The sequence below is a fragment of the Electrona antarctica genome, assembly GCF_951216825.1.
Source record: "Electrona antarctica genome assembly, chromosome: 6".
NCBI classification, from domain to species: domain Eukaryota; kingdom Metazoa; phylum Chordata; class Actinopteri; order Myctophiformes; family Myctophidae; genus Electrona; species Electrona antarctica.
The window spans coordinates 22,962,448-23,106,626 of record NC_136811.1 but is presented as its reverse complement, the minus strand read 5'-3'; the positions used below and the strand labels follow the sequence as shown (position 1 = coordinate 23,106,626).

The window sequence follows — 144,179 nt, the reverse complement described above, 5'->3', positions numbered from 1 at the left end:
GTGCATGACACATACAAGGATCATACAATCTCCCTCCTCTGATATACTGAATTGCCATAATCTATCATTACATTATTACAACCTTTTTACCATCATTACTATGTCAGGACATTATGTAGGCTACTGTATTACTAGTCTATACCAGGGGTTCTCAACCTTTTTGGCCGGGGACCCCCGGAAATGCTTTGGCAATGTCTCGGGACCCCCGCCCCGCCCCCTCCTGACCCCCAATATAAATTGACTGCTACAATAACCTTAATAATAGAGACAATACACCATAAATAAATACTGAAACCAGATATAATCATTAGGAAAGGTGTATGCATGTACTATGTGTAAACTCTTCATTTCCTTTTTCCAGCCATTCAGTTGCAAAAAAACGTTTTTTTTTTTTAAATTATTATTATTTGGGGACCCCCCAAAATAATTTGGCGACCCCCCGAGGGGTCGCGACCCACGGGTTGAGAACCCCTGGTCTATACAGTAGTCTATACAGTTACTGTACAGACTAGTCTATAGTCTATAGACCAATGTGCAGCCTCACAGACACATACAATCTTATACAGTACCTCGTTAAGCTGTACCAGTGTTATTTCTTCCTATTGCTACACATAATGTGGACCAATATTAAATGTGTTATCTGCTACATATAAAGCTCATAAATTTCACTCAGCTACATTTCAAATATAAATATTGTACTTTTGACTCTACTACATTTCTAGGAAGGAGCTCTTGAGACCACAACATTTTCTTTAACCACTTAAGCCCAATTTCAAATGTTGTGAAAATAGCCGTTCTACAAGCTCACAGGCTCATCTACTATTAAAAAAACAATTCAATACAGCAATGCATTGATATTAAAAAAGAAAATGTACTTCCTAAGTTGTACCTTTGAATAGTCAACCACTGCTAAAATCTGCACATGCTATGCCCGGTTTTGATTATCTCTGCACTCAGTGTTACCGAGTTGCGACAGTACCTGCATTTCATTAATAACACTTTCCATATTTCATCTTGACACAAGTCAGTTATTTAATACCTATTACCTGGTCAACAGGAGAGGCCTGACAGAGCTTTTCCTGTTTCAAAGCTGCCTTTAGCGAGCACACAGGAGATAATGGCTCTCACTGTTGTCTGTGGCTGAGCGCCAAGTATTTTGTTTTCCACAACTGGAGGAGGACAGACGGAGAGGCACAAGGTGGTTACTCAACCATGTGTCAGGACATAACGGATTACACCAGTTAAGTGGAATAAATTGTTTATTAGCAACTATTAAGTAATATTGTAATCCAAATATGGGGTAACGGGGGCTGGCTGGAGATACACAGTCTGATAACATCACTCAGAAGTTAAGATGTACGCATGCACGCATGCACGCATGCACGCATGCACACACGCACACACGCACGCGCACACACGCACACACACACACACACACACACACACACACACACACACACACACACACACACACACACACATGTGTATGACGATGCATATATGTGAACTGACCAACAATCCTTGGCCATGTTGTGAGCTTGTAGATTGCCTATTTTTGCTATTCGACGTACAACTGGAGTATAGGGTTCAAGTGGTTAAGACTCTTGTTTAGAATGATCAGAATTCCAGAACCACATTTGCCTCCCATGACACACTAGCCAGATAATACCTGCGCCAGTCATAGCGTCAGCACCAGGCCGGTTCTGACGTCAGAACCAATCAGGATGAAGCAAGGCCGACCAGGGCAGCGTGGGTCCAGGTCGGGTCAGACTGGCTCTGATCTGACAGGCAAGATGAAACAGGTACATGATCTGATAATAACTGTAATAGAGAACACAACAGGGGCCAAAGGGTTCATGTTGAAGTCCAACTTCAATATCTGTACAGTATCTGCTCAGCCGTATGGGCTGCATTACAGAACAGCCTGCTCCAGTGGAGCAGTTATTAGCCCCTTAAACCCTATGCTTAGTATACTAATATTATTTGACCGGATGGCTTTGTACAGTTGGGTGCCACCGATATTGTCCCTTATCATTTGACCCATTTAGGCCATGACCTCAACATTTTTAAAAATCCTTCTAAATCCTCCAGTTTTCTGAAATAAATATTTTCACGATTTTTCAAAAATAGCAGACCTACAAGCTCGTAGCGCGCCACTCGGTGGCGCGCTATGAGCTTGTAGATCTGCTATTTTTCAATAGCTAAATTATAACATAATGTTTAAAACACCAAAAGGGGTTCCCGCCCAAAATGGGTTAACTGTCCTTTTGCGCAGATCACGCAAACCTCAGCAAAAAGAAAAGGACAATATCGATGGCCTCCAACTGTACTGTATTTGGTCAGCTCTTTTTTCACCCAATCTCTTTGCTGAATATAGGCGATCTACCAGCTCACAACGCAGCATTGGGTCAGGGTTTCTAGGGTTGAAGTGGATAAAGAGAAGGTAATGAGAGTTTAAACTGTTTAGTTGATTTAACGACATATTGGTGTACTTCTACCACTCACTATATCAGAAACCATGCTAAAAGCATTTTTATCAGATTTTTCTGAACAAATATGTACAGTATGTAGTATATTTACGGCATGGCTATGAAGAGCGACAGTACTTATATATTAAAGTATAACTGTGTGTTTTTCAACCCAATCTCTGTTGTGAACTGAAGAGCTGTAAAGCATTCTCTGCCACGACGTCAACGTGTACATATTTAAAGTCACTGTGTGGACGTATATTGTACAACAGGCACTGAAAGCATGCACTCAATGATTATGAACAGAAATAAAGGATTTGGAGACTTATAGGAGTAAGAGATATACGAGTAAAGACACTGAATGTTCTGACCTCTAAATCGATGGAAAATCATTTCCATCAGGCATATCGAAACCTTAAGTTCACCTTAATCTGTATGTAACATTTGCATTACTGTGTACTGTAATTTATCCACTGGAGTTAATACTACAGACTTTAGGTAGCTTGTGCGTGCGTGCGTGCGTGCGTGCGTGCGTGCGTGCGTGCGTGCGTGCGTGCGTGCGTGCGTACGCACACGTGTTTGTGTGTATATAGTGCATGCATATGCACTGTATGACATTTCTTATCCCCAGGAATCACCAAGGAATCCAGTGCAATCAAGCACACAGAACGGACAGGAGCGAAGGCTATTCCTAACAAATGGAAAACAATGTTCACTGTGTCGGTGTGAGATCCCTGGTGTGACTTGAATCACTCCCAGAACTCACAGAGGACGCAGAGAGCACTAAAGTTGGACAGCAGCGCAGCACTAGTACTGTAATTGAACATGAAAAAGGCCCTCTCTCTAAGCATTTCCCTGGCCCTGACAACTTGCTAATGAGAGTATTGATTGCAGCAACACATGCTGATGAAGGATCAATGGACCAGGCACTGAATGGTGACATCTGTTAACAATGCTGCATGATTAAATTAATATGCGGCTTGGAAACTCAATCTCTCCGTCTCTGGCCAATCACTGTGAGGGTAGCACCCTCTGAAATGAGCTCAAAGTTGTCCTGAGTGAGATCCAGCAAACATTCTTTAGTCTGTTTTCGATGGAATGAGTACAAGTAAACTAGAGGGGGAGAGTGGAGTGGAGTTGAGGAGAACATGCATACTGATCAGAATGATTTTTTTTCTTAGTGAAGCGCACTGATTGGAAAGGAAGGGGAAAAGAAAGAAAGAAAGAAAGAAAGAAAGAAAGAAAGAAAGAAAGTGGGTGAGTAAGTAAGTATAGTAAGTCAATTAAGGACCGATAGCCGGATGGTTGGGCTGTGTACTGTACAACTACTGTAATAACTGATAGCGAGTCCACTGGTTCAATTCCGGGGCTGAGTGGAGCATTTTCTGCATTTCCCACTCTTTCTCCCTCCAAATGTCCTGTCTCTCTCTCACTGACAATAAAAAAACACATCTTTAATAATAAATTATGCCTCTCAAAAACGTTTGCTTAACCACTGTTGCGAACTTGCACCATCTCTAGAGCTCGAGGAACTGTTTAGGAGAGGAACTCTTTTGGAGAATTGTTTTCATAAGGCTGGTAACTGCTGTAAAACATTACCAGCTTCAATATTGAGCATTCAACTGTAACCTGTCACTGATCCCCACTCCTTGGTGTGTTTTTTTGTCACTGTATGCATACAGTATACATTATATGGTGAAAGTTTCCTCTGCATTTACCCATCCTACATCCTGTGTAACAACTATGAGCAGCCATTCTACGGCACTTTGGGAGCAATTGGGGGTTAAGAGTCTTGCTCAGGGACATACCGTACACATACATCAACACATTGCAATGCTGGCCTGGCATGGAATGGTACCTGGGACAACCGGGGCCTCACTCACCACTCAGCTATGGCCGCCTCTATGTGTATGAGTGGATCCGAGGCATCTCCCCATGCCAAACAGTGGGGGTTGGCACCAACAGGTACGCAAGGGGAATTAGTAATGGCTAAATTGGGGAGAAAATAAGACCTGGAAGCAGAAACATGCATCACATCGCCCATAACTGCACTAGTATTAGAATTGGTCCTCAATGGAGTTATCGCACTCAATGATACAACAGAATGACCGAAGAGCAATTCCAAATGAAAAGCACATTTCTGTCCTACATCCAGATACATTTTGAAAAATACAAATGAGTGAAAGCGAGAAGATCAAACTGCATTGTCAGGACACAGGGGACACAGCTGTGTTGAAATCTCACATTGACTTTCAGATTACTCAAGTTCTTCTCAGAGTAATGGACTAGAGCATGTTTGAACTCATCTCTTCCATGTGACACTGCTGCATAAGACAACCGAGAGCTGCTCAGTTACAGCTCTTCACAGGCCTGGAAGCTTATTGGCCTGGAAAATGTCTCTAACCGATGAATGGCAAAAGAACATGCAGCCTTAGACCCAACATAAGCTCAGGTGCAACCCCCCCAATCCCCCCCACCCTCTGCGCACGCACGCACGCACACACACACACACACACACACACACACACACACACACACACACACACACACACACACACACACACACACACACACACACACACACACACACACACACACACACACACACACACACACACACCGTCATAGCTCACTGCAATGCACTGCAAGTACCTCTGAACCATATCCAAGACATTTTACCAAACACAGCTAATGATTTCAACGGAAAGGAAAAACAAACATATTTTTCTTGTGCGTCTGTATGATAGCCATTTGGGTGCAATTTAAGAGCTATTAATACCTAATTATCAAAATAGTATAAGGTCATCTCTGGGGTGTCTGGATATTTCCCTAACAGCTGGCTGCAGGGTAAGGTTTAGTCTGGGAGAAGAGGGTAACTCCCGAACCTGGTAACACTTCCAAATCAAAGGTAATTTCTAAATAGATTATGTTTGCTACCTTTAGCTTTTGGAATGACATGAATGGAATCCAACTAAAGTCAGGAATGCAACTACATAAAAGCTATTTTTTTCCTGACAGTTCAGACAATTCAGAAAGTGTATTTCACATCAATAAACCAAGGAATCCCCAGATTGTTTTGTGGTACTTCCATGCACCAGCAAAATCAAGTCAGTAAAAAATAAAATAAAAATCACACCCGTGTGAACTGAGTGGTGCAACTACACATTTATTGTGAAACAAGACTGATGCCTGTAGTTTGACGGTGCTAACAGTAATGTTTATTTTAGGGCTTTTGAGGGGCGCTAGCCCCTCCTATGCCCAGCTTTGAGGGCCACAAACATTGGCTGATGATTTAAGCAATATTACACGAGAGGGGGTGGTTTAACGTCATTAATGCACGCCATGCTAACATTAATGACGTTAAACCACCCCCTCGAGTGTAATATTGCAATATACAACAGTTACCCTTAAAACTAAGAGAATCGCTGAAAAATTAAAATTTTTCAATGACAGATAGTCACTACGACCACATGTCCCAAGAAAGGAAAGGGGCTGAATTGTTTGTTTTGATTAGGCATTGAAATAATGTGGTTTGAAGCACGGCTAGAAAGTGTTCAACCAATCAGATTGCTTCCTCAAAACGACCTGTTGTATAATGGCTGATCACCCCATAGCGATGATTTGATTAGCTGTGCAAAGTACATCACGTGACATCATCAGGGATCACGTGACATCACGTGACATCATCAGGGATGGAGATCCCTCATAAATATTAAGCCCATATATGGAGATCCATGATGTCATCAATATTGGCCAGCAACTCTACATCTGACCTCAAACCTCAAACCCTTAGATCTCCATATATGGAGCTGACCTGTTCTGACATTCTATGTTGATCCTTCCCCATCCATCCTTTCTCTTGACTGATACCTGTCCATTTAAATTCTAGACGGGCCTACCCCAAAGTTATTAGTGCGGCCGCGCCCGGCAGCCGGCGAAAACTAGAGTTCTCAACAGGTCCGAAAATTAAGATCTTACCCCCCATACCAAAGCACCAGCGCTCGCCCAGCAGTCTGCTGTCACCCAGGCGGATGCGTGCACGCTTCTCATCCTCATGTGTCTGACTGGTATTGATTATAATTGTTTTAAAATGTTAATGCTAAGTAACAAAACCGTCCAAAACCGGCAGCAGTACCGACTCCTGACACTAAACGGCAGGCAGTCTGGAGAAATCCCTGTCAGACGCAAAGTGTGGAAAAATACAGGATAAACTCATTTTGGCAGTTTCTCTTTTAAATTACTTTGAGGTGGAAAGATTTCTCTTGGAAACATTGAGTGCAATTCAGGATACTTTTGCAGTGGTTATTAGTGATGTGACTAAAACTGTATTTTCATAATAAATATTAAATGACAACATTTCCAAAGCATTTCCATATCCAGCAAACTACTGTAGAATCAGTGGAGGAATAAGTACTCATCAGATTTGATTTACTTTACCACAATATAAAAATACTTACAACACAATACATACATTAATAATAAATAAATACAACACAGAAGGCCTGAATTCCACATTTTACTTGAGTAAAAGTACAAAAGTAAAAGTACAAAAGTATTTGCATCAAATATACCAAGTAAATGTATTGTAATTTATCAAAATGTTTCAGATTTTCTTCTTCGAAAATAGCAAATCTACAAGCTTACAACGTAATAGGGTTTAAGACTTAAACTTAATCTTTAAGTGGTTAAGGTGCGTTTTGTAGTAACTTGAATATAAAGCTGTCAAATAATTGTAGTGGAGTGAAAAGTACAATATTTGCTTCTGAGATGTAGTGGTGTACAATAAAACAAAAAAAAGAAAAGAAAATGTACAGTATAAAAAGTATAAAAAGTATAGTACTTGTGTAACCATAGTTACTTCCACCATGATGATACCTAAATGTCTTTATCTCCCTTGAAAACCTAGTCATTACATAACCTCCAGCGTTCGTTTGGTTAATTTGGTTGCCTAACAACATGCCCAAAACATTCTCTACTTCCCAGTAGGGGCTCACAAAACCTATTTTTTATATTTCCATTTTATATGCCACGCTTCATCACTAGAGCCCAGTCTAAAAGCTCTGCTACAGTTGGGTGCCACCGATATTGTCCCTTATCATTTGACCCATTTAGGCCTGACCTTAAAACTTTAAAAAATCCTTCTAAATCCTGAAAAAATCCTTCTAAATTTTCACGATTTTTCAAAAATAGCAGACCTACAAGCTCGTAGCGCGCCACTCGGTGGCGCGCTATGAGCTTGTAGATCTGCTATTTTTCAATAGCTAAATTATAACAATGTTTAAAACACCAAAAGGGGTTCCCGCCCAAAATGGGTTAACTGTCCTTTTGCGCAGATCACGCAAACCTCAGCAAAAAGAAAAGGACAATATCGATGGCCTCCAACTGTACATGCTCACAATGCAACACATTGTGAACCCGTAGATCGTCTATTTTCGGACACAGGCCTGTAACAAATTATAAACCAGACCAATGGGCTTTTGCTGACTGACATTGCTGTCCTTAGATGTTCTCTGTACAGGAACTAAATGAACAAAATGCATTTGTTGCATAATTAATGAGGGAGGCACTAAAGTTACGGTCACGTGGTCACCAAAATCAGTACGGTTCATCCTGCAATCATAGGAGATATATTGTGTGCAGGTGGACATTTTGAATCAAGGGTGGCACTAGAGCATTGGTTTTTAATCTTTTTCATATCAAGGCCCATATATTCAGCCTTTGAACCACGGACCACCCGCATTTGACGAGATTTAGCCTCTCAGACCCAAAACAGAAGAATATTTTGTTATTGTTGGATAAGATTTCGTCCACAATTCCAGAGACAGTAGACGTCTTGTAAATTAAGTAATGCAGATGTATTACTATTGAGAGGGTAAACTATTGAGAGGGTACAATGAAACCAAATGGACCCGTAAGGGTCCATTTTACATTCTCAAGAGTCTATAAGGGACCATTTGGTTACCAACTCTCCATCATTTAGCTGGGGACCAGCTGGAACCCCCTCAAGGACCACTGGTTGAAAACTGATGCACTGTGACTAGAGGAAAGGCCATGGCGTCACCAAATATTAGGGTGCATCCTGTAGTCTAGGAAGCATCAATGTGCTGAGACAGTTTCATTAAACCCTGGACCAATATGCACTGCAGTAGCCATCCTCCGAGCAACACCACTAGCATGGCTAAACATAGCCTTATTCCTAACCTTAACCTCAGCAAAACGACAAGAACCACAGACGAGCGGTCTGTTAAAAACAAAAAAACAAAAAAACAGGGGAATGTGTGTTTTGGGACGAGAGTCGTTACCATTTGTATGTAGATCGCCTCCTACCATGTAAAGTGTTATACTCTTGGAGTCAGAAGAAGAATTGTGAATGCCATTGATGCTGAGATGGAGAGATGGTCTGCTTTAACGACACATATACTTTACTCCAGGTCAGTTTGTTAGTAGTGAACACTACTAGTAGTCTCACATGGGATTCCTGAGTTTATAGCACTGAGGTCATTGGTCTGTCCACCTCTGTCAAGGTCTCTACTGCCTTACACAGAGGAAAGGCAAAGCTGACAGTTTCACGGCTTCTTCGCAGAGCGCAGGCGATTGTTTTCATGTTCAATCAACCATCAAACGTGGCTGAGGCCATGTCAGTGCAGTGGGAAAACAAAAAGCCAGCCCAAAGCCGCCACAACCACCCTGAAAGTTCTGCACTTATAAACACAGGACAGGCAGCAGCAACAGGACCCAGATGGGCTGGAAGCCCACGACAGTGCCACACCTCATTTATTTCCTATAAAGTTATAATCTGCTTTGCAACTTTACAGTCCCCCTATAGTTCTTAACATCGCATTGTTGACTTTTGCTCTCGTTAAGTGCAAGTCTTCTTGTGATTATTCTATTAAATGATTTGTTCTACTGCTGGACACGATGTAAGTCTCTCCACACAATGTCTGGTAAGTACATGAATTGTAAACGTTAAATTGAAAGCACATGTACAGTATGAGGACAAAGTGATGGAGTTATAGCACTGAGATGACTTGCTTGGGTTGAACGACGCCAGCCCAGGAGACCGCCATCGCTATGCTGCTTCATCACACACAAATGACCAACCCAGAACCCAGTCTAGCACATACATAATTTAAGAAGGTGAATAGAATACACACTAAAAAAAAGGACTGATAGGCGCACACAGAACGATAGCTACTGTAAATGTGTTTTTTTGTATAGCTATATGAACCATATGAGCTCCAGTAATAAAAGGGGAGGAAAACAACAGGCAATTAAATCTTGGGGGATTTTTCTTATTTTGTTTATTAAAGTTATGGCAACGGAAGCCAGATCAAACCAGTGCGAAGGAAAGAGTGGGATGATGTAAAAGACCAGTCAATGTTTCATTCTCCCTCTCCCTCTGTGTCTTTATAGCTGGATTAGACCCTGTAAAGCATCTCCCTCTCCCTCTGTGTCTTTATAGCTGGATTAGACCCCTGTAAAGCAGTGCACCTTGCAGACTGCTTCTACGTTTTACATGCACCACAGTTCTCCACCTCCAGCCTATAAAGTCCAGCCAGCTGGCCAAGACCTACAATTAGATCTCATTAAGCCGAATTTGTACTTCAGCGACAGCGTGTCGCTCAACAAAGATAACAGAAATAACAGCAAAAATTGCATTTTCTGTAAGTGACATGGTCACAGGAGTAAGTAAGAATTAGGTGTTTTGCATACACAGGCATGGACAGGCATATATACTGTAGCCTACCGGTATGTACGTACGTACTACAGACAGACAGACAAGCTGGACTGACATCACATACAGAAGGAAACAGATTAAAGACTGTGTTTACTGATTGCTAGATGAAGAGCTGAAAGACGGATAAAAGAGGCGGTAGGAAATTCATAAACACACAAAGACAAATGATACACATACAAATTATTAACAGACAAAATGACAGCAAAATGACAGACTGAAGCACCAACATAATGGCCAGGTTGACAGATACATGGACAGACTCAAAGAGCTACAGAGAAACAAAGAAACAATGGGCAGCTGGCTCATCAGCAAGACAGACAGGCAGCTAGATTTGTTACTAATTAAGCATCCTTTTGGCTTATTCAACCCCACTCCCACTGTTTCCGTGTGAAAGACCACTAACCACCAAAGCTAACCAAAGTTACTTCCAGTAAGACAGAGGGACACTGCAAATGGTCAATGGAAACAGTTGACCACATCAGACGTGTATGACTGGAGTCATCAATCCCTCTTCCCATCATGTACAAACTTTACAAAGTAAAGGAACCCCCAACCCCCTCCTGACAACATAGACATAGACAGTATAATAATCTCTCTCGTTCCTCAGGGTTGCATCACTTGAGAGAATGTGGATGTCCTATAAAACTGAACATTATTTGCAGAGCACCTGCTAGTGTTTATTGCTATCATTAGCAAACTATCTGAACGAGAGGCCGTCACTGAGTTGCATCTGGCAGGGCTTAACATAGCACGGCAACTACTGCAATGGCAAGTAACCATAAAAACCACACGTGTAGCAGTTAATATCCAACTTGCTCCGTACCATTAAAAACTGATTAAGGACTTCAAACAGGCCCCATACAGAAGTGGTCTTCTGCTCTGGTTAAGGAGAAAACAGTAATGTCTCCATAAACAACCCTGGTTGGGATTGTTGTGGTGTTTTTGGTGTGCTGTGGCATTAATGCAGTGGAAGTTAGTCACTGTGATTGTGTCGTATACCATACTGGTGATCTGTGTTATTATTATTTGTGCATGCGAGCAGAATGTGTGCACAGTATATACAGCATGTTTGTTTGTGTGCGTGTCCACATTATGTGACTGTTTGTTTGCACAGTTGGCTAGAGATTGTTTTGAAATGAACCTCGTCATCCAACTAAACAGAAACTTTGAGGAGAGAGGGAGGTGTACGTCTCTCAGATGCTAGTCTTTGGAATGGGGGACATCTGCAGTATAAAGGGGACCAGATTCATCACGATGCGGAACGGCTCCGGCACGGAAGCCGTGGTGCATGTATGCCGTATTCGCACACAAATGCATTAGACACAAGTGGATCCATCTATGTGCGCGTGTATGGGATGCGACTTATTTTCTATCAATTACACCCCCCCATGAAACCGGTCCAGAGACCTAGGAGACTCAAAGAGTCTCCTGCTGAGTCTCCTAACCCTGTCATCAAATTATTGGCAGGAATGCGACAATAAAAAAAAAAAAAAAAAAAAAAAACTCATGTGAAGTGAGGGGCGCTCATATCAAAACAAAAAATATGAAAATAAATAGCCGATTTGCTCATCTACATAGGACTTATAAATTCACCATTCATTGTCAATGGGAATTTAATTATTTAAGACAAAGATCTACACTAATAGCTGAATATATGAGGGGAGCCCCTCAAAAATCCATGAATTCAAGGCTTCATGAGGTGTGTAATTGATGGAAAATACGTCATTCTTTGGGTGAACTACTCTGCTCCTTTAACACAACGTCATCTAGTCACGCAACAATATAATGCCATAAAAAATGTCACCATGGCAACGATTGTTGTTCCTACCCTAATGCAAAAGTGAAGCACCTTCTTTGAGCCCTGGTTTTGCTTAATTCATACTATGGTATGCAACGACAATAGAAGATGCACAAGATCACAAAACATTGCAACGCACACGTTGTGTGCTTGTACATCGGGTATTGTCTAGTCCTTTCTGTATGTCAACATTTAACTGAAAAGAAAAGGACCAGACTGTTGCTATACGCATGTTTCTTATTTATATCAGGACAAAATATCACACCGAGCAATCCAAGAAGATACCAGATAGAAGAACTTATACCTGAGAAGTAAACTGACACTGTTTGAATGCTGAGCATCTTTCTTTGCAGAGTAAAAGAGTGGAAAAAACTGTCATTCGTCGATGGTAAGTACTGCTACCACTCTTTCTTATATGGTTTCCCAAAAGAAAACACAAGGAATGCAAAACATCTGCAAAGCATTTGTAGAATTAAAAATAAATTAATAAATAATAATGGGGGCTGGTCCTCTGCCAGGACTTTGAGTCCAGTTAAATGGCAAATGGCTTCATGGTTTGTATTAATTTACTCTGGTCTTTGGCGTTTGGCAGCAGGCTGAAATGAAAGAGGGTAGCCGCAGGCAAAATACATCATATTTACTCATAAAAAATACACATGCAGTTTTTTTTTGCCTCTGCTCCGTGCTAAATTGCAGTTTGAAGTGCAAATGTGTTCGTAGCTAGTAAGAGGTTAATTGAAGTGTGAGTAATGTTCTTGCCACGAAATGAGCAGATCTAGATAAGAAACGTGATATGGCATTAATGCTTTGAAAAGAACACAGCTCAAGCATGACAGTTTAACTCTGATAAAATGGTATTTAGATTTTACTGATGGCATCCTTATGCACGTTTGTTGTATCAAAAATACATATTTCAGCTGCAAGATGTTTTCCCATTTTTTCTTTATTTTTATTGTTTTGTTTTTTTTTACTTAAGTTACATATTCCAAAAGGTAATGGTCCTTAAACCAATATACTGTAGATGAAGATTTGTTTCTTCAGACAATTCTATCGCTCATACAGCAACAGCCTTTTAAACTTGTTTGTTGATGACATCATCCTGTACATCTGAGAGTATTTTGTGTAGTGGCCAGCATTTATATTAAAGCGACAATTACATTTTTTCCTCCATCATTTTGCTTTTTATGTGGATGGATATTTTATAAGCGGGCAGGAAAAGAAAGAGACCTGCCCTTTAATGAAGGCAATTTATACACCCCAGATGGCATCACATATTTCTGATGAAAGGTTATGGAAATATTCCGAAACAGTTTTCCAGTTTCGTCTAAAACAGAAGCAGCCTTGGCAGCCATGTTGGTAGCAGCTAACTTCATTCCATCCATCATTTACTGTTCCTAGGGTTAATAAGTAAGCATACTAAAAATGTAAGTGCTTTTGTATAATGGGATATGAGCTATACCAAATTAATATGGCAAAATATTTTATACAAGATGTACTGTATCTATCAGGGCATGTCAAGGGAGCTATTTGAAATTTTATGTATAACTGTTTGCTGAAAAGGAAAAAGGGCATTTTTGATCATTAGCAACGACTTTGTTTTGTTGGCTAAAGGCTCGACAGTGGATTAAAAGATCTTTAAATCTGGGCCATGGCTCAGTGGTCCAGGCACCTTGGCTGGTAATCCAGTCTGGCAGTGTGCCAGACTGGATTCCGACGGCCTTTACTGCATGTCTTCCCCCCACCTCTCTCCCCATTTCCTGTCAGCCTACTGTCTGTCCCTCCATAAAAAATATAAAATAAAGACAAGAGCCACACAAAAAAAACTTTAAAAAAAAAGATCTTTATATACGTTCAATCAGTATTACCATACCCCTCCTTTACAAATTCTGCTTTGAGCCTGTATTCCATCATCATCACTGATGATGATTCACATGTTATGGGATTAATTTATATAATATGATCAAGGATGACAGGGTCTAAAGAATGTATTTTTCCCAGGCCACATTAATCTTGTTTGTGATTTTGTTATTTTGGGATTTGTGGTGAACATATATTGCTTTCAAGGGTACATCACTGGATTCCGGCAGAACATAGTATGTTTTCTAAGAACTGTCATAGTGTCATAGTGCAACATCTATGTTTTTCATAAAAAAACACGCCCATCTCAATCTCAAGTGTAGCATGAAGATTGGAGAGTGGAGAGTTGGAGACCCATTGATAATTTATTTTTAACTATGGGCCTATTGTGGTGAACTGGCAGTCCAGTGTGAAGGACCAGGGTGCTTCTGGATGTGATTTCAGTCTAAGAATGCGCAACCTGCGGGGAAACAACCCCCAACCACACACACGCACGCTCGCAGGCATGCACACACGCTGATGCAGGCACACACGCACACACCATTTTGCCCTGGTCAGAGAACCTTATACTTAACCGTCTTGGACAAGGTGATTGGTTAAATGTGTGACAAACTAAGTGTCTGTTCCAATCAAGGACCTCCAACAGATGATTAGCACTTAATGCAGACATACTGTATGGAGACATATTCTGACCTGGCAATGAAACACACAACCAAGTAGGCTGCATTATCTGCAACTGGCAGTAAAATTCTGTTTTATTTGTTGTGCTTGTGTTTGTGTGTTTAGTGTTGATTTTGACCACAAATGTAGTATTAGTCATAGTCTTTTAAATACATTTTAATTTAGTTTTAGTCATATTTTAGTAATCTGAAAAGTTTTAGTTTTAGTCGAATAAATATCATAATATTTTGATTTGTTGAATGTATTTTGGATCTCTTCTCCACTAGTCCCTCCCTAACATTTTAGTTGAGTTTTTATTTGTTAACGAAATTGTGAGTAGGCCTATATTTAGTTCTATACTGTAGTCATAGTCATTATGCATAGCTTAGTTTTTTATTTAGTTTTCCTCAGTGAAAAAAGCTAGTGGACAGACATTTTTCTTGTTGATTTTAGTTGACAAAATCAACACTGGTGTTAGTGGTGTACTGTACAGTAGGCTACAGTATGTAATACATGTTCAGATGCAGTGTTTCTGCCTGTCTCTTAGTGTCAGTACCTCTTTAGTTCTCACCCAATAATGATGACCTTTTGAGGAGGCATCTGCTTAATGTTGGACTCTACAACCTGCCTCAAAAGACCTACAGGGTTGATAGCTAAGAAACATGAAACAGGTGCATACGAAACACGCGTGCACGCCGACGGATGCACAAACACGCGTGCACGCGCACGCGCGCACGCGCGCACGCACACACGCACGCACGCACGCACACACACACACACACACACACACACACACACACACACACACACACACACACACACACACACACACACACACACACACACACACACACACACACACACACACACACACACACACACACACACACACACACACACTAAGGAAATGCATGGTCCCCAGATTCTTACAGAAAATGTGTGAAGGGGGCTTTTTCCTGTCGCTGCTGAACATCAGTGCGTCTTATTCTAAACACCAAAGCACATGTGCGGAGGTGTGTGGGCATTGTACCGATTGAACCGAGCATGTGGCAAAGTCGACACGCTCTGATGTAAAAGGGTGAGAAGTGGTCAAAACCAAAGAGGTGCTTCTCCTGTGTAGGACACACACCGCTGTATCAGGCAAGACGATGAAAGGCCTCCTCCGATTGCAAGTAAAATGTATTTTGTTGCCACTCTTTATATGCAATGCTCTTTGCTATACGACAGACGTTTTGGAAAAGACATGTCTGTTTCAAAGACAATTACAGTACAATAATACTTAACTGTATTAATGTAAAATGTACATAATTACTACTACTTCATTCTACAAGTCTTAAACGAAAAGTTCTCCAATTGACTAAGTCACCAAGTGAGTGATAAAGTTACACCATTTGCCATTCATAGAGAAATCACCCCTCCAGGCTTCAAAATGTAAGTCCATTCTAACAGACCTTTTCTTTTCATCTGACACTGGCTAGTGCTCAGGAGAGGATTATCCAACGGGCCTGTTGGGCCCAGGCCCAGGGGCCCCTGAGCTAGGAGGGGCCCTAGAGCTTGAGCGTCCGCATGACCGCGAAGAGGCTCAAGCTCAGGGGCCCCCCAAAAAAGGGGTAACAGTGAATAACAGTGACACACACGGTCCTTGTCACTGTTATTAACAATGGGCTTATTAATTTGTGTCAATAAAATAACCCCAAAAGTCCTAAACCATCATGATACGGTACATTACTGCAAGTGTTTAAACCCTCAGTTTGCATTTATTTGGCTTAGTATTTGGCTGTTTATTATTTTTAAGCAATCCCTTGCTGTAAATCTGAATATCGCAGGCCTATATGTCATAATTGTTATATGCGTACACGTGTACAGACAGTATGCGCCACGTAAAAAAAAAAAAAAAAGCTCCGGGGGGTGGGGAGGGGGCCCTTTTGCATGACGGTGGCCCAGGGGCCCATCATTTCTAGATCTAGTGCTAGTGCTACTTGCGTGGCCATGGTCGAGAACATATGGGCTACTCCATCTCTGACCCCCGTTCCATTCAGCCTGGATGATATATAAACCTGGAAAAACCTCTACAAACCTGAACATCACTGACTGATAAAGTTACACTTCGTTTCAAATGAAAAGCCCTCCAGCGTTTCATACTCATATACCATATTCTGACCTATTTAAGTCATCGCCATATCATTTCTCAACCTATCGTTTCATCGTCAATTATTACTGTCCTGTGGGTATGTCAGATTGCTTTTAACATACTGTAGTACATGTACAACACATCTGTGGAAACCATACATCTTCAAAGTAGGTTGTTTTTAATCTATTCTTTTGAATATGCAGTTCCCTTAACTTGGCTGTTATCTCTGTCATCTTAACAACTTACAATGCCTACAGCATCAGAGTTCTTACCCCCTGCTGTGTGCACATATATGTATTCCAATTTCCATAGGAGGCAAATGCAGGTACTGTCATTTCAGATATGAGGAATAGAGGGAGTGCAATCTGTCACGGTCTCACAGACAGCAGGGGGTCTGAAGACCGACATTTCTGAGCTAAGATTAGATCTTTATGAGACACTATGCTGTACATTATACAGTGACAGGAAAGATGAGTGGAAAAGACAGCATGGCACGCAATAATACTGTAAGTCATGTTGCATGTAATTAGTGCATGCGATTGTTTTTTAAGATTTTGTGTAAAAAAAAAATAATAATAAATAAAGGAAATAGGGAGATGTGAAGAACTCTTGTATACATTGTGTGTTCCAGAGTGTTCTCGACAGGCCTAGTTCAGGCGGATCGCAGATACAGCGGCAGGAAAACCTGTAATCCATGACTTTCTGTCCAAAAATGGAGCTGAACTCTTTTCGTATTGGTTCCAGAAAATACTTCCTTCCTATTGAAAGGCAAGATATGTAGGGCACATACAGGCATGTTTAGGCTGTTGGGAAATGCCCTGTGACCAAAACATATATGTCACATGTAGGCACTATCAGATAGTGTTGTAAATATGAATATGGTCTGATTTATACTTAGTTGTGTGCCGGTGTATATAATATAAAATTGTAGATCTACCTACATTTTGTTGTCTTCCTAGTAAACTGTAGTCACCGACTCACCAATAGTGAAATTCATGCTAATACTGTATTCTAATTTCTAATATGACCCCAGACATTCATGGAACATACAGTATGGAACACTGGAAAACCACTTTTTTGTGTGTGTGTGTGTGTGTGTGTGTGTGTGTGTGTGTGTGTGTGTGTGTGTGTGTGTGTGTGTGTGTGTGTGTGTGTGTGTGTGTGTGTGCGTGTGCGTGTGCGTGTTTGGGCGGGGGGGTGGGGGGGCTGGGGGGTCACAAACAGTAGTTTAATAATTTGTCAAAGGAAAAAGAAAAATATACCCCTTGTAATTTAGCAAAGGTTTGCTTATTTGACTTTTGAATTGATGACTTTTGAATTGATGAATCTAAGAAGCTGTAGTACTGAGAATTGTGAAATGGAGAAATTATTGAAATAATCCTCTGAGGACAGATTTGGTGAAAGAAAGAGAGAAATGGCAAGAGTTTGTTTGCATTCCTACAATGTGTTTATGTCAGTGTGCCACACAATGTGTGCATGCATGCGGCCGTGCGTGCATGAGTGTGCGAGAGAGAGACCGAGAGAGAGAGAGAGTGTGTGCATGTGTGTGCGAGAGAGAGAGACAGAGAGAGAGAGAGAGAGAGAGAGTGTGTGCATGTGTGTGCGAGAGAGAGAGACAGAGAGAGAGAGAGAGAGAGAGAGAGAGTGTGTGCATGTGTGTGCGAGAGAGAGAGAGACAGAGAGAGAGAGTGTGTGCATGTGTGTGCCATGCTCTCCTGGATTGAGGAGGGACAGCGAGTGCATTGAGGGCAAATCCCTGTCAGCAAAATGAAACCATTAGCAAGCAGGCTGTGCATGGAAGACATTTCATTTACAAAATGTAATACAATTTACAATATTGTACAACAGACTACTATTTCCCAATTATGGGGAGTGTGGTAAAGAAAAAGTGATGACATAATCTAGATTACCCATTTCTTCAAACCATTTTTATGTTTATGGTTTGTTGCAAACATTGTTTCAAATTCTTGCGATAAACAGACTTCTTGGAAGAGATAAATAAACAGAGACATACATCTGTATTGAGTCTGGCTGAGACTTTCTGAAGCTTCAACACGTAGCCCAGAAAGACCTCCAATAATAGAGGGTATGCGCATGCATAAAGTGAGTGACAAATCGAGTGGCAAAGTGAGTTGATTAATGCAATCAGATAGGACTTTTCTGTTTGGATGTATGGGCTGTCAAGGCCAGGAAGTAGTTTTTTGACACTCAGTAGGCGTTCCCGCATAACTTCCGGGTATGATGAGGATGATGTCATGCGCATACCCTCTATTCACTTGGCTTGAGAGAAGCGGAACCGCACATTTTGTGGACGATTCCTCTGCAGCAGAAGCACACATTTTGTGGGCGTAGCTGAGACACCTGTGTGTGTGTGCGTGTGTGTGTGTGTGTGTGTGTGTGTGTGTGTGTGTGTGTGTGTGTGTGTGTGTGTGTGTGTGTGCGCGCGCACGCACGCGTGCGTGTGCGCGCATGTGTATTAAATAAATATAGACATAAGATTAAGAATACAAACTACACATAATTTCCTGTTACACTTTGTACAGCACCTTTCACACATAGAATGCAGCAGCTCTTAAACTCTGCTCCAAGCTTGGCTAATAGCTTTTAATGCTAGTCAACCTAACAGAATATATTGCAGGATTTATACAGGACTGGGATACGTGATAAATCGCCAGGGAGAAAATAATTCTCATTCATCTTTTTCAGCGGTTCACTTTTTTTTGTGGACTTTATTTAGTTGTCTATAGTCAAATACAGGATGTATGAATTAAACACTCGCCCTGTCAGATCTTAAATACTGTATATGAATTGTGTCAGTGTAATGCATGTCACCCCCACCTCCACCCGAAAAAGACAAGAAAATGACGATAAGAAAAATAAAATAAATGGTGCTGTGCATGTGTTCACTGGAGGAAGCCAAAATAATGAATAAGAATTATTATGATAGCTATTAAAACAACACTGGGAACTGTTCACAAGGAAGTGGTGAGTTAATGGTTACTCAACAACCAAACCTGTGATCATAGTGTATAGTCTATATAGTCACTTTGACAGTGTATCCTGTAGTACTTGAAATAAATACTGCACTTTATGCACAAGTTACTTTAGTTACAAATCTGTATTGCCCTATACAAATGCTGCAAAACCAAATGCACTTTACACCTTTGTACATTGTTCTTGTATGTATGTTTTCCCTAATGTAATGTACATTCCCACCGTCTTGTTTTGTGTGGGGACTGCGGATGTAAATTATCTTTAGCTAAAATCGGTTTGCATTCATATGTAATGTCCATTAATATGCAATGTCCCGTCTAAATAAACAAATAACGTAAAGTGAGTGTTCTTTTTCATGTACAGTATATTCAAAAAACACAGTGCAACGATGTCGATGTCTGAAGATGGCGGTTGTAATCCAGTGTGCCGTCTGCTTCTAACTTGTCTCCACTAGGCCAGAGGCGGAGATTATGTTTTCATCCCTGTCCTGCTTTACGCTTTGGCCTGTAACTGTTGAAGCATAGGTCATACAATAATCCCCCCCTGGATTCCTTTAATTAGATTGCGCAAGTCACCATAATAAGCCATGTCCATTTAGGCCCCTTTAGAGAAAGCGAACAGATAAAACCCCCTTCCAGAGTGGAAATCTTTGAAAACGCTCCGCCTTCCGTCTCCATGTAAACGGGCAATATGGAAGAAACGACACAACGTGTGACATCATGGCTCATGTTGGCTTACGCCATGTGCGCTGTTACATAGATGTGATAGGAAGTAGAACAGGTGTAGTTTTAGGCATGTGTGACTAGTCTATCTGGCAGCGCATCACTGCCACCTTGGCTATGCACACTGGCATGCACACTAAAGCATTTCCAATCACTGTTGCATCACTGTGTAAACGCAGAACAAAAAGTGAGAACGCAACAGCACTTTGTTGTTTTCTGTTCTGATGGTTGCCATGTAAATGTAGCCTCGTAACCCCCCCCCCACAGAAATCGCATGCGAAATTAATGAAATGTGATTTCAAGGGGGAGTGGTTAAACCAGGCTTAAGACTACTATATTTTCCACCATTTCACATTTTCTTAAAAAACCCTTTTTGCTGTTACTACAGGCTTTGTCCAAAACACACTAATCTGAACATATTCCAGAGTTCAATCATATACAACAAATTACAAAAACCCAAAATTTGAATCACGTATTGACACAACAGAGGTGCCACAAATACAACAAATTAAAGTCTATCATTATTTTTTTTCTATAATTTTTTAAAATGCCATAGGGCATGAACACAACATCCCACCAACCCCAAATTGGAATCACATGTTGAGGAGCCTAAATAGAGGACACCTCCAAAATTGCTTTCACTTCTGACCATGGGGGCGTGTGTGTGTGTGTGTGTGTGTGTGTGTGTGTGTGTGTGTGTGTGTGTGTGTGTGTGTGTGTGTGTGTGTGTTACCATTTATAGTGGGTGACAGGAAAAGTCATTGCAGAAAGGTTATCAACCCCCACAGCTCCCTTGGGCTCTGATAGCTGCCTGCAACCCACAACTTATGCAGCCCTGGGTAGGCTGCCGGCCTGGTGGAGGTATGCACTCCACAGCGCACCCCTTTCTAGATGCCATTGTCAACTAGTAGTTGTCATACTTGACACCAGGGTCAACATTTCTCAATGGAACAGTAGGCCAACGCCGTGCCATACAAATAGGCTACATGCAGGTGGAAAGCCTGGCCACTGACGATGAGAGGTTACAGATCTCATCTGCCCATGCACCCAGCGTGATACAATGAACAGCACGATCACAACGGAATGATTATCTGTCTGTCGGGGTGGCCAAATGGAGACGTTGTATTAACCGTCAAATACAACAGGGTTTACGTCCGCCCGGACGGGGAATTAGCAACAGTTACATTACTGTGTACTTTTATATCTGTTGGATCATAACATATCAATATAATATAATCCACCACTCGACGGAAGGGGAAGACAGATCCTGTGCCATCGGTAAAATACAATGATAAAATGTATACAGACAGATCTGCAATGACCAAAGTTTGGCGCAAGCCCAGTGGCTGCCTGCCGACACCACACACACACTTGCCCCGTAGCCTTTTGTTTTTATTTGATCGGTTTACCAGTAGCCGCTAGGGTTATCGGTTGGACACCCAGCAACATTATCTATCTACCGGTCTGTCTGTCTGTCTGTCTGTCTGTCTGTCTGTCTTCCCGTCTGTCCGTCCGTCTGTCCATCCATCCATCCATCCATCCATTCATCCATCCATCCATCCATACATCCATACATCCATACATCCATCCAGATCTCAATTCCCCAACATCCCAAGATCATCTGTAAACAATTCCCTATCAGTAATGTGATCTATTACATCGCATTACCCACACTGAACATCATTTGCTGTTCATATATTCAGAACAGGTAAGGACTAGTTGTATTAACATACCATACAGATTGGTTAAAATAATGTTATATTGATTAAAACTGGAGCCTGGATTGTAGCTTTAATTTCAAACCCACAACAACATGTAGCTCCAACAGCAACGCCATGCAGTCCAATCCTCTAGTCTCAGGGGGTGTCATGAGAGCTGATCCCAACACACAGCAAATAAAACTGATTTACTGCTGCTTCGCTGACTGCACCGCACTTTATAAAACTGTCCTGGGCAGAGTTACGACCTCAGGTAACACAAACGTAGACACACACTCACGAGCACGTACACACACTCGCATAAATGAACTCTCACTATGGGATGGAAACAAGCACACATCCACACACAAGCACACGCCACACGCAAGGATGTATTTATACACACAAGCATAAACTTTAGCGTGTGCGCACACAGACAAATGCGATCACATGCTCACCATCACACACGTGCGTGCGCATGCACACAGCCATAAATATATACAAACAAGCACCTTTTAAGGGAAAGAAAAATATACCCATAAAAATGATAATTATCTTGGACATTCTTAAGAGCAACATTTTGCCTTTGAACATAATGAGGCCATGATGTTCATAGGACAGATGGAGGCACAAGGACGCATCAATCTGCTTTTTCTTGTGTATATGAATCCAATCCAAATTGTGTGAGTTAATATCATTTATTAGAAGATAACAAAGGCAGAGACAGACTAAGATTCAGACAGAGCTATAGTCAGAAAGGAAATGTGTTTTTGCACACAAGCACGTGTTTGCCTATACTTGGCAGTGCCATGCTCCAAGGGGGTTGTGTAAACTAGGGGGTCTTCTAGGGGGTGTGTGGTAGAGCAGACCAAGAGAAACAGGGGAGGAAAAGGTTATCTTTCTCAGCTCCATCCGATTATGAGGCTTACAATATTGCTACAGGATTTATAGCCATTCTGATTTGTTTGAGGTGATTGTATTTCTCGTCACATAGGTGCGATGCTATCCTTAAAGGGAGGGCAACGCATAAGGGACAACTTAAGATATTACATACTAGTTCATAGCAAGACAACAATATATTTGACATGCCCAGAATAGTGATGCCATAGGGTTAATGTGGTAAAAGCACATCTACAGTATATGTATAACTGATATGGAGATTAGCTGGGGATTAAGTCCTTTGCTCAGAGGCACCAGTTATTGCGGGAACAGGGAGGGAAGGGATGACTTATACTGAATACTCAATTTCCACATCCCAAATGTCTGGTTCGGTGGGTACAGTATAATTATGAGTTTGGTGTGTGAATCATTCAGGGGTGAAGAGATATACAGTAAGAGATATACAGTAATTGAGTGATGGGCTTTTAACGTGTTAGTCACAGGATGTGTGTGTGTGTGTGTGTGTGTGTGTGTGTGTGTGTGTGTGTGTGTGTGTGTGTGTGTGTGCGTGCACAGACAGAGATTGTTATGATACTCTCTCTGACACACACGCACGCACGCACGCACGCACGCACGCACGCACGCACGCACGCACGCACGCACGCACGCACGCACGCACGCACGCACGCACGCACACACACACACACACACACACACACACACACACACACACACACACACACACACACACACACACACACACACACACACACACACACACACACACACACACACACACACACACACACACACACACACACACACAGGGACTAGAAGTCCTACAGTGTTGCACAGTACATTAGGTCCTCAGCACCGCGTGTTACAAACCCGTCTTCTCGTCAGACAGAGAAAAAGCAGAAACATCAGCTCATGAGTTTAAATCAACCACCTCTACTGCACACTCCCTTTGGCTAGTTCATCCCTCCCACCCACCGGCATGGCCGAGTGCTGACACTGAGCAGGCGTGCTGTGTTTTATCTTGTCATGTCACAAAGCTACTGAAGGTAACCCCATGGATTCAGAAGTGCCTGTGGCCTGAATCATGCTTGGGCATTGGGCAGGGTTTGATTAACAGTATAGGATTATGAGGGATCGAAATGGAATCGCATATTTGCACATGTTGAAATAATAGAAAGATCGTAGATGATAAAATCTACATACTCGGCCCCTGCAGTAACACTGGGTACCAAAACCTCCTCGGCCCCTGCAGTAACACTGGGTACCAAAACCTACTCTGCCCATGCAGTAACAGGTACCAATATCTACACTGTCCCAGTCAAATTCTTGACTGGGACAGTCTATTCCTTAATTCTGCCCTAACCATAAAATTTAGTCAACAATAATTCTCTGCCACAAATGAATGAGTGTTAGCTGCCTGGAACCCACTGTTCTCACGAGTTCCCACCAGGAGGCCAAGTGTTCTGCTTCGCTGGTGCAGAGTGTTCCAGGAACACTCTGCCCACTGGTGCCCAGCGTTCCGAGAACACATGAGGCCGAGGTATAGTGGTACCATGTGTAAATAAATATGTAGATAATTTGGTTGTTTTTTATTGATCCCCCCCCCCCCCCCCCCCCCCCCCATCACATTTCTTTGCTAATAGCATAATTGTTCATCTTGTCCATTCAGCTTGTCGGATGGAAACCTCACTTGTCATGTGAAGCAAAAGGATGACATCTACTGAAAAAGATTATTACTTGTTAGACGACGGAGACAACTGTAATGGTAAGACAATGGTACATGGTAAATGGTGCATATATATGGCGCTTTTATCCAATGTGCTTACATAGTGTGCATTACATTCACACATTCATACACTGATGGCGGAGGAAACCATGCAAGGCACCAACATGCCCATCGGGGGCATGCTCAATCGATCAAACTGGGAACCTCGCGGTTCCCATCCGGCCGCTCTACCGGTCGCTCTACCCCTGAGCCACTGAGTCACTGAGCCACTGAGCCACTGAGCCACTGCCGCCTCATTGATAGATAGAAGTTGTGGACTTGAACATCAACATCCTGAAATGATGTTGATTATGCTCGCAGAAGATAAAGTGTGGAGAATGAGCAGATGTGCTGGTTGTCATGCTACAGCGCTACTGGAGACAACCTGTCAGTGGCAGAGGTCCCTGCCTGCCTTTGTGTGACGCCTGATGGCTCCAAAGGTTTGCTGATTAACAGCAGCTGTCAGAGCAACTGGGGGATCACTGGATCCACAGCTTCATTAACTGCAACAATTATTTGTTTCCATGTCAGACCCTGTATAACATGGTGTATCCCGTGCGTGCGTGCGTGCGTGCGTGCGTGCGTGCGTTGGTGGAGCTATTTGTGTGTGCCATTTTGGGAGGTCCAAACAAAGCATGAGAGTCCTTGCTACTCCTTTGCCACAGCTAGACCAAACAAAAGTCAGCAGGAGAGGAACGAGTCCTTCTCAATTATTTTAATATCATAGTGTATATGTCACCCAACAAGTGCTCAATGATATTGATACATAAATAAAAAACAATAACAGATAAGGGAAGGCTCGAAGACCCATTTGTTGGAATTATAATTAAGATAAAACCAATTAGTTGCATATAAAATGCAGAAGGGACAATTAGCTCTTCGCTAAGTCCCACCCAAGCCCGTTCTTGGCCAATGCCACGTTAGCGACGGTTACTATGTTAGGATCCTGGTCACGCTTTCAATGCTGGTCAAAATGTTTAAGCAGTGTCAATAAATATATTTGCTGTACAGCATGTGTGGACCTCAGAAAGAGGGTTTGTTTTCTTACCTTGTTGTGAGCAAACTAGTCCATTCCATGAATTATTTCGCTCCGTTGTGCAGTTTAATAGTACATATTAGAAATAAAAATAGGCTCTCATTGACTTCCATTGTAACGGGGAAACAGCTCTCAAAGTCACTCTTTTAGAACACTAAGCTGATTCTGACCGTTTATGACATCAGGAAAACTCATGCGGTTATATTTTTAATAAAAAATGTCAAGGTTGTCTTGTTTTTGTTTTGACTTCAGTGTTGCCACATTGTGTGAGAGAAATAAGCCAACCCACCTCCAAAAACAAGCCAACTCTTAAAGCCAAATCAAGAAAAACAAGCCAAAACAAACACAATAATATGACCATATATAATCATAATAAAAAGATTGTATGCATTTATCATTATAAATACTATGTAGGCATATGTCTATGATAATTCATGTTTTGGTAATGTATTACATACACTAATTATTAGCCTTAAGCCAAAAGTAGCGGGAAATAAGCAGACCTGGCAACCCTGACAAGTTTGTGTGGTAAGAAGTTCCGGTTTGCCTACAAAACGATCTGATTGGTCCAAATCTGTACACCCACTTCTGAAGTAGCCTCGGTCTCAGGCCGTTGGATGTAAACATTAAACAAATGTATTTGATCTCGTCCACTTGTCGCAAACACCATACACAATTTTGGACGTGTTTGAGGGAGACACTTTAGGAGAAATGTCTGGGACTGCAGCTGGGTGCATCTCAAACAGCATGGCGACTTGTTTACAAACGAGAGTTGGGAACACCAGAACCGCTTCACACCAAAATAGTTACTTTATAAATCTATCAAAAGACGAAAATAAAACGAGTTTTCCTGATGTCATAAACTGATTCATGGAATGGACTAGTTTGCTCATAACAAGGTAAGAAAACAAACCATCTTTCTGAGGTCCACACATGCTGTACAGCAAATATATTTATTGACACTGCTGAAACATTTTGACCAGCATTGAAAGCGTGACCAGGATCCTAACATAGTAACCGTCGCTAACGTGGTATTGGCCAAGAACGGGCTTGGGTGGGACTTAGCGAAGAGTGAATTAATGATTCACCAATGATATAAAGGACTGTATAACTTTTAAGAAAGTAATCCAAGAGTACTGATAAATACTCAGCACCACAACACAATTAGCTTTAACAGGATTACTTTAAGCAGGAAATACTCTTTTAGAAAAATACCTTAAGTACCCAATAAAAAGATGAGACCACCAGGAAGAAGGATTGTCCAGTCAGAGCAGAATATGATTATGTCGATTCATTTTCAGATCAGAGAGACAGAACAGACCCCCACATACAGCCAAATTACAAAATCTCTCCCTGTGCAACCAAAATGCACAGGGTTCTCTCTCTACCGGACACATCATGTGCCAGGCATTAATACTGTAGATCACGTCAGTTGTTGATAAACTTTCATTGGCTGAATAGACAGTTAATTTCCGCACTATGCCACGCTGGTGCTGGTTGTCAAGCGCTCATTGGACCAGCACATGGATGATGAGACTGGTATCATGTCAGCTTCCTTGGTTCCGTCATTGAGGGCCATAAACCGGGAAAGCTCAGAGGCTGGCGTTGCTATGGCAACCTGAAGATAACATTCTTTCCCTGCTAGCTGTGAACTCTTTAACAGAGAAATGCTCCTATCTACTTTCTCACTAGGCCCCAAGGTCAACTACAGGCAGTCTTATATCAAAATAGACCTCTCAGTATGCAAGTTAACTTTGACTGGGGACAGACAGTGAATCTGAACTTGGCGTCAGGCAACCCATAATATAAGTATGATAAAATAATAAAGGATAATATAGGTCGGAGATAATTAGGCATGTGGATGGTGACATGACATAAATAGGATAAGGAGAACAACCCGGAGTAAACAGGCAGTAGGCTATGAGTAAACTGATGTTAAAAGGGCAAGATGACAAAATATGACCTATGGAACACGGTCTGGGCCAAAGGGAACATTGACACCAATTCCACAAAAATAACAGATCTACCATCTACCATAACTCAAAATTATCCATCAGATATCATACCCCTGAGACACCACAATCAGCAGGCGAGTCGTTAGAAAAGTAACAACCTTTATTATATTCTAAAATGTCAAACAGGTAATGTAAAAACTTATAACAATATATAACTGTAGCAATTGATAAGTGTGGCGGCGTGACGGCGGCGTTCCACGGCGGCGTCCCACGGCGTCAGGTCAGGGAAGCTGGGAAGGAGGATAGCACTCGTCAGTGACGGTGAGCGAGATTAAATATAGAGCCACACTCACAAAATGCTGAGATCTCGGGTCACGTCCCTTTTATGCCGGGCAGGCTGGCGTATCACAAACAAAGGCGGCAGCCGATCAGGTCTGTCAGGAGCTCGGCGTGTAGTCGGAGGTGGCGTGGTGGCACGTCTGCGACGGCGTCTCGTCTCAACTCAACTCAGCGGTGTGTCACTCTGGCTCGCGCTGCCGACTCTGCCCCTCTTATACCCATGCCATCCAATAACGGTGCGCCACTACCTTCTCGTTGTCTGTAAAGGGAGAGAGGGAAACGCAACACCACCCCCCACAGTCCAACACAGGCACTATAACGTGCATTTCAGTTCAGCTCTATATTGTCTGTTTATATCCCTTCATTTATGTATAACAGTTCGTGTCCACAGGTGACATAATTCCCCCCCACTTTGTCAGTGGTCGTCCCGACCACTAGAGTTGTCGGAAACGTAATGGCGGCATACCAAAGTTCACTCGCCGAGAGCGGCGAAGGTCAGGTCCAATCCCCTGACCTTTCCTTACATTGTCCTGGCCCCTGCTTGGGTCCTCTTCAGGCTCTGGGGGGTGAGATGTCCCACCCACCAAACTACGGGCACCGCTTAACCTCTCCCCATTGAAAACAGACCCCTCGTTAGTGACCAACCTGCTAGGACCTGCCTGGGCGGGCTCAGGAGAACTTGGGGTATCTACCTGTTCAGGGGCAGGGGCAAAAGGGGCCTCGTCTAATGGGGGATCAGGCAGTACTGGGACCTCTGGGGTAGGAGGGCCAGGAGGGCCAGGGGCATCTGCCAGTTCAGGAGCAGGAGGCATAAGGGGCTCTTCTAGTAGTGGAATGGGCACTGTTCTGACATCAGGGCCAATGGGTCCTACTTCAGGCTCGACTTGGGTAGGTTCAGGGGGTGGAATCAGGGGTACTAATGGGCGGTTGGGAACTGTTGGGGAATTAAGGTTGGGTGCAGACCATGGGAGCAGGGGGATAGTGGGGCTGTTGGATTCCCCTGGGGGTTCTTCAGGACGGGTATGGGGTTCGGGCTCCTCTGGCCTCTCCCCAATGTCTGCAGGGCATGGCCGCAGATTGTTGCGATGGAGGGTACGAGTGGGGCCCCCCCTGCCCTCAGGCCGAATTACGTAAACCGGTTGTTCAGGACGTAACTGTGAGAGGATCACATAGGGGTCTGGAACCCAGCGTGGGGCGAGCTTCCCTTGGGCGCGCCGCCGGAAGTTCCTCACCAGGACCCGTTCGCCTGGCAACAAAGGGAGCGCTCGGGCCTTCTTGTTGTAGCGGGCTTGATCCCAGGCCTGGCGTTGGGAAGCATTGCTCTTCACCTGGGTATAGGCAGCTGTCAAGCGGTCATGGTGACTCTGCTTAATGTACAAATCATTGACATCAAATATTTAAAATGGTTCCACACGGGTAACTTCACTATTGGTTTAAAGTTGGGCGTTTAGACACAATCAATACCAGAGATCAAAGGCAGCGGCGTGGAGAGTGGGTCTTTGTGTAGCAGAGGGCCTTTGAAAGCTGTGCATTAAAAAAATGCACGATGCGTGCATAAAAATGCATAATAAGTGCCCATCAGTTCAGTTCTCTCTCTCTCTCTAGACTTGCAATGTTTACATTTAGAAGTAACATTGAAACAATGTGCACACTTCATACTCTCAGCCACTCACTCACTCACTCACTCTCTCAATACACACACACAGATTCTCCCACACTTCTTCATTGTTTTGCTTTCTTCAGGATGGTTCCTACAGCAGAGATAGTTGTCTTGGTGCCGCTGGCGGTGGTCGTCACAGAGACGACCCCTGGCATGGACGAGGCGCCGGTGGTGAGGACACCGGGTTGTTGTGAGGCGAGGGTCATAGGGACAGCAGAGTCCCACTTGCTTTTCCTCTTCCGGGCCTCTGCTGTGGCTGTGGTGCTGGCGGTGCTGGTGGTGGAGGCTGCTGGGACAGAGGGGTTGGTGGTGCCCTTCTTGGTACCGGTCACAAACTCAATCTTGGTCCTCTCTTTCTTGGCTTTCTCCAGTTTGTCCATCTCCACTTTCTGTGCCTTGGCTAGAGCTTCATAGTAAGAGTCTTCTGACCATCCGTGAGGATCAAACATATCTTTTGGGTAGTTGGTCCCCAACTCGTCTATACCGCAGAACTGAATGAGTTTCTCGTAAATACTTGGGTTTCGGAACTCTTTCTTCTTCTGGATGTGGTTATTTGTGTCAAAATCTCCTTGTTGCTTCCTCTCATAGAGCTTACAGATCTTCTCCTGAAGATGGCTAGCGCAGTGTCCGGGAGGCTCGGGCGGGATCCTGATCTGATCAGGCGACATGTTCCTGACCTTCTCTGAGAAAAGAGCAACTAGCTCATTCGGATCTCTCCTTTCTGCTTCGGTGACCTCCGAGTTGCGGGAACTGTCTCTACTGTCTTCATCTCCAGATCGCCTATCATCAGGATCGTCCAGCCGGGTCCCGTCTTCATCACCATAACTTGACGAGACTAGGCCCCCTCCACGGTCCTCTTCTGGATCGTCTGTTTCGGGTTCTGAATCGGGCTCAGAATCGTCCCCATAAGCCACTAAAGATGAGAGAAGTGCACTCCTTTTAGCACTCGCCATTTCTGTCTCTATCCTTACACGCGTCGCATAAACGAAATGCAACCCTAAATAATTACACTACACACTTCAACCAATAAAAAGATGGTACGGCAAATCGAATGCACACACAAATAGGATAACACTTCAATTGAATTTAAAGCAGCAAAAGTCTATACCTAATTAGACTTGGAGAATATACGACAGTGGGATAATGTTATCAAATGCACAGTACAAATAGTAGTTTGCAAATCACAATGAATATACTTATAAGATAGCTCAAGGCTCTATTGCTGATTACTTAGGTTAGGACCCCCGCAGTGGTGTCCGGTTAGAATTTAAACCAGGATGCTTCGACTTCTGCCTTCTCCCTGAAGCCGACCCTCTATATATTCTCCGACCAGGCTTGTCACGATGACTAAGCCAGTTTTGTCCAGAAATATGCCCATATATGGGCATAAAAGTGACAAGGACTGACAGTGACGGATACAAATATCTCCATATATGGGCATAAAAGTGACAAGGACTGACAGTGACGGATACAAATATCTCCATATATGGGCATACTGTACACAGACAGAAACAGACATATTATATAGGCACAAAAGGGACAGATACCGGTACAGATGGGTACAACGGGTACTATGATGACAAAGCACACCGAGTCACGTCTTAGACTTATAGTGACGTCACAGGTCCGCCCGGCCAATCGGCCTACCCGCTCTCCCATTAGCCAATTTTAATAGCACCAGTACGATGTAAGATGCCTGAGGGCGAGAGGTGCACAAAGTCTAATAGACATTAGTTAGTGCACGTGCACGCAGCGAGTGCTGGCGCTTTGGAATGGGGGGTCAGATCAACATATCCTCCTGGGTGACAGCAGACTGCTGGGCGAGCGCTGGCACTTTGGCATGGGGGGTCAGATCAACATATGGAATGAATTCTGTACTGGCCATATATGGAGAGTGTCTTGAGTGTACAGGGTTTGATGAGGTCAGATCAACATATGGAATTTCAGAACAGGTCAGCTCCATATATGGAGATCTAATCTCTCTTTTCATTTCAAATTTCAAGTGTGGCAGCGGGGGCAGTGTCTTGAGTGTACAGGGTTTGATGAGGGCCCAGGTAGGGCCGGGCCTTAATTTTCTGGCCTGTTGAGAACTCTAGTTTTCGTCAGCTGCCGGGCAGGGCTGCACTAATAACTTTGGGGCAGGCCCGTCTAGAGTTTAAATGGACAGGTATCAGTCAAAAAGGAGACATCGAAGAGGAAGGATGGATGGGGAGGATCAGCATATGGAATGTCACAACAGGTCAGCTCCATACATATATGGAGATCTAAGGTTTTGAGGGAAGATGCTGGCCAATATTGATGACATCAGGGATCTCCATATATGTGCTTAATATTGACGACATCACGTGATGTCACTAGGCGTGACCATATATGGGGCGTGACCAACTGACAAGAAATGCACGATTTCATAGTTAACTGGGTGTGACCAACTGACGTGACCAACTGACGGGAAATGCACGATTTCATAGTTAACTGTGACCTGCGGTCGCAATAAGACACGTGGTTAATATAAAGTGTGACCAAGGGCATTGCTCTATTTAAAGAAAACAAAATATAAACGAGGTTGTCCCCCCGACAGTGACGATAGACAGTATCCAGTATACAGCCAATCATGCTGTTGTCGTTACTTGCACATGCAGAGCGCGCAAGTACTGCGATCGGCTGGGTATGTATGTCTGTGTTGTCCACCGTATGTCGGTGTTGTCCACCGGCCAATAAGGGACCACCATTCTTGATGACGTAACTAAGGTAGGTTTGGTGATCGGCTGGGCGTGTATGTTGGGGTAAGAATGGTGGTCCCTTATTGGCTGTTGATGAAACTAAGTTTCAAGTTTCAAGGTTGGTATAAGGTCAATAACGGGTCTAAGGATTTAGAACAGCAATTGTAATAGACATTAGTTAGTAGCAGTACTTGCGCGCTCTGCTTGCGCACAAGTAGGCCATGTATGGCCTACTTGTGTACAAGGCGCCTCGACAGAGTGCATTTCTAGTTGTAATTGCATAGACAAGTGTGTATGTCTTGCTGTGTGAGAACGGAAAATCTCCCTCCACTGCCTCACTATTATCTTTGTCTCTGAACTCTCTCTCCCCCTCTGCCCCTCTCTTTCTCTTTCTCTCTGTGAGGGCATTATATGTCACATGGTCCTACCACGAGTGACAGCCTGGAGATTCCTGGAGCTGGAAGCGGGGGGTCTGATCCTAACCCACTGTCCCCCAGCGACGAGAGGTGATCCTGGGATTAGAGGTCTGTTGGTTCAGGCTGGACCAGTGGAGACAGACTGGAGCTGGCATAGTGAGAGAGGACAGAGGGAGGGAGGGAGGATGGAGGGATAGATAGATGATGGTGAAAGTGGGGGAAGGATAGAAGAAGGATGCATGTTAGAGTGCAAATAGGAGATGGAGAAAGAGGTCTTGAAGGAGTTGAGGGAGTGACACAAGAGGGATGGGGAAAGACAGAAAAGGGGCGAGGACATATAAACAGATACATAAGTACAGATGCCGTTTTTCTGATAGAGTAAGGGTGTAAAAAGAGTCAGGAGATATGCGCACACACGCACGCACGCACGCACGCACGCACGCACGCACGCACGCACGCACGCACGCACGCACACACACACACACACACACACACACACACACACACACACACACACACACACACACACACACACACACACACACACACACACACACACACACACACACACACGTTCATGTTTCCCACGGTTAAATATTTCCCCAAAAACTGATACTGAGTGAGATGAACTAAGAGGTGACATAAACAGTTGACTCAAATTTTACTAAAATACTCAAGGAATTGCAACTACACAGAAGACAACATAAACAAAACAATATACTTACATTTAACATCACAATCACATAATACACAATGAGGCCCTTCAACACACATTTGATCTGGGCTTATGCTCCATATTACATTTCAGGATTGACTGTTGCACAAAAGAGAGCCTCAGTCTAACCTTATTAAAATGGTGGAACCTTCTTTGTATCTCCTCTTTAGTCATATTCACTGGCGGGCATGTCATAATAGGCCAACATTCGGTGAAAGTAGGTGAACCATCGGCCAAATTTGCAGATATTATATTTTCTGCAAAGAGATTCGGTGTTGAGGAAAAAAAGAGAGTAGGAGAGGGCCGGGGACAGACCCCTGGCAATGAAACTATTATGTCATTTTGCTAAGTAGTATTGAGTACACTATTCTAGTACCAATATGTCAAAATATTTTTTCTGCGCTTTTTAACCACTTAACCTTGGCACGTTTTCTATATTTCTATTTTCTATTGAATTATTTGTTTTTTATATTTTGAAAACTTTTGACAAGTCTATAAAGTTGATAGTCGGAGAGTCCAAAGCATATTAGAGATTTCTAATATGCTTTGGACTCTCCGACTCTCTTCCGCCAGAGACAGGACCACAGTTTAACCACTTAAACCCCCTAGTCCTAGTGAAACGGTCTTGAGTTCCAACATACTCAGGCCGCTTCTTTCTGTCTACACCAACATCTCTTCCCCAAAAATAGCTCAAAGTGTGTCGCATTGCATTGAGCTTGTAGGCTACTGTAGATCTGCATCCCTAAAATAGGCATGCTGGGGTTCAAGTGCTTTAAGACTTATACGGGATGACAAGTGGTAATGAATGTAAAAGAGTAGAGGTTCATGAGATCAGGTCATATAAGCAACCTCCTCTGGCTCCGTGCAGGTGCAGCACCTATTCTATTTCAGACAGAGGTCACTGTCATCCCCCTGGAGTTGGGGGGGAGGACAGGACAGGACAGGACAATTCACCACCTCTTTAGTTTGACAATGGCTCGCTTCTGCCTGGCAAAATGCTCTGTGTGTGTGTGTGTGTGTGTGTGTGTGTGTGTGTGTGTGTGTGTGTGTGTGTGTGTGTGTGTGTGTGTGTGTGTGTGTGTGTGTGTGTGTGTGTGTGTGTGTGTGTGTGTGTGTGAGAGAGAGAGAGAGAAAGTTGTTCATGGAATTACCGCCTGTCCTTCTCTAGATTTCCCCCCTCTCTCTCTGTCTCTCTCTCTCCCATTTCTCTACTGCTCCCTTTCTCTGTGCTCTGACCTTGCAGTGACCTGAGCCAGTATCTGGTTCACCTGTCCACAGCAGGGGGTCTCCTTATGCAACTGCCAACCCATCAGCCACTGTCCAGCCAAGTGGTGGACAGTAACCAAGTGCATGCACTTGAGTACTGTTACTTGAGTGAAGCTTTTGAGCATCTGTACTTTATTTGAGTATTTGTATTTTTGGATACTTGTGACTTTCATGCCACTATATTGTACTTCAATCCACTACATTTCTAGGAAGGGGAAAACAGTACATTATGTATTAACCACTTTTATTACACTCTATTTCAAAATAGCCGATCTACAATCTTATATTTTGAAAAGCAAGTACTCCAGTACTTTAACTCGAGTACAAATTTGTCTTTTTATACTTTTGTACTGGGGTTGAGTACTTTGTCTAGTCCACCATCACCCACTGACCCACCATCATTGGGCTACTGCTGGTGAGTGGTGACTGTACACTGTGACAGTGTTATCATTTGTTGTTAAACCATGGTTGTACTGTCCTGCCTACAACAAATTGTTGTGAAGCTAATTTTAGATTGGAGTCGGGGGGACATATAACAATGAAAGTCTACAGGTTGAAAGCATAGAGTAGACTTGTGTTAGCCACTAGAAAATTGTTCAAGGCACAGTGAAAACTGTGTACGTATCATTGTACATAATTTCATAATAACTCACAAAAATGTAATTTTGAAGGCATTAAAAAAGCAAGCATGCAGGATACAGAAGGACATGGAGGAATGGGAGAAAGTAACTGTGCAAAGTTCTGTTTTGTTTTGTTTGAGTGATCAGCAGGGTCTCTTTTTTCAGTCATCAGACAATTAAATGTTGTGCATAAACCCGTTGATGAAGAGTATGTAGCCATTTCCATTTTTCTTTATTGGTTCTTGAGCATTTGATCACTTCACTCGCAGGTGTAACAGGTGCATTCGGGCCTATATGTGCAAATGGATTTAGTGTGATTTCGCCTACAGCCCAGCTAGGGGCCTATTGGCATTTTAAATCACCCCAGAGCAAGCTGACAGTACAACTGCTTCAGCTAGTGTGGGTGGGAGCGGGGGATTGTGGCAGCATTTCTGTTTGTAGTTGGTTAGTCGTGGCAGAGAGTACCTTTCCTCTCCAGTCGTTCTCTGTATTTCACCCAGCTGTCACTGCCTTCAGAGTTCTTGTCTTGCATTGCAGTGCACATAGGCATAGTGCTTTGTAGCTCTAAGCATCCTCGGGTCCTTGGTGAACCATGACTTATTAGTGAATCTCACAATGATCTTTTTATGGAGGTACACAATACACATCCTCACAGAAGGAGATGTACAATGTGATGTCACAATGTCTGCAATAGGATGTCATGTTGTCATCCATAATATGCTGCTCCTCCATCCCTCTCAACCTAACAAATTCACATAAGCTTGTATTGTCTGTAGCCTACTATAGACAGTGCATTGAACCTCACCACTTTCTCAGAGAGGAGCGACTGATGCTTTGCGGGGGGGTCGGGAGGAGTTGGGTGTCAGCAAAAGGTGAAGTGTCAAAATTGGGCAAAGTTGGTGTGGCTGCCTACAAAAGTTAAGAAAAGTTCAACTTTGCCACTTTGAGAGAGAGCAGTAACTCAATCAGAAGGATTGGAGTAGGCATGGACCTAGCCTCGGAAACCCAGCCGTTTTTATTTCCAGCATGGACCAGGCACACACTCGACACCACTTGAGATTAACAGAAACAGACTGTTGCATGAAGTAGTAGTAAATATTGATGCACGATCATCTCCAGATCCCCAAGACAAAAACTAAAGAAATATGAAAAATAACCCATTCCATTCAGTCTTTTACAGAATGTAGTGTTTAAACCATTATTGTTTTAGGCCATTCGTGTGTAGTAGATTTATGTAGCCTACAGCCTGTCCGAATGTCCGTTCTTTAATTGTATTCATGGCCACTGCTAATATTCACGTATTTTGGTTTTGTAAACTGTTGTGAGTATGAATAAACAAACCTTAACCTAAACTAGGCTGAGTGAATGAGAGAAACAATATAGCACTTTTGCTCCCTCCTGTGGCCAAAGCAGTCAGGTGTGACCTTAATGATGATGTCAGTTTCCTCACAGACCAAACATCTATTCCATGTAGATAAGAATGTCAGTGTAGCATTGGAGCAGCATTGTTCATTAACATTATTTCTGGAAGGACAGAACACATGATATCTATTAGAAATATATTATTTTGTTCTAAATATCAACAGGTTGAAAAACACGTGGTTAACGACAAAAACAACATTTTTATTGATTACTTCGACTTCATTTGGGATTTCAAACAGTCTGACAGTGACAATACAAAATGAAAGGGGTGTAATTCATATTTTATTAAAAATAAGTGTTCCAATATTCATTCAGCGTTTGTTCAGTAACAGAGGTCTTCCCATCTGTTTAACTCTTTATTTGAGCGTCTCTCACTCTCATTGATCTGAACTTGTGCAGCATTGAACTCTCAAAAATGCAAAATTGGGCAATTTTAATAATAAAACGGTGCGCACACAAAGAGAGAGAGAGAGAGAGAGAGAGACAAATACATGGATCATTAGAGATGTTGAACTCAGAATTCATTGAGAATAGAGCAGACCAGTAGATTGATTTGGCAGTAAAATCTTAATTTAACTCAGATGAGTGTGTACAAATGGAACCAAATGGATGGTACTGTGCAGAGATGGTGGTATGTGGAGTTCAGTGTCTCCTGCCGAGAGAGCTGAGTGATGGAGTGGACAGTGACAGGGGCATAACCTCTGCATGACATCTATCCATCCACCCAGTGGTGACTGGAAACATCTATCACCGTAACAGGAGCACATCAGATCATCAATGGTGAACAAAAGCAGCCGGAGTGGTCTGAGTAGCACACACTCACCACAACAAAAGGTCTGGGCTGGGGGAATAACTTCGGGAGTGTGTGTGTGCGTGCGTGTGCGAGTGTGTGCATGTGATTGTACGTGTGTTTGTATGACTTGTATGACTGTGTGTGCATTTGTGCCATGACAGAGACATCCCTGGTTGGTCTACTTAGCCCCTGTCCTATCATCAAAGGACACAGGTGAGAGCGCTATTGTGGTGGCTGAGTTCTCATGTTACCCTTTCAACTCAGAGAGACATCAAAGGGGCTTAGAGAGAGAGCAAAAGAAACGTGCACGTTGGCATGCACGGACACATGCAGACACACATACTTAGGAGCAAGTCCGTGCACATGAGCAAACAACAGAGAAACAAACATACACAGACCCATGCACATCAGTTAGCAGGGGGTGTGTCAGTGAGCAAGTACTATTTGAGTTACTTAAATTAACTAACTCTCGTCTTTTCTGGCCTGTATAATTATGATGAAATTGAGGGGGAAACGCTTTAACTTTCTGGTTTGTGAAAGGATTATTCACTATACACTATACACACAAACCTCATTCTATCATAAATGGGTTTGGGTCGTCCATGTACAGTACATCTAATGAAGTCTGTGTACTTAAACTTGAGATACGGTGTTTATGTACTTGATATGTGATAGTACAGCCTGCATGTACTTTATAGATACGAGATGCATCTGTTAGATGTCGCCAGTGAGGTCAGCCTTGTCATTATCATGTCACGCTTCTATGTCTCATATCTTGTTGTCACGTCACTATGATCCAGCATATTTCCCTGTCTGTGTAATAACCTCTGTGAACCTATAGCGTGATACTGTCTCTGTGTCGCATCATTGTTCATCCCGGGCCCGCCGTCGTACTGAAGGAATACTTACAGTTGGGTGCCACCGATATTGTCCCTTATCATTTGACCCATTTAGGCCTGACCTCAAAATTTAAAAAAAATCCTTCTAAATCCTCCAGTTTTCTGAAATAAATATTTTCACGATTTTTCAAAAATAGCAGACCTACAAGCTCGTAGCGCGCCACTCGGTGGCGCGCTATGAGCTTGTAGATCTGCTATTTTTCAATAGCTAAATTATAACATAATGTTTAAAACACCAAAAGGGGTTTTGCGCAGATCACGCAAACCTCAGCAAAAAGAAAAGGACAATATCGATGGCCTCCAACTGCAACTGGATTGTCACACACCACCCAGCCTGTCAGAGCCAGACCGAGGGTCTTCTAGAGATCACAACAAATGGTTGTGTTCTCCAGAGTACCTTTACCCTCTTCACGATGTGTGTTACATTCACCTATCCACACACACATTCACACACCGACAGTGGAGGCAACCATGCAAGGTGTCACCCGGGGAGAAGTTAGGGGTTCAGTGTCTTGCTCAAGCGATAACGATCTCAGGCAGAGAATGGGTCTACCACCCGTGGAAGGCATCAAAAGAAGAAGATGAGGAAACCCAATGCCAGCATCACCAGGCAAGCCATTAGAAGGAACCCCCAAGGCACAAGAAAGAGAGGCAGGCACAAAAACACCTGGCACACGGACCTGAAGGTGGACATCAAGCTGAGTGGGCTGACATGAAAACAGATGGAAAGGAAAGCCCAAGAGTCAGGAATACTGATGTGGTCAGTGGAATGCTCCATGAAAAGGACCTAATTAAGTACAGTAAGTCTTACTCAAGGACACTTCAACACAAAGACAGGAAGAGTCCGGGATCGAACAGGACTAGCCTGGGATCCAGACTCATTGCTATGATTTTTGCGGGGGTTTTTTAAGTGAGGAAAAGACAAACTCAGCGAATAAGTCTGGATCCCAGGCTAGAACCGGTTTAATGTGAAGGACTGGCAAATTAATATGACCCCCCTCAAGCCCCAAGGACCGCTAAGGCTCAAAGCTAGGCATGGAAATTCTGCTTATCCATTTGTCAATTCCACTTTTCCAATATGTACTTTTTATCCAAGGAGTTTTTATCCATGGAACTGCCAACGACTCCCCATTGGCCCTCATTTTAATGTGGACCAGTGGAAATGTTAACAAGAAGGGAGGCAAATATCCTTGATGCACTAATCCTAAAATCCTTAAGCTCTACTATTATTCCTCAACTGTGTGTGTGTGTGTGTGTGCGTGTGTGCGTGCGTGCGTGCGTGCGTGCGTGCGTGCGTGCGTGCGTGCGTGCGTGCGTGCGTGCGCATGTGCACGTGTTGGGGGCACTAGTAATAACCTGCCAACTCATCATAATTTAAGATCCATCTCGGACTGTTTTCCTTCTTTGGAGCTGCATTAAGCACATCTGTCAGGGCCTGTTAGCAGCAGGGAGGTGGGGGAGCAGTACAACAGGGCCTGTTAGCAGCAGTGGGGTGGGGGAGCAGTACAACAGGGCCTGGTGGGGGAGCAGTACAACAGGTACTCCATAGCCGGACCAGCCAGTGTACAGTATGTGCTTGACACACAGTTTACAGGCTGAGACACACATGTATACATTTACTAAAGCCAGTTACCACTCAAAAACAGTCAGAGTCATACAGTACATATTACACACAACCATTCACTCAGCACTCACCGATTCACCTGCAGTGCACACATGCATGCACATATTATGCAAAAGCCCCACATAGGACTACATACTGTACATATTATACTGTATATTTTCCAACCCAAGCTCACCTCTTGCCTGTGTGCTTCAAATTATGTAAAAACTGACATGACTATTTAAAGGTAGTACAGTCAGTATACCGGTAATATACAGGGTTTAATGTAATTAATTAATGGTGGCCACTTCATAATTCTTTTCCAGCTTGAAAATGAGCCAAGGGCATGTCTATGTCATCTAAATATCATAGTTATTATTCTTTTGGTTCATGTTGGTCCATGGAAAACGACAGAGGATAATAACACTACTTGCTGAGATTGAAAAGACTGGGAGCCTTAGTGCTTTTTAGAGATCAGTATGTCAGAGAGATTGAATGATAGGTCAGATGTGTTTATGTGCTCGCGCTACCTCAGAGACGGCAAATGAAAACAAATCTTGTCTGGACCCAGCTCACAAAAGTATATTAGTGCTAAGATCATCCGCACAGTTCCATTTTAAGTTTTCTCACATTTATACTATCCATTAACTCGCTGAACCTGCCGCAGCTTTCAACTTAAAGTGGACATCCACCATATAAAATAATCCACAGAGATTAGAGAGATCATTCTGGTTGAATGGACTGTCACAGATCATGGGACTATAGTCACTAGTTCCATAGTGTATTCTGGACTGTCACAGATCATGGGACTATAGTCACTAGTTCCATAGTGTATTCTGGTTTATGCTGGATTTCCCTTAAGGTTCTGCTAGCATCTCTGCACCTTTTGACCGTTTGAGCGGTTTCAGGATTCAGTCAACTTGATGCCTGATATCAGTGACATTTTCAAATCTTTTTTTTTGCCATAATATGATAATTTGTTTCATTTTCTTCTTGTGAGCCGCCAAGATTCTGCTCAACATTTCTAGGTAGGTGGGCTGAGTATCATCAGTTGTAGTCCTTCCTGGCAATGCTGGTGCCCTAGTACAGGCAATACCCCGACAAACTAGTACAGGCAATACCCCGACAAACTAGCCTGGGTGAACCCCTCCCCCCTCCAGATTTTGGAGGAATGAAAAACAATGAACAAACCTTTGCTTCTGCCATTCTCGCCTGGCAGAGAACAAGACTAAGGGCCCTAATTAGACGATCTGGTACGCATGTTGTAAAGCCACGCCTTGGGGCAAGTCCAGCTCCAATTTTGTTAGTTAGACGGCGCGTAATGTGGGCGTGAAGTAATGGCACAAGGCGCAAAGGGGTTGTATTTGTCTCTGGGTGCATCCCAGGTCCTAATCCTTCTCTGTCCTAGCCTCACTCGAACTGACACTAAAAGTCGGTCCACCATTTTGCTGACCAAGTCTCTTATTCCTGCTCCAAGCAGTTAGGGATTAGGCATCACTGAGAGAAGTGAGGAGGAGCTACTGTGAAGCTGTAGTGGGCAGGGGGAAATGGCATAAAAAGACAGAAACAGACTCATGAAGTTGGTGTGGAGCTCACCTGTGTTGTTGTCATCAGAAATGGATGTCGCTTAACACGATGCTTCAGAGGGGCTGACATCCCACTTCTCTTAACACGATGCTTCAGAGGGGCTGACATCCCACTTCTCTTAACACGATGCTTCAGAGGGGCTGACATCCCACTTCTCTAAAACAGCATGTCTTTGTTTTCTCTCTCCTTGCCTCGTTAACTCCATGTATCCTCGGTGGGAGTGACTATAAGACACAAGACAGGATTCAATTTAGCCATGGGTGTGTTTTGGGCACAACATAAATGAGACCAATCAGAGTGTCATTGATATAGGTGCAACTAGTGGCCTCAATTTTGTGCTCTGCTTGTACGTGATCCTTTTATTATTGCCCAGGAAGTGGACCACTCCCCATGGCCGTGCTACTGCTGGCACATTCTGGGCATCCTCCCGTAATGTCTACTCACTTATGTCCAAGTGACATTTCTCCCTGATGAACACCGCCCAAGGTCGAAACATGATAGCAGTTGCCTTTTAAAAGGCTGTTCCTCTTTTTGTGGCCAGAACGTCTGTTGTTTTTCAGACATCAGTGATATCTTGAAACATCACTTGGTCATTCTCAATCTCACTTGATTTAAACCACCACTTAAGGTTGGGGTCTATAATCAACCTGCCGGGGCAGAGGTTCTGCTCTGGCCTCCAGGAAGTGTGTGTGCAGTTTCACGTCGACCGGGCCAATGGTGCCGGAGATGAGCTGTACACAGATGTACAAACACACACGGACGGACGGACAGACAGACACTGTACATATAGTCTCGGGTAAACCTTCGGCCTGACGGAGACAACATAATCCACCTTGCCTTCGGCCAGTGCAGAATAATGTAGTAATCAAATACATGGCCCGAACATCTAGAGTTCAGGCCTCACACCAACGTAGCACTGCCGATCCCACCAATATGTCTGAGTCATAGTGTTGGGGGCTTTGTCAGCATACCTGTCCGTCTGTGTCCCTTTTCTCCCCATATATGGAGATGTCTGTTTCTGTCCTTCTACCTGTGTCCCTTTTATGCTCATACTGTATATGGAGACATCCGTATCTTTCAGTCCGTCCCTAGTATGCCCATTGGATATATTGCAATGTAATGATTATGTTGCCCTTTGTGCTGTAGGTGACGTCGCTGTGATGATGCCTTTGGTCCTTTTAAAAGGCACCCTACACACATAGTTAACAGTATTGAAGTCGTGGAGGTTCAGTATTCTTTAGTTGTGTAAGTCATCTTGTAACAGGCTATCGAACAACGCTATACAAATACAAAATTTGCCATTTACCAGAGGAGAGAGAAGAGAACAACGATGGCTCATGTGGCGCTGATGGCGTTGTTCTATATGCTGATTCTTGCCGTGAACATTTGGGTGTCCAGGCGCGGTGGACGTATCAGCAGTCTGCTAGTTGACATCTTCACACTTACTGCTACATGGGTGATCCTTGGTATACCTGAAGCACTGTACAACCAACCAATACACCTCATATTTGAGGACAACAGCGCTGTGGCCTTTGGACTCGACGGTGTGGACATGTCTTACCCTATCCTGTTCCCTCTGCTGGTGAGCTTCCTATTACTCAAGGTGTCTAATCACTATGGCTCCAGCTTGGGTTTAGTCATGGGCCTCGTCATCAGGGTGCTAACACCAGCCGAAGGTCTCAAAAATACCATCCACTTCCCTTGCCTCCGTCCAGATGTCGTGCTGAGCCAGTTATTCCCCTTCCGCACCACTATCATGCTCATCTCGCTGGTGTCCATCCTGCTCTTTTCATCACTGGCATCCAGCCGCCATAGACGTAACGTCAACCTGCTAGTTGACACCTTAACACTTACTGCTACATGCGTGCTCCTTGGTATAGCCGAAGCAGTGTACAACCCAACACGCCTCGCCTTCAAGGCTAATGGTCTCATGGTCTCCTGGCTGCTTGGTATGGACATGTCTTACACTATCCTGTTCCCTCAGCTGGTAAGCTTCCTCTTATTCAAGGTGTCGAATGGCTATGGCTCCATCGTGGGTTTAGTCGTGGGCCTTGTCCTCAGGATGCTAAGTGGAGAACCACTCATCGGTCTCGAACCTTTCATCTACTTCCCATGCCTTGGTCCAGATGCTGATGGCAAGCTGACACAGTTTTTCCCCTTCCGCACCACCATCGTGCTCGTCTCACTCATGTTCATCCTGCTCTTTTCCTCGCTGGCCTCAATCGTTGGAGCGAGGTGGAATGTATTCAACGTACACCCCAGGCAAAAAAAGATGCAGCTAAAGGATGCTACAGGGACTCTGGGAATCCAAGGGAAAACCTTGGAAAAGAATGAAGGGACAACCTTGGAAAAGAATGATTGAGAGATCTCAGGACATATATTGCTGGCCAATATATATCCTAGTCAGTTCAGTTAGGGCTCTGGTGCCTCCTTTTTTTGCAAACACAGGGAACGTTTGGGTTAGCACTAGGCAGACAAACTTTGTCTAATAGTGCGTTCACACGGCCAGACGTAAAGACGCAAAATTAATGGGAGTATCATTTAGAGCGGCTACATGCATCATTGTGTCTTTGCATCGTCATGTCGCTGGCAATGATGGTAGACTGCGTCTTTGCGTCTGCCCATGTGAACGCAACATAACACTCCAAATCAGTATACCGATCAGCATGAGAAGCAGCTCACAAGAACCCAAAAATAATGACATGATGTGGATCTGAAAGAGAGGGTCTGTCTGTGTGTCTGTCTGGAGCTACTGTCAAATTGAATGTAGAATTCAACATGTTCTTTATTTCAAAATATTTAACTCCTTTTTTTGCCCATTGGACACGGATAATGTCATCGGCTCGACTGTTTCAGAGCCAAATCCTTCAAAACCGTGTCCAAATATGGAGTCATACATGTCATGGAAAGGAAATGTCATAGACTGGCCACATAAAGACGAGAACAGGGATAATATTGAGGTCTATGTGATTTGAGCTGTGGCCTATGTAAATTGCAGGCTCAGAGAATTGTATGTGATGATCGGTCTTGTTTGCTTCAACTCACTCTGGATTTCAAATGTCAGGGCCGTTGAGTGCTCCCACACAGATACACAGATATACATACACCACTTGGATTGACACCACTAGCTGCTGAGGATGCAGAGTGAGGGACTGTACAGACCTCACCCTCACCTTTTAGACATTCATATACATACAGAATAGTGGCAAAGATTGAAAAAGATTATTACTAAACAAACAAACCACCACCTTTGCTCACTCCTCATCTCTCTCCCCCCATTTCCTGTCAACGTACTGTAAACTATCAAAAAATAAATAAGATAATAAAAAAGTCCAAAAAAACCTAATACATTACATTCTGCATGTCTGACAGGTCAACGTGCGTGTGAAAAACAAATCCTGGCAGAGTCGATGTTGTATTCCTTCAGGAGCTGATCGATGTAGCGGCTACATTGTAGCCTAACCGCAAAGACAAGCCTTTCTGCAGGACACGTCTGCAACTGTGAGGGATGTACAAGCTGCTGCAATATCAGCTCAATCAATTATGGCTCAACCTGTTTGCTATTAATGTACGTCTGACTTGAATCTTGTGTGTTACCAGCTGTTGCAACATCATCGTCATCCTCAGTGGCAGGACAGGCTACAGGAGGAGTCTGAAGAGAAAGGAACATGGTCCACTGCAGAGCATATCTCCTGCTTATTGGTATCTCATCTCAGCTCAACTAAACTAAACTAAACTAAACTAAACTAAAATACTGCATCCTGCTTTATAGGGTTAGTTCAGATTTTGGACTTCAAGCTGTAGGAAATACTTTCCATTAATATAGTGGTTGCAAACGTATTGATTGATTGCCTGAGTCTCGTGGTGGGAGTTCTGGTCTTGTTTTAGTGAATATTAGTAGTTTTGGGGTTCTGGTGGCCATGCATAAAAATGTGGCCATGCATAAAAATAAGGTCGTCAGACCTTCATCAGGCATGATGAAGGTCTGACGACCGAAACGTTGCTCAATGAAATCTAAACTCAAGTGAAGACAGTGTGCAGGATTATTTTTCTCTACGCACCTGTCCATTGTAGGTGTGCAAAAGGACTTTTTCTTATAGCATCAGTAATACGGAAATGCTTTGTAAAACTGGTTAAGACTACTGTACATAAATCAGTATCGTCATACGTTGTTGGTGCAACATGTTACGATCTGATTTTTTTTGACAATTATCTTGAAAGGTTTAAAAACTGGATATTTATTCGTGGCCCATAACAACGGTTCCGCAACCCAAAATGGGTCGCTACCCTATGTTTGGTAAACATTGGCCTAGAGCATCTCCCCTACCAATAGGGAGCAGCCGTTGGAGGCTGCATGTATCGCTTGATGCCAAGCACCACTGTGCATCAGTTAGATCTGCCAATAACAAACTAGTGCTTTATTTATTACTCAGATCAGCCAACGCAGGAAAGCTGGAAGTACCCTCACTAAAAACGCCGGGACAACGCTCCACACGTCCCAAACGCTTCTCCCTTCTGGCCCCAAAACTGTAGAATGCACTCCCCGTTGCAATCAGAACTGCATCATCACTCCCAATCTTCCGCCGTAGTCTGAAGACCCACCTTTTCAGACTCCATCATGGCCCATAGCACTTATCCTACCCCCTTAGATAGCACCTTTTTAGACTTAGATAGCATTTGAAACAGACTTATAGCATGTCATGTAGACAGCACAATAATTGCATTGTATGTAGTCATAGCACATCATAGAATAGTATAGTATATATGTATATATGTATAGTTAATATGTATAGAGTCATTATATAGATATGTTCTAGTTACGTTCTTAGCTTACGCATGTTTCTTGATAAATGCATTTTATATATGTGATGTATTCCCATACTTTTGTTCTTGCCTAATGTAAATCGCTCTGGATTAAAAGCGTCTGCTAAATGCCTAAATTGTAAATTGTAAATTGTTGGCTAGTGGTAATCCAAGTGTAACCTACAGTACAATATAGTTGTATATGTATGCACCGTGTGAGTGGCATAAATACCCCATTTCTTGAATATTTCTCCTTCTCATTCATCATTCTTATCAGTATATATTGTCAAGATACAAACAGGAAACAATTCAATCAGGTTTGCTTCTCTAACTCTACAACAGCCCATAAAATATGTCAGGAGGCTTGTTTTTTAGCCTACTTGTTTTACTCAAACAAGAAGAGGAAAAACTTTGAAGAAATACTTACCCAACATGTTGGGTCAATGTATTATGATGATTCGTCTAGCACTGCATAGTTGAGGAGAGGTCAATGAGCTCTGTGGCTGAAACACAAACCATACTGTATATTATTATTGTCTCCACCAGGCCGAAGGCATGGGGAGAGAGTATGTTTTGCACTCCGTCCGTGTGTGTGTGTGTGTGCGTCCGTCCTTCCTTCCGTCCGTCTGTTACCAGCTAATCTCTGCCACCGTTGGCCCGATCCATGCCAAACTTTGCACACACACTCCCTGGATGCCAACGACGAACCTCTGCCCCAAATATTCCTCAACGGCCTGTTATAGCGCCACCATGAGGCCGATTTAGGCAAAACACATTTCTGTAGATTACTCGTACACATTTTATCCATACATCACACAATTCGGTATACACTATCTAGTGTATCATGTGATCAACACGGATCTGCACCATTTCCCATCTTCCATCCTGATTGGCTAAGATTGCCTTCCAAAGCTCACATGATTGGTCCGTTTCGAACAAAATGCCACAAATCACAAACACGGTGTGCAATTTCCGTGAAATTATACACGCACATTTCCACTAGGCCGAGGACGACATGCCACTCATTTCTTCCCCAAATCAGCCTCAAGGTGGCGCTATAACAGGCCAATTCCTGTTTTTAGCTATAACTGCATCGATCTGTATACAACTTATGTATGCGCACTCCCTAGAGGCCATGGAAAAACATTGTCCCTGCATCCCTCCACATCTGCCGGTTATAGCGCCACCATGAGGCCGATTTCTGCAAAACACATTGCTTATGTTAGTCGCACAGATTTCATCCAAATGTCACGCAAATCGGTACACATGATCTCTGTAGTCATGTGATCAAGACGAATCTGTTGGATTTCTCAGATTCTACACTGATTGGCTAACATTGCCTTCCAAAGTTTTCAGGAGTGGCCCGTTTTGTACGAAATGCTGCACATGTCCTGCTCATCCAGAATTCTAGCCTCATGCTATGAGTGATCTGGCTCTGCATTTCCTCAACAAAATGAAGAAAATTGTTGCAAAAAAATAACAAACAAAAAAACATGTTTATATTACTCCTAAACATTTTGCCAAACATCTCACACAGTCCTATCCTCCTGGTGGAGACCTGTGCCCAGAAGGGCACTTTTTCTAGTTATTATTATTATTATACTGCACCGGCACTGTTCTACTTGGAACACATTGAGAACAGGCTGAAAGACAGAAACAAGGCTGTCCTCCTTGCTTCATAGCAGTTCTGCTATTACATGATTGAAGATTATTGCTTTTGCATAGCAGAGAAGTCAGGGAATGCATAATGTGTTAAGAGTGTAGGCCAGAAAAACTTGACAAATTAAAATTAACACACTATAAATGCCAAAATACGATATGGATGGATGCGTCATTATTTCTATGATGATGTTTGATTCAACTTCAAAATATCCCGGCTTGATATGTTGAAAAATACTTTACAAAGCTTGTCATGATATTTTGAAATTAGATATAGAGGATGATGCGGGGAATCTTGGCACATTAGAAACACTGGTATCAAATCATTATCAGATTTGACATGTGCTTTTGTTACCGAGCCAGTATGATATCTGACTGCAGCCTTGGAAATTCAATCATCACATTCAAAATGATATACAGTAAAACACAGCCAAACTGCTGATTTATCTGCTTGGAAGGACAGTGCCATATAGTATCTAACTAGGTTGACCGAACAGATAAAAGCAAGTGACACATCTAATGAGAAAATGAGAAGATGATTTGTCATACATTCAAAGCTTTCATGAGTCAACTCTAAAGTTATTGAACTCATTTAAATCCCAAATCCCCCACCCTGATGTGCCTAAAATGCAACCTCTCTTTCTTCCAAATATATCAGATATCACATTAGACATAAACCATATTCATATTAGTGCTGATCACTCTCATCTGTGACGACGAGGCAGTTGTTGTCAGTTGGGTTTGGACTCCATTAACCACCTGAAGACCCAGGCAAAGAGAAAGTCTTGGAGGAACCTGAAAGGCTTCAACAGCGGGCCGATGACTCATACAACCGACTATTCATCTCAGAGAGATGCGTCCAAGAGAGTTAAATTCATAAAATATGTGCAAACTGGGATTGGGTTTGTCAAAAGGCAATCCTCTCACTGCTCCCACCCTCTGTGAACATTATGGTGGTGGCTGTGAAAGTATGCAGGCCACATGCTGCAGTTGTATGAACAAATAAATAAAAGGTGGAAGGGGGGGCAGGCTTAAAAAGAGATACTGTAGCTCAAAGCATAATTCCTTTTCCTCCATTTGCCACTGTTTCCTTTTAAGACACCACTCCTTCTTCTAGGCCACAGAGTGAAGTCATCTCAAAGGGGTTGTTTATCCATAATGAGGTACTGCTGCATCATGACATGAATGAATACTGATATATGTGTATCATTGAATGCAAGTACAGTGTACTTACTACTTACTGTACAGTATGCCGGCCTCGTGAGACCATGACCACCATGAATGTCAGGCTCTCAAACTAAATGCATTCCCCCGCTGGGTGCTGCAACCGGGTATCAGCTTACTCCAAGCAAACCATAATCTTAACCTTTAGAGGGGAAACCACAAGAACGACCCTGGTTCGGCAACATGAAGGTAACCTCACCCTTACTCAGGCTGTGTCTGTTTTACAGTGGTGGTCCCCTCCATGGACCAATTTTCCCCATACTTCCTGGTTACCAGCAGTAGCTCAATTTGTGGTTTCCCTCTGTTGGGTGAGGTCTCGGTGAAAGTAGTGAAGGATGGGGTGGGGAATCAGGGGAGGTGGGGGGGAGGTCTCAAGAGGTAAACCTAACAGATGGTAATTGGTCTGACCCCAACCAGACGGTGTCCAGGGCCCAGGGGACTGTCTGGGCTCCTCCTGACACTGAGGTACTTTAACCACTGGAGAACCAGAAGGCCTCAATAAAGACCTGTAACTGGGCTGGCAAGGTAGAAGATATAGAGGGAGGGTTAGAATGTGTGTAAGAGAAAGAGTGGAAAGCAGACAAAGAAAGAAAGAAAAGGTGGTACGAAGGTGAGAAATAGTTTGTGTATGATATCTATAAATTGATTTTTTTAAATGATCAACATTACACACAATCTACAATATACAGTTAGATTATGCTTTTTCTTGCATCTTCCAAAGATGGCCCCTTTGCTCCTTCACAGTATTACAAGATTTCATGTGGATCATTAAAAGGCTGTTAAAGGTATTTAAGTACAGATGACACTCGTTCACTTTTGACTTTGATTCTTTTGACATTTGAAAGAGATTCTCCTATAGTAGAATTATAATGTATGATTTTCTTCTGTTTTCTCTTGCCAATAATCTCTTGGCCACACAGTAGACTGAGACGTGGGCTGATGCAGAGTGTGTGGCAATGTTCGCATATGCATGCGTGTTCTGTCAAGGTGTTTCTAACAAGCGTTTCATCTTCTCATGCACATGCATGGCTCCAAATGAAAGGTACAGTACCATGACCATCTCCTCTGAGCAGCAAGGTATAGGAAAAAGATGAAGTTGCGAATGGCAAATAGCAAATTCTCAATGCTCAATAAATAATATGAACGATCAATTACCGGCCATTAGTGTCAGTTAACCGAACTCTAAATCACAGAGCTTTCATTGCTGGCATATGTGCTGGATCTGATCCTCTGCTAAAAAGGGTGTCAAGAAAAAGAAAAAGCACAGTAGTCCATTACCACATGGCTTCAAAGCGTCTACTGTGTAATAGCCACATTATGGATTTTAGAGGCTGTTTCGTGCCAATCACCGTACAGTAGGTATTTCACAAACCCAGTTTCACCTGCCATCAGGGTGTATGGAAAGGGGTGAACCTCACAACTCAGCTCCCTTTGGAGAGGCAACCAGATGCCTCTGATGAGGCAATAAGGACATTTCTTCAAGTATGTTACAGTACATAAAAAAGAAAAGAAAAGAAAGAAGATTAAGCATTTTCAAGCAACATTTCCCAGGGTGACTGATTTCATATCAGGTATTGTAGGGACATGATGCACAGGCAAAGATTTTAAACAATGAGATATATATATAGTTAATGCTATAATCAGCATTTGGTTTTAAAAACATAAATAAAGAAACGTTTAAATAATTACTGTAAGTCCTGTATACTTCTTTATAAGACAAATGAACATGTCGCTGTTGGGTTTCTCTTATCTTATTTACAGGCTGTACAGCCGTACATCCAAAGGGTCTCTTTTCCACAAATAACACATATATAAAAGGTGTGTGAGCATAGTAGCCACTGTGTACATTATATATACATAAGGACATTATTCAAGGAACAGGACATTATTCAAGGTGCAACATTATTCGTGGTGCGTATACAGTTGGAGGCCATCGATATTGTCCTTTTCTTTTTGCTGAGGTTTGCGTGATCTGCGCAAAAGGACAGTTAACCCATTTTGGGCGGGAACCCCTTTTAGTGTTTTAAACATTACGTTATAATTTAGCTATTGAAAAATAGCAGATCTACAAGCTCATAGCGTGCCACTCGGTGGCGCGCTATGAGCTTGTAGGTCTGCTATTTTTGAAAAATCGTGAAAATATTTATTTCAGAAAACTGGAGGATTTAGAAGGATTTTTTTTAAATTTTGAGGTCAGGCCTAAATGGGTCAAATGATAAGGGACAATATCGGTGGCACCCAACTGTAGTCTGCGTGTGGTTCAAGGAAGAGCTAAGTCCAAGTCAACTAGTCCTGGTATAATGCTTGTAGATGTTATTTCAGTACACCTTAGGGTGTTCAAGGTACGCGGGGCATAAAACATGGAAGCACGTTCCGATTCAAGACCTGGGGTATTTTGGCCCCTTGAATAAAGGCACAGATCCTGACAGTACATTATGGCAGTGACTGGACAGACTAAACAACATTCCTTGATTTCAGTAGTATTGCCGTTATTTCAGCACAAACACTTTGCTATACTCCGCTGTGCCACCAAACTAGGCCGAAAGGTGGAGATTATGTTTTCACCCCCAAAATCATGATCAACCCAATATTTCAATCAGATATTGAGGGGCTCAGGGGCCTCTAAATAACACAGAGCCAAAAGCAATGTCACTTACACCTAGGGCACGCTACAAATGTTTGTTGTATAAACATCATTTGGAAAACATTCTAAATTGTTTTACTTAAGTAAAAGTAACAATAATGCAATATAAAACTAAGTAAAAGTCCGGAATTCAAAATGTACTTGAGTAAAAGTACAAAAGTATAGGTTTCAAAATGTACTGAAAGTACCAAAAGTGCAACATCCAATCCACCCCAAATTGGAATCACATGTTGAGGGGCCTCTAAAGAGGTCACCTCCAAAAGCACTACTTTTGCCCATCCGCAAAAAGTTGCACTTTCCCTGGCTATAAAGTCCCTTGGTAGCCACCAAGCCTGGCAGAGATTTGCTCAGAGGAGCATCTTTTTCTATTTATTTCTTTTCCCCCTTGTTACTGTCCGTTCTCCAACGGCCCTGCATGCCTCCCATCAGGTAGCTCAACTATAAACAGGTTCTACTCTGTATAACACTGCACACATACACCCAGAACCACCGTTTAGTGGCATCTGCATAATGGAAAAATGTAGCTCAAGTCTGGGAATACAGTATGGCTATCCATGGAGACGCCATTGTGGGGGAGGGTTCAGCTCTATATGAGCCAACCCAGCAGCCGTGCGTTTTGGTTATGCTTGAAGCCCCATAAAAGCAAAGAGCATCTAAGCTCTCTTTCAGCATCCAAGCCTTAATTCATTCCTTATAATGTAACGTTTCCCCCCCCCCCCCACCCCCCCCCCCCCCACCTTGGGGAACCCTGGCAGCAAATGAAACGTCCCCTCTTCGCCTCCTCCTGCTGCTGGCATGTCTGTTTTTTATTACAGGTTGAACAACGTCCCCCGTCCCCCCCTTCTCTGCTTTCATTATACAAACGGTTCTTTTTTGGAGGTAAGTATATAATGATAAATGGTTCTTGGAAGCACACACAACCTTTCACCATGGGTACAAGTTCTTTTGATGCATGGGTGGGGGAGGTAAGAGACAGCGAGAGAGGCTGGGGAGGTGAGGTGGGGACAGAGGTGAGGTCATGTTGTCCTCACTTTTAGCAATCGTTGCAGTCACGTGGAGAACTTGAATATCCACAATCGTTTCCTTTTTGTTATTATTTTAAAAACATGTAAATTCGATCTACACGCTCATGATGCGTCACATTGCAGCACGTTGTGAGCTTGTAGATCAGGGATTTGCGCTACTTAATTTATGAAGAAAATGTAACATAAAAATGAAACATGGAGATACGAGGTTTCTGCCCGACAGCAACACAATGCTACTCCTGAGACTATCTGAACCATAGACATAGAAAGGTCTCCTTCGGCTCTGGGGCGTCTGTACCTCACAGGGAGGGCAAACGTCTGTGACGCACGCGGATGCTTGCCAAGCTTCCGCATGTGACACAGGCAGAAGGGGACATTCGGTAGGCCAATCAGAGGCAATGTAAACGTAATTCGTTGTCGCACTTCCGGCCTCACGATACAGCTCGTGCCAATGAACTGCAGCGGCCAATGGTTTGATATAATGATAGGTTTGATCTGAACCAGTTCAGTAAAGCAAAAGTGGTGGTGAGCTTATTTTCCTTAACCACTTTCACCTGCAGTCCCTATTTTGGGCATGACTCCCAAATGATCAAGTGGTTAAAGAGATTAGATGGCAGGCAACAAAGTGTGCCATTGCTCACCATATCAGAACCATATTACACTTAATTAGACATACATTTGTGCCCATGTAAATACAGTAAATGGTGCATTTATATAGTGTCTTTATCCAAGGTGCTTTAAATAGATCATGCATTACATTCACCCATTCACACACACATTCATACACCGACGGAAACCATGCAAGGCATCAACCTGCACATCGGGTTCAGAGTCTTGCTCAAGGACACTTCCGACACTAACACTGGGGGAGCCCGGAATCAAACTGGGAACCTTCCGCTTCCCAAGCGGCCACTCTCCCCCTGAGCCACTGCCGCCCCCATAAAAGTGTGCATTACAATGGGCTCTAGATTGTGGCACACAACACCAATTTGTCTGGTCTCCAGACTGTTTCGGGGCCTGGGGCAGGTGGACAGATGATGGAGACAAATGCCCCAAACTTTTAACACCTTTAATGGTTGAAATTGTAGCACCCCATCACCCTTAATCCATTGAGACCTGGAACGCATCCATGTCACGTTAGCGTTTAACCACATTAACCATTAACCCATTTTGGGGCGGGAACCCGTTTTGGTGTTTTAAACATTGTTATAATTTAGCTATTGAAAAATAGCAGATCTACAAGCTCATAGCGCGCCACCGAGTGGTGCGCTATGAACTTGTAGGTCTGCTATTTTTGAAAAATCGTTAAAATGTGCCTCAAATCTTTCCGAAAATTGTCATGATTTAGAAAACCTTTTTTTTTAAATTTCGACGTCAGGCCTGAATGGGTTAAAAAAAGTAGCTGATAAATCCAGATGAGACCAATTCCAGTTCTCTCACTCATGTGGTGTGAACCCTGCCCGGTAACCTAACCGCCACCGGCAAAAACACCCGGCACATCACACACACCATGGCCGTAGTTTGGCGCTCCTCCAATCATCCCTGTTTTAATGTCTCCGCCTGGTGGGTTGTGATGAGGTGCTAAGTGCCCAATAAAGGCTTGAATCAGGACAGGGCTGCCTTCATAACTCTTCAACAACCATTGCTAAGTTCCACATTGGACTGATGTACCGAGTGCCAGATGGCGATGAAGTCGGTGGTTCTGTTCAGTTATATGGACGGTAAAAGCAATCATGAATACTGCGGGCAGAATACTGATAAAAGTGCCCTCTGAAAGTGTGGTAGGGTTTTACAATAGAACTGATCACCAGTGCCCACTGGCCATGAAGCCAATTGAAAGTGATAAAAAAACACTTGTTGAAAGCTCAGTAAAACTGTAATGAGTTCTGTTTTGCTCTCTCAGCAAGCAGATAAGAAAGGTTCCGATTTGTTGTCCATGTATATTGTTGTACTGTAAATCATTCTCATTAAATTATAACGATTTCATCCATTATGCTACCTCACAAAGGGGAAACATTTGAATCATAATGTATAAACCAGTGTCTATAATAAAATAGAGAAAACCCATTCGCCTTCCATCTTATTTGAGTTACTGTATTGTTGGTTCATGTGCTTGCCCATCACCAAACGGAGGGTTCAGGTGGTCCAACAGCTTCAACAAAGAATTGATGATGGCACTACACAATTATTGTACCGTGTACCTTCATCTAATCAGGTGTCAAAAAAGAATATATATATATATTCATGCTCATGCCATGGTTGTTCCAAGAAGCTGTCAGACTGATTTGCCCTCCACCGTTGGCCATTGTCTTCTGCAGCTACTCTGGTCATCTCTCTCTTTCTCCTATCCCACAGCCAGATGCTTCAATAAGCATCTGGCTCAGTTCTCTGTAGAACCATGACCAACTTTGTGAGGCGTGGAGAAGTGTCGAGTCTGGGAGACAAAATGAGAACTATCGGAGAACTGGAAATACCGGTCTGCTTGCATCTTCTATGTATTATAGCGCGTGAGTCAGATCCAACTCAACTCTAAACACCATAGATTGGCCTGCTTACAACGATAGTTCAACCGAGGATGGATTCTCCACACATTCATAGCCTTATGAGGAAGTAAGCGATTGTTGCAATGCCTCCAATGGTTGTACTGCAAATAGAGATGTTTGACCATTTACAAACCAGCAGGTGTGAGACTACTGCTAGAGCTTTTCTTTTAGGGTAAAGGTAACAAAATCTATACGCAGCTATCAAGGACTGCATTTTAAGAATTTTGAGATTAGAAATTCAACATGCGCATGTACCGCTATAGAATGTAGCCATTTATGTCAGGTGCGGTGGGTTGAATTTGTGTCAGAACACTGCATAATCTTGAGAGTGAATTAAAAATGTGCCTGCAATTTTACAGTCTGAGGTAAGTCAACAATCGGGATGTATTTTTTGTTTTCGTTTTTTTGTCGTGCAAGAGGAAAATCCCATGGCCACAAAGTGACGACATGTTACACCTTCATGCAATCAATAAAACTGGGGTTTAGACAAGTGGAGATGTTTACCGTTTTATGGCAGATGGTGTGAGTCATTTCATTACTCAGACAGGTGGGAGGGTAGACGGCATCTGATGGAGAGACAGAGACAAACATTTCAATGAGGGAAGCCGAGGGAAAAAAGTGCAAGCTAGAGACACATGTTGTGGAAAGCCCCCTATGATACATAAAGAGATGGTTCAGATCACATACGCATTAACTCACATGTATGCAGGCGTGCGCGCCGCGCACACACAGACACACACACACGTATGCTGACGCAAGCACATGCAGAAGCTTACACAAACACACACCTCATTTGTTTAGACTCGTGAAACCCCAAAATGTTCAACAAAAGTTATGCATGAATGAAATAAACCAACACCAGGAAAACAATTTCTCTTCTACAATTCCCATATACACATAAAGAACACAAATAAACTTCCCACCATCCTCATATTACACAGTGCAGATAGTAGCGTGCAATCCACATCATTAAAGTGGTGAACTACAGGGTTTCCTGATCACGGTGAATATCATCTGATTATGGTGCCAGCAGTATAATTCAGTTCATGATATAGTTTCTTACACCTTCCTTGACAGTTTGTACAATCTACAGTAGGCCTATATGGTCTCCGGACCTAAAGCAAGATTTAAGAGGAAAGAAAATCACCAACAAACCTCAAAGATACTTGCTGAGAGCAGCATTTGGCAAATACTGTATAACCCAGTGACCCAGCAACCCAACCTCCAAGCCTTGTATGCACCACAGCAGGGTCATGTGTGGTTTATGATTTTACAACAAGAGGTAGCATAGCAACATTGTTTAATAACAATAAAAATCCAAAAATAAGCAGAATTCCTGGCAGTCTGGCACAGAAGTCTGTGTTTTTATATAAACTTCTTAACCTGCTCATAACATGTTTTTTCACAAGTCATATAAACCTTGCCTAGTAATGCCTCCTGCTCTGCCTATGCTCACCGTGGAAACGCAGGAGTTAAAAAATGGGTTGGGTTGAATTCTCTTTATAGACGACAACATAAACATTTTGCTAACAGCATGAATTCAGTGTTTTATCATTGGTTGGAAAACAAAATGGTTACACATAGAGATTGGGTTCCATCAAGGACTCAGTAACTCAGCATGGCAGTATTTGGCTACATGTAGTGCTTATTTTTGCTCTTTGGATATTTATTGTTATTAAACAATGCTGCTAGCTAGAGAACTATGTTTGAATGAGAGGGAGTGATTGAGACATGCACAGAATCATATGAACAGCAAACAGATAAATGACATAGGGGAAGTAGGAATGTTAATAGTTAATCGTTAATCACAGTTAAGAAGTTAATGAATCAAAAACTCTGCGGTGGTTTTCTGTGCTGTCTGCGCGTGCACACGGCCGAGGAACGCACATGTGGGCCGGTAAAAAAAGGTCCCCAGAAACGTCTCTACTATCAATTATCAACTTAATCGATAATTCCCATCCTTAAGGGGAAGTAAGCATATTTGTCCGAAAAAAAGACCAATGGAAAGGCAAACAAAGACATACACATTTAGAGAGATTCAGTGAGAACCCCAGTGATAATTTAGCTATGAGAGTACAAATGTTTGTCTGCACAGAGTTAAACTAGAAAAAGTCCCCCCCGGGGGACAGGTCTCCACCAGGAGACCTGTGTTTTTTGAAAAAGGTCAAGTGGCATTTCTTCCTCAGTCTAGTGGGAATATGCGCAATCACCGCAATCGGACGCTGTGTTAATGATTTGCGGCATTTTGTACAAAATGGGCTACTCCTGAAAATTTGGAAGCCAATCTTAGCCAATCAGGATGGAATATGATAAATCAAACAGACCCGTCTTTATCACATGACTATAGAGATCATGTGTACCGATTTGTGAGAGATTTGGATAAAATCTGAAGGAGTAACTCTAGAGAGTGTGCATACAAAGTTGTGCACAGATCGGTGCAGTTATAGGTAAAAACACAAATGAGCCTGTTATAGTGCCTCCATGAGGCTGAAAAGTTTCAAGTGGCATTTCTTCCTCTGCCTAGTGGGAATGTGCATGCAAAATTGCAATCTTAGCCAATGTGTTGATCACATGACTATAGAGATAGTGTGTATACCGATTTGTGTGATGTATGGATAAAATGTGTACGAGTAATGTAAAGAAATGTGTTTAGCAAAAATCGGCCTCATGGTGGCGCTATAACAGGCCGTTGTGGAAAGATTGGGGCAGAAGTTCATCGTTGGCATCCAGGGAGTTTGTGTGCAGTTGGGCTTCGGCCGGGCCAACGGCGCCAGAGATTAGCTGTACACAGAGACACACACACAAGGACTACCGGAGTGCAAAACATACTCTCCCCATGAATTTCAGCCTGGTGGAGACAATTAACACTATTTACAGTAAGTGGCCAGACATGCAGGTAGTGTAAACTGGCCTGGGCTGGTCGGGAGCAGGCTCACCTGCAGTGGAGACAGGTGTGAGGTTCCTCTATGCTACACCCATCAACCATACGGGCGATTGTCTCCAAGCCAAGGGCCTGGAAGGAGAAAACATTTCAGAGCCATGCGTATTTCCTGGCCTGGGCTAACGCACACCCTCATGGACAACGCATTCCACTAAGCAAAGCAGCCGTGAGAGCCAAGGGTATGCAAGCAAAATGTGCATACAACGCACATATCTACGCAGCCCTCCAGTACAGTACAGTATATGTACGTAAGCAGGGATGTTTAACACTCACCTATGCACATGCATGGATACTAGGCACACTAATGCATGCTCATAGACATGCACAGAGCACAAACAAAAATAAATCACACAGGAAAACCTCTATCAGACGCTCCCCACAGCCAGTGAGGCACATCGCCTTGAATTATGAACCAGGCGACCCTCACAAGCCAGGACTCTTCACTGCTGAGCAAGGCATCCTGAAAGATATAGGGTGGCAAAGTGAGCCGAAGAAGGTGGGAGTGGCAATGCATACACATACACACACAAAAATATTTTTTAAACGGGAAATGTCGACCATCTGAAAAGTATATTAATGTATGCAGTCAATACTTGGTCTGGGCTACTTTTGAACAAATTATTTCATCAATGGGGCGTGGCATGGAGGTGATCAGCCTGTGGCACTGTTGAGGTGTTATGGAAGCCCAGGTTTGTTTGATAACAGCCGTAAATTAATTTGAATTGTTCAGTCTTATGTCTCACACCTTCTTGACAATGCAACCTTCTTTGATTCTCTGTGGGGTTCAGGTCAGGCCAGTTGGCTGGTCAGTTAAGCACAGTAATACCATGGTCAGTGCACCAACTACTAGTAGTTTTGGCTCTGTGGGCAGGTGCCAATTCGAGCTGGAAAGGAAAATTAGCATCTCCATGAAGCTTGTCAATGTACGGAGGCACACAGTGCTGTAAAATATCATAATAGACGGTTGTGTTGAGACTCGACAAGAGACATGACAAAACACAGTGATGATTTAGGCCATGTTATCTGCTGGTTTCAACACAGCCATCATTTTAGAGTACATTGTGAAATAAATTGATGAAATAATTTGTTCAAAAGTAGCCCAGACCAAGTATTAACTGCATGCATTAATATACTTTTCAGATGGTCGACATTTCTCGTTTAATTTTTTTAATTTTAATTTTTTTAGTGGTCTCGTAAAATATTCTAATTCATTGAGATAGGATTTTTTGATTTTCATGAGCTGTACGCCATAATCCTCAAGATTAAAACAAAAACAGGTTTTAAATACTTCACTTTATGCACAATGAATTGAGAATATATGAAAGTTTCATTTTTTTTTAATTATATTACGGAAGAAAAATAACTTTTACAAAATATTCTAATTCATTGAGATGGAGCTGTATATATATATATATATATATATAACTTCCTTCCCTGTGTTGAGTATTAAGGCTTGATTAAAGGCATTAAGGCTTTATGACCCTTGAAGGAGTGGAAAAGGAAATGTGTCACATCCACCACGGTCTGCCATCTTGGGTGTGTGCATCTGTACCCACTTGGCAGCTCAGGGTCATTAAAAAAGGGCGGGATGGAGCCATCCAGCGGTTTCTCCTCATTAATGGAGCACAGCAGAGAGACAGCCACAAGACCACCACACACACACACGCGCACACACACACACACACACACACACACACACACACACACACACACACACACACACACACACACACACACACACACACACACACACACACACACACACACACACACACACACACACACACACACACACACACACACACACACACACACACACACACACACACACACAGTCTTTGGTTCAGCTCTGGGCTGATCTCTGCTCAACGCCAGCCCCCCTTTCCGGCTGTATAAAGTGTGATGACCCTATAAACACACACACATAAATATACACACACACACACACAATCATGGAAATTTAGAAAAACAACAATGTATGCGTGCAATGCTCTCTGCGTGACTTAGAGGTCAGACACTGGAAACTAGTCTTTCCGTGTCCATGGTGCCTCAGGGCTGCAATAAAAACGACATTGCAGGACAATTTAAGTTGCCATGGGTCTTCGCTCAATGCATCATATGTTTTCAACCATTAACAGCATTCAGTACCAATGGGGGAAACGAGTGGCAGCATTGACAGGAAATTGTAAATTGTACCATAACAATTTAATAAAAAAATAAATATGGCTTTGTTTTGTGGGTTTTTCATAGGAATAAAACCATACAAAAACATAAAAAGTGTAATACGTTTTGGAGCAGCTATAGTAATTTATCATGCCTTGCGGCTTGCAGCCTCATTACATTTATGCATCAACACTAGTGAAGTCAAACAAGGTATATCACAATCACAGGACATGATAGAGATAAAAGGCAAAGGCAGCAGAAAACAAGGAAGTTATGTGACAAGTCGTTCATTGACCCCTTTTACTTCCTGGGTCAACAGCCCTTGCCACTTCCAGTCGAGTATCTTAAAGAGGATGTTATTATGTGTTCAGAGTTGATCTGCACTTTCTCAATCACAGCTCTGTCTGTCTGAGCAGCACTTCAATAGTGTGGCCCGCAAACTGTGTTTACAAGCCAGATAACATAATTTGTATGGCAGTCTGTAGCAGGCTGTCTGTAGATTAGTGAGTGTTGCACCCCTGCATGGCCATCACCCAGGGGATATATTTCACCCCTGCATGGCCATCACCCAGGGCTGTCTGTAGGTTAGTGAGTGTTGCACCCCTGCATGGCCATCATCCAGGGCTGTCTGTAGGTTAGTGAGTGTTGCACCCCTGCATGGCCATCACCCAGGGCTGTCTGTAGGTTAGTGAGTGTTGCACCCCTGCATGGCCATCATCCAGGGCTGTCTGTAGGTTAGTGAGTGTTGCACCCCTGCATGGCCATCACCCAGGGCTGTCTGTAGGTTAGTGAGTGTTGCACCCCTGCATGGCCATCATCCAGGGCTGTCTGTAGGTTAGTGAGTGTTGCACCCCTGCATGGCCATCACCCAGGGCTGTCTGTAGGTTAGTGAGTGTTGCACCCCTGCATGGCCATCACCCAGGGCTGTCTGTAGGTTAGTGAGTGTTGCACCCCTGCATGGCCATCACCCAGGGCTGTCTGTAGGTTAGTGAGTGTTGCACCCCTGCATGGCCATCACCCAGGGCTGTCTGTAGGTTAGTGAGTGTTGCACCCCTGCATGGCCATCACCCAGGGGATTTATTTCAATGTACTCTCTGCTCAAGGCTGTCATCTAGTGGTATCAACATTTTAAAGAGCCAATAGCTTTAATCCTTCTCAATATACTGTACATTGTTTCTGCAAAGACCAAGAAGTTGTCGGATGATGATCCAACTTTAAATGTTTTAAAAGCAGTTACCATCTGATAGGCTGTATCAAGAATTCCCTCTATACTGCACCTGGGTCCACTCCTCTCTTGCCCACCATTTCCATCACTTTTATGTCATTTTGTTCTTTCATCAAAGCATGGTTGGGTTTCACACTGTGTGAGAGATTGGACTGATGTGGTGATTTGTAGCCCTATAATGACTCCTTTCCCGCTGTTCTTCTCTTCCCAGACTAGGAGATAACAGCTCTCACCTTACCTCCATCAACAACCAGTATGGCTAGGCAAGGCGTCCTGGGGTGGATGAGGGCAGTGGGGTGACCTAAAGGGTGGGGGAGGTAGAGTGAATAATGGGAAATAAAAGGAGGGAGGGGGTGCATGCAGGTGTCCAAACTCCCCTGGTTAGACAGGTGCAATCCACCTGTGCCACATATGTTCAGTCACTCACGTGTGTCCATGTGGAGAATGGCTCTCCTCCAAGACTAACGCTATGTGCTGGGTAGATGGTCTCACTCCCTTTCTTACGATCTCCACTCTTAACACACACACACACACATTCCGTCATGCACCCCGCTCATGAAAATAGATCAATATGTTGGTTGGCTAATGTTACAGGCAAATACAGTGTGTCCAATCACATGCAATCCATCAGTAGTTACATGTGGGCACCACCTATCTATTCATCAGTTCAAGCCAGCTCTGAAAGGGACATAGTGATGAATATATATCTCTCCCACCAACTGTGGGGACACTCCCTAAATATCTGTGTGTGTGTGCGTGTGTGTGTGTGTGCACACACACACACACACACATGTTGCCCTGTGTATCCTTGCTCGTGTTGACCAAAGATGGCAAAAAGTGTGCAACACTTCTCATGGTGTGGTTCCCAACCCACCAAGTAAACAGTCTGGAGGTCACTTTCACACAGGAGGGAGTTTAATCAGGAGTCATTGTTCCGAGACAGCAGCCTCATCCTCCCTGCAGTGGGAAGAGGTTGCAAGAGGAGACAGAATGCCAGGAGGGACGGAGGTGGTCAAGGAGGGAAATAAGTGGAGCAGGGTGGAGTGGAAGAATAAGAGACAGGAGGGTTGTCAAGAAAGGAGGGAGAAATGTGAGTCGATTGACCATACAGTGGACATTTTGCTCTTAATATTGTAGGAAACCAGCTTCAAATGGCTGCAGTGTACTGTGAACATGGTCAATGGAGAAGAGCAATGGGTAGAGGCCTAGAGGGGAGGTGTGGAAGGGTGTGATGATGGAAGGCAAGAGGGCAGGTGGAGAGTGATAAAAGAAACAGAGGTAAAAGACAAATAAATCTGGGAGAGGGGCCTGACGTAGTAGACGACGTGAAAAGCCTTTAGCATGTGGGAGAGATCAGCGAGCGAGATAAGGACAAAGGGGTGAGCGAAGGAGGAGAGGCGTGAGCGCGATGGGAGAGGAGGCAGTAGCTGGGAGAGAATTGAATCAGGCACGACTGCAGAAAGAAGGGACATTCTGTTCTCAATATCTTGTGACTGTATTTTACAATGACTGGAATGAACATTAGATTTCTTTTTTTAAATCATTGAAATATATACAGTACACACAAAGGAAACATCAACAAAATCATATGATAGAAACACACCAGACAAATCAACTATGTTCTTGTTAGCACCCAGGATGAATGTTAAGTGTCACACGCACACACGCACGTCTGGACAACATTAGATGTTGTAGAGAGGAACCTCCCTCTACTAATTATAGTCTGCATCACTTGGAGACTAAAGGTCCTTGAGTAAACGTTTCTTCACTCTATTGTGGCAATAATACAAACACGACACACATGCACACGTGCACACACACACACCCAAAGCAGTCCTCACACAAGAAAGACCTGCCACAATAAAATTAACAACCTTAATCTAAAAGCGTGTTCTCTGGGGAACGGTTATCTCACCCACGATTTGAGGTGGGGGTGGCGACTGGCGAGGGGAGTTAAGGACACCAGACAGACGGAATAAAAAGTGGAGGAGGACTCGCTAACCGTCTTGCAGAATCAGTTGATTTCCCCTGATGATGACACGCAAAAAGGCCATTGTGGGAACTGTAAACGACGCACACCGCAAGCGATGGCAGGCCGGGTATCGTGTGATCATGTTTGGCCTGCACTCCCTCTGAAGAAGGGGAAACTGGGGAAGTGTGGTGGGAAGGCAGGGGCCCAACTGATAAACACAGCGAAGGGGTAAAGTACATAAAGGCCTGCTGCATCGCTCGCAGGAGATGAATAATGACCCCGGCTGCATGTAAACTGTGGTTGGAAAACAACAAAAGCTGCTGACTAACTGGAGTGGTGTGTGGCGAGGTGGGGACGCCCTGTTATTTGGGCTCTGCCTGCCCGGGGAGGCCTCACTCGCCTAAACACGTTCCCTAAAGTGGGGCTGTGGTTGTATATGTATTCAGACACCATCTGTAGTTAAAGTATACGGTACATGCGATGCGACAGAATAGCATCCTCCTCAGGGGGTTTACTTGTAAATTTAAAATCAATCAAAACCAAGTCATCAAAGGTCAACCAGGCACCAAGAGGTTTTATGCCATTGCTAAGCATCAGCGGGTTTAAGAAGAAAGGATATAAAGCAGTGAGGTTTCAGTGAGGTTCTGTAAAAGGTTTAAGAAGCTGCCCTGGGAGTTACAGGCAAGGAGGTTGGTTAGTTAGTTAGTTCTGACCAATTCAGAGTTTGCATGTAAAAGAGATTTCAACAAACATCAGCACAGTATAAAGTGTCTTTATATAGTGTGTTCACACTATCAACCCAATTCCAATTAGCAGATTGTTGTCAGATATCATACCACTGCTGCCAGCAGCTCTAACAGTCTTATCTTGATCAGAACGTAACCAAATTATTAACCACAAGAGATCAGCATCTACTGTAAATCTCGTTTAAGTCCATCATCCCATCAGATATCACTGAAAAGTATTTATTTGTGAACAAATGGCTTAAAATGCCGTTAGATATAAGACAAATAAAATATCAAAGATCAAAGACAAGGGCTTTATAGTCCTCCGTTTAGTCAGCCTTTGCCTTCATTTTTACTTCCCCTCCAAGTCTATTTGAAACTGCGGGCTTCAATGCGGTCACTCTCCATTGACATGCATTTTGTCCTCCTTAAGATTCTTTTTGTTGAGTCCGCTGAAGTACTTCTCTCTGAAGGCATTGTGTCCCTGATAAGGGTTGAAGCCGGGGTCTGACAGGTGGACCCGAGTATCGGACTCCTGTATAGACAGAGGTTAACAGTATTTTAGATGGCTGTCATGACTACACATAAACACCAAACCACATGCTCCCCATCATTCCTCAGTCCCAGGCCGTAGATAGGGAAGAGTATACCAACTTACTACGGAGGTCATGGTCACAAAATTAAGCTTTTGACAAATGTAAAATAATTTGCTTACGAAGATCGAAAGACTGAAACGTTAGTTTCATAGTGATTAGCATAGTGATGTTTGCAGTGCATTTAAATAAACCAGTTCTTGAAAATATACAAACAGTTAATAAGCATTAGACAACATTGTGTAATCTTAGTGTCCTGTGAAAACTGTGAAGCCGGATCAGTTGAAATTAGAGACTGCTAGGCCAATTTCAGCTTTTTCTGGGAGGAAATATTTATTTGCTTTCACGATGGCTTCTGGAGCCACAATTCTTGCAGAACATTTTAGAGGGGGAACGCAAATGAGGTGATGGGCCAAGAGGCCACGATGGAACCACACTTCATTTAACCCACATGCACGAAGTGTGCATGAATGCATGCACAAGCACACACACACCAAACTGTGTGAACCATGGAGAATGCACATGAGGCATGACGTCTTCATATTTTAAGCCAATATTTAAAGGCAGCATGGGGCATAGGGGGTCTGATAAATGGCAGTCAGATTACATCAAACAGCTGCAAGTGCATGTATACATCTGTGTGTGTGTGTGTGTGTGTGTGTGTGTGTGTGTGTGTGTGTGTGTGTGTGTGTGTGTGTGTGTGTGTGTGTGTGTGTGTGTGTGTGACACAGGCTGCTTTATGGGAACAATTTGGGGTTTTGAACTGGAGTGGTTGTCAGAAGCAGAGATGGATTATTTTCCATACAATGTGTGATTAAACTGTTTAGGGTCACAGTATAAAAGAAACGAGCCAATCACAGACAGATGCCGAGGTTTGCGCCAGGCAGAGAGAAAGACACTATCGCTTTGGATATGTAGCATCACTGGGATGCTATGCTACATGTACACATTACACACACATGTATATTACATAAATGTACACTAATATACAATCATATATATGTACAACGAACAAGGCGACAAGCCACCAAAAAAGCATGCACAGACAAGTACTCTATGCTGTATGTGCACATCTAGCATTTAGATCATGTTCATGTTGCTTTGCTCTGTGGTCCCACATCCAGACTGAGCTGTAAACAATACTTAAGTAAATTAAATGTACTTGCTGAATGGACAGTTGCTTTTTGCAAACATTTATCATTATCATAACTATGCTGCCACAATACACTTTAAAACATGTGTGGAGTAGAAAGTTGCAGTGTAGTTTCAAAGAGAGGCCTTCTAAAATTGGATTATATGGTCAGGTTTAGATTCACACACATCGACACATGACAAACATACATACAAGAAACTGTGAGACACTTGGTTGTTTGTCTTCACACGTCAACCACACAACCGCAGGAGAAGATTTTTGTTCTATTCTGTGTGTAGTGAAGGGAAAATACTTAAAGCGGAATACCACTCATTTTCAACATTTTACCATGTCATTAATATACCTTAGAGTTGTTGTGGAAATAAAAAAACGTCTGAAATAATTCATTAACATTATGAAGTACATCTCCGTGACATCACAAAGATGTAATTCATAATGTTAATGATTTTTTTTTCAGACCTCCAGTTCTAGGCAACACAGAATGGGGGGGATTTTTTTATTATTTCAACTCTTAAGACATAGTAAAATGTTGAAAATGAGTGGTATTCCGCTTTAAGTATTTTCTCTTCACTACACACAAAACATTAGTGGTATTCCCTTTAAGTTAGTTGTGGCACTATGTTTAAAAGCCACAGCCGGAAAAAAGCAGATTAAAAAAAACAAAAACAAAAACATAGTATTAACAAGAGAAGTGTGCCAAGTATTCATTAATTGACCACATTCACACAGCTGCCACATTGCTCTTAACGCCAGGATTACTTAAAGAATGATCACTATATGCCAGGATTAGGTGTTGACCTCTCACTAGCCGATGAGAAGTACAGGCCGGCGCCATTACAGTGACCGCTATGCTCCGTGCAATAAGCGTTGTTTTGACCAGAAATGCCACGGGGAATTGGAGATAAAATCGACTGAAAGCGTGCGTGCGCGCATACGCAAATCAAGATGGCGCAGGCCAGTGTTATGGCTAACAACAGATAGCCATCCGAAGCTAATGTGAGTAGCCTTTCGACTAGATCGAATCAAAACATTTATACAACTGAATTAACCCATTTTGACCTGAGATCAGATTCTAAAAATGTCTTCTAAATCCTGACAGTTTTCTGAAAAAGCTATGTTTCTGTCAGTCGTTCTTCGATTTTTCAAAAATAGCAGACCTACAAGCTCGTAGCGCGGCACTCAGTGCCGCGCTATGAGCTTGTAGATCTGCTATTTTTCAATAGCTAAAGCATAACATAATGCTAACACCAAAAGGGGTTCCCGCCCAAAATGGGTTAATGTAACTTATGTGAATTGGTGCTTGCAGAGACTAATCAATATTAACGTAGGTTACGTTTTTCGGCGGGGATTGTGTTAACACTTTGATTGCTGGAAGATCTCAACAGGCCTATTTGGATGTTGCTGCCATTTAACATTGCACAAAGGCCTTGTTCGGGGGCCCACAGTAAAATGTTCTCTTATAGCGAGAATCACACGCCTACATCAAAAGAAAGCTGAACTTGTCCACTTCAATTAAAAAAATACATTTTGATTTTACCATGTTCCATTCTGGAGATATTGACCTTTTTGCAACACCTGCATTTGCCTGGAAGTGGTTATCTTGAACAGCGAGCAGAGTTATGGATGGTTTAAAGTCAGAGACATTGACAGGCAGATATAAAATTGAACCCAATAAATATCCTATACATCCTATACACCGAATGAAAGCCCTGAATGTGTACTTTTACGAGGAAAACAGTAAACATTGATCCCATCTACAGTTAGACAGTAATTGGTTATTGAATGCAGCTTGTGCCCACCAGATAACTTCAGAGAAGACATGGACGTGAACTCCTCAATATTCACAAAATAAGGCCTATAGCGACATATAAATACTATATACCGTATGAAACAGAAGACTCTCTGCTTTCATAAGGAAAAAAATTGTACTGTAATAATAAAAAAATCACACCCCTGTGAAGTGAGCAGTGCAACTCTACTTCTCTACTTATTCACTACAGCTCGCTATATACGGACTGAGACAGAAAGTCATGTAAAGCTTTTATTTACAGTTTGGTCTGTAAACTTCTACTGTAATAATAAAAATCACACCCCTGTGAAGTGAGCGGTCAAACTCTGTTCTCTACAGCTCGCTATATACGGACTGAGGCAGAAAGTCATGTAAACCTTTTATTTACAGTTTGGTCTGTAAACTTCTACTGTAATAATAAAAATCACACCCCTGTGAAGTGAGCGGTGCAACTGTTCTCTACCATTGCACCGCGCAACTGTAGAGAACAGTTGCACCGCTCACTTCACAGGGGTGTGATTTTTATTATTACAGTAGAAGTTTACAGACCAAACTGTAAATAAAAGGTTTACATGACTTTCTGCCTCAGTCCGTATATAGCGAGCTGTAGAGAACAGAGTTTGACCGCTCACTTCACAGGGGTGTGATTTTTATTATTACAGTAGAAGTTTACAGACCAAACTGTAAATAAAAGCTTTACATGACTTTCTGTCTCAGTCCGTATATAGCGAGCTGTAGTGAATAAGTAGAGAAGTAGAGTTGCACTGCTCACTTCACAGGGGTGTGATTTTTTTTATTATTACAGTACAATTTTTTTCCTTATGAAAGCAGAGAGTCTTCTGTTTCATACGGTATATAGTATTTATATGTCGCTATAGGCCTTATTTTGTGAATATTGAGTTCGGGTCCATGTCTTCTCTGCAGTTATATCTGGTGGGCGCAATGTGCATCCACCCAGTATCCATTTTATGACAAACTGTACATGGGATCAATGTTTACTCTTTTCCTCGTAAAAGTACACATTCAGGGCTTTCATTCGATGTATAGGATGTATAGCATATTTATTGTGTTTATTGTTATATCTGCCTGTCAATGTCTGACTATAAACCTTCATAACTATGCTTTCTTTTTGATGATGATGATGATTGCCGCCTCGCCTAATCTATCTCACTGCTTTCATTGTTTTGATCGCAGTAACATTGGGGGGGGGGGGGGGGGGGGGGTCATGGGCACATTGGGCAGCAAAAGTCTTGATCCGTACGGCTATAAAAAGTCCCATTCCACCGTTCGGTTCAGAACTATAGTATAACGTTGAGACGCGTTGTCATCAGCTGATTTTGTTTTTCAAGCTAGTGTAGGGGAACATGCCTGGGCATGCTAGCCTGGCACGGCCAGACTCATAGCGAGGGTTCACTGATGTTTCCTCCGGGGAAGAATCTTCAGTGAATCCCCGCTATGAGGCTGGCCAAGCCAGGCTATGGGCATGCAGCTTGGGGGCGATGGAGGGAAAAAAAAGCGTCACCCGGCTGTGATGTCGACGAGAAGGAAAAAATGACTTCCACAGATGACAACACCACGGTTTAGGTCGCGGAAAAGTTCGTTATACATTACACCCGGGTCGATTACGTCCCCGACGCGTTCATTGCGGTCTTATCACTACAATTATAATGAATAAAAAAGCGTTACAATCACACGTCTGAGCGATCTCCGATTATGACGGCTCTGCATGGCGATACGTGATCCACCAACGGAACACTGTCTTGTCGTGGCGGCCCCCCACGCATGTACCCCCTCGCAAGATCCTCCTCCTGGAGAAACAGGAGGGGAGGGGGGAATCAAATGTCCGAGGTGGAAAGCCTGGTGAGGCGAGGTTAGGTGATTCTTTTCAAACACAGACTAGATCGGCATGGGCGCAGCCATTACACTGGCTTCTACACGTAAAGCGGCCCGCCCTCCTGTTTTCAGGAGGGGAGGGTTTTTTTTTTTTGTTTTTTTTTCTGATCACGTGAGCTGGACTAAGCAGCAATGATAGGGCGATGGTTCTTCATTGTCCGGGTGGGTAAAAAGATGAATGAAAGTATGCTATAAAAAAGTGATTGAAACGTATTGATACGTGATCCGCACCCGACGTTTGATTAATTGATAACGTATTGATACGCGATCCGCGTTGGGAGTGTTAAGAGCAAAATGGCCTGTGTGTGAATATGGACAATAGCACACAAACATTGTGCTATGGACCTTGTGTCCTTAATACAGTTTTGATTGACTGAAGCAGGGATGCTTCCACACAGGCAAACACACACTGGCTTTCACATGCATGCATTGCACACACGTACCTCAGGTATCTTGATTTTCTCCATGGTGATGAGGCGTCGGGAGGTGTGACTGGAGAGAGTCTGTTCACAGTTACTGATCAGCCTGAGACAGGGATGGAAGGGGATCGTCTCCTCACAGTACCTAGACCAGAAACACACAATTAAACACTTGTTTTTGATTGAATATGTAAAACAGCACAAGGTACTGTAAATGTTATACAGTATGGAGTACAGTAGACTCTATAGGGCTTAACTGGTTAAACGTGTTAGACATTAGACATTATTCAGTCAGACTCAGAGCAAGTAAACAGCATACTGTATCAAGACACACCCAGCCAAAGAACAGTATGAGGTGTTGTACGTGTAAAGCTTCAGAATGTATTGACTGTAGTTCACCGAGGCTTTTTTATTAAATAAAAATGACTCAGACATTCAGTTCATGTGTCCTCTCTCTGTCTCTCTTCTGCCTGCTACCGATCACGTCAGTGTACCAGGGAGGCGTGAAGCCTGCTGTAAAAGCAAAGGTAGCTGAGCTTACGCAAAGATGGCGGAAAAACTGAGTCTAGAATGACAGGTTGACTGCTGGCTCTGTCATCGCCAGCCAAACTCTGCAGCTAAAAGCTGTCCAGGCCCGGCTAAGGCCTATTAACAGTGGATGATGTATGTGTTTGCATATTTGTGTCAGTAGCACTTTCTCCTAAACCACCATTACAGTAGCAACAGGCCAGATTTTCACCTCACTGTTTGTCTCCCCAGTTGCCATGGTCACTTTGGAATTATAGGCCTCTGAAGCAATGGGATGTTTGGTGGGCACAGTGACTAGCAGTGATGTAGCCAGGTGATCATTCTTTCCTGCCAATCAGCAGTCATCAGTGCCCATACCCTAGGTGGGGTTGGCAAAAGGGCCTTTCTGTGTGGAGTTTGTTTATTCTCCCCATGTCCCCTAGGGTAGTACCCTCACAAAAACATGCAGTAATCCTGGTCTCTAAACTGCCTCCCTATGGCCAGCCGGGGCACCTGATGGAGGGTAAAGGAACTGGTTGGGGTAATGTGTTGCTTCCACGCGATACATCCAACAGGGGAAACTCCCCCCTGTCAGGTGAAAAGAAGCAGCTTGGACTCCTCATGCACTGAAGGAAACAGGAGGTCAGTCCGTTGCTCTCCCCAGGTTGGCACAGGGAGTGTAGCAGCCAGAATTACACTTGACTAGACAACTGACACTGGGTGAAAAAAATGGGTTACAAAAAAATCGTTGGACAAAATAATACATCTCCATGCTGTTTGTTCCTAATGATAGTTCTACTATACAATTTAGGCATTTAGCAGATGCTCTTAATCCAGCAAAACATTATACACAGACAGGCATTGGAGTCACTTATATTTACACCATATATTTCAGTGTTAAAACAGTGACAAATATCAGATGACAACATAGATTAAAATACAACCTGTCAATGCCTGCAACAAAACCATTTCAACCCCAACAAATCATCTATTCTCAACTTCCAACTAGACTAGAGCATCTGATCAAACAGTCAACAGCGCCCCCCAGTGTAGTAGTAGAGTAACAAGGGGCTGGGAACTATGCAGTGATGGGCCTGAACTGAACATTTCTGGATGGTGAAACATACTTATGTCTTAACGCAGTAAACACACACAACCCTGGTTGGCTCAAAGTGAACACTGCATCTTCATGATAAAAAAGTGCCAGCAGACACAGCAAGCTATGCATGCAAGCAAACATTATCCCAGATCTACAGCAGGAAAATATACAATATGTAATGTGGATTTCTTTAGAAAAACCTTAAGACACAACTGAGCTCACAGCACAATGATTCTGAACATTGACTCTACCTAAAGGAAGTTGTGGATCATATCAACATAATGCTTGCTTAGTAACACAAGTTACTGACACAGGTCACTTCCATTAAGAGGCATTTAAAAATTACCACTTATTTCATTCATGGCCCTCTTACACCATCACTGACACAAAATAATAAATATTGTCTTACTTCCGACAGTACAAATATGCAATTATTTTTAGCTTCACAAGGTCACTTTGTGGCAAACTGGCTATGATCAACGAGGTTCCATAATCTGTCTTTATGTGTTTTCTCTTCAAACTTATACTAGTTCAGGAGGGGTCTAAACAGATGTGGTGTGGTGCTGACAGGACTTTGTGTCACCTGTCATCACTCTCACACTGACACACACACCATCCTTACCATCACAGACACACAAACATATGTGGGGGTAACAGAAATCTGATATCTTCGTAGTAGTGTAGAGCCCTCGATTAGGCCCAGGACAGGAGACGGGCTACATCAGGGCTTACAGACACGCGTGCATGCACACACACACACACGTCAGCCTGTCTGAGCCATAGAGACAGATCGTTTAAGTCTACATATCTGACTTAATGCTGTCTGCTCTGATAGATAAATGGTAAATGGTAAATGGTGCATTTATATAGCACCTTTATCCAAGGCGCTTTACATAGATTGTGCATTACATTCACCCATTACATTCACCCATTCACACACACATTCACACAACGATTGCGGCGGAAGCCATGCAAGGTACCAACCAGCACATCGGGAGCAATTTGGGGTTCAGTGTCTTGCCCAAGGACAAAAAAGGTTGAAGAGTATCTAACCCTGTAGCCTAATAACTCCCTTGGCACGAGGGGTGAGTTACGTCTGGCTGAAAAATAGACCTAGGTTCAAATCGAGGTGGACACAGACACACACACACACATTACATCATCCCCCTTTGCAGTCCTGTAATCAGTGGACAGGAGGACTCCCGGCCCTGTGGGGATTCCTTAAAAAAACACATCCACAGCCATGCTGTCAGACAACCGTCTGTAGTGGCTTATACACCTGCACTACAGTCAGCACTGTAGACTCATTAAACAATGTAGAGCTTGTTCATATAATTGTGCTTTTTACAGCCTATAGTTGTGGTTTACCATGACCCAGCTGTGCGGGTGGGTACACCTCAACACACCTGTGTACTTGCGTAAACAACACAAATCCCACAGGTGGTTCTCCTCAGGATGTACATTTTATAGGAAGGTGAATGGAAGAGTCCAAAAGGGAATGGTACGGTAGAAAAGCCCCAGTGGAAAGTGTTGGACATGTAATGGAAACTGCTTTGTATGCATTTCTGCTGTTAAGAAACTGAAAGAATAGACAGATAGACCGCTATAAGGTGTTCAATGTGCCATGTCCTTGTACTCTTGCCTCCTTCGTGTTGTTATATGTTGGGTTATATGAAATATCAAATTCCAGGTCTGTATACTCACTCTGGCCGGTAGATGGGCAGCCAATAAACCAGCCTTCCACCCATGACCAGGTGGTTGGCAGAGAAGTTTAGCAGATCTGAGAAGATATCGCTCAGATGGTACGCCATAGAGACAGGAACATGACTCTCTCCGAAGCTGGGTTGGGGGGGAAAAGTACAAGTTCAACAGTTATTTACTAGTCCGTTAAATACTAGTTTTACTTTAATAATCTGTTTGGTTTAACAGGTCAAATCTGGGTATTCTGTGCAATTAAAAACAGTAATATCAGGTTAACTTACTATTCATCTGACGGTCTAGTTACATCCTTGTTAGATCCCGTTCTCCTTGTGGACTCACGGATACCATATGGAGCTACAAAACAATAGATGATACATTCACATGCCAATTGAGGAGAAAAAAAAGTGAATATGCACTGAATTGTTCTCCTTGGAAAAGAGCTTCTAGAACTCTAGGGAATCTAACCAAGTTGTTCTCTTCTTTTTCATGTCAATCCCCCCCTAATTGAAATGCATTTGGCCACGGACACTCTTCTGAAAAGACTTTGTGCCAGGGACCCCCATTAGAGATGATTAGGGACCCCCATTAGAGATGATTAGGGACCCCCATTAGAGATGATTAGGGACCCCCATTAGAGATGATTAGGGACCCCCATTAGAGATGATTAGGGACCCCCATTAGAGATGATTTATGCTTTCAAAAGAATAATCAAAATAATTCAACATTTCTCAAAAATAGCAGATGTACAAGCTCACAGCTGGAACCCTCTCAAGGACCACTGGTTTTTGAGAACCACTGATCTGACTGATGCAAGACAACGCTCCACACCACACGTCCCAAACTCTTCTACCTTCTGACATTACTCAACTTATGTAACATAGATAGCATTTTATGTAGACATAGCGGATAGCACTCTATAGTGTATACTCATAGTTTCATTATATAGATATTCCACTGTTAGCTTGTGTATGATTCATGATGACTATTTTGATGTATTTGATGTATTACCATGATTTTGTTCTTGCTTAATGTAAATACCCCAATCGGGGTGCATACTTAGTTTAGACTAGTCTTTGGTTAGACATGGGTTAAGGTTAGGTTTAGGTGTGCTGCTAAATGCCTAAATTTAAATTGTAAACATGGTGTTAACATTCAAAAATGTTTAAAAATACTTTGAACAGACCAACATTATGTCATTTCACACACATGAACACAACAAAACAGGGACCTACGGTCAGTGATAATGGCATCAAACAGCATGCCATCCCTCCAGACAGGTTTGGATGCATCACACACCATGACGTCTATATAGGACTTCTCTGTTCCATACTGACGAAGGTTGGCTCTGATGTTCTCATCAGGACCTCTCCACTTGTGGTTTTTCCGACTGGATCTCCCTGGAATAATGTTAAGAAAAGTTAGAAATTCACCATTTGTCAATTGTCAAGCTTCTGATTGGTCCCTGACTGACTAACCAGCAGGCTCTTTCTGCCTTGTTCCTCCCTGGTTCCCCCTTGTTTATGTTGAATTTGCTAAAACATGATATGCCCAGTCACCATGCTGCACCTGTGGTGTTCCTTTTTACTGACACCAAGTTCTAATAAGAATTGAATGCACAGAATATCAATACGAAGCAACTGAAAAACACGTTATTTCAATAGTAGTGGACGGAGAGAAAGGATTTTTGTCCAACCACGAAACGGCAACCAATGGGTGCGAAGAGGGGCCCAACCACGGGCGGGACTTGACAAAGGGTGAATTCTGAACTTTAGAATAAACACATCAGATCTATGATACTACTGGCTGATGAAGAATAATATGTGGAAAAGTGAGTATTGAAAGCCTCACTATGTAACTTTTTAATGAATATTTTTTTATTTTGTCCAATCTGTATGGTAGAGTATGTTAATAAAATATAACTTATATAATTGGGGTGGTTGTATTTGGTCTCCCTGCTCTTCTATTGAGACTTTTAGATTGCGAGAATGTCTCACCTAGAAACAGGATCTGACACGAATTTTAATCTGATGGTCAAAGTTCAATTTATCCCTCGAGAAAGCAGGCAGGCTCTATTAGGTCAATAGTCCAAAAAAAATCAGCACTTGCACAGGAAACCAGGTTCAAATCCGGGGTAGAAGAGGAAATTTTAATATGGGCATAAAAGGGACACAGACAGATGGGTAGAACGGGTACTCTGACACGGGTACCGGTATTAGATAGCTGGGTGGAGCATGGATCTTCAACTTCCATCGTTACCGACTCGGTGCTCTACAGCTGGGCACCAGTCTAGTATATACAATCAGAGCTCCACTGAAATATATTCAAGATTGGCAACCGTTTCTATCCTATTTTTGTCCCCTTTTATCCCAGATATTTTATTTGTGTGTGTAATGTTGAGTACTGGTGTCTGTTGTTTTGTAGCTGTTGTCTGTGTTTATTTGTATAATTGTAGAAAATCTCAATAATAAAAATATTTATAACAATCTAAAGTAAAACAAAATCACACCCGTATGAAGTGAGGGGCGCTAATATATTAAAGTCTAACTCATGTGGATTAGGTGATGTAATGGTAATATAAAACAAACGGTGCAAACACAAACACTAAACGCCATTAACAATAAAGAGACAATTTGACGTAATGAGGCATATTGTGTTTTTACAAAACAAACATTGAACTACCGTAACTAGAACTGCACTGTCGAGTGCCTACGCAAGCAGAGCGCGCAAGTACTGTCGGCCGCTACGAACTTTCAAATCTCAGCCTCTCTGTGAAATATTGGTTTCAATATTGAGTTATTAGGTCTAGCTATGTGCTACCTACCTCATTGGAGGTAAAAAATAGTATTTTGATTTTTGAAGTATGGTAAAAGCTATCTATAAAAGAAATACAGTCCCATCGGTTTAGAAGTGTCCAGGATCCACTTGTAGTTTCTCAAAGAAAAATAAAACATGGATATCAGATCTATATCAGTTGAAAAAAATATGTATATTTATAAATATATACTTTAAATGCTTAGTATGAGGTATAAAATACAGTAGCCTTGTGTTCATAAAACAGAAAGATTGGGTATTTGGTAAGACTGACGTTATGTATCTTTCAGGACCTTTCACTGCTTCGTCTCAACCACTACTGGGTTGGATGGATATTTTGATATTCCGTTTTATCTTTATGTTGCCACTACTGTTTGAGCAGCCATAAACTACAGTACACAGGTTCATCCCGATGTTCTGGGCATCTTTGTAATATTAGTGTAAAAATCAGGTAAAGGAGTAATGTTTGAGCAGACTAACATCAGTCACTCTACCATTCAATGTAGTAGAAGACATGCAGGTTTACCCCGCAGCTATGTCGGCTCCGCCTACAGGAAATACGTAAGCTGCGACCATGAGACCCGTTTCTGAATTCGTCTATAGGAGTGGTTGCACCACTCAAAAATGACATCATAGAATGGCCACAGTACGAGATGACTGAAAGAAGAATGAAAATATAACGTACCTTTTCCATGAATTGTGTTGTAGTCAATATCTGTTCCACAGACATAGGCTCCAAAATGAGAGCATGCAACCAACAAGCTGCCTAAAAGACAGAAATTCATTGAGGATAAAATAAATAAAATAGATTTACGTTATAAGTGCTCTAAACAAACATTGTAATATCCTCAAAGTCCACAAAAAATGAGTTAAATTGTGCAATGTTTAGTATTGAATTGAAGCTTTTTACAGCCCGTATCACCAACTGTATCTCAGTGACCTTACCAGTGCCAACAAATGGGTCAAAGACGAGGTCATGTTCTTTGACCTTGGCATGGTTTGCCATGATGAACGAGAGGCCAGCATCCATACTGGTGTTGCCGATGAAGTGTCTGTTCTTCACACTGTGAGAGCGAATGAGCATACGCTGCCCATCCGCTATCTAGAAGAGAAATTACAGAAATTACAGAATTCAGAAGTTTGCACTGGATATGTTGTTAAATTTGATTAGTCTTACTGTAAATCATATGGATAACGAGTTGTCCTGTCCAGTTTAACTCAGAGAGTGTAACAAATGTAATACATTTTCTAAAATTCTCAGGGTTACAAATGGAATTAACACAGATTTTACTTACTATATGACATTACTGAAAAATAATCTTTAAGAAATTGACTTTTAAACCTTTTCCTGAATAAAATAACTTAATTTGCAGTCAAACATGCCTTACCCATCGGCCAAAGTAAATATAGAAAGGATCGTCAGGGATTTTGTTGGGGTCAGTGCCATAGTCCTCCAACAAACAGAAGACATGCTGAGGACTCTTTAGGCTTACTGTGCCCACAAACTGCAGGTATTCCAGAGCCTAAAGGGAGACGACAAAACAGATCATTTAGTTTTATACAAACACAAGAGACCAAGGTGCATGCACATATATTCATACACTTAAATACTGTGTGTACACACTAGTATTCGGCTATACGCACACATCCCAACGAGATTTAAACTTACATCGATCTTTGTTATTCTGTCAGTAAACTCCAGAGTCTTGTTGAATGTGTAGACATTGATTTTGTAAGTGGAGTCTTTCTGCATGTATGGTGCCTATGGTGGGAGCAAGAAGACAAACAGCCAATACAGAGAGAAACTAATTTAATCACTTTACGTAGAGCAAAAAAATGTTAAAAACAAAACAAAAAAACAAGAAATGATCAGTGATATTTGTCAGGTGAAAGAAGCGCTGTCTCTGTCTGTTGTGTTTCCCCTGCCAAATAATCACAGAATGTCACTGCACTGAGAGACATGCAGCTGCCGTATACTCCTGCAGCTGCTCTATACATCTCCTTGCATAACAGTGGTTTACCGGATTTTGCCGTTTGTGCTAAATAACACCATAAAACCGCCATTACACTTTTCATGTCACGCACCCCGTAGAGGGCGTTCGCGCGCCACAGTTTGGGAACCCCTGGTCTAAAGGTTAGAGGAGTGCACTTGTGGCCTTTGCAACACAGCCACAAAACCTTGAGACACATACCATGTTTTCTGATGGATACTTCAAGAGGGATTCTCTGAGTTCACTGTGTGTTCGTCCATGTCCCCATAATTCAAAAGCAGACCTAGAAACATAATGAAAAAGGAGACATTATAGGCATGGCAATTTATTTTAACCAGCCAACTGCAAATGCTGTGCAACAGGATGTGATGTGGACTCATTAACACCATCACAAATGTGTTTAAAAGATTGCCCAGATCATACCATCATCTGCCACTGCAAGAGTTACAATAGAATACAATAGATTGTTCAGGCCCTATACATCCAGTTAGTTACACAAGGTATTGTTCAAAGTAGCATTTACCACAGGGAATCGTTTAAGGATTCAGAAAGACTGCATCTACTTTAAACACTCACTTTGCACAGACAGATTTGGCCATGACACTGTGGACATCCGGTTCAGATACGCCATCCAGACACCAGAAAGGAGACTGTGGAGGAAGGGAGGAATCAAAGTGACGATAGGACAGAAGCTGTTGCATCCGGCAGTGGCTTAGGGGTATAGCAGCCGATTGGGGAACCGGAAGGTTCCCATTTTTATCCCTGGCTCCCTCAGCTAGTGTCAAAGTGTCCTTGAGCAAGACTCCGAACCCCAAATTGCTCACGATGTGCAGGTTGGTGCCTTGCATAATTTCCTCCGCCATCGGTGTATGAATGTGTGTGAATGTAAATCTATGTAAAGCACCTTGGATAAAGGCACTATAGAAATGCACTACCATTTACCATCCAAACCCCTTTCATTCCAATCACATAATTGAATGAGTCATAATTTAGCATTTGATATATGATAGCTGTCAGCAATAACTGACCAATAGCCAATAGAAAGAGATAGTATTACCTCATACCACACATGACTTACATTCTCTTTGAAGTCTTTTCCAGGATTAAACTGTTTTCCTCTGAGAGAAAGGAGAGCCCTGATTTCCTGGAAGGCGGAATTCACAAATCAGTTATGGCTCTTTGAGCTATACTCACAAACACCCTTGACAGCCTGCAATATGCATCATGACTATAGGGATGCAAAAGTTAATTGAACCAATCAATTAATCTATTGTACAAAATAATCAAATTTTGATTTCTCAATATACAAAAATATTTAAAAAATAACATTCTGCTAATTTTGTTGTATGACTAAGTATAAAATATGGCTTATAAGATGAATTAGTTTAGTCCATTATAAATCATTAGAATTTGTTCACATTGATTCATTGAATGATAAAACATTTTGTATTTTTCGATGTTTCCAAAAATGTATCGAAACATTCGCTCAGTAAACAATCGATAGTTGCAGCCCTGCATGACATAATCATAAATTACAGACATAATTCAAATATCTAGTATCGAATCGATATGCCAAATGATAATGCTAATCACGAAGGCTAGGATAACTAGCCGACTGAGATGTGCTGAGAGTCATTCCCGAATCCCCAATTTCTGCTGGTTTATCCAGATACATAACATATCGTATCAAGCATTAAAAACCATAAACAGAAATAAAATTGACTTATGAGAAGTTACCGGTAACCTGAAGTCAAGATTATCTTGAGCAAGATGTAGTAAATATTGTAAGCATGACCGACCACCGGGTGCTGCCATGTTTGATGCTCACTCAAAATATGTCCGACCTGAAACGATCGAGGTTCTTCCGAAGTTCCGAGAATGGTGGCGTTACGCGTACTCCAAAAGAAAAGGGAAGGAAAGACCATACGACCATTAGGCCAATACAATAAGTTGACATTTCACCAAATATCATATCACAGAAGGAAAAAAAAGTGTGTACACACATATTACTGTAGCCTACACCATTATCACCATACACACGTCACACCTAGAAACAAATACACTATGTGCACAGTGTACACATTCACAATCACAATCACACATTTGATGAATTGAACATGGTGGACCCTGTTGTAAACAAGTGTAATGCTTAATTGGGTCGTCCACTCACAGTTAACAGCCTTTGTATTGAGTTTGTGCTTGAAATGTACTGTAATTCTGCAAACTGTTAATACAATTTTCAATCAATCAATCAATCAACACATTAGCTCCCTCTGGTCCATAGCATAGGACGAGAAGTCCTTTCCTAGTAGCTATATGGACCAGAGCTACACACATTGTTATTCTCTCTCTCTTTCTCTCTCTCTCTCTCTCTCACGCTCTCTCTCTCTATCTATCTCTCTCTCAAAGGCTACTAAACTAAACTTATCAACTTCCATTATGCATTCATGTGTTATTTATTTATTTGATTGTAGTATTTTTTGCCATCAACTATGCGACAAACAATGATTGTCGCATATAGTGGATGGGATGGCATTTTGCGCTGCAGCAGCAGCACTGGCCTACATTCTGACTAAACAACATTTCTGTCCTGTCACTGCACTCAGTGCACTGTAAGCTGCTTTTCTTCACAACTACTCATCGTAGCTGAAAGGAATCCCCGTAATAGTCCATGAGCCAGACCCCCCTAATTTGCGGTTAATTACGAAATGGGTGGGCAAATTCTTGTTTGAATTTTTGACTAGCTGTACATCTCTACTTCACATTTTTGTATGATAACAATCGCAGACTAGCAGCTTAGTGGTAGTTATCATGCATTGAATACATGCACCCCTATATTGCCACATGCAAATTGTGACAACACATATATGAACAACTTTTGAACCTTACTTTGTGCAGAGACCAATGAAACCACTTTTCTGCATAATTCAAATATGGGGAATCGATTGGAATGGTTATTTTACTTCCACAAAACTTCCATATATGCTTAAATGGGCTTTTAATGCAGTATTTTGCACACACACATCTAAGAAATTTAAAATAAGGCTTGCAAATATCCCCATTTTGGAAGTGTGTGCTAAGAACCAACATGTTCCTAATGGCTATAGAAAACTGCTCACCATTCTAAGCTTTAATATGAGTGGTAACATGTGTTTATACGTTTTGTAACTCTAGAGATATAATCAGAAACACTATTATAGTGTGATAACACGAGCCAGGGCCATAGCTATAGAATCAAATGGGTGGGCAAAGCTGGTGTGATTTCTTTTGACTTGTTGTGCATCTCTACTTCACAGTTTGGCATGATAACCATTGCAGACACATAGCTTAGTGGTCGTTATCATGCATTGAATATGTGGACACCTATATTACCACACACATTCTTACAAAAATATATGATCAACGTTTGAGCCATTATTGTATAGAGACCTATAATCACACCTTTCTGCATAATTCAAGTAGGGTAATTGATTGGAATAGTCATTTTACTTATTCAATACTTTCATATATGCTTAAATGGCTTTTTAATGCAAAAATCTGCACACAAATGGAATAATTTGAAAATAAGTGCTGAATGAGGACATCAACACATAACGCCACCTAGTCCGTGAACCGAAGGGTGATTTTTGGCTGAACGTGGTTTCGTCAGATAAAGTTTTTTTGTCAACTGATTCTTGTAGCATGGGGTCACCTCTTAATAATTCAAGAGGGTGCCCAGTGATATCCCTTGGGCATTTTTTGTTATTAGCCCCTTAATGCCCGAAACACAAAAGAATCCACCCAAAATAGAGTTTTATGGTATTTCATGCAAAATACTTGGTCTAAATGCATCAACTTTGATTTCTACAGTGTTTATGAATGTGGATATGCAATCCACATTGTATTAATGTATAACATTTATGATTAATGCATTATTTATTAATGCATATTATTAACCCCTTCATGCCTGAAAACCCCAACATGCCATGAAATATATCTTTTGAGAATGAGATTGTATGCACAATAATCAAGTCAAATGTATCAAATCTGCTTTCTACCATCTGTATTAGTGAAACTGTAGCATATTTCTTTTCAGGTTGAAGATGGTGGCAACAACAGCCAAATCCAATTCAAATGATACACTCCAAAGTGTATGACCTAAATTATATCTATTCAATGGTCATCGTACTCCTGTCTAGTGACTGTGATGTTCATGTGGAGGATGGCCTTGCCTATGAGCTGGCACCAGTCTTAACTGCCATGTTCACAGAGGATGGAATGCAAATGTATATACCTTTATTGAAAGGATAAGCCCCTTGAGATGCATCATCTAATTTTAGAGGGGGTCCTCAACACCGATGAACAGTAATAATAAACAGCATCATCGAATAAGCAAGGTATAAATATGAACATGCATATTGGAAAAGAGGCAGCACTTTGTTTGTTGTAGAAAGACAAAGTCCAAGAAGAAAAAAAAAGATTAGAAGCATGAGCACAGTTAGAAGATGAGTGAAAATCGATTCTTTAAATACTGTACATTGAAAAGAAGTGATTGTCCACATTGAAGACGTCACTTCGGGAGGAATGCTGCTGATGCAGATGTCACTGTCATTGATGTATCAGACCTTTGGACCATCCAGCTGATGTCAACCACATACCTGTCTGACAGTGATGTCTACCTAATCTTGGAGATATAGGTCTACTGTGATTACAATATCAGGTCAGTCAGCAGAGATGCCAGGGAGACGGGGGTCAGCTAGAAATACCATGTCCTATCATGATATATCTCCTCCAATCACTGTAGCTACAAACAGGTCTGATTTCCACACTCATCTTGTGCTATAGGCATTCAAGCAAGTGCATTCTGGACCTTCAGGTCCTGTTCCGTTAAGGAAACTATGGAGGAAACTAGACTACTAGTCTGGGAGAAAAGAATGGGAAAGGTCATGCATGTACTTCAAACCAGCTGCACTACCACCAACAGATTAATTGAGAATGTATAGATCCCCCACTTTTAAACATCTTTGTGGCAAAATGTTGATGGGCATCTTACACCAGCATGAGACCGAGAGTAGTTCGGATGGAAAAAGACAGACCTATCAGGCCACTGAGCCCTAAAGACCTGCAGTAATAAGTGTAATGAAGTAATAAAAGTAATAAGTGTAATAAAGTAATAAGTGATCGAGTTAATTCATAGGAAAGGAGGTGTGGTGGACATGACCACATTTTGGAATGCAAATTTGTTGCTTTTGCATTCATTATTGTAGGCCTATTTTATGGGCTTTTGCTGTGTTAAGCATGACGGGGTTAATATCTAAAAATGCCCTATTCTGAAATCAAATATATTGTACATATCCACATTCATGCGGATAAACACTCTAGAAAGCTAATTTGATGCATTTAAACAATATATTTTATGGGATTTGGGGGTTTGAGGCATGAAGGGGTTAATATGCATTAATTACTTGTGCAAGCAGAGCGTGCAAGTAATGTTATCAGTCAGGTGCTACGATGCGTATGTCCCTTAGCAGTACATGATATGACGTCATATGCTGGCACGAAGCAGACCGTGCAGGTATGTTCTCCGTCATGCTACGAAGCGTATGTCCCATGACGTGATGAAGATATGTACCAATGCCAGGGTATAATTGGTTTACGATGGTGACGTAATGATATGTTTCAGTGTCGGGTGGATTAAAGGGACATACGCATCAGACCACCCGAGTAACCACATTATACCACTAATCAACACAGAAATTACATATACATACATATAGACATATACATATATAGACATAAGCATATGACGTGATGAATATATGTACCAATGCCAGGGTGTAATTCATGGTTATTGAAGGTGACGTAACGATGACATGTTACAGTGTCGGGTGGACTAAAGGTAATGCCCCTATGTATACATATGTAATCTGACACCACTGCCATAACAGGCACAAGTAATCATTACCATAGTTCAAAATACTACTTTTCTTCCTCCAAAAGCAAGGTACGTAGCAAATAGCTAAACCTAATAATTCAATATTGCAAACGTTCTTTCACAGAGAGGCTGAGATTTGAACGTTTGTAGCGGTCTACAGTACTTGCACGCTCTGCTTGCGCACTAGTAGGCCAGGCCTACTTGTGTGCAACAAGCAAGTAGGCACTCGACAGAGTGCAGTTCTAGTTAATAATGCATTCATCATAAATCTACTACATTGTGCCTATCCACATCCACAAACGCATGTAGAAAGCAAATGTGATGCATTTAGACCAAGTAATTCGCATGAAATACCATAACACTTTATTTTCAGGGATTTGTTAGTATTTCAGGCATTAAGGGGTTAATAACTAAATTTGCCCAAGGGATATCACTGGGCACCCTTTTGAATTTGTGAGAGGTGACCCCAAGCTACAAGAATCAGTTGAGAAAGAAACTTTATCTGACGAAACCACGTTCAGCCCCACGGCTCCCGGACTAACCAGTTTTTCTGTGCACAACGTGGGGCACTTGAGTCGAGCCAGCTGACACCATGCAAGGACTGTCTTTTCATGCATGCCATGCGTGCCAACTACCAGGCTGGCATTTGGAGAGGGAGTCTTCAACAACACCTGCAAGTCCCAAGCCCAGTTCAGCATGGCTGGGCCAGAAATGATGATGGTTGGCGCACTGTCGAATGGATGCAGGGATCTCCAGCTCCTGATGTAGTGTTGCAGCTGCTGCAGTCGCAAATGCAAGCTCCCAGGATGCACGTGCTTGACATGGCTTGAAATGCACATCAATGTGCAAATTACAAACATGCAATAACCAACCCCAAGAAGAGGGCCTGATTATCACTCGGAAATAAAGGACTGAATTTACCAGTCCGTGGGAGCCTGGGCAGGGGCCCTGCACAGAGCCCGGGCAGAGGACTTTTGTGGCGGTTTTGGACAACCATGGGTCTGACCGACTCGACACCGGGCACTGCACTTATATTGTAAGGACCTCTTTAAAAACAACATTTCTGATAAACTGGCACTTCTTGTTTGTCTCTTCATCTCGAGCAAGAATGCCTGCTTGATTTGCTAACCCTACTGGCCGCCACATAGAACTGGCCATGTGTGGACAGGCAGTAGGCCTCAGTGAAGTTGGCTGGGGTCAGGTCAGGGGAATCGCGAAAAGCAGCCGCTGGTCAAGGGTCAGGGGCCGGTGACTTCTCAGGACAACCCTCATCTGAGGGAGGGGCCGCCTCTCCAGCATATGACGCAGTCTTCAAAGTATGAGGAAAATTTCCCCAGAATGCAGACCGGGCGGCCCCAGAGCAATGAATATGGGCATTGGGGTCGCGAGGCTTATAATGTTTACCCAAGGGGTCGTGAGTCTGTTCAGGATGGACGTTCCGGCCTGGGTGGACCCAGTGAGACTCAACTGCAGGAACGGGAACTTTGGAAGTTCCACAACAGGCCCACTGATATATCAAAGAATTTGGCGGTTTAGGGGTGATTGATGTCATGAGTGTGATGAGATCATTGGTGTTGTTCGCCAAAGTGTTTGGTCAAGTTTATATGGTTACTATGAGAAGATATTTTATACCCCATACGATAAAAGGGAACGGAACAGCAGACTTGCATGTTGTCCTCCATATTAGGAGATTAGTAAACTGTCTGACTGACCTATTGTGACCTCCCCTGGTTTCCCAAAGTCTCTAGGAGAGATTTACACCCCCACCCCTAGTTTCACCCCATGTCAGCTGATGTGGCAGACACTATGAGTTTATTTTATTGTGTTTTGATTAGAGATGTGACGTTCGTGAACGAGTCGGATCTTTTGAACGGCTCTTTGAAAGGAACGATGGGATCCGGTTCACAGTAGGGAGCCGTTCCTTTTTAGAGGAGGAGGGGGGCAGGGGGGTTTCAACTGGGGGGGGGGGCACTGGGGAGACACTGGGGAGTGGGGAGTCCCTAGGGAGGCCCTGGGCAGATATTGGGGAGGTACTGGGGAGGCACTGGGGGGGACACTGGGCAGACATTTTTTTTTTTGCCCCCCTTCCCCCCCCACCCCTCCCCACACCCCCCCCCCCCCCCCCCCCCCCATTGGGAACGTCGTTCAAAAGAGCCAGTCTTTTGAACGACTCTTTGAAAGGAACGGATCCCAGAGATCCGGCTCCCTTCAAAGAGCCATAAATCCCATCTCTAGTTTTGATTTTGTTTTCGCCTCTGAATCTGATAATATGATTAGTAACCGTTTTGTTTGTAATGGTTTACAAGTTGAATTGAAGAAGGGACGATTGTTTTTGCCTACTAACTAACTACTAACTACTAACTACTAACTAAGTAGAAGTTTGATTCCAGGTTGATCATGTTTTCATATGACAACATGTGGTGTAAGCCTAAACATGTTAAATGAAATACAAGTTTTAAGATAAAATAGGGATGATGTTATTTTAGCCTCCCTAGATCCTTAGAAACAGTATTGTGTTTTAATTAGTTTTTAATGCTAAAATGTAATGTTTGTAGGAAGTGTGTTTGTATATGACATGGTAAAAGGTCCTTAGATCTCCTTAGTTGATAAGTAAGGGCCCATAAATAATTAGGAGTTGGCATAAGAATGCGTGTCTGTTTCCCCCTCACTAAGCCATAGTGAGTTATTTGGCGCCAGGCGTCTTCAAAAATATCAAAGCATGGTAAAAACAAAAAAAAACAAAAAACAAAAGTTACCTCCCCCTCAACAACATACAGTATAAAACCCCTCAGAGCAGAGGTAAGGGGAGAGTCTTCAGACCGGAGGGGAGAGGAGAGGTACCAAGACCGGAGAATGCTCTTAGCCTTTCAAAGAAAGTAGATAGCCCAGTTTAGAAACTTCTTATTACTTCTATCTACCGTATATATCCAGTTTTTCTAAACAATCTCTTTGTTCTTATTTTTTCCTTATTTTTATTGATTATATCATTTTTGTATGCAACTACAAGTTTATAATAAATCTTCACACTTTTGGAAAAAGCAACGCCCTGGTCATCGTCTATTTTGGTGAGTAACCTGTGTAATTAATATTGAATGTATTGAATGTATGTTTGCAGGGTATAATAATGCACTTTTGGGTGAGCGATATGTCAGTTGCCTCAATTGCCACGCACGGTCAGGACAAAGAAGAAGAAATCTACTAAAGTCTGCTTTTCCTCTCAACTCATGTCACATGCGAGGCGTTTGTGACCTCTGTGTTCAACGACCGGGCTCCTCAGGCGAGCCGCTGAGGGTGTCCGTCATAGCAGAGGCCGCTCTATCCTTTAGGCGAGACGCTGGAGGTATAGTGCAGTGCTCTCTCCGTCAGCAGTTCAATAGATACCCAGGCCTTACAGGCGAGTCGCTGTAGGGTCCTGGGGTCTGACTGACTGACTTCACCGACCAGCCGCTACGCCACTCACTGGATCCTCCAGTGAGGTGGTGGGAACAGTTAAGGAACAAACAGCACACAGAGATTTGTATCTCACAACCGTTCGGGTGCACTACACAAGGCAGAAGGAGTGGAAGGACAACGTGAACCCTGTATATATGACGTCCGATATTCCTGAAAGGCTCAACCTGTCCACATGGCCAGGGGGCGGCTCTGCTCTCTATGCGAGTCGTATAGAGGGGGGGAGTGGTGCTCTCTGACCCAGCAGTACGGTACTTTTCCCAGGCCTTACATGCGAGCCGCAGTATTGCCCTGGGATCTGATTTCACCATAAAATATACCTAGAACCTGGAACAAGTCAACTCAACTCAACTGCACCGTACTATAACAGACAGAAGGAGTGACCGACCGAACTTGAACCTGCAAAAGGGGGACAGATTTTTCCTGGTACACTCAGCTGTCAACACCATGGCTGAAGAAGTCCCTCATGCAGAAGACCCCAACATGGTGTAGTGTCTGGCCCTGAGACATATTGACAGTCATGCCGAAGCAGGGTCGGACTGGAAACTGTTGGCGGGGCAGAGTGAATGGATAGATGATGTCGGTTGGACACCGACACAGGGTGATGCGTGGACTGAGTGTGCAAATTTGACACCAACCACAGATCTTGCAGCTTTAGGCGTGCATCTCGTGCTTTGTCTGACTCAGCTCTCCGTGCACGTTGTTGTGCGTCACGCATCCAGTTGCGGTAGTCTCGGGTACCTTTGGGCATATTGGCATGTAAAAAAGGTGATCTGTATTCTGTAACTGCCATCTATTAGCTGGCTGTTGAGCTCATGATGTCAGAAGTGATGTCAGCGGTATCACCATTTATGCCCATCTTTGTCAGGCATGCCCAAATATGGGGTCTATGCAGATGTCAGAAGTCGGTGGGACGAACCCGTATTTAGGCATGCCCAAATATGGAGTTGCAGAGGCAGAGCCTTGTGATGTCAGTGGCCCGGGCAGAGGCCTTTTTTGGCGGTTCTGGACAACCATGGGTCCGACCAACTCGACACCGGGCACTGCACTCCCTGTGGGGGTGTGGAACACGTGTGTCGAATTTGAAGTAGGTGGGGCGAGCGGTTCTCGAGTTACATGGATTACAAACGTACAGCTGTACAGACAGACTTTGCATTTATAGTTAGATGATACATTGGCTACTATATGGACATTGAATATTCCCTCGTTTAAAACCTTTGACATGTTAACAAAATGAAATAAGAATGTTGACTGTCAATCCAATATTCAATCCAATATTTGGATTGAATATTGATTCGGGAAAGTTAGGCGAAATCAGGCATATTTTCCTATATAATGCCTAATTTGCATATTTAAAGATACAATTTCAGAAAACTTGTAATACAATAAATCATTGTTTTTATGTAATTAATCAACTAGGGAAGTTTCATGGTGATCACTAGTTCTTAATTTTTTTCATCCTATTCACCCATCATGTATATAGGTGAAAATAACAAAATGTGTGATAAATATGAAAAAGCTGCTCCTGTGGAAGTGTTATCATATATTAATTTACTTATATTGACATTCTAAACAATTTAATATAGGTATGGTTTTGCCCACTCATTTCGTAATGAAAACTTGTCCGGCTCATGGACTATGATTGGAGCTGTATCCATCGGCCCCACGCCATGTCCAAACGGCCATTGGCGGAGCTGGGTGTCCGTCAGCGGGGGTTTGCCTCGGGACAAGTAAAGTACCCTACTGTCAGCAGAGTCGCACCACTTCAAAGTTGCATTCATTGCATGCATATGAGTACAATGTTTGTTATCTACTGTATACTGTCGGTAGGCCACTACAGTGATATGTTTTGCAGCTGAAGAGACAGCCTGATTATAGTCCTCTGAAAATCATGTAAGGTAGGTGCTTCATTGTTTTGACACTCAGCATATATTGTCGAAATTGTTGTTCTCATATGAGAACAACAATTTCGACACATCTGTCATTATGCCTATATTGCGTTCATTTCTTTATGTGGAAAAGGGGGATATGGTAGGTATTTGAGTCAGTGATTGATTGTTTCTTTTTCTTTGGGTGAAGCAGATTTATGTGGACGACTTTAGTATTACTCCCTTTGATCATAATCAAGCTACAATTTATTTGTTCAACAATGATCCAAATGTAATGTTTTTTTCACTGAGATAATCTACAGTCAAGTCTTTAATGAGGGAAGGATAAGGTACTAAGGTATTACATGTCAAGTTCAGAACCTGCACTTATTAGGTTATTAAAAAAAACAAATCATTGAATTAAAACAACCAAATAAACAGATGCTATTTGTTTCGATTTGCTGTAGGGCTGCATAGATCCCTTGAAGTGCAGGATATCCAAGGAGACAGCATCATGCAAACAGAAAGTGACCTCTCTCCACCTCCTCAGTGCAGTGATGATGGGACAGCGTGTGTGGCCTCTGTCAAGGGCTTGAAGGAGAACTGGCAGAAGTGGTCCGAAGAACGGCAGGAGTACCAGAAGCAAAACCCCTTCAGTCACGACACCAAGCCCACCACAGTTGTCCTCCAGAGGGGACAGGATGGCTACGGGAAGCCCCTCCAGGGCTCCATTACGGAGCAGCGGGGGAAGGACGCTCACACACACATCATCCGGGAGGTGCAGCAGCTGTGCGAGGTGATAAGGGACATCGGAGAGCCAAGGGGCACAAATGGACGTGGACGCGGAGGTGATAACATGAATGTGATCACGGTAGAATTTGGGAAACTGTTTGAGCACTATGTGACCATCTCTAACAAACTAGTGGGGGTTCTGTTACGAGCCAGGAAGCAGGGGCTGGTTCTCTTTCAGGGAGAGATGTTGTGGCAGGGGCAAGATGACAGAGTAGTCATCACTCTGCTTCAGTGACCAAGAGAAGGCTTTCTGGACTGCAGCTGGTTCAAAGAAGAGGGTTTATGGAGGGGAGTCATTGCACTGCATTCATAAAAATATGACACTTTTTGATGGACAATTGAGCTTTTCATTGCACATTGTAAATAAAAGCAAGTTTGTTGACTAAAATCATGGACCTGGACATCTCTATGGCCTTTTTCTCTACTGTACACGATACAGCAAATAATAAAAGCTAAAAAAAATAAAGTCTTCAAAATAAAATCCTGAACAATAAACAAACTTTATCAGTCTTCAGTGGAAAGGACAACGCATAATTATTTCAGACCAGCATCCATGAATAGATATTATTTCTGCTTCAACACCAGTGGAACATTTACTTGCTATTTTAATGTTGAAATTTGACATGAGAGTAGCTCAAATTCTAATTGGCATTGTAGACCTAAATGTATTAAACGAAGTGATAATGGCTATTATTGCATTCTAATGTATATGCACCTTCAAGAATGGGGGAAAAAAAGAAGAAAATTGCATATTATCCTGGTTGATTCCACCAAACTGTATGCCCCGAATCAAACACCCACCCCCACCCTTCACAATGTGCTGAATGCATCCCTTTTCACAATTGTTCCTCTGCTAGCTCTATCGTGTATGGAAGGGTACAGCTGAAATTAGGCCAGATTGGTTAATGGGACTGGACAACAGCCAGAGAGAACATGAGTAGGCCCTTGACAGGCAATATGGTGCTATAGGATGAACCTGATCCCACTGGCCTGGGGAATGGAGGACATGCAACTTCCGTCTGCTCTGTACTTTAGTCGGGCCTTGTTAGAACCATTCCTACTTTGTTAACCATTGTATGGTACTGTAAAACAATATTGTGCAAAACAGGATATGCAATGCAAGAGGCTTCAAATGCTGCCTTAAGCCTGCTGTAATGCACATTTTGTTATACAACAATATCGCTCGCCGAAAATAACAGATTTTCAAGCTATCCACACGGCGCTTGAAAATCTGTTCGGTAAGCGAAAAGATAGATAACTTTAGTAAAGCAGCATAGCATTGAATACAACATTAACAGAATAACAGTCATTGCTATAAATATACAACACACGGTACTGTATACTACTCATACTATATCGAAAGGGAATATTGATCATTAAAATATATGTTGGCATCTGCAAGATACAGAACACAGATATTAGATAAGGTCTATATTTTCTAATTACAAAAAGGATCAAGTTGAGGTTTTGCCTATTTTACTTTTATGCTTGAACAAATAAAATGAAGCATTACACATTGTTATTGTTGTAGCCTAATGGTTATAAACAAACAAGGGACTAAATTATTTTCGCTCCTATGCCACCAAAATGTGGAACGCCCTACCAACAGTCATTAAGACATGCGAATCCCTTGACTCCTTCAAAACCGCTCTCAAAGGGCACCTACGGATGGCTGCAATTCGAAACTGGCCCCCGTAAAATCTGAATCCCCCCCACCGCCCCCCCATTTTTCCCTCACTGTATATGTTTCTTTTCCCTTTTTACCCCCATTATGATGAATTCCTGTTCTGTTCTTTGTCTATATAGAAGTGTCTATTTGTACGTCTCTAAATGTTTTGATGAATTGAACATGGTGGACCCTATTGTAAACAAGTGTAATGCTTAATTGGGTCGTCCACTCAGTTAACAGCCTTTGTATTGAGTTTGTGCTTGAAATGTACTGTAATTCTGCAAACTGTTAATAAATATTTCAATCAATCAATCAATATATGAAGTGAAAGCACCGTTTGTGATTGGTGTAGCTAGAAGTAATCAATGAGCAGTAGCGTAAAGTGACACCATTTGATAAGGGTATTTAGCCTATTCATTCCTTTCACTAACCAGTAACCACACACTGCAATGGGAAGCAGCAATAAGATTTAATCAGAGTTACAATTCTTCATTGTGAAACACAATTTTTTTTCTTTTTTTACATCATGTTCATATATAGCATCAAATATCTCAGTGAATGTATTTTATATTAAGATAACTCAGCATACTTTTAGAGTTAAGAATAACGGTTAACAAGTATGCACAGGCACTGGTTAATATGTCACAGATATGATAATCCATTATTTACAATGATATGTTTTTCAATATTTTATTAGCACATAGTCATTGAACAGAGTGAAAATGTCCCATGCAAAACATTTGTTTTACAAACTTAATGAGGCAGTCTTGTGTGTCAGTTAATCTGCTAAATTGTGGACTTTTATTATTACTCACTGCACCCTTCTGTCTTTACATTTTTGCACTCAAGAGGAATGCCTTCAATAAATATCACTCGACATGCTATATCTTGGTCCATTAAATATAGTGGATGCATTTACAGTAGATCATGCATGTATCGTTTGCTGCGAATAATGCGAAAAAATTAAGATTTAATTTAGCCCATTCCTACTGTCAAAGCAAAGAAGTAGCTACCTACTGTACCCTATACCTACAGTCCAAAATATTACAATTATGTTATGTTTCAAGTAGCAACAAAAACAAATATTTTGGCTTCTTCTGAAATTAGGCAATACTGGAGGTACAAAGTATTTTATTATAAATATTTCCTCATTTCAAAACATCAACATCAGTCATGACTGATGGTCTCATGTAGTGTGTGCAGCAGCCTACTATCCAACAGTGTGCGGAACGCAGGGGATGGAACCGTGGTCCGTGGGCACCCTGTGCGTGGCACGAAATCCAAGAATGCAGTGCATCCAAAGTTCCAAACAAAGTGGTCAATTGGTCTCTCCTTTCGAATTGAGGTCTTGAATCAACTGCTCTGCCTACAACAGATACATTGCATGGGAGTTAGAGCTCACATACAGCCAAAAATGAATTCATTACTCTGACTAAGATGTGTGTCTTGATGACATGACAAAATCTGTAGGAGTAATATAAGAAAATGGGGCGGAGATTTTGCTCTGGCCTACACATAGGGCTTCCCTACATTGGTGAAACAGTGTTTTGATTCTTGTTGGTTAACTAAAAAGACAGGAGAGCAGTATATTGTGTTGTAACATTCCTTTTTTTCCAATTGATTTGAAGTCTGTCATCATCATCATCATCAACATCATCGTCACTGTAGCATACCCCAGTTGAATGATAGTGTACAATTTGACAGATCTTTTACTGCAATCAATTCTCTGGTGTAACATAAATATTGCAACATAAATCTTGCATGAAATTATCGTAAGAGATTATTTGAAAATTAAAGAAACTTCCATTGTGAATGATACAATAAGGAATAAACCATTAAGTTAAACTTAAAGTTAAATTTCCATGACCTTCTGTACTACAAATGGCACATTATAAAAAAAACATATTTAGTTCAATATCTGCCTGATTTAATTAGTTGCGTACTGTAAACTGACCACAACAAAAGTATGCCAAACTATACATCTATATAGATAATGTATATAAATAAACTGCACAGTACCCACATACATCATTTACAATTATCATCACTAATGTCACACTGCATCCTGATTGCTCAATGCTCAGAGGACCGATATGTATAAAGTTTTGATTGATTCCCCCACGTAAACCACATCACAAAAACAGCATTCTTTCACCTCAAAAACATTGCCCATCTCTGCCCCCCCTTGACACCCTCAGCTGCCGAAACCCTCATTCACGCCTTCATCTCATCCCGACTGGACTACTGCAACAGCATCCTCTATGGCACCACTGCAAAAACCCTCAACAAACTCCAATACGTCCAAAACACAGCCGCCCGCCTGCTCACCTCCACCCACTCCAGAGATCACATCACTCCAGTCCTCCATGACCTCCACTGGCTCCCCATCAAACACAGAATTTAATTAAAAGTACACCTCACCACCTACAAGTCACTGCACAGTGCACAACCTGGCTCCCCCCTACCTCTCCGCTCTCCTCGAGCCACACACACCATCCCGCTCCCTCAGGTCCAGTGACACCGGCCTCCTTGTGATCCCCAAGAAGATCAGGCTCAAAACCTGGGGCGACAGGGCCTTCTCTGTGGCCGCCCCTACCCTCTGGAATGCCCTCCCCAAACACATCTGAGATGCCCCCTCACTCTCCACCTTCAAAACCGCACTGAAAACCCACCTGTTCAGAATAGCATTCCCTAGCTGATGTGATTTTAACTTGTTACATGTACTGTTTTTATTGGTTTTATTCTTATTTTACTTGTTTTTCTAATAAAGTTGTCCTTTTTCTTGTGTGTGTCCCACACACACACATGTAAATGCGTCTTTGGGTATTAGAAAAGCGCTATATAAGTCCCAGATATTATTATTATTATTATTATTATTAAATAATGACAAAACTATGCAGATCTGATGAGGCTTACCGTGATGAACCAATAGGAGTTGAGTCTGTAAAAGATGCGGGACATGAAGCCCAATTGACTTTCAGGTGCTAGGACATGCAGGTGTAGGTGGGTGACAGAACAGAATGGAGGCAAATGGAAGCCAAACCTACAGACAAAAGGGAAAGTAAACAGTATATTGTTGTTGTCGGGTGGGACCATGTTCCAATGGATCCAATGTAGTCATTCATTAAGTCACAAGCTCTACTTTTCATTGATTCAACATTTATAGAATTCACACATACTTAACCACTTACACTATCCCAAAATTTCATAAATAGCTAGCCGCAATTTGCAATTTACAATGGGATGAATCTAGAGTTGCAATACCCTCCATTGACTCCCCACTCATCCAATTTGGTTTGTGATCTGCTTGTCTTAAACAACGTTAAACTCACCAACATTGCAGCTGTAGTCCAAGCTTGAATTATCCTCTTTCAATCTGCCGAGCTTGTTTTTCATAAAAATCCCCCGTAGACATGTTATGAGCTACTTTCTGTCAAGACATCCTCTGCAGGTGATTCTTTTTCTAAGTGCTGCAGTTTGGAAGCACTCGTTTTTGTTAACGGGTCGCGCTGCTGCCTCCTGCATTATGTGCAAATTCGAAACAGGTGGTACGCTGGGCCGTTCAGTGACTTATGACGAGTGCTTCCAAACTCCAGCACTTAGAAAAAGAATCACCTGCACAGAATTTATTGACAGAAAGTAGCTTATAACATGTCTACGGGGGATTTTTATGAAAAACAAGCTCGGCAGATTGAAAGAGGATAATTCAAGCTTGGACTACAGCTGCAATGTTGGTGAGTTTAACGTTGTTTAAGACAAGCAGATCACAAACCAAATTGGATGAGTGGGGAGTCAATGGAGGGTATTGCAACTCTAGATTCATCCCATTATAAAAAAATCTAGAGTTGCAAATTGCGGCTAATAAATAGCTAACATAGCTGATCTACAAGCTGATGCAAGCATGATGACTCAGTGTGAGCTTGTATATCGTCTTTTTCCGCTAAATGTACTGGACACTGTCATACAACAAAGTAGTGCATTACTTTACAAAAAGAGGCATTGTCCCACCTGACATCACTGAGGTCTGTGATGTTGTTTTTCTGTAGGATCTCCTTCCCTATCTCCACCATCTGCTCCACTGGGACACCAAAACACAACACTATTGGGTGAGTTTCCATATTTATGCAGTTATCCTTTCCAAAACTATTTTAACTTGGAGTGTAAGGCCGGTATAGTTACTCTTTAATGCCACTCAGTTGTAACTAAAATAATATTGAAATGTCAGCTATATGCAGTATAAACAACTATTTCATGAACTTTAGTCATCAATAAGTCCTACCCATTGGTATGTGTTCTTTGCTGAGGGTCTTGCAGTTTCCAACATGTTTAGTAGGGACCACCAGGTAATGGTGGGGGGCTCCTGGCTTGATGTCTCTGAAGCAGGTGATTTCCTCATCCTGTGGTAATAATACAGAGTTAAGAGAACTTCGACAAATAGCCTACATACTGTATCAATCGTCATGGCCATGGTATGGACCATGGTGCTGATTTCAGGTCAGTTCAATTTGTAAACATATTATTTATTTTGTTTAAAAGTAAATACAAAAAATGCATATACACCATAGACTGTAAAAAGATATACACCCTGATGTTTCATGAGAGAATGATAATAACTAGACCCTCTCGGACCCCCGGTTGAGCTCTTTTCATCGTTTACCCATAGGGTCCCTTACCATCGGTCCCAAGCTATATGGTATACAGACGGACTTGCCGTCGCTAACGTCCGTGCTGCGCTGTTTGAGAACTCGTGATATGTTTCAAAAGAAGCATATAGGAGCTATAGGAGACAACGGAATCCCATTGTACCGCCTCCAGCGCCGGAACTGGCTAGCTGCGACAGAGCAGATCAGAGGCAGGAACGTAGGGACGCGCAGCTAGCCAACCTGGCGCTGGAGGCGGTACAATGGGATGTCAATAAGGAAGTCAAGGAAGGAAGAGAGAATTTCAGAGCTGCCAAAACGGTCAAGCAAAGATTACAAATACTTAACGGCTTCAGCGCCAAAGGAAAATTTGGTTGTCTCCTATAGCTCCTATATGCTTCTTTTGAAACATATCACGAGTTCTCAAACAGCGCAGCACGGACGTTAGTCTGTATACCATATAGCTTGGGACCGATGGCAAGGGACCCTACGGGTGAACGATGAAAAGAGCTCAACCGGGGGTCCCGAGAGGGGCTAGATAATAACAAACATTCATACATTTGTTTCCGGATCTGAATTTTCTGCCTTTAACAACTAGTAGTAGTAGTAGTAGTAGTAGACGACGACGACAGTAGTATAGTAGTGGTATAGTGGTACAGTTTATGGGCTTACACTGTGAAGAAGCTCCGTGCCCATCTCTTTGTTCACGACTTTGCAGAATATACATTTCTTGCAATATCCTTCGTGGTTAGTGTTTGTTTTATTGGGTTCTGTCTCCGCTGCTGCTGCTGCCATTGTTGTGATATTACTTGGCTGACCTGTGATTGAATTGTGAAACGAACGAACTGTCAAAATGAAGGCTAAAACAGTCGAGTCCAGGTCGAGTCCAGCACTGAAGGGGAGGGCAAACGATTGACGATGTGATCGATTGATATTTTGGACTACTCTGGCCACTAGAGAGCAGCACAGAGACACAGAAAGGCACAGAATAACCTAGCCCCATATGTGCCCTCTCCCTACGCTCATTCAGTATAGTAGTATAGTAGGGAGCGTAGGGAGAGGGCACATATGGGGCTAAGAATAACCATGAGAAAGGCTCGTTGCACATTAATTCATTTATTTTAGAATGTGAATCAAATCCATTTATTCGTTTTGTTTGTTTGTTTGTTTGTTTGTTTTTCATTCATAAAAAAGTATTTGTCAAGTGAATTAATTATGTAATTTGTCATGCAGGCCATAAATCAGAATGCTATTTAGTATTTTCCTATAGGAACTTCTTTAAGCATTTGGGGATTCAAATAATTTGCGACAAAGAAATGATGGGATGGTTATTCACATTGTATCACTTTTTAATAATGGAAACTAGCAGATTTGGGGTGGCGTGTAGGCTACTATTAAAACAGTATCTAGGCCTACTGTAGCTCTGTATTAGAAAATGCCTTCAGGAGATATGGGTCTAGAAGTTTGTCCAAGAAAATACTACTGACATTTTACAGTCTAGGGCTTTTCAACTGATTTTGACCCAGGGACCACCATCCTGAATAAGAGCAACCAGGACCACCAGGCATTGTGTCTGGTGGGTCCAAATCATAGACCCACCTGACACAATAGTGGTGGGGGTTCATGCACCATTCCATGGGTTAAGATTAGTTTATTTTTTCTTCCTTGTTACTCACTATCACTAATCACACTATCACTAGGCTACATTAATGAGTTGTACAAAAAAATTAAGTTCAAAGCATTTTATTACAAGTAAAGAGCAGGAATATCACTTTACAAGAAGCACAACATTTGTGTTGTATACAGCCACATATAAATGCATTACAAAAGTATTTTTCCCTGGACCAAGCAGGACAGCCCAAGTCCTCTCAAAATATAATTTACATGCAAACAAGAAACAAGCGTAGTAAATAAAAGTATGTTTGTTTGTTTACAACAAAAAAAAACATGCTTTAACATGGTTCAAACTTCAAACCACAAACTTTGACAGTGCCAGCACTGCATGACAGATATTCAAACACAGGAAGCACAGACAAACAGGCGCACTTTTCTCCACCCTGGATTTATTTTGTTATAAAAATAGACATTTAAATAAAATTATGGTTCAATGACCATTAATCCCTGTGTTGTACTTTGTTGTACAATTGTACGCGTGTGTACAAAAAATCTTCTTCACCAGCAGCCTTAGGCTATCTTAAGCACTGAACATTCAAACTATTGTCCCACGGGACAAAGATAAAGGTACATTTATAGATATGTATGATGTTACATGGATATCTTTGCAGATAAGGGAAAACCACACTTCACCCAATGTTTCTCTATTTGATTTGGGGCGTATCTATGGCTCTTAATATATTGCATATGTTTCAGAGGAAGAGTGAGCACTAAGGAAGAGCGGGCACCTCGATGTAAATGGGTATTTTTCCCCAATGTTAAAAAAAAAAAGCTGTATATTTGCTAAATGGTTTTAAGTATCTAATGTAAAGTAGGCCTATACATGATTAGAACATGCTTGAACATTCGACAATTGAGGTCTAAAATGTATACAAGTGCTACAAATTGCAAAAAAATCACACCCGTGTGAAGTGAGTGGTGCAACTCCGTGTGAGGGGGGGGGGGGTTCCAGACCCACAGGAACGCACCCAGGGTGCCGGCCCGATTCCGGCGAGCCGCCCCGTGTCCAAAACGGTTGAGAAATGACAGAGTTACCGTGTGGGGGTCCCTCTACTGTACCCTGTACTGTACTGTACTGTACTGTACTGTACTGTACTGTACTGTACTGTACTGTACTGTACTGTACTGTACTGTACTGTACTGTACTGTAATGTCACTGTACTGACCCACAGGAACACACCCAGGGTGCCTGCCCGATTCCGGCGAGCCGCCCCGCGTCCGAAACGGTTGAGAAATGACAGAGTTACCGTGTGGGGGCCCCTCTACTGTACCCTCTACTGCACTGTACTGTACTGGCACACCCGAAATCACCATATATACAGTTAATATGTGCATGTGTGTGTGTTAGGTTGCGCACAGGTGGTGAAATACAACCATGCTGTTTTCGTGCTCAGACGCACCCAGCCGCCCACCCACCCACCCACACACATAGCTCCGTAAGGGAGTGGTTGCACAACTTAAAAACCTGTGTAGCCAAGCAGTCATTTTGGGCATAAACAAGAAGTTGAAGGGTGCTAACTGATAATGATAATACCATACAAGGTAAAATCATGTAAATTGTAAATCATGTATAGGCCTATTACTTGAGACCCCACATCTTGTAACCAAACCACACTTGACACTGGTATTGCTCTGAGAAGTTAGGCAGAAGCTAAACGCATCCAGGCCTGATGCAAGCTTTGAAGCGTTTAAGTCTTAATTTGAGCTTATTTGTACTCTCTCTCTTCATTTCTACTCAGTTCATCCTCCATTCATTCTGTATGGTCCAGACTTCGATGTCTTGTATAGTGAAGTCTTGCTGTGTGGAAAGAGGTGGGTTGTCGAAGGTGGCACAAGTGGAACTGGAACCACGGTACAAGTCAGCATCCAGCCATAGACCAATGCCAGTCCTACAAGCAGAGCAAGAAAATAACGTATTATAACCAAATAATCTTTGAAGTGAAATAGTAAGGTAATTATTTTATGACCTTATAAAGTATTTTTGTAATCATTATATGGCAGAGATGATTACTGATTAGGGAGCTACTGTATGTGTTATACATTTCTGTATCATATACATTTTAATGCAAAAGGCAATAAAGCAGATTACTTACCCTCCTCCACCAATCTGCAGTGCATCTGAATGGCCTCTCACAAAGTAAGAGTTTTCCTCAGTCCATCTGTATGCCTGGGCGAGAGGGACAAAACAGCACTTAAAAATAGCGCGCACCAAAATTGCATGCATGTTCAAAATTATAATACCTAATACAGTGACAGTGATTGCAACTTGTGTGTTTGTCAAACATTTCAGCATTTACTGAAATTTCTATTCTATTGGCAATATATTCAGTTCTCCCAGTTTAGTCACCTTTAGACAAGCTAAACCATATTCTGCCAGCAAGACTCGTCTTGGGACTTCCCACACCAAAGTTGCATATTCCATTCCAGTCTTACCTTGAAATCGGGGTTGAAAGTGTAGAGGAAAGTCTCTCCTGTTCCATAGCAATATTTACTGACTTTGAACGGGTCAGAGGAAAAGGCTCCAAACACCTGCGAGACAGAAGGCTCTGGTTAGTATCTACAGTAGCACTGCACTCACGTCATCAAGAGGCGGACAGTAATTCGACTGACATTGCTGGGAAGCAGTGGTGGAAAGTAACATTAAGTAAATTTACTCAAGAAGTACTTTAAATACCTACATTTTGAGGTATTATTTACTTTACTGTATTTCCAATTCTCATTACTTTTACTTCTACTCCACTACATCTCAGAGGCAAATATTGTACTTCTACTCCACTACAATACTTTTGAAATTTTTAGTTACTGGTTACTTAGATTTGTATTATTATTAAAAAATCACACCCGTGTGAACTGAGTGGTGCAAATCGCCCCCCCCCCCCCCCCCCCCCCCCCCGTGTGAGCTTGTAGATCTGATATTTTCAAAAATATATATATACATTTTATAGTACATTTGAAAACTTGTGAAACGGGACATTCTGCAGTATAGTACTTTTTACTTTGGGTACTTTTTGTACATTTTGATACCAATACTTTTGTACTTTTTAAATCATTTAGAATTCCGGACTTTTACTCGTAACAGAGTAGGCCTACATAGTAAAGAATGTGAGTACTTTTTCCACCACTGCTGGGAAGGGAGCGTGTGTGTGTGTAAAGACAAAAGGCAGACACCAAGAGAGAGAGGTATGCCAACCTTCTGATGCACGTCTTTGATGACCAGCAGGACAGGGCTGTCGAGGTCAGCCATGTTCCTGTACAGTGTCTTCAGACTGCTGCCGTGGAGCGCAGTGCTGTAGACCAGTTTCCATGGATACCCCTGGGTTCTGGCTGGCAAGTGGTTGGCTAGCTGTTTATACAGGAAGAATGGATTAATCAAAATGTTGATGGATATGATAGTAAGAACATTGGTAGATAAAACCAGTTTGATGTAAGCCAAATGTACGGCTACACTTAGAAAAAACTAGCGTACTGTTGCTAGTGTGCTATATTTATAGCCGCTATACAACCTCACAACATTTGTGAGCTTTGCTTTGTGAGCTTGTAGATCGTCTATTTTTGGCTGCTGGCCTGGGGTTCAAGTGGTTCAACTATAAAAGCATAAAAGCAAAAGCAATTTTCTCTTCTTTTTTTTTCTTTTTTTTGGAAAATGTATATACCCCCACCCCCCCGGTGGGGGTATATACATTTTCCAAATACCACTAGTGACTCTATTAGTGACTCACCGTCTCTAGCTGATGGTCATTCAGTAGCAGGCTATCATCTCTTAGGACAGGACGGAGTTCGTCAGTTTCCTCCGGTTCAGACTCCTCTGTGCTACTTGTGATACTCTGACGATGTTTGGATTCCTTCACGTTGATGATCTGAGGGGTAAAGACAATGCACATTTTAAACAGACACTTGATTTATTTCTGCAACCATGTATTCATAATCCCACTTTTTTTGCAAAATAGCAAAGATGGCAGACCTAAAAGCTCTCAACGCATCACATTGCCACATTGCCACGTGGCGGTGGTGGTTCAGGGGTAGAGTGGCCGGATGGGAACCGCAAGGTTGCCAGTTCGAACCCGGGCTTAGAGTTAGTGTCGAAGTTTCCTCTGTCATTGGTGTATGAATGGGTGAATGTAATGCACAATCTCTGTAAAGCGCCACGCTATATAAATGCACCATTTACATTGCAATACGTTGTGAGCTTGAAGTGGTCACTTTTTGCTACCATTGTTGTTTTTTGAGGGGCCCTATATACAGGTTTAATGTTTGTTTTTAGTTCAATGTTTGTTTAAAAAACGCCATTGACAAAGGGAAAATTTACGTCATCTTGTCCCTAACACAACCATTAAAGACAATAAAGAGAATTTAATGTTTGTGTTGGCACCGTTTGTTTTACATAACCATTACATCACCTAATCAACATGAGTTAGACTTTAATATATTAGCGGCAAGCGCCCCTCACTTCACACGGGTGTGATTTTTTCAAATTAAATGACGCCTCGGCCTTGCCACAAATATTTTAGGAAAGTTATCCAATATGCTAAAAGATGTAGGAACACCCAGAAGAGGTAAATGGATGAATGAATGAATGAATGAATGAACAAATGAATGAATTTACACATACAGTAATACACACTGTACACTATAGGCTACACACACAAACACATCTTTCAAGCTGGACAGAGAGAGTCAGAGTAGTCCTACCTGAACATAAGGCTCCGAACCGTGATTTGCAAAATAAAGCACCCTGATATTGGCCGGTAGCATCCTCATCCTCATAGTTTTTTGATCTGACTCTGACACTCACATTGCCCTGCAAGCACCATTTTTATCTGATAACCCCACCTGTTTGTAACCGCTATTCTAGCACTGAAAAAAAGCAGCCATCCCATTGGTCAGGAGCACTGCAAGAGGAAGGCGTGTTGGTTTAACGGTGCGGGGAGAACGTGGTTTCTGTTCACACAAAACAGGAGCTTAGAGGGTTGGTTGGAGGAAGTTATGGCCATAAATAGGTTAGGAGAGTAGGATTTCCCGAAGATACCTGGCAAGTTGCCATTACATCACGGTTGTGATTTAGTGTCTCCTTCATGATTGTATCTTTCAAGATAAACAGACATCCAACATACAGACATGATTTACAAGAATACACAGCTAAAGAACCTTTAATGTGTTTTCTTTCATACATAAAAAGCATACTCATACTTTTTTCAGTTAGACCAAGGTATACATAATAGTATATAGTCGCTGCTTTATGAGTGGGTGACAAATAAACCCCTTACGTACACATAGTCATATTCATGACAAATTGGCCTATATTAACCCTATACTACTGTAGATCTGCTGTTTTCGACAAATGTTCACCTATTTCCACCTATTATGACATGCCATATAAGGTGCATGTGATGGTGTCCTCACCTCCCAGTTGTTGTTAGCAGAAGGGCTGACAGGATTTCTGAGAAGCAGGTTGATCATGGCCTCTTTGTCTTTCTTCACTACCAGATAGCGCTTGTTCTTTTCCCTGATGAGGTAGTGGGGCTGGCGATGCTTCTTATGACCTTTGGTGTAGATGGCAAAGAACGTTTTGATGTGGTCCACACTGCAGAGGTAAACAGACAGCATTTATTAGTTATAGCATTCTATTATACTCCACAAGCATGCATACAGACCTTAAACAGTAAGACGCCTGAGGGCGAGAAGCGAGCACTGGCCAAGTGGCCGTGTCTTGAGTGTACAGGGTTTGATGAGGTCATATCAACATATGGATTGTCAGAACAGGTCAGCTCCATATGGAGATCTAAGGGTGGCTTGAGGGTACAGGGTTCGCCGACTGCCGGACGCGGCTGCACTAATAACTTTGGGACGGGCCCGTCTAGAGTTTAAATGGACAGGTATCAGTCAAAAGGGAGACATCGAAGAGGAAGGATTGATGGGGAAGAATCAACTACGGAATGTCAGAACAGGTTCTGACATATATCCATATACTAATATTGATGACATCAGGGATCTCCATATATGGTGATGTCACGTGATGTCACGAGACCTGGGCACCATATACTGTATGGGGGCTTTCCCCATGTATGGGGATTTTGAGTGATACACTGACAGGAAATTCACGATATATTTAACTGTGACCTTCGGTCGCAATAAGGACTGTGAAATGAAATGAGATTGGTAATTCTTAAGTGAGAACACGCTAATATACTGTATGAGGTGGGCTTCTGCAGACAAATATCATGGTACAATATGAACGGTGATGCAAAGAGGTAGAGCAGTACTGTACCACGCCCACTCAGGCAGTAATAACATTTGAATCCCCATGCAGTCAAACATAACTGTCATCATCATCATCATTATCATCGTGACCTCCATCATTGTAGGCTACAAGTCAGCCTAGTCAATTTGTACAATTTTCAAAGATAAGTTTGGTGTTGAATTTGGAATAATTCAACAAAAATACAACACTTGCAAAAGAATGGCAAATACATACAACATTTGAAACCATATCAAGCCACTGTACTGACAGGCCTTGACATGAAAAGTGCGAAAAAGGAATGTGTTTTGAATTCTTTATGAAAGTAATCATTACTGCCTCTCTACCAAATGACGCCAAAATACAACACAGCTAGTTTGTAACATTGTTATCATTTCAAGTCATCTTTAAATATTTCCCAGTGTATGACATGCTTTCCTGGACACATCTACTGTGGGTTAAATCTGCAAAAGTGAGTGTATGAGTACACCTGGCTTTCAGGTTTACATACTCTAAGGGTAATTAAGTAGTAGTAGTAACTGAATATAGCAGTAAAAGCAACCAGTGAGTAAAAGGTTTCTAAAAGTAATTCTGTCTGCCTGCCTGCCTGCCTGTCTGTCTGTCTGTCTGCCTGCCTGCCTGCTTGTCTGTCTGTCTGTCTGGCTGTCTCACCAACCCTTTACCATACAAACACGCACGCACGCGCGCACGCACACACACACACACACACACACACACACACAAACACACACACACATTTGAATACTTTTATTTTTTTTTCACATTTTTTTCACACACACACACACACACACACACACACACACACACACACACACACACACACACACACACACACACACACACACACACACACACACACACACACACACACACTTGTGTAAATTAATCATCACACTGATATTCATCTATCCAGCAGACATATCCTTCAATATTAATAACAAAATGATTGGCTAACATTAGAGTACCAATGCTAGTGCCTTGCCATTATTAATGATACTTGATGGGGCTGACCCCGGTCATCTTCCATGTCATTAAGTCTCTATACTTACTCTCCAATGCTGTAGGCAACTCCCATGGCTGGAGAAGAGAGAGGTAGTGGAGTAGAAAAGAAGAGAGAGAGTGGATGGATTTGAGACACTCAGGCAGCGTGTCTAGTTTGATCTCTGCATGGTCGGTCTTTTATACTGTAGGACAGGTCATGACTTGAGATAAGCCCCTTGGACAATAACCCCTCCCTTTCTCCTTTACAGCCAAGGCTAGTGCATATTCACACAAGGATTTCACAATGATAAGAAGCCAAATTTGGTGACATATTAACTTGATCTGCTGTTTCTCTGTCCTTAGAAGTAGGTTGGCTGGAGTTAAGAAATTTACTTTGTCAAGGCAATGTCTCAGGGTGGGTGAGACAGCCTGTTGGAAAGACAAGTTTGTCTGTTTGTCCGATATTTTGTATTTTTATTGTCTAGCATCATGACTCCCCTTGCGACAAAATATGTCATTTAGAGTCATACTGTATGCGATCTGCAACTGGTTGTGGCCCACATCAAGTCACCTTTTGACCAATGTGAGTTTTACGCCCCATAGCGCCTTTCCACATGCATATGATACATTTTCTGTGTCTGCTACAGGATTTAGTCAGTATCTCTTCACAATAATGCGCAATAGAATCACATAATTGTCTGTGTTCTCTTGTGGGCCATTAAGATTAGGTTAGATTATTATAATGATTTAGATTAGGTTAGATTATATAATGATTCATTTATTTATTTTTACTCTGCTTTAACAGGCCGTTATTGCTTGCTACGTTGATTCTAGTCCCTGCCCACACAGGTGAAAGCTGGATATGATGAGGAGATGTTAGGATCAATAAGAGGCCATAGGATAGGTGTAATCAATATAAGATAGTTAAATACATGAGTATAAGCATGTGTGCGCATATGTCTGTCTGTCTGTCTGTCTGTCTGTCTGTCTGTCTGTCTGTCTGTCTGTCTGTCTGTCTGTCTGTCTGTCTGTCTGTCTGTCTGGCGTGCGTGCGTGCGTGCGTGCGTGCGTGCGTGCGTGCGTGCGTGCGTGCGTGCGTGCGAACAAATTCCCGTAGATAGAGTTCAGATGCAGTGAGTTGCACTCTATTGACATTGTTGATTATAATGTTACAATGTTGATTACTATTACTAATTATCTTGTATGATTATCTGACTGTTTTGTAGGCCTACGGTATGTCTACAGTATGTCTTTATTTTATTATTATAATATGTCTCATTGTCATGTTTATGTCCTATTTTCCATCTGAACATAATTACAGACCTTCATACTTTTATGTAGTTAGGCAATTGGGAGTGATTTACTTCAGTCATTGCTGCAGAACTTGTTTCACCTCTCCGCCACTCCAAATCCTCTTTGTCCAAACATGCCTCCATGCAACCACAAATAGCATAGGACTACAGTAGGCCTATGCCACAGTAGCAGCCAGCATGCCCACCTCTGTAGCGAGCGAGACAGCATGGTACAACACATTGACAGACTCAGGCAGACTCAAATATCAAGGCACACGCGTGCTTAAACATGTACACAATCAGATCAGGATCATTTTTTGTCATTCACTATGGATTTTGCTGTGAATGTGAGCAGCACACACACTTTGTATGCATAATAATAATTAGTGAAAATAGCCAATGGTTTACAACTTTACATTCACCAAGTAATTTCGCACAAAACATGCACATGCCAATAATAGGGACGCTAGAGTTGGTTAAACTCAAGATATACTACAGTTTCGTTTTTGGCTCCAATAATATGCACTTTCACATAATCTCAACATGCAGTACAGAGCTGATTGCCAGTACAACATGACCTCTGAGTCTAAACTGAAGACATTGATTATTTTAACCTTCCCAGCAGGCTATGATCATGTAGAGGCTATTGTCCAAACTTAGCTCTCCTGTGTGTGTGTGTGTGTGTGTGTGTGTGTGTGTGTGTGTGTGTGTGTGTGTGTGTGTGTGTGTGTGTGTGTGTGTGTGTGTGTGTGTGTGTGTGTGTGTGTGTGTGTGTGTGTGTGTGTGTGTGTGTGTGTGCGCGTGCGTGCGTGCGTGTGTGTGTGTGTGTGTGTGTGTGTGTGTGCCTAATTATGTGCCTGCATGTGTATGCTATGCACACTTCCTAGCACACGTACTATATGCATGCATGCATTCATGCACACCTAGTTATAGCCCGTAGGTCCCAGCATTCGCCAATCAATTCCCACGTGTGTCAATCAATCCAAGAGCATATATAGCCAGAGCAGAGTTCAGTCAAAAGTGTATTAAACATTAAAGCTCTATATTATGATAATAGCCGAATCAGAGTGTTTGTTTGTTCAGTAAGTTCAGTAAGTTTGGTCAGTCTCCAACAGAAAATACATTTTCAGGTTACAAATGTAATCCAATCAGGAGAGAGAACCACACAAAGATCATGTATCAGCTTCATGTTTGTAGTTTTCCAGTTCCTATCTTCTCTGCTTATTTACATATAGTGTCACGGTCTGTCTGTCCACAGACCATGTCCCCACCTTGGCCACTCCCATTCATTTCCACCACACTGCAGTCTCACTTAAGGCTCATACATAGTCTGGACTTTCGGTGCTGAGGTGACCACCGAACTACAATTACAATTTCAGCTCCGGTGGTCAGCTCACCACCGGAGCGGTGGTCACCTCACCACCGAAAATCCAGACTATGAATGAGCCTTTACACACCTGTGTCCAACTCCCTCATCAGCCAACCTGTGAGTGTGAACTCTTTGCTATAATCAACCTGCTCCCTATAAGACTGGACTCTTTGCAAACACTCACTGTCAGTTCATAGCTTGTTGTCTCCACCAGGCCGAAGGCATGGGGAGAGAGTATGTTTTGCTCTCCGTGTGTGTGTGTGTGTGTGTGTGTGTCCGACGTCCGTCCGTCCGTTAACAGCTAATCTCCGGCACCGTTAACCCGGTCGATGCCAAACTTTGCACACACACTCCCTAGATGCCAACCTGATCTGCCCCAAATTCTCCAGAACAGCCTGTTATAGCGCCACCATGAGGCAGCTTTTCACCATTTTTACCTATAACTGCACCGATCTGCGTGAAACGTTGCATGCACAGTTGCACACTCCCTAGAGGCCAAGGACAAACCTTTGACCTGCATTTTTCACATCTGCCTTTTATAGCGCCACCAGGAGGCTGACTTTTGTAAAACACATTTATTGTTATTACTCCTCCAGAAATCCCGCAAATCGTTACACAGTATCTCTATAGTCATCTGTCCGATATTTCATATTCCATCGTAACATTGGCTTTCAAAGTTTGCAGGATTGGCCTGTTTTGAACAAAAAGCCTCTAATCATGAACACAGCGTGCAATTTATGTGCAATCTTTCGCACACTTTCCTACTAGGCTGAGGAATATATCCCACCCTTTTCACATTGGCCTGTTATAGCACCACCAATAGGTGGATTTTTGCAAAACACATTTTTGGAACAAAATTCCTCAAATCATCCAATTGGCATCAAAGGCAAGAAGAAATGGCACCCTTTTCACATTGGCCTATTATAGCGCCACCAGGAGGCCACAACCTGACCTGCCCTGGTGGAGACCTGTGCCCGAGGGGCACTTTTTCTAGTTGTTGATGCAGTTGCCTGTTCCTGGTTCCCTGTTCTTGTTTTTGACTACTTTGTCATTCCGACGATTCAACTGCCTGCTTCCTGCCAGCAATATCAGTTTAAGGTTTGCCTCAGTTCTTCATTAAATACTTTAAAAGCTGCTCTGTTTCCTGTGACTCATGACTGACTGCATTGTGGGTTCCATTCACTTTGCATCCATGACATATAGTTGCTCAATTATCTATCACTAAAAAATGTAGGTCTATCCTGACCTGTATGTATGAGTTCTCTATCCTGATATAGGATGCAATTCCTATCCCAACCTGAAGATCTGTTGAGAACTGCAGCGATGGGAAGACCCCTGTTATTGAACAAACACTGTATTTCTATATGGGAATATAAACCTATTCAACACTTATTAAGGACGCCAGGCCCAGTAAACTCCTGGCAACTTTATTTAGGTCGGAGATGAACTGCTTCAGCACTAATCCACGACACGTAGCTCAGTAACACTGTGTGGTCAAGGAGGATGTCGAAGTAGACCACACAGCGGTTCTGAGCCAGCAGGATTCTCTCCATTAACTGCACGAAGGTAGCGGGGATGTTGCAATAGAAAAAATAACTGCTTTCATCTGGTTTTGGACTGTGCGTGTGTGTGTGTGTGTGTGTGTGTGCGTGTGCGCGTGCTGTACTGCAGCATACTGGACTGGACTGTACCATTCTGTACAGTATTGTAACGTACTGTACTGTACTGTAACATAATGTACTGTACCAGACTGCACTGTACCGTACTGTACTGTACAATACTGTCCCGTACTGTACAATACTGTCCCGTACTGTAGCACACTGTACTGTACAATACTGTCCCATACTGTACTGTACTGTACTGTACTGTACTGTACTGTACTACTGTACTGTACCATAAAGTGTCATACTGTACCGTACTGTACCATACTGTACTGCTGCGCCGTGTGTGTGTAGTGGAAAGGGGAGTGGCCTAAAACGTGATGTAATTTGCATCACTGTGAAATATTGCGCAATAACATGGTATTTCATGCAAATGCAAACTGAGTAATTATGACAGTTGCATGGATGCAACATAGTGCGTTATGTCTGGACAGGCATGCAGTAAGTATTGTACATGGAGAGATTTGTGCAAACAGTGTGGTTTGGTAGGAGAAGACGAACAAAGGTGCACGTATAAACGGTGGACCCCCCTTTCAATTAGTGTAGCAAGATGAATGAAGACAGTGAGCGACTACTCCTTTTTTGACAGAATAAAAATGAATGCAAAAACAATACCATAGAAAAGGTTATTGAATGATGTACATATTGTATACGTAATAAACTATGACACTGTCTTCTACATTTCCTTTCCTTCATTCCTATACCCCAGTCTTTGGAGCGCTTTGCCTCCTTTCCTCACCACGTACAGTAATTGCTTAGCCAGCAATACGCTCAGAGGTAAATTTAACTTTAGTGTCTCTTTATCAGTGAAATCACGGGTGTTAATTTAACTGTGTGAGTGTAAAAATGAACCCTTATAGGTTTCTTTTTTTACTAGGAGAGTTAAATGAATGTTCAGGAATTTGCAGTGAAGACTCTGATGCAACATGTACTGTAGTAATGGGCAGAGAGTGTGTTTTATGCCTGATGAGGGTGTAATTGCTCTGACCCTGCACTGCTATTCAGGGTTAATGAGTGTTGTTCCTTAGAGAGCAAAGCTTGCAATGACCCACATTCTGTGCTGGTGGACAGTAAGAAAGTACGTAATACTTGAGTACTTGTACTTTTGAATATCTGAATTTTATTGAGTCATTTTTGGTTTTCAGTACTTTAACTAAAGAGCAACTCTCCAGACAGCAACATTAAGTTGTAGTTGAATAATATTTCACCAGGATATTTATACTTTGACTCAAGTACGCGGGGTTGAGTTGTCTGTCCACCGGCCCCTGCTGACAGAGCAAAGCTTGCTATGACCCACATTGAACTTTGAAGATGCATGCTCAGACACCGTGGTTAAAACACTCGTTACTGAACTTTGAAGATGCATGCTCACACTGTGGTTGAAACATTGGTTACTGACAATTTCCGAATGATTTTTCCAAACCAATGTAGGCCAAACCAATGCATGCTATCATTTTTAATTGGAACATCATCTCCATATTTGGGTCTAGGGACGACTCCCGATACACTTTTTTCGTTTCCGATCCGATCCCGATACCACCATTTCTGTGTTAGCCGATACCGATACCGAATACCGATACCAGTGTTGTGATCTCGTGTTGTGTTTATAGCTATCTAGCTATATATCTCGTGTTGTGTTTATAGCAGACTTTATAGCAGATTATATTTACCTGCCATAGTGTCAAACCCTTACCCCTGTGTCGGATCGGTGGTTAGACTGGCATAATTGCCGATACCGATATGACCCGATATGACAAATAAGGGCCGATACCGAAACTTTTCCGATACCGATACAGTATCGGGACATCTCTATTTGGGTCAAAATTTGTCCCAATATGATTGCCACTACCAGTATAAAAGTTCATTAAAGTAAAGAAATATAACAATTTGTGCTGATTGGTCCAGTGGTTTACAGGATCAGCCCCGGACAGACACCCACAGGCAGCGTGCGCTAGCGCTCACACACCAATAACCATACACACACAAACACAAACACGCATTACTGTACATTTACCCATACACACACCAATACCCATATACACACAAACACGCATTACTGTACATTTACCCATACACACACCAATACCCATATACACACAAACACGCATTACTGTACATTTACCCATACACACACCAATACCCATATACACACAAACACGCATTACTGTACATTTACCCATACACACACCAATACCCATATACACACAAACACGCATTACTGTACATTTACCCATACACACACCAACATGCAATACTGTACATTTACCGACATATTACACACACCAACATGCATTAGATTTACTCATGCACACATCAACATGCATTAGATATACTCATGCACACACCAACATGCATTAGATATACTCATGCACACACCAACATGCATTAGATATACTCATGCACACACCAACATGCATTAGATTTACTCATGCACACACCAACATGCATTAGATATACTCATGCACACACCAACATGCATTAGATTTACTCATGCACACACCAACATGCATTAGATATACTCATGCACACACCAACATGCATTAGATATACTCATGCACACACCAACATGCATTACATTTACTCATGCACACACCAATGATGGAGGCAACATGCCAGTCAGACCACAACCTGTGGTCAGTGCATTATCATCAGTGATCACTACCCCACCAACATCAACATCATCATGGTGGCCGTAGCTGGGAAACACAAGGTCCCCAGTTTGCTTTCCGTCCGCAGTCGTGACGAAGTGTCCCTGAGCATCATCATCATAAGAAAATGTTTAAATAGTCTAATCGCCACTGCTCATGATCACTGTTGTTATGTTAATGTGAATGCATTTTTATATAGTATCTTAATGCACCTGTGTATTTTTTGTAATGTTTTATTGTTGTAACTGACTGCCGGTGTGCCAAAGACAAATTTCCATTTTATGTAAATTGAATGGACAATAAAGTTTTCTTTATCTTTATCTTTATCTTTATCTTTATCTTTATCTTTATCTTTATCTTTATCTTTATCATCATCATCACCACTGTATCGAAGGAGAATAGACTTCAATGTGTGTTTTCTATGAAGTGTGAATTCATTATTCATTCATGGCTCTGTTGAGGAACCTGACATTCAAATTCATGAGCAGGCTGGATCGCTCACTGAATGGACTCATTGGACAGATGACAGACCCAGGCCGTAGTTCTGTAAGGTACACTTCTACCATCAGAGGACACTGGCACGAGTGCCTCGCTTAGAGTAGTAATCTGTGGGGCTGGGTAAATGTACTGTATTTTTATTTATTTTTATTCTCTATTTGTGATGTACTGTCTTACCTTGTGGGCCACGAGCCTGTAATAAAGTTTATATATTATGAATTTCAGTTACTGCTGCTGAAAGGACGGTAGGGTTAGGATTCTTAGAAACATGTGAGCTTAGAATCCTAAATGCTTAACAGAGAGCTGGGTTTGGAGGAGTCGTTTTATGGTAACGTGTGCCTGTTTAATCATTTCAGTTTGTGAAGTCCCTTTCCCTTTCGCCAGAATCGTTGTCACAAGCAATAAAGAATGCAGTAAATGAGAGCATTGCATTAATCATTTGGCTGTAGAATTATGTGAGAGTTTGGAGGACCATAAAAAGAAATTTGACTAAAGTTTTATAGTCTCTCACAGTGGCATTATGGCTGAATAAATGTGTCTGTCCTATACAGAACCTACCAATATACTTGTTCTGGAGGCTGGCAGGTACAGATTATGAGACATCGCATATCATTTAGTCTCTGGTTGGAGCCCGGGGACCCCAAGGGGTCTTTGAGGTGGTTCCAGGGGGTCCCCATCTAAAATTGTTAATATAGTATCTGTATCTGCTACATTGTAACAAACTGCACTGCAAAGATGGATAATTTTCCACAAATAGATTTTGAGTTATATTATGAATGGTAACACTGTAAGGCAAACAACAATGTGCTTATAACTGATTTTCAGATTTGCGCAAAATAAATATATATACATCAATTCAGTCCATTAAGAAGACCAAGCTGAATATGCCTTGAGGCAGAAAAACAAAGAATCATCAGTTTCCTGTGTGGAAAATTCAGTTGACGTAGGTAGCAGCCACAGCAGCAAGTGTGAAATACATGATAGGTAAAGGTAAGAATCGACAGATATGAATAAAGATAAAATAACGTTAAAGTGTGCGTGCGTGCGTGCGTGCGTGCGTGCGTGCGTGCGTGCGTGCGTGCGTGCGTGTGTGTGTGCGTGTGTGTGTGTGTGTGTGTGTGTGTGACTGTGTGTGTGCCTACTGAGTCAGACATTTGGTATGAGAGGGTTAATGTACTATTACTAAATATAAGCACATGGCTGCTGGGTCGCAAGACAAATTTCAGTGTGAATTGAAAATAAAGTACTATATCATATATCATATCATATCATATAATATCATGTACAATCTCAATCTATCACCATATGAATGAATAAAATACTGTAACTGTGATTATCTTCTCTAGGCTAGTTGGTCTGCAGCCTATACTAAATCACAACATGCTGACCATGCAGTACAAAAGTGCAAAGTTAAAAGTCAACCAATTTTTCTAAACCACTCAGCGACGGCTCCAGAAAGTTGTGACTGGGGGTGCTATGAGGGGGCTGGATATTTAGAGGGGGGGGCTAATGAATCTTGGTTTACATAGAAGTCAGTCAATTGGGCTTTATTTGAGGGGGGGCTTAGGGGGGGCTAAGCCTCTACCAGAGGGGGCTAAAGCCCCCCCCCCCCTTGCCCCCCCTGGAGCCGTCCCTGAAGCCACTAGCTGCCAAATGACAGAATTTATGTCCCATTTCTGCTTGCCCCACACATGTGACAGATCTACTTTAGCATATGTTATAAGAGTGGACAGCTAGTTAACATTCTAAAAGTAAAATGTATTAATTAATTAAACTAAGTCCCTACTCCAACCCCCATTTTGTTTGCTGTCTTGAATAGCCAATAAAACAATTACTGCTTTTATGCTCTTTTATGTTCTTCTTCTTTCAGTCTACTGCGCTTTTAAATGACCAACTTTAAGCTGGTTCAATTTAATCAGATCTTAAAAGTAAAAAGTAACATGTAACTACACCGTGTGCTTAACGGAAGGAACAGCTTCTGAGGTGCTACTTTCGATATCATATATCTCCATCTGAGATCTGACCGAAGGTTGTATAACCTACTAAGGTAAGGAAGTCAATTTTCCTAAACACAACATGCACCCATATACCACAAGCAAAAGTACCATGTTCTCTGTTTTGAAGTTTTTGCTGCTGTCACGTCTAAAGTAAATATTGTTGGAATATTATTATGTGTTAAATGGATATAGTGGCAAAGACATTGCCAGTAGGCACTATTGATAATTAAATTAAGATTGCATGCATAGGCCTATTCTGTTTTAATTTGGTGAAACTAGTGTAGGTTTTGGAGAAATTACTGTTCAGAAATATTTCTTTCAAACCATTAAATCGCATGTTCATGTATTAAATGAATATTAAAGTAAAATACATGGGGAAAGCCCCCATATGTTGGGCCCTCATCAAACCCTGTACATTCAAGACACTGCTCCCGCTGCCACCCTTAGATCTCCATATATGGAGCTGACCTGTTCTGACATTCCATATCTTGATCTGACCTCATCACATCCTGTTCACTCAAGACACGCTCCATATATGGCCAATGCACGCTTTTCGCCCTCAAGCGTCTTACTGGTTAATATGAATTATGATTACATTCCAGATTAACGTCTAGGCTCCTGTTTCTGGCCTTGGTAGAGACTTGTTCATGAAGAAGAAACATGTTATCAGCTACAACTGTCCAGGATCATTGTTATGTGTTGGTGTGGATTTGTCCTCATATACAGTGGATATAAAAAGTAAATTGTATAATCAGAATCTGCTATCTAGTGGTCACAACTTGCCTTTGCAGGTTAAATTGCCAAATAAATATAGTAAACCCTATGTGTTGTGTACCAAACTGCTGTTTTACTTTTGGTGTTTAAATTTTATATTGTGCATGCTCTGTGAATTAAATATTCCATAACATAACAACTAGAATAGTGTGTCTATGACTCTTAGCTATGCAATCTACAGTAGCTATATGGCAATAAATGGCATATTGTGATCTCATATGACGCCACGCCAGTCTTGGTTAGCGCTACACAATTCAGCCCCATCTTCTATCTCTCCCATAACCAGTGGTGGAAAAAGTACTCACATTTTATCCATCCATCCATCCATCCATCTTCAACCGCTTATCCGTAGTCGGGTCGCGGGGGCAACAGCTCCACCAGAGTGTTCCAGAATTCCCTCTCCAGAGCAAGATTATAGTGACTTCCTCCTGGGGGATCCTGAGACGTTCCAAGGCCAGTGAGTCGATGTGTTTCTTCCAATTGCGCCTTGGTCTGCCCTGGGGTCTCCTCCCAGTGGGACTCACATTTTATACTTTTTCTTGCCAAACACGTTTTGGCACCCCCCCCCCCCCCCCCCCCCCCCCCCCCTCCTATTTTCAACGAAAGCTTCCCTACAATAACAGAAAACTGAAGAGAGTAAGAGACACTAGAATTGACTATTGGGCTAAGGTCAGAAAACTGTTATTTTATGTATGTAAAAACACATCTTCAGACCCATTCTTTCTCCAAGGCATTTTAACATTTGGGTGCATCAAAGACAGCAATCACAAAGAGTCCTTTGTGTCTCCAAACACAAGTGTCAAGTAAACATTTGAGTGCTTCTGTGTTTAAATTGAGAACCAGCTTGTTGTTAGTCCTCTTCACTTAATTTAAACCTCTTCTCTGGGCTCCATTTTCTCACTTCCCCCTCTATAAATTAGACATGGTTGGTACCAATTTGTTGTTGTGTTTTTTCCCCTTTTATTTCTTTTCTTTTACTGTTTGCTAATTTTATTAGCCGGGGTTTAATCTCAGAGGAATGCATTTAATCTGTTTCCCAGGTACCAACCTAAATCTTTCCACTAATACATAAAAGTCCCCAAGCTCATAAATGACAGTCAGGCACAGGCAGACCAGCCATATAGACATACACCGTACATGTATGTGCACGGCACGAACACGGCGTGAGCGAGCCTATACACACAAACACACGTCATTCATTCATTTGTTTGATGGAAACAATTGGAGTGAAATCATTGGGGCCACATCCTCTCTCACACTGGGCCACTTCAAGGATCAGGAGGTCTTTAACAAGGACAATCTATCCAATTCACATGAGACAGTGATGGGATTAAGGTATTTTATGAACAATTGGATCCATGATTAGATCTCAAGCTGTGAGAGGACTGTAAAGATTTAATGAGACCTGATTTAATGAGACCTGATTAGATGAGTGTTGTTGAGTGAATAGTCCCGGTTTACTTTATTATGGATCCCCATTAGCACTTGCAAAAGCGTGGCTATTCTTCCTGGAGTCCTGGTTATGGTTCTAATGGTTGTGTTGAGCTAGGTGTCCACTTGGTGACGGTGTGTGTGTAGCATGACCTGGACCAGACAGGGGCACAGTATTCTGCTGCAGAGTATGACAGGGCCAGTGCTGAGGTGCGCAGTGTGGAGGCTGCCACCCATTTTACACCAGCATTGCTTCTGTTTCTGAACAGCTACCGTCCCTTTTATTGAATCAATGACGTATGTTTTTGGTCTAAATATTACTAAGAGAATGTGTGAAATAATCAAACATTAAAGGGACATTTAACTGCTGGAAGAAATCACTCAATGTTAATAGTATTTGTAGTAGGTAACAGTAGCACAATTTGAAATTTGCACCCTATGGCCAGAAAAATAATGAAGTCTGTGTGTTTGACTGGATTGCTGAATTCCTACAATGACCATAATGCTTTAGTGCACTATGCACTTTGTAGTCCAGGAAGGAAGTGAGACCACATTTTCATGACAGGTGTTTGGTCATGAACATTATGGCATCATGACTATATCTAAATATCTAAAAACACATATTACACACATAAAATCCCCAGGAAAGTGTTTCTTGTATCCTAAACATCATTAAAATAAGATATGGTTGCTAAAGGGGTGAAGTGGCACTGAATGACATGTGGCACTGAATGACACACACACACACGTGCGCGCACATGCACACACGCGCACACATGCGCACACACACACACACACACGCACGCACGCACGCACGCACGCACGCACGCACACACGTGACCTGCATATACCTAGTACTAGTAGGCCTTTAAGAATGAATTTATGCATACAATTTTGATTGCATGACAAAATTGGTTCATAAGGCTAACATGGTTCAACCTGGCGTGACTATTTTGGGCACAGGCAAAAAATATAAAGAAAAAATGTAGCGCCGCACGACATCATGATATGTTGCTCTTAAGGGGTTAAGACCTTATAATTCCACACAACAGGATACTTGTCTCATATTGTACTGCAAAAGCTTTACTGCTGTTTTGCCTGAAGTTACCTGGGGATCACAAACACCAGGAGTTATTTTCATTTCACCCCCTTTCACTCTGTGCTTTTGTTCCTGCTGAACATCCCAGCGTGCATTCTTGGAGGGAGATCAATAGTTTGAGTTTAATTCTTGTGCCTGTCAGCAAGAAATAAATCCAAATTGTCAGCTGTCCTGGCGCGGATCCAGGAAACGTTTGACCTCACAACCCCGGGGCCGTGCAGGAGGTATAATGGAGAGGCGATGGTATATAAGAACACCGACAACAACAAGTGGCCACAGTAAGCCTGGCAGAGGAGACTGTCACATGCCCCCTCCATAAGATCCAAGGTAAGACAACTGCTTGTGACTGTCCCTCTGGAAAGAGTCTGAGATTTAGAATGCAAAGGCATTCATGTCATCACATGAATGTTACATTTACTCTGTTTGGGATCTGGGCAATGAGGTGCTAGAAATCTCATTTTAGTTGGGTTTTTAAGGTCAGTTGTAAGAAGGCTTGGGACTGATTCTACAATATTGCTGGAATACATCTTTGAATTAGGGTTGTCCCGATCCGATCACGTGATCGGAAATCGGGGACGATCATTTTCAAATTATCGGAATCGGATCGGGAGCAAAAAAAGTGATCGGGACATCCCTATAGTATCAATATTATATCCATATCATTAGACTGGATATTGTCCGTGATTTTCGATATTGTACAATTTTGATATGGCATAAGTGTCCTATACATTGTCTGTCCTGATGAAGGTCTAAGCGACCGAAACATCAACCTAATAAAGAGCAAGTGTCTGACAGTGTGCGGGACCTCTTCTTTGTCTTTCAAATATATAGTTTTCATTATGCTCTATTGCCCTACGCACCTGTCACCAGCCTTTTGAGGTGTGCATCGGCCTTTTGCTATAAGTGTCCTACAAAAATGTTAATATCAGATCGGGAAAAATCGGTATCGGCAAATACTCAAAATCAAATGATCGGAATCAGATCGGAAGCAACATAACGTGATCGGGACATCCCTACTTTAGTTTGAACCGTTTGATTTTGCCTTCAGGGAGAGTATGAGTAAAATGAGAGGAAGATACAGAAGTATTATGTACCAAACTGACTTTATCAACAGATGACACTCTTTCTGCTGCCTTCCATTCTGCTGGTCATTTCCGCTGTGCATGCGTTCCAGTTTGAGGAACTGGCACATTATGTTGACAGCCATCAAGAAGAATATGTAGAGGTACAGTAATATATCAGTTCACTTTACTCCAGGACACCTTTTTATGTAAATATGTAACATAATATGTTTAAAAATAAAATAGGCGATCTATAAGCTAATAACAAGTAGGCTATTAGGTTGATTGACTATTTTGAACATTCGTAGATTTGCTTGCATTTTGACAAAAAAAAAAAAAGGCAAAATAATGACAACTTACAGTGATTCAAATACACAGTCTAACATGAAGTTCAAGGTAAAAATAAATACAAATAAAATAAAATACAAGAGACCAATACTAGGATGTACTGTGTGCATGTGTATTTGTTTCCTGCAGGCTCTGCGTGACTGGGTGGCAGTGGAGAGTGACTCCAGTGATGTCCTGAAGAGGCCAGAACTCCATCGCATGATGGAGATGACCGCGCAGAAGCTCAGGTCAATGGGAGGGAATGTGCAGCTAGTGGATATTGGGGTACAAGAGGTCAGTGATTGAGTCATTTCACACAGGAGTGGATCGATCATTCCACTTGATCAAATTAAATTCCTATTATATTCTGCTCAAAGCTTTGTCTCCCTATTATTCCAACATGATTTCATTTCAAATGCCTTCATTTAGTTTCAGATCTCAGATAGGAGGAATTTGATTCATTCATCATCTATCTATATATGCACCATGTCTCTGACTGACTGACTGACTGACTGACTGACTGACTGACTGACTGTCTGTCTGTCTGTCTGCAATCCACGTAACTCGAGAACCGTTCGCCCCACCGACTTCAAATTCGACACACGCGTGCCACACCACCGCAGGGGGTGCAGTGGCAGGTGTCAAGTCAGTCGGACCCACGGTTGTCCAGAACCGCTCCAAAAAGGCCTCTGCCCAGGAGGACAGGGCCCCTGCCCAGGGTCCATATATGGAGCTAGCCTGTTCTGACATCATTCTGACGTCTGCATAGACTCCATATTTGGGCATGCCTGATAAAGAACTCCATATGGGCATAAAAGGGACACAGACATAATATCTGGGTGGGGCATGCATTTCCAACTTGCATCGTTCCAAGTAGGCCAGTGCCCAATTGGGCACCGCAGTAGAGGCTCCGACACATATTATCTGGGTGGGGCATGCATTTCCAACTTGCATCGTTCCAAGTAGGCCAGTGCCCAACGGCCACCGCTGTAGAGGCCCCACAGGCACCACTCTAGTTAAAATAAACATGCTCTGAAAATGTACATCCAACGTTAGATTCGTTGATGTCAGATAGACCTGTCTGGAGCGCCTTTGAGATTTTCAAGTGGGCCCTGAAAAGCCCTGAAAAGATTATCCACCACTGCATTAACCATTTTGTTCTCTCTGGTCCGTTCAGCTTCCTGATGGTCAGACGTTGGCCTTACCTAAAGTAGTGACTGGCCAGTTTGGCAGTGACCCCAACAAAAACACAGTATGTGTCTATGGCCATGTGGATGTCCAGCCAGCTAAGATAGAAGATGGCTGGGCAACAGAACCTTACAACTTAACTGACATTAATGGTAAGTGCTATAGTAACACCTCCACCACATTTTACAGATTGTCTTCTTTTGGTCACAAATGTTAAAATCATACATGACAATGTCTGACAATGTCAAACAGCTTGTAGAGCAACAGAAGTATGCATCTGTATAACAAATGGATATCATGTTATTCATGTTGATATTCATGTTGCGTCATTTTGTTGGAAGGTAATCTGTATGGGAGAGGGGCTTCAGACAACAAGGCACCAGTCTTAGCCTGGATGCATGCAGTGGAAGCTTACCAAGCCCTCAACATGGTCAGAGAACATTCAAATACATTAAGATCTTTCTCTAGGATCACTCTTTACTTGCTGGACTCTATGTGCAGCAGATAAAATGTAAACCTGTGTTTGTTGTTGTTGTTGTTGTTGTTGTTGTGGTTGTTGTTGTTGTTGTTTCTATGCCATTCTCCATTTAAGCATATTTTGGGATGGACACAAATGGCCACTAAGGGGCACTGTGACCTTAACTGAGAGCAAATTAAAGTACTACTTTGTAAAACATGTTTGTCTAGAAAAACATTTCAAATGCAGAGAGGTAAGGGGGGAGCCCTTGGGCAAGGAAGACAATTATAGATTAACACTATTTATTAGCCTGTAGGCCATTAAAGACAAGGAAAATGCTGCAGACATGATGTGGAAAGGAACTTGATGCCTTCAGGCAAGGGAGAGTATCAGCCAAACCGTTTCTGCAAAGTCACTGCAATTTCTGCAAAGTCACTGCAGTAGTCTACTACCATTTTAAAAGTCTCTTTCCATACACAGTATATGTCCTACATCAGGAAGTAGTAGATAAAAAAAGATATGTATGGTCATCAAAAAGCATATATAGTACTGTATGTGCAGGAATCTTACAGATTGCAGTTGGCACTCAAATTAGCTACAGTATGGTTCACTTTTCACTATCTGCTGACTTCACAGACTTTGAAAAATGTAATAAAAGGGAAAGAAGTTTAGGGATAAGGGGTTTAGTATGGACGGAAATAGAGCCTTTATATATAGTGTAGATTGTAAAAAGTAGTCCAAGCACCAACTCAGGTCCAGTGTAGGCCTATACGTCTACTCTAGATAGAAGGTTTAAGTACAACCAAAAGAAAAGTGAAATTACTCCACCAGGAGCTGCCGGTGAATGTGAAGTTTGTAGTTGAGGGGATGGAGGAGACAGGCTCCAATGGCTTGGATGCCATGATCCTGGCCCAGCGTGACACCTTCTTCTCTGATGTGGATTTCATCATCATCTCAGACTGTGGCTGGCTCAGCAGGCGACCCGCACTCACCTATGGCACCAGAGGCAACTGCTACTTCTTTGCTGAGGTATATGGTTACACACGTTATTGGAAAGTTAAATTAAATTGTGTGTATTTTGTATTCTACACTTGCGTGCGTGCGTGTGTGCGTGCATGCGCGTGAGTGAGTGCATGCGTGCGTGCGTGCGTGCGTGCGTGCGTGCGTGTGTGCGTGTGTGTGTGTGTGTGTGTGTGTGTGTGTGTGTGTGTGCGTGCGTGTGCGTGTGTTTGATTACTTGTCTGAACGTCTTTGTAAATACAACATTTTTCATAAATTACCTTTCTGGTTAAATAAAGAGTGAATAAAAAAAAAATGTTGGTAACACTGTGCGTGCGTGCATGCGTGCGTGCGTGCGTGCGTGCGTGCGTGCGTGCGTGCGTGCGTGCGTGCGTGCGTGCGTGCGTGCGTGTATGACAGCAACTGACTTGAAAAATCTGTGATTATAAATGCACTATAAAATGTTTATGTGTGTAATATATTATATTACACGTAATATATTATATTTATTATATATGTATTACAACTATGAAATCTTTTGATCCTGGACAAAAGAAAAGGTCAGTTAGTGACCAGCAATTAGTATTATTAGACTGTATAAGTCATTCTGAAATGCTATCATTGAAGCATTACTAGTACTCATGAGTGCTTATAACTGAAGTGTTGTACGCAGATTCATTCATTTTTGTACTTGGCCTCATAAACAACCATTGGGAACGGCTTTAGAATGTGGTAGGCCTATTGTAGCATTGCTATAATGCATTACATTTATGAGTTCTAATAATCATAGTGCAGTGCATATCCACCTGAAAGCTATAGCAGTGCATATCGAGGAACATACAAAGCACATCACAGATCATATTGTGTTGTAATTTTCCTGAGGGCATACAGTACAGCTGAGAATAATGTGTTGGTGTGTGTTTGCAGGTAGAAGGACCCAAGCAAGATTTACATTCAGGCGTGTATGGAGGCACAGTGATTGAACCTATGACAGACCTCATCGGCATTCTGGGTGAGTGCAGCTCCTCTTATCTACTTGACTGAATGCAGTCTGTGTCTGTCTCCTCTCTGTAGCCCTGGGAGCTCTCCTCGCTCTTTTGAATGTCGGCACCATGCAGCAGTATGAAGAAGGGTTTGCAACAGTGAATTTAACTCATCGATTTAATTGATTATGAAAACGAATCGATAAAAAAAAGACATTGGAAAAATACAATACAAATATACAAGCTCAGAACACATCATGATTTTGAGGTTTGGTTGTAGATCGGCTATTTTTGCGTGATACCAGTTTGAAGTATAAAATAGGGCTTAAGTGGTCAATCAGACTAATTGATTTAGTCAATTATACAAAACAAAAACATCATGTAAATTACTCTAATAAAACATGCTTGATTAATTAAAAAAGTAATCAATAGAATAATCGTTAAGAAAATGTATAGCTGCAGCCTATTACGTTTCCAAAAATGACAACATTCAGTATTTACAGTATGTGAGTAAATTTAATTATATGTCAAAATACATACTTAATAGGAATGATCTATTTTACCTCATTTTATTGTATTTTATTCTACTGCATTTCTGCATTGCTGTTATGTATCAGAAGCTGACTGCATAAGGAAACGCTGCTAATTATGATTAGGTTACTGTGCCTGTCTAAGACAAGTATCAGGGTATAGTCCTATAACTGTATACTGTATCTGTACAGTATATATTATCTTGCTGCTTGTACCTGTATAAGTCAGTAACAAATAAATAAGCTTCTTGAATCTTGCTTTGTCTGGTCTCTCTTCATTCTCCACATCTCAGATACACTGATCAGTCCCAGTGGTAAGATCCTGGTCCCTGGGATCAGAGAGGCTGTGGCTCCTCTATCTGATGAGGAGTGGAGGATGTACCAGGATATTGAGTTCGACATCAACGACTACAAAAGCAAGATCGGAGTCAACCAGCTAATGTACACTAATAAGGTAATACAGGTTTCTCTTACACTGGAAATCATAATATGGATATGGTTACAGGAAGGAGAAAAAAAAAATCAGTGAAATTTAATGGCCAAGGAAAAGTACAAATTTATAAATGGCAGAAATGTGAGAATAAAAAAAATGTTTTGTAGACATTCAGAAATGTCAAAAAGAAAGAAGAATTGTAGAGTCCAATGTATATCTGTTGCAGTCCAATGTATGTTGCAGTGTGTAATGTAGATCTAGGAAAAGGAACATCTGGTGTTTGTGCCCATGCACATAACTCTGTCTGTTGCACATGTCTATTGCAGGTAGACTTGTTGGCTCATAGGTGGCGCTATCCTACTGTTACCATCCATGGTATTGAGGGGGCCTTCTCTGCTCCTGGCTCTAAGACTGTCATCCCTGCTAAGGTTATTGCTAAGTTCTCCATCAGACAAGTTCCAGACATGGAGCCTGCTGTGGTCAAGAAACAGGTAAATCGGGGTGCAATCATTAGAGTTCAACGGCTAATGAAAAGTCCCATCTATAGGACAACAATTTTAGATTCTGTTATGAGTATATTATTTGATAAACAATACATTGTTACAGTTTGCCATTTTGTTTGTTGTTTTCTGATCCGTTTGTACTTGTAAATGGTTTTCTCCTACAGAACTATGCTGTACATCTTTAAATCTTCTCTGTTCATTCTTTTAGGTAACAGACTACCTGCATTCAGTTTTTGCTAAGAGGAAGAGTCCTAATACGCTAAAGGTGACTATGATCATTGGGGCCAAGCCCTGGCTGGCTGACACCAAACATGCATTGTATGAAGCTGGAAGAACTGCCATCAAGAAAGGTGCAGTATATACTCCTCCTCACCCCACATATATGTACACACAACGACTCTTTTACACAGACAGAAACTCTCAGGCATCCTGTTCCTGAATTAACATTCACAAATGCTTTAAATCAAAGAAATGCTGAAAATACACACACACCTCGCCTTCTTAATAAAAACACACAAATACGCACGCACACACATAACCAAGCAGTGACCTAGTTTCAGAAGCGTTATCGACATTGTTTGAATTGAACTTGAACTTGATTTTTTGTTTTTTGTTCAATCTTGACTGATAATGTGTTGATACATTTCCCTCCTACAGTCTTTGACATGGAGGCTGATCTGATCCGAGAGGGTGGGACCATCCCCATCGCCAGAACCTTTCAGGACGTGACAGGGAAAAGCATCATCATGCTGCCCATCGGCGGCTTTGATGATGGGCTACACTCCCAGAACGAGAAAATGAGCAGGTAAGACAGCGCTGTTATTAAGTCCTTGAAGCTAATACTGTATGTCACATTCCAGATGCTTCTGAAGCCATATGAAAATAAACCAGTTCAGTTCTTCCTTGACTGGATCTTATGAATACAGTAGATGATTTATTAAATGCAATAGCTAGTCAATTTTCACTGACATAACGAGGGTGATGGGATCACTACAGAGGATTTTTACATGTCTCTAAAAGAGATGTTTTGTTTAATCAGGATGTTTCCTGGTTAAATAAATAAATAACCTGCACTTTGGACCACGGATGTTACAGTAAATCAATTCATATTGTACTACAAGGTATTATGACTTGACTATTTGGAAACAGAAATTACATTAACTGCTGAGCAGTTGACATCAATTTTGTATTAGATAAGAGGCTGGCATGAGGCAAAAAAGGCCTGTTGAGGGATGGGGTTGAAGTAAAAAAAATAAAAATAACATAGATTGCAACTACAGCACAACAAACAGCACAGAAGCTCACCTAGAGTATACACAGAACCTTTGGGAATAATAAAAGCAGTACAGTGTATATGAAAACAAAAGCAAAACAGAGCAGCCAGACACAGCCACCGGGACAATGTGTAATAAGACCAGAACAATACCAAGCACAGACACATTAATATTAGACTAGTTACTGCTGGCTGACAAACAAACATCGCTATAAGGAAAGAGAGAGCCTCCAGAGATAACAGACCAGAGATACAGCTCCAGCAAACTGAAATATACAGCTGCACAGGGATACATGGTGGGTTGTTAAAATTGTTATTGAGCAGGAGAGCATCTCTGCGTCTCACAGATCAGCCAATGCAGGGAAGCTGGAAGTACCCTCACTAAAAACGCCGGGACAACGCTCCACACGTCCCAAACTCTTCTCCCTTCTGGCTCCAAAACTGTGGAATGCACTCCCCGTTGCAGTCAGAATTGCAGCATCACTGGGTTTTCCGCCGTAGTCTGAAAACCCACCTTTTCAGACTCCACCATGGCCCATAGCACTTACCCTACCCCCTTAGACAGCACTTTTTGGACTTAGATAGCATTTGATACAGACTTATAGCATGTTATGTAGACAGCACAATAATTGCATTGTATGTAGTCATAGCACTTCATAGTATATATGTACAGCATAGTATAGTATATATGTATAGTTTATATGTACAGTGTCATTATATAGATATGTTCTAGCTACGTTCTTAGCTTACGCATGTTTCTTGATAAATGCTTTTTATATATGTGATGTATTCCCATGCTTTTGTTCTTGCTAAATGTAAGTCGCTCTGGATTAAGAGCGTCTGCTAAATGCCTAAATTGTAATTGTAATTGTAATGTCCACTTCAGGTTCCCACAGGGCCTAAATAACAGCAATGTGGTGCAATTCTTTAGGCCATGGTGGGCGGAACTTGGTTGTTGAATCACAGGAGGTGAGGTTTGTAGTTGAGGGAATGTAGGGGGAAACAGTGACCAACAGGACGTATTGTATATGCACAAGTTGCATTACATCACATCATAACTGGGAGCTGTCCTGTGCGACACATAGACGACTGAGAGGGTCTCTATAGCCCTTAGTCAAGACCTTTTCAACCAGCAGCTATTGAATGAGACAAGGGCCAAAGATATTACTGTGGAGTTCAAACACTATATCACAGCCTTTCTTTTTAAATCTGTCATTCGATATTTCCATATCTCTTTCATTTCTCACAGGTACAACTACATTGAAGGGACCAAGCTTTTCATCACCTACCTAAATGAAGTGGCCCAGATTAAGAAGAGTGTGTGATCACCCTGGTGTACTCTCATCTCCAGCATCAAGGCAGTGAAACACTGCAGTTTCGCTGTTATTTGCGTGTCACAACTCACAACATTGTTCGTGTGACTTCCTAACATTCCAGTGATGCAGTGAGTTCTGGCTGACATATGTCTGTTGTATTGTCTTTTATCTTCTTTATCTTGGTATCTCTGTCTCCCTTATGCAAATCTATCTATCTATCTATCTATCTATCTACCTACCCCCCTACCTACCTACCTACCTACCAACCTACCTATACACGTACCTACCTAAAGTACTTATTATTTTGGACATAATGGGAATATATATTGGCTTATGCTATTGCTTGAATTTGCTAATAATAAACCTGGTGTTGTGTGACTGCACTTACTGAGGTGACTCGCATTGGCTAGCGTAACTGTTTTCACTCACAATTCATCAGACATAATTGTATGTTAAATACTGTTATCATTGAGAATGATGCATACTGTATGTGTGTAATCTAGCACTGCAGTGCTACATGAACCACACCAACATCTCATTTTAATTATGCAAAAAAAAAGGACACTTAGACTGTTATCACACTTACTGAACATAGCTTTTATTTGATAATAATTAATAACAATCCCAGCAAATGTCAAATACGAAGGATGCACAATGTAAGGGGCCTATTGTTTGTAGTAACGTGACAGACTGGTGGCCTTGTTGCAATATTCCCTCGCTATACAGTGGCTGACAATTAGCAAACAATGGAAGCTTCAGAAGCCCCATGTGGCAGTGCTGTCCTCTGCAGCAGGATGTGTGTGTGTGTGTGTGTGTGTGTGTGTGTGTGTGTGTGTCGTATCTCATCCCCACAGCAGTGTGTGGTAGGGAGGAACCCTGGGGTTGTGAAGAAGCCGTGTCTGACACTTCATCGGCCTGATTCACAACACCAGCTGACCCGCCCCACCATGAGGGACCACAGCGACGCAGCAGAACAGAACCAGAACAATCCACAGACAGGGTGAAGGCTACAGTACGCTTTATCCCATTAAGACCATGAGGCCGATTCTACACATCAGTAGTTCTCAAGACTTTCAGGATTTCTCCAAAAAAAGAAATCTAAAATAGCAGATGCACAAGCTTATTATTATATTATTATAATTATATTATATATTATTATATTTTTGAATAGCCAATGCTAAAAACTAAAATGACACAGATGCTTTCCCGGTTTTAATGGTTTATTGGCTCTGAGACTATAGAGCACCGAAGTCTGATGTCAATATCAGTAGAGGGTGCAAATCCACAGGTTCATGTACTTTTTATTTGCATTGTAATCCCCATAGGGGGATTTTAGATTGCCTCATATAATAACTGTGTTTGAAAAATAAACATGTCATCCCGGCCGTTTCACTCATGGATATGAAGAATCATCTTTTGCTAGAAACAGACTGTATCATATATGAGTGACTGACTGTCGCAAACGATACAGAGACACCTCCCTGACAATAACGCAGAGACAGCTTGTTTATTTTTGGACCACAATGCTTATATGAAACGATTTTAAGATGACCCCATGTTATTCTCCATAGAGAAATTACTTCTGTGAACCAGGCAGAACCAGGGGATGAGCGAGTGACGTCAGGACTTCGGCACTCTATAGTGGACATATGTATTGAGTCTTTATTTTCAAAGACCCAAACTATTCACTTAAATCCAATTTCAAAAACAAAAACATAGCATTCCCATCCCATATCATTATTTGAGCACTTATAGTGACTGCACCTTTCAACAGAACAGAACATGATAAACATCTATGTATGCACTCAAGACAATAGTATTCTTTTAAATATAGTGAAAACCTCTTCTTTGTGAATGTTGAAAGCCTGGACATTTTAGAGTGACCCACTATTTACTATATCAGTGGATTCCACTGAAAAATATCTCAAGCCCTGGTGCTGTACTGTACACTTAAAGAAACAAAAGCTACACACTCAATGTTATGCACAGTAATATTGAAGCTGTTCACCTCTTTTTCTGGTCATTTCTTCCTACCCATAGTACATCTGTAACCTTTATTATCATCACTATCTGGAATATATAGCAATGTTGAAGTATAGTATACTGTACCCTGCCTACATCACCTAACTGGTACTGTATGCTTACCTTCTCAGCTGCTTCTGTGGTAATGTGTTAAATAGTGAGAAAGTCTAACTAGGATGACAGTGTGACAGAGCAGTACTGTTTTCTACCCACTGAGGGGCAGTGTTTATAGAAGGGTTCTCCGTTCCGTTTTCTATTCTGATGATGAGTTGCTTCCATTAGGACGGACCTGTGATGAGAGGAAGAGAATGAAATTAAAATCAAAATTGTTAAACAAAGATAATGTACATTATGTTGGATGTCCACATCAGCTCGACATTTGGATCGCCTGAAAAAATGCGAATCCACCCCATGAAAGTCATCCATAAAAGTATACGCATACAAATTGATTAAAGAACATAATGCAAGTGACAAGAGACAGACATTTCATCTCTGATGGCATACCTTTGTCAATACTGAGAATTTCTCAGTATTGACAAAGGTATACCAGCATGCTTAATCTCATGGTTCTCAAAGTGGGGTCCTTGGTGGGTACCCCCTCCAGCGAGTCCCCAGCAAAAGTATTTAATATAGCATCAAACATGTATACTTGTACATCTCCTATTTTTAGACATTTTTTAATAATTTTGAAATTTCTTAATAATTGTCTCTTCTGGGGGTCCCTGGCACAAAAAAGTAAAATACATATCAATTTAGGGGTCCATGAGACGAAAACGTTTGAATCCACTGGGACTGACTACTAAAACAACAAACTTTAACTGATCTTTGTAAAGCTTCAACAACGTTGCTCAGTGTCGCTTGCTCACAGCATGTCTGTAGATCTGATCTTGTCGGGAAGCGACACGGTCAAACTAGGTGGTATAAATCAGGCTTAATTCCACCAGAGACACAAATCAGCCCTCAGATGTATAGTAGCATTGCTCTATTTGGTTGTCTATTTTAGAGTGGAGTGCTTTGGAATTGAGGACAGCGCTGTGATGGAGCTGAGAATAACTTCTCAGCTCAAGCGGCAAGACTTCATTTAATCCACGTTAATGTAACCTGCTACATTCTGTGTCGCGTAAGCCCTGAAATCATGTCACCGTAAAGTAAATTCATACAAAAAATAAAACTTGGCAAAATTGGTTTCCAATACAGTATGAATATAAGTGGCCATTAGATGCTTTCAGGAATCATTAATATTGCAGCTCTTTCAAATGATGTGTGGACAAACTGCATCAATAGGAGGAGGACATATAATATACGTACCGGTATACTGTATAATATGATCAGTAATATTAACAAACACGAAAACTAAATGTACTTTTGCATTTTGTTAAATGAATTGATTGTAAGTTATATACAATAAAATTGCTATAGTATACAGTATACATTATTTACTAACAAATGATAACCTGAGATGGACAGACAGACAGATAGAAAGGTGTGTGTGTGTGTGTGTGTGTGTGTGTGTGTGTGTGTGTGTGTGTGTGTGTGTGTGTGTGTGTGTGTGTGTGTGTGTGTGTGTGTGTGCGTGCGGCCGTGCGTGCGTGCGTGCGTGCGTTTTTTATATCCATAATAATAAATCTTTTCCTTAAAAAACCTGCACTATCCAAAAGTTTCACACATATTATATAATATAAGGCATACAGCAGCAGGATTGCCTTACAATTTAATTGGGTAAACATGCCTCAGCATTTCAGTGTTATGATGCGTTTCCACAATAGGCCATTTCATATAATGAAGTTCCAAACAACCATTTCGTTGTGTGTCAGACGAGTACAGTACATTCGTTTAGTGTTATGGCGTCTGCCACTGAAATGTGCCAATGATACAAAAATGTCCAACAGTTTTTTTGAGGGCCGATAGCCCCTCCTATATCCAGCTTTAAGTGTACCGGTATGTTCACAAACTTTGTCCTACACAAACATTACATTCCCATTGACAATGAATGGAGAATTTTACGTCAGTGTCTGAGCAAATAGGCATAATGTCTATTTTTGTCCTATATGCACAAACATTACATTTCCATGAATAGAGAATCTTACGTCATAGTGCAAATAGGTATATAGTGTCTATTTTACGTCATGATGATGTACGATGATAAGAGAGCCCCTCACTTCACACGGGTGTGATTTCTTTTTGTAATAAAAGTGGTCTGTACGCCATGGCGGAAACATAGCCTTTGCCACTTCATTAATCAATGATTTGTCCTTCTGCTGGACCAACCCAGGAAGGGCCAGCCCTTACTAATTCCTCCACAGCCTCCTGTGTCACACTAAACATAATATCCCAGCAATACATTTCTCCTAATCCCTTTTTATCAGGTTCGCTGGCCTTTCTGGTCAAACTAATTGCGACAAAGCCCACATAAGGGCTTTTGTGCCAAAGAAAGTTCTTTTACGGTTTCAATTAAACGGCTGGGCCGGCCCGATGGAAGGTTTTGGATGAACGCCAGTGTCCTTCAGACAAAGAATGTCACTGTGTGCATAGGCTAATGCGCAACTTTTGCTCCGTCGTACGGCGGTGTCTCGCGCCATACATAGCAGATTTGCAAGCTCACAATGAGGCGCCTCCTTCATGCGTTGTGAGCTTTTAGATCGATTTTCAGCATGAGACACTGTCGTACACCGAAGTATAAATGAGGCTTAAATGGGAAGAAACACACAGAAGAGGAAGGAAAAGGACTAAAGGAGGCACAGAATGCATGAGAAGAAAGGAAGCGGCCCACACATCTTAGCTCAGTTCATAGTGTTGAACTTTTTGTCATAGGGGTACAAAGAACTGAGTAGCAATCTTAACTACTGTATCCTCTGGGATTATAGCCAGGAGAAAGAGGCTGGGCATGGTAAGGGAGGGGCGATATAAGGAGACACAGAGACACTTAAGAGAGCTGCTTGGTAATGTGCATTGCTATTTCTGGACCCACAGGGCCACATTGGACAACACAGGGTAGACTATCAGAGAAGAAGTTTGGTTGACATCATATTTAACAGCTGTGTTTGGTGTGCTTGGTGGATTCTGCACATTTTTTATTTCCCTCTACTGTTTAAATGCACAAGCTGGAGGCTGCCTTGATCCTGTAAATATTTTCAGCACGGCTTGGGCTGCAAGTATTGCTTAGGTTACAATCTGCATGTCTGCAAGCGCTTGTGGATGTACAGAATATATATAGTCAAATTAATCTGAAAAATAAAAGATTCTTATTAGATCTTATAAGATCTTATTTTTCAGAACCACAGTGATGATAATTATGATTTGATTATTTCCCCCCAAAAAATATTACTTTTTTTAAAATTCAAATGCACTCTATATTTAAAAGCCTAAAGTGGTTCTCGCATATCATCTCTGGCAGGATTCCTCAGGGACCATCTGCCAGAAAGCTCTTTCTCTATCTGTATTCTGTAACACCTCTATATTGTCTGCCTGAATCTATTTTATCCTCATTTTATCCAATCTCCACAACCCTACTGTATCAAACCCCACTGTCCCCTACTTCTGGGAAGTGATGGCCCTTGATTGAATCCAATTCAGGGGAAAACCTGCTCCACTTTTGACAGGGCTCACACTTTTCTCAGCAGTCCTCTGACAGACCGGGCGCTATTCTGCTTGTATCATCCCATTCCATTCATCACAATATTTTGCTTACCAGACACCTTTGGAGTGATGACTCGCTTCTGAAACAAGACAGCATGTAGCCATATAGTAAGTGGATTCATTTAACAGAGGAATAGCCTGGCGGAGCAGTCTAGTCTCAAGGCGGGGATGATGCTTATTTTACACATTCATACCAGAGGATGATATATGTATGAAACATACTAAGGTACTGTATAAACCAGTAAGACGCCCTGAGGGCGAGAAGCGTGCATGCATCCGCCTGGGTGACAGCAGACTGCTGGGCGAGCGCTGGTGCTTTGGCATGGGGGGTCAGATCAACATATGGAATGAATTATGTACTGGTCATATATGGAGCGTGATTTGAGTGTACAGGGTTTGATGAGGTCAGATCAACATATGGAATGTCAGAACAGGTCAGCTCCATATATGGAGATCTAAAAGTGGCAGCGGGGGAAGTGTCTTGAGTGTATAGGTTTGATGAGGGAATGTCAGAACAGGTCAGCTCCATATCTGGAGATGTAAGGGGGGCAGCAGGGGAAATGTCTTGAGTGTAGGGGGTTTGATGAGGGCCTAGGTAGGGCCTGTTTTTTCTTTATTTGGATTGTACATCATCATATCAGATTGTACATCATCATACATCATCTCATGGACAAGTGAATTTATGTGATTGCTTGGTTAAATTACGTCATATTTCGGACATTTGACCTAATTTCTCCTTTCATTGTCAATGGCAAATATGAGACGTGTGGGGACAATATTTAGCGGACATTTGACCTAATTTCTCCTTTCATTGTCAAGGGCAAATATTGAGACGTGTGGGGTCAAAAGCTGTATGGGGCTAGCGCCCCTCAAGAACATAGATGTCTCATTGGCCGCTGCAGTTCATTGGAGCGACGTGTCTCCATTGAAGGCAGGAAGTCAAGCGGAAGTGCCATAGGGAAGCGCTGAAGGCACGCTACGTCGCTGCCCAAGTCACTCATGCGACTCTTCCATGTCTCTCGCTGTCACTCAACTGACTACTGGCCAATCACAGCACGTCTTTTCCGGGACTTCCATTACTTCCGCTCATGCTTCCGCTATTCTTCGCAAGGAATCTTGGGAAAATTGTGCCTTCAATTTTGACACACGCCCCAGAGCCGGAAGAGGCCTTTATATGTCTATGGTTGCGCCTACATATATGCCCATATATGGAGATCCCTGATGATGACATCACATGATGTCACGTGATGATGTCTCGTGACGAACCAACGGACGGGAAATGCACGTTTTCATAGTAAATGCGACTTGCGGTCGCAAATAATACAAAAATTCTAATACAATGAAAGTGGATGATTTCAGTTGGTCAGACTGGGCCATCCAAATATCGGTGTCTTAACTGTCCCCCATTCGTCCAATGACAAAATAAAGTTCTAATATTATTTATTGTTTGTGTGATTTTGCTGTCATTCTGTCTATAGAGGATATGCGCATCAGCGCATGACATCATTAGATACCCAGAAGTTGTGTGGAAATCCGGGAATGCCTACTGAGTGGCAAAAAACTACTTTCTGGCCTTGACAGCCCATACATGCAAACAGAAAAGTCCTATCTGATTGCATGAAACGATGTTAAACTCACTTTGACACTCGATTTGCCACTCACTTTCTATTGTGATGATCTATAACCTTGACAAATGGGTAAAGTCAAATTTAACCATGTTAAACACTTTAAAACTGACGTCCCGATTTGTAATTTTCATTACATTGTCATGATGCGACGCATTGTGAGCTTGTAGATGAGCTATTTTAGCGATTTGTTGTACAATGAATGATATAGTGGTGAGTTCTGCCACCTCAGATTCATGTATGTAATCTGGAATGCAATGGGTTTGAGTTTTGTCCTTCAATGGCAGAGTGGTTCATCACAATTGAACACATGCTGGCCTGCAGGAATCCTGCTTGAACACTTCCTCCTGTGCCTTCCCAGCACCGTTTCCCTCACAGCCCTCCTTCCATCTGTCTCAATGAAGACACAAATACCAAGCAGATTGGACCGTAGCCAGCAACTGCATAAGTTAACTTCAAAAAGTAAACTCACTCAGAGGCCAATGTCCAGAGGCACTGCCAGATGCACAATGCCTATTGTTTCCCAAACTTTTTAGCTCGAGAACCAAAAGAGAAATTTGTTTGTCCGGGACCCACACTAGTGAAAATAGCAGATCTACAAGCTCACAAGGCGTCACTTTACGCTTCGGCTATTTCTTCATGAAATTACTGAAAAGAAATAATTGTTTTTTGGGGAATATATATATACCGGTATGTATATAGGCTACACACAGTATATATATTTTAATAATAACAATTAAAAACGAAATATAGAAAGGAAACAAAAAATAATGGGACCCATAACAATGTGTCCGTGACCCAGAAATGGGTCCCGACCCAGTGTTTGGGAACCAGTGCTACAGAGGTTCCCTGTGGGCAGCGAAACCCCACAGGTTCACTGTATACCACCAGAGGTGTCGGACCATGTCTCCCTTTGGTTCCTCTGTTCGCCTCTCTCTCTCTCTCTCTCTCTCTCTCTCTCTCTCTCTCTCTCTCTCTCCACCCTCCCTATAGCTCTCTCCAGTCCCTGCGCTGGCTCTGTGCTGATGGACACGTCCATCCTTCATTCTGCTTTCAGACAGCTGTGCTTACACTGCACTATGGAGAAAGAGCAAGACAAAGAGCAAGACAGAGAGAAAGACTGCTTGCTGGATGAAAACAAGCTTTTTGTTTCCTAATGGAGCCTTGCCCATCTCAGTTAGATCAATCATTCTGCCAGAGGCTGATGTTGGCATCGCTGATTTAACATAATTCATCTCCTGAGATAGAAAAGGACGAGGCCAACAGCTGGCATTCCTTGATTTGTCACTGCATTCTGAAGAATGAGGTGAAAGCTGCTAATGCAGCATTCATTCAGTCAGTCATCGATTCATACTGTACATGCATTGGTTCATTCATCGATTCTCTCATTTACTCATTCATCCATGTATTCAAGAGAATAGATTGCCTGTCTTGTCTACCTTACATGATGAAAATATTATTTTAAACTTACTTTTGCATATCAGTATTTCATTTGTTTTGTAACGCATTTCCCATATTGAGACCTTCTCATCATGAATAAATGCAGGCTGCTAAAGAAAATTCAATCATACACATTTTTATATGAGCAACTGAAACAGAGTTGCATGGGCCTAAAATTAACTGTGCCTACATTTGATGGAATTTCACTGAGAAAGACATTAACAAACAACCTCGTCTGGGCTTGCCTATGATTGACAGCAGGGAATATCGAGTGCAGATTCTGCCACAGGATGAGACAGACACACAGACCGGCCGATCGGCAGACGGCCAAACTGAGGCCTGTATTTTCAGCCCTAGAATAAACCGGGCCCTTATCACAGGAGAAGCAGCTGGCTGCGGAGCGGAACAGGTGACAGAGATGCTGCTGCCTCAGCCTGCTGACAGCAGCTCTGCCTGCCAATCCAGCTTCTAGCTGGATGCTCAAAGCAGGGAGGAAAAATAAACTGCTGATGGACATTTGAATGTTGCAATTGAGTTAGTTTTGCAGTATCCACAAGTCAAATTGGAGACCTGGTGAAGTGTTAGCGGAAAACATTTGACATTATTCTTGTAAACCCAGTGAAATGTAAAGTAGGATTTCTGTATTGGTAAAGAAAGAAAGGCAGTTGCGCTTCCTCTGGATGCTGCCCTTAGTTTAGGCTGTGGGTGCTCAGCTATAAAAAATAATTTAAATCATAAACCACCAAAGTGGAAAAAGCAATACTTACAAAATAAACAGTGCAAGACTGGCTCAGATGCTACTTCTCATTTTATTGAGAACACTTATAGTGAAGTTCTCAATAAAATGAGAAATTGCATCTGAGCCAGTCTTGCATCTTTTATTTAGGAGTGCCGCTTTTTCCACTTTGGTGGTTTATGATTTAAGGATTTCTGTATTATCTTGATTCAAATATGCTGGACTAGTAGGTGCCATTTTAGATTACATCTGTGATTGCAGTTTGGAATGGAAGTGCTGTTTGACTTTTAAATCAATCTGTGCTAAGACTGTGAATATCCACTGGAGCAGCCTCATATTGTAAGGCTCATGCTATGGTGTTCATAGCTTGAATTGATCCACAAATGTCAAATATTGACTCTCTTCTCCCTATAAATGTCCTGTGGGAAGCCTTTGTTTCCTCAGACCTGATATCTGTAAAGTGTAAAGCCAACATGGGAACGATCTACATCTAAGTACCAAACTGAACATGACAGTATCTCCACTTCCATCTGGACTTTGCCAGGGCAACAGGAAGTATAATTATCATCTATTAACGGCAAATAGCTTCTTTCAGGGTCAGCAGACACTACACATTTTAACTCAACTTGGCTGCAATTAGGCTGTCCAACGCAAAGGAAAGCAGTGGTGGAAGAAGTATTTGTTACTTAAGTAAATGTAGCAATACCACAGTGTAGAAATACTCTACAAGTAAAAAGTCCTGTAATCAAAATGTCACTCAAGTAAAAGTGCAATACAAAGGTATTTGTTGGCATCAAAATATACTTGCGTACCAAAGTAAAAGTGTCAGACCTTTTCAAAAGTAGCAGATGTACATTGTGAGCTTGTAGATTAGCTACTTTTGATAGCCAAAACATAATATAGGGCTTAATTTGCTAATTGTTCATTTTGTTAATTTTGTACACAGTATGTTTTGTACTAATAATCTAGTTATAAGTGACTTGTACAGTAAGTTGTAATTTAAGTTTTAAAATAAATGTAGTGGAGTAAAAAGTACAAAATTTGTCTCTGAGATGTAGAAGTATTCAAGTATAAAAGAAAACAGAACTACTAATTAGAGTAAATTGTACTTAAGTAGGCTACAATATACTTAATTTCCACTACTGAATGAAAGACAGGGATGGACAGATGCAATTCAAATTTCCTTTCCCACAATGGCTTTTTATGACTACAATTTGAAATTATTCATTCATTCATTCATTCATTCATTCATTCTAAGACAGGAACTTTAGTGCTTAATTAGTTCATAAAAGTGTTCTAGCCCTAAGGCAGAGTCCCTTCGGCAGGCAAACAACAGTCTGCTCATTAGAAGGAAGCACTGGCCTGTGTCTCTTGCTCTGCATGGGCTGCTATCAAAGACTCTGTGGGGTTAGTGGAAACTGCAGATGAGCACGAGGAACGCACGCACGCACGCACACACACATGCGCGCGCGCGCACGCACGCACGCACGCACGCACGCACGCACGCACGCACGCACACACACACACACACAGTGTTGTGAATGTTATCAAATTGAATTGTGTGTTCATTTTAATTTTATGTATTATAAAGGAGACTATTTCAAGACTATTTCAAACCACAGTGAGATCCCTAGCATAGTGGCATAGTGACACACTACTAACACCCCGTTTCTGCAAGTCAGTGACTGCATAACAACATGTATCAAACACTATGCAAACCCCATGGAATTACAGATCATTTCACAACCGAACAACAACTTTTACAGCTGCAGAGACAGACAGACAGAAACACTGCGACTCTAGGCTAATGGTTTTCTGAATGCTTGGCAGGCGTGGCACACTGCACCATCCATGAACCAGCTGGCATCCAGAGAGCAAACAGAAAGACAAGCAGACAAAGACAGGGACAGGCAGAAATGTTTCTGGAGAAAAAGTGGTAATGAAGGACAGATAAAAAGAAGAGAGAATGATAGACTGAACTATACACATGATCTCGCTGTATCTTGCTGACATATTACACACATATGCAAAGAAGCCATGAAAGGTATGCATAGCAGCATTGAAAACTGGACTTGCAGGACTAAAACAAATTTCTTCCTTTAAGCAAGTATTACTAAATAACCCCACTTCTTTGTGTACACGCCCCCAACTGAGTTGTCATCTGATGGAAATGAGAGCCTGTGGTGCTGGATAAACTACCGGCATTAAAATATTACTTTGTTTAATTAGTTTCATTGTGAACTACAATGCGGAGCCGGGCATGTGCCATCTAAAATGTGGGTCATTTTATAATCCATTCCCCAGAATAATTTAAATTTGAAGCAAGCACCTCGAGGCCACACTGTGGCCGGAGTCACTTACAGGCCGCATTAAATGATAAGATCAGTAATAAAACTGAACGCTTTCGTTGATTAGGCCAGGTGAAAGAGAGGGCCCTTGTCTTATACATCTTAATGTGAAAATGATGGAAGAGAAATTAAGTCTGATAATGATTAAATGATTAATAAGGGGGGGAAACGAATGAGGTGGTTGAAGTACTGTTACATAACAGAAATTATTTTTCCTGTCTTTCGTTTATGTAATTATGCATTTGTGCTGGGTTTCTGATATGGATCCCAAAGGAAGAAGCAATCATTTGAATACTTTGTATAGCACCACAGTTGCACAAAACAAATTGTAAAAGGCCAGTCAAATACAATGTAATGCAATTTTGTAATGTACAGTACGGCTTAAACATTTTACCAATCAGTAAAAACTGACTTCATGAGTAATACTTTATGAAGAGTATTGGATATCTGATGAAGCATTCGCAACCAACAATTAGTTTTTGAGTGATATACATCTATAGTATACACAGTATATACAGTATGATAGCACAATACTACTACTACTACTAGTAATAGTGGTAGTATAAAGGGGAACGTTTTCTACCGCATTCCTTCAGAGCTGCATGGTGTGGCCAACAGTTTGCTTTATCCCCTGATTTGTTGAGAATAGGAGGTCTGCCAAGAGCCTGGGGGAGTGTGTGCATTTGTGTGTCTGAAGAAGTCAAGAGGGAGTGAGACGGGTAGAGAGATAGAAAGAAAGAGGTCCATTGGGGCAGAACTTGCTGAATGGATGGATTGGCAGTGAGAAACTGCCCTTCCACTCAGGCCTAACAGCCTGTCACAATGGACACGCGACCACGGCATTATGTCCAAAGAGGTGAGAAAGAAAAGAAAAGAAAAGAAAAGAAAAGAAAAGAAAAGAAAAGAAGAAGGGGAGGGGGAACTATATGGGCTTTTGTTTGCCATTTCCTGTAGAAGCCAAAATCAATTTTTGGGTCAATTTTCACTTTGGGGTTTTGTCAAACACCACTTCTCCAGCACATTTCAGACTAAAAATACAGTAATCAAATACAGTGATAATACTATCACATTGGCAGTATTGTCTTTAATCTTTAAAATGCATAATTAATGCTTTTCCGTTAAAAAGAAAAACATGGTTTGAGAGTTATCATGGGGAACCAAAGCCAGAGAAAGAGAAGTCAATAAGAAAACCCATGGCATTAATACATTGTTGGCATGTTATGTCAGAAGAAAAAATAAGAAGAAAAAAGTCCTTATGCACACCTACAGAGGACAGGTGCGTCGGATAACTGGAACTGGAGAAGTAGAAAAAAAATGGGATCCCGCACACTGTCTTAACTTACAGCATTTTATTGAGCAACGTTTCGGTTGTTCAGACCTCTATCAGTTCATCAGATGCCTGATGAAGGTCTGAACGCGTATATATCTTTTTTAAAGCGAACATTCTAACTCAAATATATTCTTCTAGGCGTCCCTGTAACAAAATATTTTGAGATGGAAAAGTTTGAGAACCACTGACATAGAAACAAGAGAATTTGTTTCATAAAACTGTTTTAGAAGAACTTTGTATTGGCTTCTAGGACTTAATAGGATAAGACTAGTTTTCACTATCATTTTCAGTTGAATCATAATAACCATAGGTTTTGAGAGATGATAGGTTGCCCTGTATTGTCATGGGTACATTGCTCCAACACCCCCTCTCCATATTGACCATGCAGGGGTGGGAACCTGGCTTCTGCAAAGGTAAACAGCCATTTCCAAATACACAGTGAGCGAGAAAGACCGTAACCTGTTTGGCAAATCAGGACAAAAAATAAACCTTGTTTGAGTAAGGTTTTAACTAAACAATTCAAAGTATAAATCTTAACACATTAAAATACTCTTTAAGTTCTTACAATATTTTTTCTTTTTAATTCAAACATGATTTACACTGTTTTTCAAGAGATTTTTTATGTATTTTGTTCAGCACTAAAATACAATTTATTTGCTTCCTTCTACAGTATGTCCTTTAAATAATCTTTAATGGAGCGATCTATACTATATTTTAGGCCCTGCAAATTCCACTGAAATGAATGGCAGCACTGTTTGGATAAAAAATGTAAGGTTAGTTGATTGTTTTTCACTGTTTATAATCGCCACACAGTTTAGAGTGAAATCAAATTATTACTTATTTAATTATTATTATAACAACAACAAAAGATGGAAATGTTTGAGAACCACTCATCTACATTAGCCCTACTTACCTCTCAGTTGACTGATGCCAGGCGTAGAGAGGTGGGGAGGACCAGCCATGTTCAGTTCAAATACAGGTTGACAGCCCACCTGCAAATGTAAAGAAAATGTAAAGGGAATAAATGTATTTTCTTTGAGGAATTCATCCCAGCGTTGTGTCAAAGTTGAGCTGTGACAAACGGAGTGACGGCCCACCAGTGGGCCCCCGGCCCGCAGGTTGAGTTCCTGACGTGACGGCCCACCAGTGGGCCCCCGGCCCGCAGGTTGAGTTCCTGGCGGAGTGACGGCCCACCAGTGGGCCCCCGGCCCACAGGTTGAGTTCCTGACGGAGTGACGGCCCACCAGTGGGCCCCCGGCCCGCAGGTTGAGTTCCTGGCGTGACGGCCCACCAGTGGGCCCCCGGCCCACAGGTTGAGTTCCTGACGGAGTGACGGCCCACCAGTGGGCCCCCGGCCCGCAGGTTGAGTTCCTGACGGAGTGACGGCCCACCAGTGGGCCCCCGGCCCACAGGTTGGGAATGGCTTCCCTATAGCAGTGGTTCCAACACTTTTTAGCTCAATACCCAAAAGAGAGATTAGACGTTTGCTTTGCCCGGGACCCAAACTAATGTAAATATCAGTCCGCATTATGAGTTTGTAGATCGGCTATTTTCACTATACTTCTACAACATTTGTTTTCTAATTTATGGAATTTCTTGGATTCTTTGTTCATTTCTTCATGAAATTACAAAAAAAAGAAAATTAAAAAAAATCATTGAATTTTGTTTTTAATTCATGAAAATGTTAGCTTTTTTGATAATTGATAATTTATCAATTTGATAATTTAAAAAAAATGGTTTGTAATAATAATAATTTATAAACAAAATGTAGGAAACAAAAAATAAAGGGACCCATTAAAAATGTGTCCGCGACCCACAAATGTGTCCCGACCCACTGTTTGGGAAAAGGTGCCCTATATACCAGTGGTTCCCAAACTTTTTCATGTCAAGGATCCCCAAATTGACACGTATTAGCCCGCGGACCCCCATTTGAAAGGATATGCTAGGATATCCCATAAGAGAAGATTTGTAGGGCTCTAGCAGAGATTCTCAACCCGTTTAATTTCAAGGACCCCCGGTTTGACCTGCATTAGTCTACGGACCCCAATTTAATGGCATTTCTATCTCTGAGACCCCAATTTATATTGTGAAATCAATGTTAACGGGTCCGTTTGGTTCCATTTGTACACGCTCAGAGTTACAGACCCATAAGGGTAGGGTCCATTTGGTTCCTATAACTATCATTTAGCTGGGGACCCCCTGGAACTCCCTCAAGGACCCCTGGGGGTCCCCGGACCCCACTTTGGGAACCACTGCCCTATACAGCATGCATGTGTTGGCTCCCTGTGGCGCCCGCCTCGCCTCGCCTCGCCTCGCCTCGCCTCGCCCCGCCTCGCCTCGCCTCGCCTCTCCTCTCCTCTCCTCTCCTCTCCTCTCCTCTCCTCTCCTCTCCTCTCCCCTCCCCTCCCCTCCCCTCCCCTCCTCTCCTCGCCTCGCCTCTCCTCTCCTCTCCTCTCCTCTCCTCTCCTCTCCTCTCCTCTCCTCTCCTCTCCTCTCCTCTCCTCTCCTCTCCTCGCCTCGCCTCGCCTCGCCTCGCCTCGCCTCTCCTCGCCTCTCCTCTCCTCTCCTCTCCTCTCCTCTCCCAGGCAGTAAGTGGTGTGATCAGGTCCACCCCATGCTGATAATGAGCCCATTAATCATGCATCCTATACAGCCCCCTCTATATCACAGCTATGATTATCCACATTGATTGGCCCTGGAACAGACCGTGGTTGGCTGGCACCAATCAAGGCCGAGATTGTTGGGGTGTGATTTTTCTTTTTTAGCATCTGGATTATCGATTATGGAGGATCGACTTTGAGATTAGCTGGTTAGATGTATATTTTGAGGTATAAGCGGAAGCAAAAAGCGCCTGCAATTGCAGATTCTTAAATAAGATCTTAAGTTACGTCTTTAAAAGAAACACTGCATCCCAGTAATGTCTGGTGGAAACCTAGCTTGTATGTCTAAAACCATTCCTTTTTAACATTTTAAGATAGCTTATCTAGATACAAGATCGTCTATTTTCCCTACTTTTGTGCGACGCTCTTATATGATGTAGTAGGGCATTCATTAATTACGAAAGAACATAAAATGTGAAACATGGATTGGAGATACAAGGTTTCTGCTCATCAGCAATGATGTAATATAAAAAAGCACATATAAGATAATAATGCAGTAGAATATTAAATATGACAAAGAATAATCGTCATGAATAGATTCATTTCTAGCAGGTAAAATCATTTGATAATACATCAGTCAGTAGAGTGTTGGATATACAACATTCATATTCAGATGTACAGTATTATTGATGCCGTGCATGTGTTTGACTGATTGATTGTA

The 144,179-nt window shown here is 42.1% G+C and overlaps 6 protein-coding genes across 9 annotated transcripts; 2 read left to right on the top strand and 4 right to left on the bottom strand.

Moving 5' to 3' along the window:
- Positions 1-29,421: 29,421 nt before the first annotated feature.
- LOC306924473 (SAP30-binding protein-like) lies at positions 29,422-30,675 on the bottom strand. Its single transcript, XM_079502990.1, has one exon. It carries the CDS (start codon positions 30,668-30,670, stop codon positions 29,780-29,782), a length of 891 nt encoding a protein of 296 aa, XP_079359116.1. The 5' UTR covers positions 30,671-30,675; the 3' UTR covers positions 29,422-29,779.
- Positions 30,676-64,713: 34,038 nt separating this feature from the next.
- On the bottom strand, positions 64,714-80,558 carry trmt11 (tRNA methyltransferase 11 homolog). 3 transcript variants are annotated; one of them, XM_079502970.1, is made up of 13 exons: positions 80,467-80,558; positions 79,717-79,782; positions 79,215-79,288; positions 78,840-78,921; positions 78,317-78,409; positions 78,036-78,170; positions 77,593-77,749; positions 77,333-77,413; positions 75,069-75,233; positions 74,118-74,190; positions 73,840-73,974; positions 70,554-70,674; positions 64,714-65,217 (listed from the first exon to the last, which is right to left on the bottom strand). In XM_079502970.1, exons 3-13 carry the CDS (start codon positions 79,235-79,237, stop codon positions 65,080-65,082), a joined length of 1,203 nt encoding a protein of 400 aa, XP_079359096.1. In that variant the 5' UTR covers positions 79,238-79,288; positions 79,717-79,782; positions 80,467-80,558; the 3' UTR covers positions 64,714-65,079. The 3 variants fall into 3 exon arrangements, with proteins under 3 accessions (XP_079359096.1, XP_079359097.1, XP_079359095.1); XM_079502971.1 differs by having other exon boundaries at positions 80,483-80,547; XM_079502969.1 differs by having other exon boundaries at positions 80,376-80,515.
- A 9,107-nt stretch (positions 80,559-89,665) lies between these two features.
- On the top strand, positions 89,666-92,180 carry LOC306925229 (actin-binding Rho-activating protein). 2 transcript variants are annotated; one of them, XM_079503942.1, is made up of 2 exons: positions 89,666-89,895; positions 90,338-92,180. In XM_079503942.1, exon 2 carries the CDS (start codon positions 90,385-90,387, stop codon positions 90,895-90,897), a length of 513 nt encoding a protein of 170 aa, XP_079360068.1. In that variant the 5' UTR covers positions 89,666-89,895; positions 90,338-90,384; the 3' UTR covers positions 90,898-92,180. The 2 variants fall into 2 exon arrangements, with proteins under 2 accessions (XP_079360068.1, XP_079360067.1); XM_079503941.1 differs by having other exon boundaries at positions 89,666-89,900.
- Positions 92,181-93,445: 1,265 nt separating this feature from the next.
- hint3 (histidine triad nucleotide binding protein 3) lies at positions 93,446-97,863 on the bottom strand. Its single transcript, XM_079502673.1, has 5 exons — positions 97,644-97,863; positions 96,611-96,728; positions 96,340-96,409; positions 95,248-95,374; positions 93,446-93,697 (listed from the first exon to the last, which is right to left on the bottom strand). The coding sequence occupies exons 1-5, from the start codon at positions 97,764-97,766 to the stop codon at positions 93,650-93,652; spliced, it is 486 nt and encodes a 161-aa protein (XP_079358799.1). The 5' UTR covers positions 97,767-97,863; the 3' UTR covers positions 93,446-93,649.
- Positions 97,864-100,229: 2,366 nt separating this feature from the next.
- On the bottom strand, positions 100,230-103,412 carry ncoa7a (nuclear receptor coactivator 7a). Its single transcript, XM_079502810.1, has 6 exons — positions 103,335-103,412; positions 102,365-102,502; positions 101,836-101,988; positions 101,079-101,174; positions 100,739-100,812; positions 100,230-100,534 (listed from the first exon to the last, which is right to left on the bottom strand). Exons 1-6 carry the CDS (start codon positions 103,407-103,409, stop codon positions 100,381-100,383), a joined length of 690 nt encoding a protein of 229 aa, XP_079358936.1. The 5' UTR covers positions 103,410-103,412; the 3' UTR covers positions 100,230-100,380.
- Positions 103,413-118,954: 15,542 nt separating this feature from the next.
- Positions 118,955-128,093, top strand: cndp1 (carnosine dipeptidase 1). The gene is made up of 12 exons (XM_079503301.1): positions 118,955-118,978; positions 119,766-119,876; positions 120,190-120,333; positions 121,217-121,379; positions 121,569-121,657; positions 122,516-122,713; positions 123,611-123,695; positions 124,490-124,650; positions 124,956-125,120; positions 125,341-125,482; positions 125,790-125,937; positions 127,655-128,093. Exons 2-12 carry the CDS (start codon positions 119,766-119,768, stop codon positions 127,728-127,730), a joined length of 1,482 nt encoding a protein of 493 aa, XP_079359427.1. The 5' UTR covers positions 118,955-118,978; the 3' UTR covers positions 127,731-128,093.
- The last annotated feature ends 16,086 nt before the right edge of the window (positions 128,094-144,179 follow it).

Excerpts from the sequence above, each read along its gene's own strand:
- LOC306924473 (XM_079502990.1), bottom strand. The coding sequence starts at position 30,670 with ATGGCGAGTGCTAAAAGGAGTGCACTTCTCTCATCTTTAGTGGCTTAT.
- trmt11 (XM_079502969.1), bottom strand. The coding sequence starts at position 80,453 with ATGGCAGCACCCGGTGGTCGGTCATGCTTACAATATTTACTACATCTT. Across the intron at positions 74,191-75,068 it reads TGATGCCATTATCACTGACC|CTCCATATGGTATCCGTGAG; the intron begins GTAGGTCCCTGT and ends ATTGTTTTGTAG. Across the intron at positions 65,218-70,553 it reads AGAAAATCAAGATACCTGAG|GAGTCCGATACTCGGGTCCA; the intron begins GTACGTGTGTGC and ends CTGTCTATACAG.
- LOC306925229 (XM_079503942.1), top strand. The coding sequence starts at position 90,385 with ATGCAAACAGAAAGTGACCTCTCTCCACCTCCTCAGTGCAGTGATGAT.
- hint3 (XM_079502673.1), bottom strand. The coding sequence starts at position 97,766 with ATGGCAGCAGCAGCAGCGGAGACAGAACCCAATAAAACAAACACTAAC. Across the intron at positions 96,729-97,643 it reads GCACGGAGCTTCTTCACAGT|GATGAGGAAATCACCTGCTT; the intron begins GTAAGCCCATAA and ends TTATTACCACAG. Across the intron at positions 96,410-96,610 it reads CAAAGAACACATACCAATGG|TGGAGCAGATGGTGGAGATA; the intron begins GTAGGACTTATT and ends TTGGTGTCCCAG.
- ncoa7a (XM_079502810.1), bottom strand. The coding sequence starts at position 103,409 with ATGAGGATGAGGATGCTACCGGCCAATATCAGGGTGCTTTATTTTGCA. Across the intron at positions 101,175-101,835 it reads TCAAAGACGTGCATCAGAAG|GTGTTTGGAGCCTTTTCCTC; the intron begins GTTGGCATACCT and ends TCTGTCTCGCAG. Across the intron at positions 100,813-101,078 it reads CTTTCAACCCCGATTTCAAG|GCATACAGATGGACTGAGGA; the intron begins GTAAGACTGGAA and ends CCTCTCGCCCAG.
- cndp1 (XM_079503301.1), top strand. The coding sequence starts at position 119,766 with ATGACACTCTTTCTGCTGCCTTCCATTCTGCTGGTCATTTCCGCTGTG. Across the intron at positions 122,714-123,610 it reads ACTGCTACTTCTTTGCTGAG|GTAGAAGGACCCAAGCAAGA; the intron begins GTATATGGTTAC and ends GTGTGTTTGCAG. Across the intron at positions 124,651-124,955 it reads AGCTAATGTACACTAATAAG|GTAGACTTGTTGGCTCATAG; the intron begins GTAATACAGGTT and ends TGTCTATTGCAG.